The sequence below is a fragment of the Pseudorasbora parva genome, chromosome 10, assembly GCF_024679245.1.
Source record: "Pseudorasbora parva isolate DD20220531a chromosome 10, ASM2467924v1, whole genome shotgun sequence".
NCBI classification, from domain to species: Eukaryota; Metazoa; Chordata; class Actinopteri; order Cypriniformes; family Gobionidae; genus Pseudorasbora; species Pseudorasbora parva.
The window spans coordinates 2,382,942-2,527,120 of record NC_090181.1 but is presented as its reverse complement, the minus strand read 5'-3'; the positions used below and the strand labels follow the sequence as shown (position 1 = coordinate 2,527,120).

Here is a 144,179-nt window from a genome sequence, read left to right as displayed (position 1 = left end):
TCAGTAGGGCAAGGGCAAACTCTGTTTACGTGGCTGCAGCGCTGCACGCGACCGGCACCTGACCTGGGCCTGCACGAGCGCCAAGGAGATTGTCAGGGTTGTCGGGGTCGACAACTTAACGTTGTCGGAAAGGTATAACAAACGGACGATCATAATCATAAAGTTTTATTAAAGTAATTAAAATTTTCATAAATCCAATTTTGGGTCAGATTTCAGTGGTTTTCAAACTTTATTAAGTGTGAAGCTAAAAAGCTGATATGCTGCACTGTCAAAGAAATATAGATAACATTAGTTAATGTTATGCTGTGTTTATTATTTAAGTACATGATGCACAGTATTGTATTTTTAGAAAAATCCAACTTTGTGTATATAAAAATATATTTTTTGTATTTATTCCTTTTATATGGGCCTATAGACATAAAAATAAAAATATAAAAATTGTTATTTTTAATGTCCTTTTTCATTAAATCATCCTGGTGACCCATTTTTGGCCCACAGGTCTATTTGCTTCTTATTTATTAAATTCAAGCAATTAACTTTGATGAATTACTTATTTATTAATTAACAATTAATTGATGAAACTTGATTAAAATTAAGATACAATTTATACAAAACAATTTTTTTTTAAAGAAAGGTTAATAAAGTGGTCAAAATCATTTCTGACCCACTCCAGGTCTTTAGCATATTGGGCTTCTTTGCACTTTTCATAACCAGTATAGCCTAGACTAAATAAAAAAAAAACACATAATATTTAAATATAAAAATGTAAATACACTGTTTAATGGCTACAATATAGTAGGCTACAGTACAGAGAAATGTCAATTCCTGTTTCCGGAATCGTTTCTGCACTGTTGTTTTCGATTCCTTTTCGATTCTTCTTTTTTTTTTTTTTACAAAATCGATGGAGAAACCTGGTCCCGGAGTGACCGCAGGATACAAAGATGTAAAAAGTTTTCTCCGAAACTTTATTTGTAAAACGAAGATACATTTCAATAACTCAATAAAAATAAGATTGATTTTAAATTATGGATGCTCCTGAAATGGCCCATATAGCCCAGCAGTAAATGCTATTTAGCCTAATCAATAAAAAGGATAGCACATTATTCATGGATTTGCATTTATTGCATGGTTAAAACTGCATGACGTTTCTCAAATGCATGTGCACAGTTAAGTTAAATGACCACGTTCAAATAAATGCTTTTGCACAGAATGTACGAGGCAAAATAACCACAATATTAACAAAAACAATAATATAAGAGTAGTTTATTTGTCAATCAGATGCTCGAGCAAGTTGCGTTCATTACTATAGCAACATTAGACTCTCATTAATCTGTTCTCTAGTCTAGGCGCATTTTCTTTCAGAATTATCATTGGATTAAAGAAAATAAAAGAAAATAGAAAATTAAAATAAGACCCTCGCATCTGCATCTGTAAGCAGCGCTCAAAACCTACCGTTGTGGACAACATAACCATTTCATGATTTAAAATTAGGGAGTTTTTGTGTGCAAAATGTAAACTTGTCCACGATGCAGGATCACAGAAGGAAACAATGACAATAAACACTATTAACCTAAGTGAATGAAATGTAATAATCAGCGATATGTGTTCACATATGGCTTTATTTAAACATTTCATACCATAAAAATAAGTTTTAGAATTACGAAAATAGAATTACGTTCTGATGACGTCATTGGGGCGGCAGTGGCTCAGTGGTTCATGTAGGTTGTCTACAAACCAAAAGGTTGGTGGTTCAATCCCCGGTTCCACCTGACCAAGTGTCAAGGTGTCCATGAGCAAGACACCTAACCCCAGCTGCTCCCGACGAGCTGGATGGCGCCTTACATGGCTGACATCGCAGTCGGTGTATGAATGGGTGAATGTGAGGCAAAAATGTGAAGCGCTTTGGATGGCCATAGGGTCTGTTAAAAGCGCTACATAAGTGCAGTCCATTTACCATCACGCAATGATGCAAAAACCCCAGCTGAATTGCTTTATTTTTAACTGGTTATTTGGAACTATCTGTTCAAAAGAACCTTTTGCAGAAATTAAATGGACTTCCAATCATTATTAGTGAGCGAGAGACAAATGAATGCTAAACTATGAAGAATTGAAAAGGGCTGTTAAAGAGCAGTCAATTCTTCTCAATGCAATCGATTTCAAACGTTAGAATCGACTCTCGATTCATCAATTCCAAGGCATTGGGAATCGATTCTTTTTGGAATCAATCCCAGCCCTAGTTTTAAGTAGAAATTAAAATTTTACAAGCTTTACAATCCACCTGCCACAATGTCCGGTATACAAGGCAAAGTCTCATTTCCCACCCTGGAACGTGTAATAGCATGCAAATAGATAGACACAAACAATAACCGACAAGGGAAGGAACTGAACAGGGGTAATATATACACAGGGTAGATGAGGGAACTAAACGTGAACAGCTGAAGAGGATTAACATAATCAGACACCATGGCAACTAATCAGAACATGACAGACACGGGACTACACAGAGGACACGTGACAACATTCGGTACTTAGAAGACAATTAACACACAGATTCCATTCAAACAGTTTGTCTTAAAGGGTTACTTCAGCGATTAGCATACGGCTTTTTATCAGTAGAAACCCTGGAGTATATTCAAATGATCGTGCTCCCCCCTCTTATATCCCCCTGAGTAGAGATTTATGCATTTTATTTCTGGAAAAATTCCTCTCGTGACGCAAATTGACGATATTTGCGTCACGAGAGGAATGTTTGCCCAGAGGCTAAAGACTACAGCCAGCAGAGGGAGCCATTTCCGCATGTTTTCAACTCGTGCATGGGGAATGGAGATCACACTTACAGCTCAGCTACAGGCATTAATTTAAACGGATGCTAAGCAATGTAAGTGTTTTAACTTAAAACAAAATAATTAATTTCTATGAAAGTTAAGCTTCCAAAAGCAAGAACTTAAAACGGGTTGTGAATGTATGCCGCGAATGTGGTCGCGATTACCTCAGCTCTCATCACGAGAGCTCATTTATGATGCTAAATGTAATCTGACTCCTAATCTGAGTCTGCTGTGAGACTCACGCGGCAACTCGATCGTTATATTGAACACACATGTTCAGTATTTAATTGTACTTTCTGAACTCAGTCTCTGTAATCCAGTAGCGGTGGCTTTGGGAGTGGCCTCACAGGGCAGCGAAGCATTCTGGGAATTGTAGTCTTTCATCCCCATGAGACAAAAATACATTTTCTGTCTTTTCTCAGTCTAGAAAGCACCAAATTCAAAAATAATTTCACATTTCTACTACATTAATGACCCAGTTTAAATACATATTCATCTTCCCAGCGCTGAAGTACCCCTTTAAGTGTGTTAGGATCGGCTGTTGCTTAGCTTTGATTAATTAACCAACACTAATTTCAATGATCAATCATGACAACACAGATTTTTGGAAAATACCTTTGTGTGTGTGTGTGTGTGTGTGTGTGTGTGTGTGTGTGTGTTAAAACTTAATTAAATTTACAACAAGACACAACGAACCTGATTGCTTTGATAGGTCACAAATCAAATAATTTGGCAAAAACCACAGCTCTATGTCGCAACTTGTCTCATTCATTCTTACTTCATATTTTCCTCCATTATTTGTTATGATGAAATTCTGGTTTTTGCCATCCTGTCTATAGCTTCCTGGAAACCAGAGAGAACATTTTAGAATTGAATTTAGAATTGTTGAAAAAAAAAAAAACATTGTAAAGAGATTAGATATTAAGAACAGTTCAAATAAAAGTAAATATATAAAATTAATACAATAGACACATTTTACCTAGACGAGATGTGTTTATTGTGAGATTCATTGTGCAGTCTACATTATTTATCGCTGTACCACAAACTGATGGACATATCAGTTTAAAATCTGGAATAAAAAAGAAATCAATATGAGTTTGAAACTTGATCTGTCAGTCGTCACAGGAACATTCAGCTAATAAATTGTACAGTATTCCTAGTCATGTTAGCAGTGCATATTTCACATCTATTTATAAAAAATTAAAATAAAATAAAAAATGGTGCCGCATCATTGTTGAGCTCTCCAGTTGTTTTACTGTTAGTACTGTTAGTCCTTTTTTTTTTTTTTTATGCATTCAGTTTCACCAGGGATGAACTGCTGAATATTCAACAGTACACACTACCCAATATTTCACTGGTTTTGGACTGTTCTGACTGTAATGTCCAACGACGTGGCTACACATTAAGATGCTAACTAAACAACACACATAGATACATCCTTCTCTTTTGTTTGTTTACTCATTATTTTTTTTGTCTTTTAGTATATTTCGTGATTAACACTTGTTGCAGATCACGCTATATATTTCATAATGACAGACACAGATTTGGTTTATTTTCACTGTTTTATTTCCAATTTGTATTTATTTCATAAGTATTTATTATGAGTTTAATTTACCTACGAGAGGAGAGCGGTGGTTTGGCGCTGTCCGGGGCACAGTTCTGTGTTTTGGTGGAGGTCCGTTCCAATACCGGCTGCCATTTCTTTGTTTTTCATAAATGAATTCAGGCCTCAAGGCAACTTTATATGCAGACGATTTACTGCTTTTTTTATCTCTATTCCCAAGCTTTTTACCTGCAGCTATATCTTTGCTTTAGAATTTCGGTACCAATAACAAAAATGTTATGGTTCTCTGTACCAATTTCGGTACCACAGCTAACTCTGTTGGAACTATTTTACTATTTTAACTATTTTATTTTTAAAAAAAATTAATTGAATGACTTTATTATTTATGATGGTGACTATTATAAGTAAATAATACATATAAACTAGGGCTGGGCAAGTTAACGCGGTATTATCGCATTAACGCATTAATTAATTAACGCGACAATTATTTTATCGCGCATTACCGTAGTCATTTATTATTATATTGAAAGGCCGTTGCTCACTGCCTCTGAATACACACACAGACAAACCATTGGTCACAGGAGAATACAGTGCTGTCTGTAGCCTAAGCCAAGGGCTTGACATTCTTTGTCTGGGATAAATGGGACAAATAAAATATAAAAATAACCAGAAACGTGAGAATGATTCAGAATTTTTTGTTGTTTTTATTATATTCAATGTAAACAGAGATTGATGAGTGTATCTCTGCCTCTGGTTATGGCGTGTTGAGGCTCGCGCTGCCGGTCTCTTTGTGAGAAACATTAGTGGAGAAATCAAAACAATTGAGCAGCAATAGCTTTTTGTAGTTGTTGATATTTATGATTTATGATATTTTAACAAAAGTCGACTTTGCAATCGTGAATTGTGTAGCATGAATGGTGTAGCCTAGTTCAATAATCAAGTAGCCTAATTAATATTAAGTTACTTACATTTTAGATCCAAACAACCTTTTTTTGTTCCATTTCACCCACGATTTCACCGACGAAAATAGTTCCAAAAGAAAGCAACACGCAGTGTTTTGTTACTAAAACATCAACCTGCGCCCTTGACGCACTCCCCACTTATTTTTTCAAAAGTGTGTTTAACTGTTTGGAAGCAGATCTCCTAGAAGTGGTGAACTCCTCACTTCTCTATGGGACTTTTCCAACCGCCCTTAAAACTGCAATAGTTAAGCCTCTTCTGAAAAAGAGAAATCTAGATAACTCCATACTGAGCAACTACAGACCAATCTCAAATCTCCCCTTCATAGGCAAAATCATCGAAAAAGTTGTTTTCAATCAACTAAACAAATTCTTAAACTCAAACGGATTCTTTGACAATTTTCAATCTGGTTTCCGACCGCATCACAGCACAGAGACAGCGCTCATAAAGATTATAAATGATATTCGCTTAAATACTGATACAGGCAAAACATCAATTCTGGTTCTACTCGATCTCAGTGCTGCATTCGACACTGTTGACCACACCATACTTCTAGACAGGCTGGAAAACTGGGTCGGGCTTTCTGGGATGGTCCTCAAATGGTTCAGATCATACTTAGAAGGGAGAGGTTATTATGTGAGTATAGGAGACCATAAGTCTGAGTGGACGTCCATGACATGCGGAGTCCCACAAGGGTCAATTCTAGCACCTCTCCTGTTTAACCTGTATATGCTGCCACTGAGCCAAATAATGAAAAAGAACAATATTGCTTACCACAGCTATGCTGATGACACCCAGCTCTACTTAGCACTGTCACCTAATGACTACAGCCCCATTGACTCCCTGTGCAAATGCATTGATGAAGTTAACAACTGGATGTGCCAAAACTATCTTCAGTTAAACAAAGACAAAACTGAAATCACTACATTTGGAAACAAAGATGAAATTCTCAAGGTGAACGCGTATCTTGAGGCTAAAGGTCTGATAACAAAAAATCAAGTCAGGAATCTTGGAGTGATTTTGGAGTCAGACCTGAGTTTCAGTAGTCATGTCAAAGCAATAATTAAATCAGCATACTATCATCTGAAAAATATTGCAAGGATTAGATGTTTTGTCTCCAGGCAAGACTTAGAGAAACTGGTTCGTGCTTTCATCCCCAGTAGGGTGGACTATTGTAATGGCCTTCTCACCAGCCTTCCCAAAAAGACCATTAGACAGCTGCAGCTCATACAGAACGCTGCTGCCAGGATTCTGAGCAGAACCAGAAAATATGACCATATCACCCCAGTCCTCACGTCTTTACACTGGCTTCCAGTTACATCTAGGATCGATTTTAAAGTTCTATTACTTGTTTATAAATCACTCAATGACCTAGGACTTCAATACATCGCAGATATGCTGATTAAATACAAACCCAACAGATCACTCAGATCAGCAGGATCAAGTCAGTTAGAAATACCAAGAGTTCACTCAAAGCAAGGAGAGTCTGCTTTTAGCTATTATGCCAGCCGCAGCTGAACCAGCTTCCTGAACAGATCAGATGTGCTCCAACAGTAGCCACATTCAAATCCAGACTCAAAACACATCTGTTTAGCTGTGCATTTACTGAATGAGCACTGTGCCACTGTACGTCCGACTGATTGCACCTTATCTATGCATCATTTTATTAATAATTTTTTATAACTGTTTTAGTTTACCTGTTCTTTTCTTTGGTTATCATCATTTTATTATTTTTAATTCTCTTTACATTGTATTCTTTTTCTTATGGATTTTTTTTAGCCCTATTTTAATTCCTTTCTATGTAAAGCACTTTGAATTGCCATTGTGTATGAAATGTGCTATATAAATAAACTTGCCTTGCCTTGCCTTGCCTAATAAATGATTCAGAGATTTGAATGAATCATTTGAATAATCGACTCAATGACTCACTTACGAAGACGATCTCTTGCTGCCCCCTATTGGCGGTTATGTTTAAAAGTAGGATTGCATGAACATCAATCTTATAACATGATTTATTGTAGCTGTATTTTTTGCAGTTTAAATTATTGAATTTAATTGGTAACAACCTGCAGTGTTTTTACTATTATAACTGAATTTATTAATCAAATGTAAGAATTTAACATGAAAGATGATGCATACATTTAATACGATTTTAAAAAATGGACTTTATAAAATTAAATAATGCCCTGGGGGGAATATCACAGATTTAAGTCGGCCTATGTTAAAGCTGACAGAACACTGATGAGAATATTACTACAGAATATGCATACCCCCAATTTAATTTAATTTGATTAAATTAATGTTTAAGTTGATATTTACAAGAGATATTGTAACTGTTACTAACTTTTAACTGCTGTAAAAAGCACCTTATTTGTTTAAAGTGTTTGCAAACCATATGTTATTGCACTTTTGTTAATTTAGCAGCACTTTTGTATTCATTATTGAATTTTGCGCATACTGCGATTAATCACAGAAAAGCAAGCAAGCATTAAACATTTTAATCGTTGCCCAGCACTAATATAAACATAATAATAGTAGTAATAATAATAATAATAATAATGATAATAATTATTATTATTTTTATTATTATTAGTAGTAGTAGTAGTATTATTACTACACTGACGCATAGCTAAATCTTCTGTTAATACCCAACCATGACTTCAAAACCGAGGTACGTACCGAAATGTCAGTTTTGTGTACCATTACACCCCTAGACATACTATATTTACTCATCGGAGAATTAAGAAATTTAAAGCTTATTACTCTAACTTTAACTCTAAGGCAAGGGGCACTGCCATATTGATACAAAACCACAATTTACTGCCTCTGCTTCTATTGCAGATCCTCAGGAATGTGTTGTAGGAATTGTATGTTATATCATGTCCCAGTCTTATTAGTTAATGTATATGCTCCTATCTGGGATGATGTGAGTTTCATTAATAAGCTGGTTTCTGTATTACCAGACCTAAACTAGTAAATGGCTAGTTATGGTCCCTTGACTGTTCTAATCCCAAATATTTATCCTGTTCTACGATGGCCCCAAGCTTTATATATACATTCATAGATCAAGTGGGGGCTATTGTTCCTAGCGATTTCTGTTTCCACACAGGGTATACTCCGATTTTTCACAAGTACATCACTCCTATTCAAGAATTGATTATATATTTATTGACAAATCTCTCCTTCCTTCTGTTGGACAAATCAGATATTTACCTATTGTGGAATCAGACCTTGCTCCCTTCCAATTAGATCTTATTTGCAATTTGAGGTATATAACCAACATCCTTTGTTGAGACTAAATACAGATCTTGCATATTGTACATCTGTATCAACAGGTATAGATAATTTATTACATAAGCATTTACATTGTGTGAGACATTTAAATTAGTTATCAGGGGAGGAATCGTTTCATATACCTCATCTCTCAATAAGAAACATGAACACAAACTGGATGATTTCATTGATTCTATAAGAATGTTAGATTGCCCATATTCAACATTTCCCTCACCTGTACTTTATATAGAAAAGTGAAACCTTCAAGAATAATCTATTATCAACAAATAAAACTGAATGGTATTTATGTTCAAGAGGATATAAACGAACACAGAGAAAAAGCAGGATTACTTTTAGCCCATCATTTAAAATCTAAAGATGCCTCTCAACTACTTCAAATTTGCAACAGTTATAATAATTTAATAGTTAATCCAATTTTGGTTAATAATCCAAATGAATAACATGTTTAAGACATATTTCTTAAATTTGTATACTTCTGAAAACCCAGAATCTAACTCTGAAATGTGCAAGTTTTTAGACAATATAGATATACCCAGCCTTAAATGGATTTAAAAATGTCACGCGGTGATATTTTGATAGCACTTAGCTTAGCCACTAAGCCCAGTTCATTCACTATGGTACCAAACAGAGATCAAGTTAGAATCGACCAAACACCTCCACATTTCCCCTTTTCAAATATAGTTACATGAATAGTTGAACAACCAAGTATGCTGACACAAAATAAAACATGGTGCTTTTCTAAGTGGGTTAAAAGGGATAACTTTAATGTATGGCAGACTTTTGAGAGTACTTCGACTTAGCGTAGTAAAAAGTCACGCCTGAAAAATCCTCTCCCTCTATTGACGCAAATGAAAGGGTGAGGGGGAGATTTGAGGGAGGATTTTTCAGGCATGACTTTTTACTGCGCCGAGTCAAAGTACTCTCAAAAGTGCTATAAAGTGCTATTTTCAAATTTGAATAATATAGTTCAATATGAAAAAGCGGTGAATTATCTCTTAAATTAGAATACAGAATACATTTTAAACTCGATCACTTTAATGCAAAAAAAATAAAAAAAATAAACTGGCCGTGATGGCTATATAGCCAAAAATGCCCCAAATGCAGCTGCTAGATTTCTCATTAGGTCAAGAAAATATAATAACATAACACCAGTTTTATCATCTCTACACTGGTTACCTATTGAGTTCTGTATCAATTATAAATTATTGCTACTGACCTATAAAGCCCAAAACGGTTTAGCTCCTGTTTATTTGGCTGATCTTCTATCACCCTACAATCTATCAGGCTCTTTAAGATCCCAAAACTCTGGGCTTCTGGTAGTACCTAGGATATTAAAGTTGACTAAAGGAAGAAGAACTATTTCGCATTTGACTCATAAACTCTGTAATAGCCTTACTGATAATGTTCGGTGCTCAGACTCACAATTTAAATCTACATAATGGACCAACAGTTAGCCTTTAAAAAATACAAAATATGTCATACATTATTAATAAAACACAGACAGGTTTAGTAAGTTACAAAAATCAAATCTTTACTCACACCTAGATTGTCATAAACACAGAGGGAGAACTATTCCAACAAGCGCTCTCATCCTTAACACAAATTTGCGTTCTTCGTCTTATTTTGGGCTCATTTGATTTTCTGCACATAGTATTCTTTATTAGTATTGTGTTATCTGAGTTCTCTTTCTTAGTGCATTAAGCATTTTAGAATGTCCCCATCAGAATTTATTTCGAAAATGCGTTTCCATCTCAAATTATTCGCATGAACTTCAAGCGAGCGTGTAAACCTTTTTTGTGAATTAACAGATTTTTAGCTAAATTTGTCTTTTCCATCACTTGTTTCTGATGCGGTACTTCAAAATGCACACAAAAACAGGTACAATAAATATGTGCAATATACAACACTATTAATAGGTTTAACACACCATACTTATTTTTACATTTATTTGCATTTGTAAATGCGTAACTACATAAACTGTCTATTTTTGTATGAATATATTTTTTGTACATTGTTATTTCTAATTCTATTTTTATTATATTTATTATCTGTGTCTTGTCACTGTCATTCTGTTTGTGCTGTGAAATCTTCTCTCACCAAAACAAATGTATTGTATGTGCAAACATACCTGGCAATAATCTATTTACCTGGGTTACTCGAGCCTGTGTTACATGTATCTGGCAAGTTGTCACCAACTATAACATTTTTTGAGCAGTCTACACAAAGAAAAAACAACATCAACAAAACAACAACAAAATGTGATTATTTAATGATGTACCATGACTTGCTGATGTAAAACTCTATATTAGATGCCAAAATTTACATTCACACTTACATTCATGTTGTTTTTATATTTACCATTTCAAATTTTTTGTTTTCCAAACAACACATTCATTGGCATTATATACATTCTTTTAAAGGTGATAAATGTAAGTTATTGTTTAAAGCGACATACTTATCTGGCCTGAAGCACAACAGACGATCATCAGCCACAGAAAATTCTGCTTTAGCCCAGACATAATTCCCAAAGACATCCTGATGACACAAGAATTGAATTTCCTTTTCTACAGATATTAGTAATAAATCCTAAATTATTTTCTTACATTCTTGAGATGAAATTCCACAGTCCAAGAGGAGAGAGAGTTTCATCCGTTCACATATGAAGCCGTATGGTTAATATCCGTAACTCAGAGCTGCTGAAATACGCTTCATTTGCATACAGGAAAATCATAATTATTTGGGATTTTACGGTGAATTTCAGTGTTTATTTACACTCAGGTCCAGTTTATCAAGTCACATTTGTTCACAGAGAACTATGTAAGTGGAATATTTAGTAATAGTATAAACAAGATTCCAATGAAAGCATAACCTTTATTAGTGGTTATTAGATTATTTTGCTAGTTATATTCAAATTAAATTCTAACAGATTAAACAACCTGAGATGTATATAAAGGTTGTCTTTCTTTTCAGTAAATGGCACCTGCTGTGAAATTTTGTCTAATTCACATATTTACACGATTGACTGATTTGAAGAATTATTTTTGGAACCACTAAAAGTCCATCATGATTAAGAAATTGTATTATCTTCATTACAATCATGAGAGGCTCTCAGACATAAAACATTAAATATTGCAGAAGTAATTTGCTGATTCTGACAGGGTTTGCGTGTCAATTTTAAGATAGCATAACAAAGGATCAGGCAAATATTTTAATCCATAGTCATGTGACTTTAATTACATCCTGAAGATGCAAATTTGTTTTATAAAAGAGATTCAGTGTTGTTTGTGCCGCTCTGACACGCACATGTTCAAACATAGATTGTAACACTTAATAAATCAAACATCACTATAGAATAGATCGTTTTCCCCCATATAAATTTACTCCAGCTGCACACTGTGATCTTCCTCATGTAGTTTGTGATGTCTGATGAGCCATAAGCACATATGAAGAGCTTGTATGAAGAACCAGGTGAATGTAGTAATCAGTCCCGATCAGGTTTTTTTGCTCTCGGTATCTGCCGATACCGAGTCCCGATCCAAAAATTATATAATACATAAAAAAAGAATAAAGAAGAGCGAAAAAACGAACCAGGATGTTCCTTATTTTTTATTTTATTCATCTTATTTTAACATTCAACAACTCTAACAAACAGAGCCCTTCTGTGAGGTAGCTTGAACAATCAAGTAATAAATAACATCAATTCTTCACTATTGGATTTTAGTGCAACAGTAAATATAAAAAAGTCCAGGACTGGAGTTGCGCAGGCGATATCAAAAGCACACCCATACTCTCACAGATGCAGAACAATTAATTATGTTGGTGTGAAATATACAGTTATGGACATTCAATTAAATAATCTGCTCCAAAAAATCCCGAAAAAAAAGTCTGTTAGTTCCTCAGTGACAACTTCACTCAGAGAAGATGTCGATCTCAGCTGTCAATCATGACATCACACAGCCGGTTTTATAGCATCAAATAACGAACTAAAACTAAACTTACTTAAAAAATGAACACTTGAAATGAAATCATCGTGATGATAACTGCCTACAATGACGTAAACTAACTTTGGGGAAAAAATATTTAGCGTGTAATTTGACTGAAGTGTAATTAACAATGCTTTTCAGGTTTTTATAGGTCTAACATTAGTTTTTAAGTAGAGAAATTGAATAAAGTAGGCTAATGAAATGTAAAATAGCTGCATATTTAACTGTTTAAATTAAAGACTAATCCTTACAAAAGCTATTTAATCAAGAGCAGTGAGTGATTCCTTATTTTTTGTTTGACATTAAACAGACAGCAGTAAAGGCTACTGCCCCTTTAAGACCTAATGGAAGGCTCTGCGTCGTCTTTCTCGACGGTATGAAGTCCTCTTAAGGCCGGAACACACCAAGCCGACGGTCGGCTGTCAGGCAGTTTTTGTGCGTCGGCCAACTAAGTTTCCTCAGTGTGTTCCACGCCGTCGGCTGGTGTTGGTCCTCGTCGGCTGTTTTTCAGCCGATTAGACATGTTAAATCGGCGTCGCCGCATGTCGGTCAGTCGGGACATATGATCGTTCTGATTTGCTGTTCAGCTAGCGAACCAGTGCACGAGAAAATAAAACGGAAGTGACGAAGCAAGTAAACGACAGAGTCAAGAGGGAACCCAGAATGCCTGTCTCCTCCATAGACAGTAGAAGAAAGGTTTCGTCTCATTTGATTATATTCCTCATTCCGATACACGTGAATATAAAAAAAAAAAAAAAAAGATATATATATGGCTGTGTGGACCGAGGCAAGTGAAGACAAATTGATCAGCACGATCCAGCAAAGGCCAGCTTAGTATCACACTACGGGAAAATGTTATGTCAACTGTGTGGCGAAAGCAGAACTGTGGCGTGAGATCGCAAATAAACTTGTCATGTCAGGTAAGATTTCCTTTTTTGCAATATTTTTTTCTTCTTCAGTAGTCCATATATAAAAAAAAAACTGCATGTTAGATTGTTGTGTGTAACTTTCATCTTTGCACAGCAGTTAATTTCACATTCAAAATTCACTAAAGATATCAAACAAATGCATGTCTTCATGTCCAAAAGCAATGATAAATCCACAGTTTAGCCCTCATAGATTTTGTTTGTACTAACTGTGTGGAGAGTTTTGCAAAAGTGACCTAAATGTATTGAGAAATGTGTTCTAGCGACTGTAAAAAAAATAAAATAATGAAATGAAATAAGTGCTGTTTTCCAGAATACATCCAGTTAACAGTAGAACAAAAATGAACATTACAATAGCCATGATATTGACATAACTCAGCTTAATGCTTTTTTTCTTTTTTTTTGTCCCCCAGAGAAAGAGCTCAAGAAGCGGTGGGATTCATTGCGAACCCAGTACATGTGTTACAAGAAACATGGACCCTCATCTGAATAGCAATACCAATTTGCAGGGTATTGTTTTAGCTATGCCCTGTTATTGTTATGGGTTATTGGTGAACAAGTGTAGGAATCTATTGTATCACATTGTTCACATTTTGATTGTTTCTTTAAGGAACCTTTGTCTGAAAGTGAATCCTGTTTACCCTCAGATGGTACCAACAGTGACACCTTGATTGGCACCCGTGAGGAGCCCAGCTTCATTCGGCCCAGTACACCCTTGGCTGAATCTACCTATATAGCTACTTTTATAGCTATTTGTGCCCATTGTACTGAACATTGGAAAATAAAAAAAACTTTGACTTTGGGTACTTGCATTCACAGTTCTTTATGTAAAAAAGTGCCACAAAACACAAGATGATGCAGAATTCTAACCCTTATTTTGCAATTTGACATCTAACAAGCAGGAAAAATAAACACAATAAACACATCTGTATTGATGTTTTATTTTAAGAATAAATACATTTTCAATTAATAGATATGTATTTTCAACAATACAATGTTATCAAAGTGCAATATCTGTAAACTAATAGTTAGCATGGTTACTGTCAGTTAAGTTCAGTGTATGGTTTAGTGTTACATTATTTTCATTAACATTTCTGTGCCACTGGAGATTTAATTTCCAAACTGCTGTAATGTGATGTGCAAGAAGCAGCATGATATCATTTTGCAGAAATGTCACCATAGGCATGTTTCCAATGAAAAAATATATACAAATTCTGTCATAATTCATTGAACTAGCACCAAGCATAGTCACAAACATACTTTACTGTAAATCAGACAGAATGCGTCATACATATATATTTATTTTAACAATCCTTTGGGTAAGTGGCCATTGACTGTTCAGATTGTGTCACATTAACTTCCACAATGCATCTGAATGAGCCAATTTGCAGGGTATTGTTTGAGCTATGCCCTGTTATTGTTATGGTTCATTGATAGGTGAACAAGTGTAATAATCTATGGTATCACATCATTCACATTTTGACTTCGGGTATCCATGGTTTCACCCATTTAGTGAGCGTTCCTCGTATTTTTCGCGTCCGCTTCTACCTTTCCTCTTCCACAAGTAAAAGACCAAGGGCTGACAACGGCAATGCCATTTGCAACGTTCTGAAATGCACAAATCCGTCTGTGTGGGGAAACGAAAACGACAGCTGATATCTGATAGCTCTTCCGGTTTCCCGCTTCGAATAACAAAAACAGACACGCCGCCGGCTTGGTGTGTTTCTAGCTTTAAGGCATATTCAGACTATGTCTGCTTGGATAATCATCAAGATGGATATGTTGATATACTTCTTGTGTGAGTTGGTCCGTTTAAGCGCAAGACTTGAAAGAGAACTCAATATTTGCGCACTGCGAGACGAGTGCGCGCTTTCGGATGATGCACAGAGACAGATCAGCGCGCACGGTCTCATTCGCGTCTTCTCTACACACGGGTGATGACTGTGAAAATGACTGCTCATATTCAAACATACGGCAGCACTCGCATAAATTGAACAAAGTTTACACAGATAGACCGTTTTTCCCACGTTTTTCTTTTATTAGCGCTGTTGTAATGTATCACTGAGGAGCCAGCACGTGTATCCATCTACAGAAACATACATAAAGCATTATTTTCAGGTTACAACCCATATTATTGATGCGTCATCAGATTTTTCGCACCTTTTTCACGGCACCCCTGCTCACCTCATCCCAGAATATACATAGTCTATATATACGAGTCCTAATCGGGATGTAACGTCCGATTCCAATCGAGTCTGAAATCACGTGATCGGATCGGGACATCCCTAGTAGTCAGCATGGAGTAATGCATGAGCAGCGCTATGAAGGCCTTGACTTCTGTGTTGGCCACGCTCTCGTTTGACAAAAAGGATAAATTCAGGAGAAACAAAGCCACAAACATGTTTATCAAGATCTGCGTGGCCTGATTTGAATTGGCTTTCCTGTTCAAATATAAAACAGGAAACAGGCTGATCGCCTCCATGCCACGCCGCATTGAAGCAGTCATTTCTGCAAAAGGATTCCCCACCAAGTATTGAATGCAGAACTGAACATAATTATTTGAAGGTTGCCTTTTTTGTATTAAAGGGGGGGTGAAACACTCAGTTTCAGTCAGTGTCATGTCAATCTTGAGTACCTATAGAGTAGCATTGCATCCTGCATATCTCCGAAAAGTCTTTATTTTTTTAATAATTACATAAGAAAGATGCGCTGTTCCGAGTCTTTCCAAAAAAAGCCGAGCGGGTGGGGGCGTATCGTGTGAGCGGAGCTAAATAATGACGTGTGTGCGCCGCTGTTATTGTGTTGAGTCGAGTGCGTCGTAAAGCTGTGTCATCCCTAACAGCGGGAAAAAACTTTATTCAAAATAAAAAAATGGCTTTTAATCAGATACAGCCATACATCTATGATCCGGAATCAGACCCAGAGGCTGCAGTTGAACAGGAGCAGCAGCAAAAACGACTAGAGCAGGACGTCTCTATGTGGTACAAGTTATACACTAACTATATAATATGCTGAGCGGCTTGTGTTATTTACATATTTATACTTGAATTATATCGTCGTATTTTTTTTCTTTGAAGGTGTACATGTGGGAAGTGCAGTTGTGCACGTGTGTATGTGTGTGTGTGTGTGTGTGTTTACGCATGGTTTGTAAACAATTGTAGTAAGTGGACTGGTTTTGCACGGCAGGCTAGTGTTTACATAGAAAGACATGGAATAGTAGCGCATTTGAATGAAGAAGCGTGCTTATTTAGTATATAATTTTCCCCCACTTTTTGTGTATTGTTGTTTGGAGTGCTTTTACAATACACAAACATAAAGTTATACATATAGTGGCCAGCTAAACAAATGTACACGCACTACACATCGCATGCTCCATTGATCAATTAACTATACGTGATCATGTTTGGGCTACTTGATGAGCATAGGCAAAAACACAGACATTTGAAGCAGTCTAACTCACCGCCTGCGGTTCTAACGTTGGGACCTTTATCGTTGGGACTGCTCCATCCTTCAGCATTAGGCGATTGGAAAAGCCGGTGTCGAACTGGGCCTTGTTTATGAAACAGTTTACACGGAAATGCAGTGAACAGACATAAACCTTTGCGCAACTCAGTTGCTGATCCGGAAAAGCAAATTCCATCCACTGTTGCCTTAACGCGGGGTTTTTTGGCAATCTGTACAGGACTGTCTTGGTCTGACAACCAAAATGCACATGGGATGGGATTCCAAGGATGGGATTCCAAGTCTTTAACAGTGTAAACAGATCAGTATGCATGAAACAGCATTTCACCCCCCCCTTTAAAAACACTTTTCTTTTACTGGTCGGATGAAATATGCTAATTTTATGATAGGAATTTGGGGTTTTCATGAGCTGCTTGCCAAAATCATCAGTATTAAAACAATAAAAGACCTGAAATATTTCAGTTGGTGTGCAATGCATCTATAATATATGAAAGTTACATTACATTACATTATGGAAAATAATGAACTTTATCACAATATGCTTATTTTTGAGAAGGACCTGTATATATATTCCGGTCAACTATGCTACGTACAAAATAAGTATTTGTTCATAGCTTGGAGAAATACCTACAATTTAAATAGTCACTAGATTGACAGATTTTGTATCCACTTACCAAAATTAAAAATTATAATCATTAACACTTTATGGAATTAATATTTAGAGGTAAAATATGTCTATTTTCACAAAAGTAGTAAATGGTCCTAACATTTTCTCAAACAAGTCAAATTTTTATATGTTGTTTTAGAAGAAAACCTTGATGGACAAAGGACATCTCTGGTAATCTCATAACACTAAACATGTTGTACAGTAGGCAACTGGGTATTTTTGAAAATTAAAAACCCAACAATAACACAGATGACCTGACTGAAACATAGTTGACAAAGGTATAATGGTATGAGTTGACTGGACATCAGATTGAAGCTGGTCCCCGATGTTGGACAAATGTTGCATTCTGGTTGAAAATGAAAATCGGCTTGACGTCAGAACCCAACGTCATGTTGACGTCAACCTCCAACGTCTGTCAAACGGTGAGAGACTAACAAACCCTGAGTCACATTCCTGTGCCGGTAAACGGTAATACGATATATCACAATAATGAACATGCACAATATTGTTAAAAATACTGTGAATAATTGTTTATTACGCATTATTCCAATTTTTAGAAAGCATTTTAAATATACTTAACCCATCTATCGTTTAAAATGAACAACCTTATCAAAGAAGAATAACTAGTGAGGCCTTATTGTAAATTGTTACCTATTGTTCTTTATCATTCTTTTGGAGTTTTAAATATTTGTTTACATTTTTTTTTTTAAATAAATCTTATTAAAACTGTTTTAGTTATCCTTGTTTTTATTTTTAATTCTTACACATGGTATTCTTTTCTTATGCATATGTTATCATTATTTTATTCATTTCTATGTAAAGCACTTTGAATTGCCATTGTGTATGGAATGTTCTTTATAAATAAAGTTGTACTTTTGACAACACCAGGGTTTTTCCTGGGTCAGAAATTGTCTTCGGTGGTGGCTGACCAGACATGGTCATCTACACACATGCATGCACGCGCGCACACACAGTAAAAGTACCTATCCGCGTGATCTGTGAGCCTAATACTGACAATAAATGTAAAATAAATGCAAATTAAAAAAAAAAATCTTTTTTTTGCTCATCTCATATTATGTATGATGTCTTGATGTTTGTTTCTTTTGTTCCTCATTTCTACACAGTTTGCATGGTTTACCGATTCATTATTTTGGCTACAATCATTCAAAAGTAGCATTAAAAATGTAATAACAAATAGTCTAATTCTCTACCATATACAATTTAATAAAATGATCAGCCAGCTATCAACAACTTGCGTTGTTCTGGTTTCACCTTATTCCAGTCTAAACTAAATAATCATTTTGGTAATTTACTACACATTATCAATATAAATACTCAGTAAATACATGAAAATACTGTGTATTATTAAGACTAATTCTTACTTATCACCCTTGTTTAATGGGGCATCTACATAATGTATATCTATGATCGCGTTAGTTCGACCTACCAGACGGAAGTAATATCCAATGGGAAAACTTGATGGGACCCGTCGGAATATCAGGTAAAAAAAAAAAAACATAAATACTGCTGTGTTTCTCACAGAAACCGATCGGTCCGTGTCTTAAGACAACAATGTGTCGTCAGGAGCAGCAGGGTTTTTGTCCACCTTTTTCTAAGTATGTTTTTGTTTGTTTGTTTGTTTTGCTCTCATAGAATTGTTACCTATTAACATCATTATATGACTGGCATACTGCAACGGTTGAGTTAAAAATCTTCATTTATATTCTACAGAAGAAACAAACATACCTACATGTTGGATGCACTGGGGGTAAGCAGATAAACATCTCATTTAAATTGTTGGGTGAACTAACCTTTTAAATAAAAATTCTCCTCAATATTGTAAGAAAACACTCATTTTACCTGGTCAAAAACAGCTCTGTTTTCAGCAAGCCATTTCAGTTCATACGAATTTAAATGATAATGAGCTTTGCTCACCCACCTCTCTGTTCTGTGGGGCGTTTTGACTTGACACGCTTGGAGTTGTTGCCTTGACAACAGTTGAGGGTATTTGGGAAAAGAAAGGACACATCTGTGCAACCGTATCAATTTGAAACAGAATCGGACCCGGAACAAGATGACGGCCCGACAATTAAGGCTCAAACAGGACGTTTGTGAATGGTTGGTTAATGTAGTTTCACTTTGATCTATCTTTGTATGTACTGGCAGGGTAACGTTAGCGTAGGGCTGGACGATATGGCCAAAATTTATATCACGATATATTTCTTAATTTTGGTCGATACGATATAATTTCGATATCGATATGAACTATATAAAAGCTTTAGAAAAAGTACAAAAAAACTATTATATAAAAATATAAAATTGTAAAAACGTTTTCTTGAATTGCCCCCAAGTTCTTACCTTCTTCTTCTCTGCAAGCCACCAATCCTTGGCTGTATGAGTTAACACAGAAGGCAACATAGCTAATATCTCAGCATCATTAAGGAATGACATAGGGTCTTCTCCCTCCAAACTGCCAAACCTTGGGAAATCCATCTTGATTGGAGTTTTAAAATTTATAGGATGGGTTGGACTATCTGTTGGTTGTGGTGGACTGAAGTGATATGTAGATGTCACAGTGTGGGTAGAGTGAATTAAAGATTTCAACTGAACATCTCTTTGTGACATACAATCCATCATTGCTTGTCCTACTTGCTGTGTATTCTTTTCTAAGGTTTATTTTACCTATTGGCATTCAAACTTGAGCTCATTGGGCAGTGTCTCATCCAATTGCTGGATCTGTTTATGGTGGTCCTTCTGCTGGGAAAAGAGGTTCTGTACCTGCTCCTCCATAACAGTCAACCTGTGATTTTGCTTATCAATATCATGCTGCACGTCATTAAAAAACACACCAAAATACTTCTCCATATCATCTATTTTAGACTCTATTTTGCTCACTCTTGATTCCCAACTGGAAGGATTTTCTCCCTGAGGAGGTGGTGGAGGTGGTAACGGCAAGTATTGAGAAATGTCTTCATGCGCCCCATCCTCTACCTCATTCTCCAAATATAAATGACAGAGATTGAATAAGGTCTTGCACTGGTTCTCGTCTGGTAGTGAAAGGTGAAGTGGAATAGTCTGGTTCTGAAGTATTCTCACCCTCTGTCTCATCACATCGGTCAGCCATTGTGTGTCAATTTTATAAATCAATTATTAAAATGCACTTAGTCACTTAATGTACTGGCTCAACCCCAAAGTTCACTTAAACCTTCACACATTAAACACAAGGACTCATAAGAAGCAAAATTAGTCTGGTCAAAACCAAAATAACCCTCTACATTCTACAATTTGGTTTTAGGTTTTTCCTTTCAGGTCCCTGTTCGGGCGCCATTTTATGTAACACCTATCCCTTTTATTTTAGTTTAAGTATTACATGTACTGAGGGACCACACAGACCAATTTTGCTCATGAGTCAGATGTATTAAGTATAATGACATAAAACACAGAGATTTAACATGATACACATCCCGATTGGTAAATAGAGAACAACAAACAGTCCAGCACCCCAAACCACAGTCTTCCCTTTAGGACCAGTTAGGACCATACGCTTTACTCAGTCTTTGTGCAATTTATAATTCGAGAATATATTACTTCAAAGAACAGGATGATTCCACCACCAAATTCATCTGGAAGAGAAGGCCTCAATGTTCGAAACATAGCTTTGGTTTACCGCCAGGTAACAGTCAAACAGTAGTTGAAATCAATTCTCTCCATTCCATCTTCTCAGTTGTATAATCCCCCAAGTACTCCAGAACTGCCCAGAACACAAACACTCTGTAGGAACATTCAAACAAACAAACAAACAAACCATCGACCCATAACTATATACTACATACAATAATTAGCAAAGAAAAAGAAAAAGAAATAATTACTTACAGATTAGCTTAGAACTATAAAGTTCCTCAACCAGGGCAAAAGCCATGAGGTAAGCATCTCCGTGAAGATAGAGGATCAACTTCCTACTCTTTCTCCTTCTCTTATCCCTTAAATAGGTAAGCCCTAGCATGTTTCCAACCAAAGCGCCCCCTAATGCTCAGGTGAATAATAGCACTGCTTTACTGAGAAGCTATTAGTAACAGAAAACTGTTATAGTGTGTGTCGCACTCACAACAAGACGCGCAACAGGGGGTGTGGCATCACGGGTTTAAAAGCAGTTTACCGCTGAACCACGGGAATTTCTTGCTTTTCAACTGCGGTAAGAAAAAATCCATACCGTCCCAGCCCTATTTACAGATGAGGATATAACTACTGTTCTCTCTCTCTCTCTATATATATATCAGTGGATATAACCTGTAAAAGGAACGTTTTACACAGAGGATGCAGCCACACACACATCTGTTAAAGTGCAATACAGGGTGTGTTAAACACTAATGAATTTGTTTCAAGCTTAAAATAAACAATCAAAGTTTTGGGCACTTGGATCATCAGTTCACTCTGTTTCTACTCCCCTATTTCTAGATGCACATTTTGTCCATAGAAATGCGTTAGTCAGTCCTGTAATTTGGTGCGACTGGTGAAAGCTTTGCTTACAGAGAGCATAGCCGACTAATCAATTGAGAATCGTTGTCGCGACTTTTCATTATTGATTTTATCGACTAGTTGTTGCATCCCTATTTAGCATAATTCAATCCTCCCACAATAACAGACGGCTTCAGTAATCACAGATATTTGTTATTTATTTTGAATGATATCAGTAAAGTTGGCCCTTTTTAGGTTTATAATGTTATGTTTATAAAAAGGTTGGGTACCAACACATGGTGTTAATATGGCACCCGTAGCTATATACCGTTTTGTAACCGTACCGAATCAGAACACATTTCTGTGCCTCATTTCGGTGCCACTTAAATTCAAACGTGCTCAGCACTCGATACATATCACAACTATTCATGGTTTTCTACCACATCAGGTTTATTTTAGGTTTCAGATATTTACACACTGATATTTACACACAAAAAACACACTGATGTCTATGTAAGCAGCAATAACAATCCTTTCAGTTATAATTTGACTGTGTCTTATTTACATCATTATATAGTTAACTGTATAGTTTACTCTATTCTTCTCCCAGTTCAGCGGTCACTTTCTTTCATGTATTTCGTGAGAAATGGGTGAATTTACATGATCTAAATTCAACAGATCCGATTGTCTGAGGCACAAACTAACATCATGCTCTATAGATCAACTAACATGAGGGTTTAAAATAACAACACATTCACTTACATACATTTGAAAATCAGAATATCAGACATATATTAACATAGTTAACAAGTTTGTGAATATTTTTAATAAAAGAAAAAAATAAATAAAAGCGATACATCTGTCATACAGCACTGTGTGTCACGTGAGAAGCATGATGGCATGGAAGCAATAAGGCAATGCGTTATAAAATAGAAAATAGCCAGAATTTCTTTAGCCAGAAAATGTGGTCATATTTCTTCAAATTAATTGCTGAAACTTGAAGCTGTTTGCAGCATACCAAGAATACAGACTACTTTGCTGTTATTTGTACTGTAACTGTTATTTAGTGTTAAATTAGGCCTATTTTGGTTTGCTTAGATGGCTTAGATTTTACTTTGAATTTGTTAAGTAAATGTGTTGTTTTGTATTTATTTAGAAAGTTTCTTTCCTTTCAATAAATGGCGCTTGCTGTGATATTTTTTCACTTGATGAAAGATATTCTCATATTTACACCTATTTAAATTATTTGAATAAATGTTTTTGGAGCCACTAAAGTCCATCATGATTAATCATTTTTTAGCTTCATTATAATCACACAAGAGACTCTCAGAGTTATAACATGTTAAATAATGCAGACGTCAGTTGCTGATTCTGACACAGTGTTTGCATGTCTTGTAGTATCAGTAACCAAATAAGTTCCACAGTACTGGGTGTGAAATTTTATGAGCTGTATTATATGTTCATGCAAATATCTGCATCCACACGTGTGTGATTAGTTTAATCCTGAAGAGGCAAATTTGTTTTCTAAAACAGCTTCAGTATACTTGTGTCGCTACAATATCCATATGTTAAAACATACAGGACAGCAAAATTATTATAACTCCTAATAAATCTAACATCAGTAATATTCAGCATAATTCAGTCCTCCCACAATAACAGAAAGCTACAGTAACGATCATCACATATTTTTGTAATTTAATTATTGGGTGTTATGATCCACTCAGACCACAGGGTGAGCGCCCCCTGCTGGTCTCACTAACACCTCTACCAGCAGAAGCCTAGTTTTCCCAGTTGTGTCTCCCATCCAGGTACTGACCAGGCTCAGCCCTGTTTAGCTTTAGTGGGAAACTATTCTTGGGCTACAGGGTGATATGGCTGCAGGCTTTTTAGGGTCATCATGTTATGTTTATAATTAGGGTTGGGTACCGAAACCCAGTGCTAATATGTATCTGGTCTGTAACAGGGCCGAATAAGGATGCAGATTTCGGTGCCTCATTTTGGTGCCACTTAAATTCAAACATGCTTTCGTGCTTTGGCTAGCGCCAATCCAAGGAGACATGCTCATCGCTTGTCAAATATCTCACAACTATTCAGGGTTTTCAACCACATCATGTTTATTTTAGGTTTTAGACATTTAAATACACAAGTTCTAGCAAAAAATACACACTGCTGTCTATGTAAGCGGCAATAACAATCCTTTGTTATTATTTGACAACATGGCTTATTTACATCAGATACATTATATAGTTAACTACATAGTTTATTCTTTTCCCAGTTCAGCAGTCTCTTACTTTCGTGTATTTCCTGAGACATGGAGGAATTTACATGATGTAAATTCAACAGATCCGATTCTCTGAAGCACAAACTAACATGGCTGCACCCATCAGGCATTACAGATCAACTAACATGAGGGTTTAAAATGTCAAAACACATTCACTTACACACATTTGATAGATTATATATATATATATATATATATATATATATATATATATATATATATATATATATATATATATATATATATATATATATATACAGGGAGTGCAGAATTATTAGGCAAATGAGTATTTTGACCACATCATCCTCGTTATGCATGTTGTCTTACTCCAAGCTGTATAGGCTGGAAAGCCTACTACCAATTAAGCATATTAGGTGATGTGCATCTCTGTAATGAGAAGGGGTGTGGTCTAATGACATCAACACCCTATATCAGGTGTGCATAATTATTAGGCAACTTCCTTTCCTTTGGCAAAATGGGTCAAAAGAAGGACTTGACAGGCTCAGAAAAGTCAAAAATAGTCAGATATATTGCAGAGGGATGCAGCAGTCTTAAAATAGCCAAGCTTCTGAAGCGTGATCATCGAACAATCAAGCGTTTCATTCAAAATAGTCAACAGGGTCGCAAGAAGCGTGTGGAAAAACCAAGGCGCAAAATAACTGCCCGTGAACTGAGAAAAGTCAACCGTGCAGCTGCCAAGATGCCACTTGCCACCAGTTTGGCCATATTTCAGAGCTGCAACATCACTGGAGTGCCCAAAAGCACAAGGTGTGCAATACTCAGGCCAAGGTAAGAAAGGCAGAAAGTCGACCACCACTGAACAAGACACACAAGCTGAAACGTCAGACAGGGCCAAGAAATATCTCAAGACAGATTTTTCTATGGTTTTATGGACTGATGAAATGAGAGTGAGTCTTGATGGGCCAAATGATGTCAAATGTGCGATTTACAAGGAGGGAAAACAGTACACCTCTCTGAACAGTGTCTGGGAGGCTGTGGTTGCTGCTGCACGCAATGTTGATGGTGAACAGATCAAAACACTGACAGAATCCATGGATGGCAGGCTTTTGAGTGTCCTTGCAAAGAAAGGTGGCTATATTGGTCACTGATTTGTTTTTGTTTGGTTTTTGAATGTCAGAAATGTATATTTTTGAATGTTGAGATGTTATATTGGTTTCACTGGTAAAAATAAATAATTGAAATGGATATACATTTGTTTTTTGTTAAGTTGCCTAATAATTATGCACAGTAATAGTCACCTGCACACACAGATATCCCCCTAAAATAGCTATATATATATATATATATATATATATATATATATATATATATATACACATATATACACACATATATATATATATATATATATATATATATATATATATATACACATATATACACACATATATATATATATATATATATATATATATATATATATATATACACATCTGTTACGACCCGCTCGTTACAATATAAAAGGGGGAATCAGACAACAGATTCTAGTGAATTAAAATGTGTTTCTTAAATTAAAATAACGGCCCCACTTTACATTAGGTGGCCTTAAGTACTTACATCAAAAAATAAGTACAATGTACTTGCTGTGTTCAAATTTTATTGCAAACCACTTTAGGTGATATTGAGGTGGATTTGGGTAGAGTTAGGGACAGGTGTGGTGGTGTGGGTCAGTTTAAGGGTAGAGTTAGGGTCAGGTGTGGTGGTGTGGGTCAGTTTAAGGGTAGAGTTAGGGTCAGGTGTGGTGGTGTGGGTCAGTTTAAGGGTAGAGTTAGGGTCAGGTGTGGTGGTGTGGGTCAGTTTAAGGGTAGAGTTAGGGTCAGGTGTGGTGGTGTGGGTCAGTTTAAGGGTAGAGTTAGGGTCAGGTGTGGTGGTGTGGGTCAGTTTAAGGGTAGAGTTAGGGTCAGGTGTGGTGGTGTGGGTCAGTTTAAGGGTAGAGTTAGGGTCAGGTGTGGTGGTGTGGGTCAGTTTAAGGGTAGAGTTAGGGTCAGGTGTGGTGGTGTGGGTCAGTTTAAGGGTAGAGTTAGGGTCAGGTGTGGTGGTGTGGGTCAGTTTAAGGGTAGAGTTAGGGTCAGGTGTGGTGGTGTGGGTCAGTTTAAGGGTAGAGTTAGGGACAGGTGTGGTGGTGTGGGTCAGTTTAAGGGCAGAGTTAGGGACAGGTGTGGTGGTGTGGGTCAGTTTAAGGGTAGAGTTAGGGACAGGTGTGGTGGTGTGGGTCAGTTAAAGGGTAGAGTTAGGAACAGGTGTGGGTCAGTTTAAGGGTAGAGTTAGGGACAGGTGTGGTGGTGTGGGTCAGTTTAACGGTAGAGCTAGGGTCAGGTGTGGTGGTGTGGGTCAGTTTAAGGGTAGAGTTAGGGACAGGTGTGGTGGTGTGGGTCAGTTTAAGGGTAGAGTTAGGGTCAGGTGTGGTGGTGTGGGTCAGTTTAAGGGTAGAGTTAGGGACAGGTGTGGTGGAGTGGGTCAGTTTAAGGGTAGAGTTAAGGACAGGTGTGGTGGTGTGGGTCAGTTTAAGGGTAGAGTTAGGGTCAGGTGTGGTGGTGTGGGTCAGATTAAGGGTAGAGTTAGGGACAGGTGTGGTGGTGTGGGTCAGTTTAAGGGTAGAGTTAGGGACAGGTGTGGTGGTGTGGGTCAGATTAAGGGTAGAGTTAGGGTCAGGTGTGGTGGTGTGGGTCAGTTTAAGGGTAGAGTTAGGGACAGGTGTGGTGGTGTGGGTCAGATTAAGGGTAGAGTTAGGGACAGGTGTGGTGGTGTGGGTCAGTTTAAGGATAGAGTTAGGGTCAGGTGTGGTGGTGTGGGTCAGTTTAAGGGTAGAGTTAGGGTCAGGTGTGGTGGTGTGGGTCAGTTTAAGGGTAGAGTTAGGGTCAGGTGTGGTGGTGTGGGTCAGTTTAAGGGTAGAGTTAGGGACAGGTGTGGTGGTGTGGGTCAGTTTAAGGGTAGAGTTAGGGACAGGTGTGGTGGTGTGGGTCAGTTTAAGGGTAGAGTTAGGGTCAGGTGTGGTGGTGAGGGTCAGTTTAAAGGTAGAGTTAGGGTCAGGTGTGGTGGTGTGGGTCAGTTTAAGGGTAGAGTTAGGGTCAGGTGTGGTGGTGTGGGTCAGTTTAAGGGTAGAGTTAGGGACAGGTGTGGTGGTGTGGGTCAGTTTAAGGGTAGAGTTAGGGTCAGGTGTGGTGGTGTGGGTCAGTTTAAGGGTAGAGTTAGGGACAGGTGTGGTGGTGTGGGTCAGTTCAAGGGTAGAGTTAGGGACAGGTGTGGTGGTGTGGGTCAGTTTAAGGGTAGAGTTAGGGACAGGTGTGGTGTTGTGGGTCAGTTTAAGGGTAAAGTTAGGGACAGGTGTGGTGGTGTGGGTCAGTTTAAGGGTAGAGTTAGGGACAGGTGTGGTGGTGTGGGTCAGTTTAAGGGTAGAGTTAGGGTCAGGTGTGGTGGTGTGGGTCAGTTTAAGGGTAGAGTTAGGGTCAGGTGTGGTGGTGTGGGTCAGTTTAAGGGTAGAGTTAGGGACAGGTGTGGTGGTGTGGGTCAGTTCAAGGGTAGAGTTAGGGACAGGTGTGGTGGTGTGGGTCAGTTTAAGGGTAGAGTTAGGGACAGGTGTGGTGGTGTGGGTCAGTTTAAGGGTAAAGTTAGGGACAGGTGTGGTGGTGTGGGTCAGTTTAAGGGTAAAGTTAGGGACAGGTGTGGTGGTGTGGTCAGTTTAAGGGTAAAGTTAGGGACAGGTGTGGTGTGTGTAAGTTTTAAGGGTTTTTGTTCGGTGTAAGGGAAGTGCCAACTGTGTAATTACAAATGTAATTACAGAAAGTAATTACAGACGTAATTACATTACATAGAATATTACATAGGTATTTTTTTTAAATGTTTGTATAATGTAAAAACATGTATGTACACAATAAGTACATTGTATCAAATGATTAATTAAAATGTTAGTACATTGTAGTTAAGGCCACCTAATATAAAGTGGGTCCAAAATAACAAAAATAACAAATAGGAATATGAATAAACAGAAGTCTAGGGATAATGAAACAAATATAACAATATATATACACCGTAAAAACTAATTTGTTCAGTTTACTTAATTAAATTATGCAAACTTGTTGCCTTAATTCAATTAAGTAAGCATTACTTAATTCTATTAAGTTGTTCCGACTTAAACCATTTACCAATGTTTGTGATCTGAGGAAGCGTACTTCCAGAGTGCATAGCGGCACGAATAAAATAATTGCTTCATGTTACTATGTTTGGCTTCATTTTACCATTTGTCTTTGTCCATATAACCCCAATAACGACAACAAATAAATTTGTAAAGGTCTTATTAATAATAAAATAATAATAATAATAATAATAATAATAATAATAATAATAATAATAATAAAAAAATCACTTTTACTATTGTTGTGTTTTGCATGCTGAATGTTGAAGTCTGTGTGTGACTCACACATGGTCAACTGCTATTGTAACATATATAGGGGGATTATATCAACCCAATTAAAAGTTAATTCCATAAAAAAAAAATATCATTATTTAACATGAAATAGTTATATTATATAGCTATTATTTATTTTTATAATAAAAATACTCACAGAAGTTCCAATAGCCCAACCAAAGGGAACACTGATCAAAATTATGGTGAGAGGAAGTGGAGGAAATGAGTCAAAAGTCTATTAAAAACCTATTTTTGCTAAAATTTTTTTGGCAAAATAGTTCTCAAACCAGTCAAGTAATGCTTCCTTGTGTTTTCTAAGTAACAAAGGCATTACATGCAAATAGTTCAGATTACTAAATTATTTTACGTAATGTCAACAAATTATTGGACATTAAGTAAAGTTCACTAAAAAAGAACAGCGTTGAATTTTACAGTGTATAAACTACATGACTTAGGAAATTCTAACAAAAGACAAATGAGAAGTAACCAGTTAGAGCTTACATCCTCCACAGAGCCACCTCTGGGAATATCTCTCCCACCAAAAGTGCCTGCTGATAATGATACACACCACTCTTATAATACGCTCTAATTAATTGTCAATTAACACAGGGGAACCAATCAGAAACTCCCCCATTCTGCCCAATAGGAAGACTCAGGGTCGTTACACATAGATATATATTAATATAGTTAACAGGTATGTTTGGGAATATTTTGAATAAAAAATAAAAAAGTAATAAAAGTAAACATCTGTCATACAGCGCTGTGTGCCACGTGAGAAGCATGACGCCATGGAAACAATAAGGCAATGCATTATAAAATATTTGTGCTAATAATCTGCTGTTACTAGTACTGTAACTGTTAAATTAGGCCTATTAGTTGGGTTAAGTGGCTTAGTTTTTGTTGTGAATTTGTTAAGTAAATTTGTTGTGTTTTGTTGTGGATTTATTTATATTTATATATTTAAAGTATATTTTAGACTTTTAATAAATTGTTCAATTTAAAGATGGTTCCCCCTCCCAATAAAAATAAATTCTTTAATGTCATCCACTGTCATTTTGTGGCACTTTTTATTATTTTATTTTATTTTTTATATTTATTTTTTATAAAGTTATCGGTTCAGGCACAGGTATCATTTTAAAAGTAGGGTAAATGTACCTATTAAGCTCACCAAAATCTATATTGAGAAATGTCAGTGCACAGGGTATTGGTTTGAGTACAAGAAGTTATATAAGAATCTCTCATACCATAATATTCTATTTTAAATGACAAAAACATTTAAATTAGGATATACATCATTAAATGTAAAAGGTCTGGCTGTGCTTAATGGGTATATGTTAGTCCCTTCACCACATAGAAAATATCTATGACATTTCTGATTGATGTCACACTGAAGGTGTGACTTACATAGTAGTGACCCTTTAAGGCTGACCTCTATAGTAAAAATGTGCAGTAAGATAGTGGAAACTGACTTAAGGACTATTATGCAAATTTATGTACATAAGAAGACTGTGGCAGAGGGAGCGTGGTTCAGCAAGGTCTGCCGCGGGAGAGAGAGGCGGGAGATGATCGGTGAGTGAGTGGGTTGGACACAAACTACCAACACCTGTCTCTCGGTCTAGTAATTGGCGCGGGGAGAGGACAAAAGCCCTGGAGAGACGGAAGACAGTGAGAGAAAGAAGGACTACTGACGTGTACCCCAGAGTTCCCGGATGCCAATAACCCGGAAGTGTTTACGACGAGTTTGATGTGTTTGAGCTTGCACTGTGGTGCTATCACAAGTTACCTTGAGTTACAAATAAAGAAAACGTCAGTAGTCCAGCCGACCCGTGTCCTCTTCCTTCCTACACACACGATCCTCTACAAAGACTATTAAGGGACAACTGGACAACTTTCAACTGCTTGCCTCAGGTCGAAGATTCAAACTCCCCTTGTGAAAATCAAACCTATATAAAAACCAAGCCTCTTCTATCTCCGACAGATTTTGAGAGAGCTGTTTCTGCGGTTGTCTTCTCCAGAATGGAGTATTGTAGTTCACTGAATGCTGGGATTGTTAAAAACTGGCACGCTTGCAAAATATACAAAATGTTGCAGCAAGATTGATTAAGTCAGCCAAGAGAATGGATCATATTACACCTTTATTGAGATCCTTAAATTGGCTGCCAGTCGAGTATAGAGTGCACTACAAGATTATTGTTCTGGTTTTTAAAGCACTATATAATTTGGCACCACCATACCTTTCTGATTTATTGTCGTTATAGATCCCGTCTAGGTCATTGAGATCGGAAAATCAAAATCTCCTTGTGAATTTAAAAACAGATTATAAATGTAAAGGTGACAGAGCGTTTTCTTGAGTTGGTCCTAAACTGTGGAATAATCTTCCGTACTCAGTCAGATCAGCAACGTCTTTAGTTATGTTTAAATCATTGTTGAAAACCTATTTTTTAGATGTTGTTTGGGGATCAATCTAGTGTGGCCTGGCCTGTTGGATGAAAGTGATCTAGTATGTTGATGTGTCCTGCCGTAATGTTGTTTATTTGTGTTTTGTTTTGATATTGTAGTGTTTGTAGTGTTTTAAATTAAATGTTTTATCATACTATTTGTGAAGCACCTTGGGCAATGCCTGTTGTATTATGTGTGCTATATAAAATACTTAAGTAAAAAAAAAAAAAATGCATTTTATGACAATAAAGTTAACTCAACAAAGTCACCTAACAATAATATGAAATCTTTAAACAATATATAGAAGTGTAAAACCAGAGAACATCAATAAAATGTAAATGTATAATATAATGGACTTAAAATTACAAGCCAGTAATGCCTGTGAAGTAATATATTAGTGTAGCACACAGTCTTATACATCTAGTATACAATTTTCTGCAGCATCTGTGCTATGTTGCTTAAACTATCTTTTGGATCTAACTGTAATTATTTCCAAAATCCAGGTTTCAGGTTATAATATGCAAAAGTCTACATATCAATCTCTTAATTTTGCAGTAAGAAGTTATACTTAACTAACCCTGGCCACCAGACAGCGTGAACACATGGATACCCATATCTCAGTGTACAATAGTCTGATTAGCGTGAAATTACAGGAGGTATACAGTAACAAACACATCATTTGGTTAAGAAATCGAGTAGGGTGATCACTTATTTTTATTTTTATGATCTGAGCGTAAATATTTTTTGAGTGTTTAATGGGTACTTGAGCTTAATAGGTATGTTTACCCTAATGGTTTGGCACCAGTGTAATATAAAAAATAATAAAAAAAACAAGCCATACCCAACCCTATACATAAGTCATTTTAAACAATTCTCTCTCATTCAGAAATTACATTGTCTTTGTGAATTTGCCCAGTACAAAGTGACTGTACAAATCAGTCTTAAAGCAGAGAAATCATTATGCCTTGATTATGCTATTTATAAACATTTTCCACTGCATTAATTATGGATTGAGCGATGGTGGTGGTTGATTGAGAGCTTTCTGGATCATCGGAGAAATGGCCTTCTAGGACTTTTGTATGTGGTAGTAATACAGGAAGAGGACAAACCCTGAAAAAATAAAAGATCTAATTCAAATACATTTCATGAAGTCATTAAATCTGTTAGCATTTTTTTTTAATTTTTTTTTTAGCTATAACAAAAAAAGGTTTTGGTCATATATATATATATATATATATATATATATATATATATATATATATATATATATATATATATATATATATAGTCTGATTTTATATATATATATATAAATAAATATATATATATATATATATATATATATATATATATATATATATATATATATATATATATATATATAGTCTGATATATACATATATATATACAGATATGATATGATATATATACAGTCCCTGACAAAAGTCTTGTCGCTTGTGTACAAATTGACCTAAAGTGCCGCTGAAATATATTTCTCATCAAGATTTTTTTACAAGAAATGGCTCATTTTAATCCCACCAGCTTTTGTGATAATGTTTCAGTGAAAAACTAAACTTTCAAAAAGTATTCTAATATTCACAGCTTGGTAAAGCCCATTGAGTCAATTTTTGCAAAGACATAAGTGTTGTCACCTTGTCATATGAGCTTCACCTTTGACTAATAATGGATCAATTAGGTCTCAAGTGTGTATAAAAAGAACCCCAGTACGCTAGACCTTCACATCAACTGCAACTAGACCTCTGCAAACATGCCTAAGATTCACCCTGAGACTAAAGTTTTGATTATCAAGAGGCTGAAGACCAGATCCACTGCTGATGTGGCAGACACCTTCAATGTGTTTCAGCGTCAAGTACAGAGGATAAAAAAAAAGATTTGAAGAGACTGGAGACGTTTTTGACAAGCCCAGGTCAGGCAGACCCCGCAAGACAACTGCTCGAGAGGACCGTTTGTTGGCTCGAAAATCCAAGGCCAGCCCATTTTCCACTGCAGCAGAGCTCCACGAGACCTGGTCACCTTAAGTCCCTGTGTCAACCAGAACAGTTTGTCGGATTCTGTCTCGAAATGGCCTCCATGGTCCAATCAGTGCCCAGAAGCCAGCACTAAACAAAAGACAATTAAAAAACCCTGTGGCATTTGCCAAGGCCCACAGCCTGCTAAAAGGATGGACGCTGGAAAAGTGGCAGAAGGTGGATTTTTCAGATGAATCTTCTGTTGAATTACACAACAGTCGCCGCAAATATTGCAGGAGACCTACTGGAGCCAGAATGGATCCGAGATTCACCCAGAAAACAGTGAAGTTTGGTGGCGGAAAAATCATGGTCTGGGGTTACATCCAGTATGGGGGTGTGCGAGAGATCTGCACGGTGGAAGGCAACATCAATAGTCTAAAATACAAGAAATCCTAGCTACCTCTTATATTCCCAACCATAAAAGAGGCCAAATTCTGCAGCAGGACGGTGCTCCATCGCATACTTCCATCTCCACATCAAAGTTCCTCAAGGCGAAGAAGATCAAGATGCTCCAGGATTGGCCAGCCCAGTCACCAGACATGAACATCATTGAGCATATGTGGGGTAGGATGAAAGAGGACGCATGGAAGACGAAACCAAAGAATATTGATGAACTCTGGGAGGCATGCAAGACTGCTTTCTTAGCTATTCCTGATGACTTCATCAATAAATTGTATGAATCCTTGCCAAACCGCATGGATGCAGTCCTTCAAGCTCATGGAAGTCATACAAGATATTAAATTTGGATCTCACAGCACCACAACTTAATTTGCTGACATATTTTTGTATTTGCTGTAAATTTGTTCAATTTCTGTATAGGCGACAAAACTTTTGTCTTGCCAAAATTTTACCTTTCCGTCTTGATTAAATTATAAATATTTTTTCTGTGAACATTATTTATTTCAGTGCATTAAACATCATTTGGGAGGGTTTTAGCTTTTCATATGAGCTATTTCTAACACCAATTAATTAATTAAAAGTCAGGTTAATATCAGGTATTTCTAGAAAATAGATAAGCGACAAGACTTTTGTCAGGGACTGTATATATATGTACATATATATATATATATATACAAATGATTGCCTCTTTCAATATATTGGAAAATATAAATATTGAATCTTGTATATGTGAATATATTGCCTAATGTATTACATGATATTTTCCAATATACTGCAATATATTTTTGTTTCGTAAGGGCTTGCAAAGACTGAACTCTTAACCAACCCAGCACTTCATCAAAATTTCTCCATCAACTTTAACTTTGTCCAGGACAGGATTGATGAAACCATGACTGAAACCGGTTGTGATTGATGAGTTAAACTTCACTGACCAAATTACTGCAGTTTTGCTTTATACAACATTAGAAAGATTAGACTCTTCCTATCAGAGCAGGCCACACAACTCCTAGTCCAAGATCTTGTTCTCTCCAGACTGGACTATTTCTCTTCTATCGGGCCTTCCGGCATGCACTATCAAACCCTTGCAGCTAATCCAGAATGCAGCGACGAGAGTGGTCTTTAACGAGCCGAAGAGAGCGCACATCACACCTCTCTTCATCAGACTGCACTGACTGCAAATGGCCGCTCGCATCAAATTCAAGACACTGGTGCTCGCCTACAAAGCAACCACTGGCTCTGCACCAATATACCTAGACTCGCTTGTTCAGACTTACACAACCCCCAGAGGCGTGCGTTCTGCAAGTAAACGACCCCTTGTGTTTCCATCCCAAAGAGGCATGAAATTACTCTCACAGACCTTTTCCTGGACCGTTCCCACCTGGTGGAACGACCTGCCTATCTCAATTTGAGCAGCTGAGTCTGTAGCCATTTTCAAAAAACATCTAAAGACACGTTTCCACCATCACCTGACCAATTAAGACTAGCACTTAACTGTTCTATTCAATAAAGGTGTATGTATACTGCACTAGGGTAACTGAGACTTACAGTATTTCATGCTGTTGCCCCTTGTTTGTCTGATTGCTTCTATTGCTCTCCTCATTTGTAAGTTGCTTTGGATAAAAGCATCTGCTAAATGATTAAATGTAAATTTAATAAATACGGTGTATGCCAGTTTATGGTCATCTCTACTCCAGTGTTGTGATCTAACAGACATGCAGTGTAGAGAAAATCACATCATTTTAAAGCAGCAATAAACTCTTTTTTATGCAAATACACAGACTTCGGTCTACAGATCAAGTATTATAATGGGAACATTGAATCATCTTGGAGAGTTTTACAGTTCTGACTACCGTTACTAAATGTGGCATTCTGTTTGAATGCTGAATGGAGAATTAATGACTGTCAGAAATATTTAATGTAACGTCAAAATGTTCATTTGTCTATCACATTAAGGTATTGAATGGCTTCGAAAGACTTAGAATATAGTAGAAAAAGCTTTTATGATGCATTTTTGGGGAGCTTAAAAGTAACAACAATTTGAGTCCTGTCTGACCAATACCTGAACAGGCAAAAATAACAGTCAACCGATACTGAATATCAGATCGGAGCATCCCTAATTGTTTCTCACCCTGAAAGGAGTTCAACACACTGAAGATGTAATATGAAGGAATGAGCATCGCTCTATAACTGAAGAACTCCACAGCCCACGTCAGGCCGAAGAGCAGGAACACACTTAATACTATCATGAGCTGCTTTTTGTATGGACTGTTCTGGACAATATTAGTGAACATTGTGATGAATATTCCAGTCGTGAAGATAAAAACAAAGGCGTAGTAGCCAATGTTCACTATGTAGTAAATGAAAGGATTTGGAATCCAGCACCTATAATTAGAAGAGAAAAGAAAATGTTGACTTGTTCAGCTTCATTAATTCATGCATTTGTGACATCGGAAGAACTTACATTTGTATGTTTTTTCCAGGCACTTTGTTTATAATCACTGCGTTATATTCTCCTAAAGAAGCAACAGCTATGACTATCGGAGCCGGAAACACTGAAAACACACAAAGATCAGGGTTATTGTAGTTCCCTTTCGAATAGGATCTTTGTTACTTTTTTTGCGCATTGACACTATGGGAACGCTTCAGAGTGTACTGGAATCTAAGCCTACTTGTAGCCTGGGTGGTGTTAGCCAACAGATAGCCTAACTTTAGAGCTTCGGAGGTTGAGGTCACGCAGCCTAAACTCCACCATTTGGGCAGGCAATCAGGGGAGCGCCAGAGCGGCTGTAGCATTGGTATCTATAACATAATTTAAAACCAGACTGTTTAAACCTTACTATTTCAACATGATGGACAGCTCATGTGCACCAGGATGTCAGAACAGGTGGGAGAAAGCAATGGGAAATAATTTTATCGTAGTAAGTTGTTGTGAACTTAAGTTTATTCTTCTTTCTAAACTACTTTTGCTTCATGTAAATAATGATAAAAAGTTCCTTTTAAATACGATACTTAATACTTGAATAACGTGATTTTATACTTAATACTGAATAACGTGATGAATAAAGTGCTTTTATATATAAATAACATCAAGAAAGGCTATTTGAAACTAAACTAAGGATTTATAAATAAATACCGAAACAATAAATAAATAAATAAATAAATAAATAAATAAATAAATAAATAAATAAATAAATATGAAATTACATTGATTGATAATGACAGATTTTATTTTACATAACACTAACACAATACGGACCTATGGACGCAGGCGTTTCGTTTGAAGTTAACCTCTAACTTAACGTTAATTCAAATGTTTTCTATCATGTAAAACGATGCAGTTCAGCCTGTCTGCTATTATATCTGTTAATGTTACTCCTGATCAGAGGCTTACGTGAATATTTAGTTTATATATAGATTTAGGGTTTCAACTAAGTTTAAAGGTGCAACGTAAAACTATTTAGGAGTGCATAGTCCATCAATGTTGTAACTTAGTGCCCATTTATGTCAAAACTAGGCTAGTTGTAACTTGCGCACAGCTGGTGACACAGGTTTCCTAAAAGGAAAGTTATCTGTTCCTTTATCAAGTTTTTTTTTTTTTTTTACTACTGCGGTGGTCTAGGGCTGTGCCGGTGAACGTGAACAGCACAAACATTTTTATTATTTTTTTGTATGTGAATGCTTTACATGGATATTATGACACGAGTGAAGCACAATGTAATAAAGTTCGTGGATGGGAAGGAAGGAGGCAGGAACCGGCGAACATTTAACAACTTTTATTAAATAAACAAAACGAAAGTAAACCGTGGGCAGCCCCTCACGGACGACTGCCCACACACACATAAAACTCAACATAAAGTCCAGGCCTGGTCCTCTCGTCTTCCGCTGCCTTGGCTCCTCCTTTTATGCTCCTGTCATTTGGCCGCGAGACAAGACCGGTGCGTCACGCAGCTGGTACTCATTACCACTCGTTACCGAGGTGAGCCAAATTTAAGCTTTGTGTTTTGTCACCCAATTTTCCACAAATTTAACAATAGGCTTACTCAATTTTATTCTACTGGACATGGAATCTATTATGTTCCCATAAAAAAAGTATCTTGTTCGGCATGAATGTTATGTTTCCATGGCTGCGAGGTAACATTTAATTGCGAACTTATTATTTATTTTGTAAATAAACTGTTGTGCTTTACTCTTTTTTCATGCAAAATGGCATTAACTGCACCACGGTGGTGCAGTTGTCATGTTAACCAGCACAGCCCTAGACCAGTGGTTTTCAAACTTTTTTTAAAGCGTCCCTCTTTTTTCTTCTTTTTTTGTCGCGACCCATATATAGGCCTACAACCATTCAAATAAGTCAAGCCAAGCATAACAATTCTTGCATACAATGGGCCATTTTACTGTATTCTCCATTAAACCACTAGATGGCACAAATATTAAAGTGCGGGAGACCAACTGTGAAAACTAGGCATCTGCTGGTAGAGGTGTTAATAAAGCTCAGCACTTTTCCACACAACTGCTTTTTCTCCTTGATGCGTTCGCAACGCAAAGTTGATTCTGCACTAATTTGATAGCCAAGCATATCTATGGGACGCTAATTAACTGGTTAACTGTCTGTTAACTAACAAGACAATCCCTATCTATAAGTGGTTAACAGAGACTATTTGTTCCATCGCTGGCGGCAGCAAGTGTTCTGAACTAGAGAGCATATTCATTCACATTCATATTATTTTGTAAGTGATACAATTGCTCACCAATTGATGAGTCCCCGGCTGGTTTCCCAAAGACCTCTTTGAAATGCGATATGAAACTTTAAAGGGACTGTTTTATGGGGTTATTCTGGGTCCACAGGGTTTCATTCCTTGTGAGAGGAGGAATGCTACCTTAGCGTGATCATTAGGGCACATGTGCGGTTGCATTTCCAGGACAAGCGAACACTGTCGAATAAATTCATTGCAATCTTCTGTGGAACCAGAGAAGGGCGCTGGTTTGGCCATGGATCTGGCGTAAACAGGAAGAGAAGATCACTGGTGGAGTTGCTGGTGGACTGTATAGCAGTGCTCGGCAGACAGCGTCCAAGAATTTTTAAAAAGGATCTGGGGTCTCCATACTGGTGTTCAGCGATGTGGGTCCGGTCTTCTGTTGTATACAGAAGGGGTTGAGACAAGAGATAGCTGAGAGGTTGACAAGAGCTTGGCTGTCAAGGGATGATAGTCAAGATCTCAGGGAATAGATGTAGACTTGCAGACGGGTGCTTTAGCAGAGTAGTCTACACAAACTGCTACATTTGAGCAACTGCTTGGGGTTCTTATTCTTACTGTGGCCAAATTAAGTCTGCATTGGTCTAATGAGCTGACAGTGGTTGTTCATTCAAAGCTTGACGACTGCTTTCTCGAATCATGCAGAGATCAACCTCCGCACCACCATCTCCTGTTTCTTCCCAGACTTTTACACAGGAGTGTCAAGAATGCAGAAGAATCCATATTCTGCTCTTGTGCATATCTATATCACATCAACATACTCTACGGTTGTTGGTATGCATAAGCAAGGGTACAGGGCGATGCTGAAGGTGAAAGAAAGGCTTGCAGACTATCTCTCCCCTTTAGTCTCATCATCTTGGAGAAAGCTCCTGTTGTGTACCAGGCATCCCGCGATGACATCAGGGGGTGTTTCTGCCAACCCTGCCGCTATTGATGATTTGGGAAGCAGAGACAACCAGTGGTTTATCTGCCTCATCCTCGCATAGGCTCTCTTTAGGACTTGTTTTGTTGTTCCCTGCCAGTCCTCTGATTCAGTGTCATGCACAGGGTTCCTTCTATTGGGGAAATGATCCCACTGTCGTGTCAGCAGGGGCAGAGCCAGACTTTGTTAATATCCATTGCTTATCCCAAATCAAGTTGGTCCGGGAACACAAATTTTCACTCCTGCCACCTAAAAGGTGGCAAAAACGGTCTGATGTAACTATTTAAAAGATTATGTTGATGATGAGTAATTGCAGCTGCAACATCTCATAATGTACCTCCAAATGAGTAGCACAACACACTGAGAAACATCCTGCTCAATTCGTCCTTGCAATGGAGTTTTTTATGGGTTGAATAACTTGTTTTTTCAATGTTTTATTATATGAATCGTACTCGGATTGACATGGTAAAACTGACGTCATCGTTCTATCTTTACAGTGTGTACAATCGCTGAGCTTTAGGAAGCCTACAAACAAAGTTGATTTACAGTTATGGAAATGGCTGTTTAGCTGCTGTACACGTTAGACCAATCAGAACATACTGGGCAAGACTGATTTAAAGGAGTGATTTAAAGAGACTAATTCATCCGTTGAGTCGTTTGAGAATCATTGAAAAATATAGTGATGTGCAATATATATTGTGAGAAAAAAGTGTTTTTTGACCTTTGATACATGTAAACCTGTTGCAGGAGACTTCAAAACTAAATTAGGAAACTTGAAAATAGCATAATTTGGGCACTTTACGGCTACAGCAGCCAAATCACCCTGTAGCCCAAGTCTGGTTTCCCACTGAAGCTAAGCAGGGCTGAGCCGGGTCAGTACATGGACGGGAGACCAACTGTGAAAACTAGGCATCTGCTGGTAGAGGTGTTAGTGAGGCCAGCAGGTCTGTGGTCTGTGTGGGTCCTAACACCCCAGTATAGGACACTATACTGTCAAAAAGAGCACCATCCTAGAGATGAGATGTTAAACCGAGGCCCTGACTCTCTGTGGTCATTTAAAATTCCAGGATGTTCTTCGCTAAAGAGTAGGGCATCCTGGCCAAATTTGCCCATTGGGCCCCTGTCCATCATGGTCTCCTAATAATCCCCCTATCCTGATTGGCTTCACCACTCGGTCTACTCTCCACCACAAGCTGGTGTGTGGTGAGCGTTCTGGCGCAATATGGCTGCTGGTGCATTATCCAGGTGGATGAAGCACATTTGTGGTGGTTGAGGAGTTTCTCCCTTTCTATATGTAAAGCGCTTTGAGTACCTAGAAAAGCTATATTAAAGGTAGGGTAGGTAGGAATTGGTTAAAAAACATTTTTTTTAAATTTGTTTAAACTTTCTTTATATATCAATACATAATTAAAATGTAAGTACTCTGAAAAAGAAAGTATACAAAAATGAGTGTCTGTAGACTTCTCACGACTGTTTTAAAGACAGCTCATTATTTCCATTCACTCCACCTTCTCCCTTCTGGGCTCTTTCCAAAGCCACGCCCCCAAAACACATGAACGCACCTCACCGACCAATATGTTGGAAGACGCATCATTGACCTGAGAGGAGCGGTGTGCATGTAGTGACATGTCAGAATCACATGTAATAAAAAAGCAAACTTTATCAATATGAATATAAACAAATAAGATGTCTTTTAGTACTCACTATCAAGCTAGAATACCGATACTGGTAAAGTTTAAAATATATTTTTGTTTGATTTGGTAACAAACTAGTTCCCTATCTGGGAACTCGAGCTGCGTCTAAACACTGTGAGAACGCCTCTGCGTGATTGCGTCGTGAAGCGTGTGTAGAACAAGTCCAATCAGGAGATCGAATGTCTTAGGCGGGTGACGTCATCGACCGGAAACTATAAAGTATCCGCAAACACAAACAGAAACTAGCTTCTGTGCCTTCAGCAAGCAATCTGTGTGAACCTGTCTGTCTATTTGGTGTTTTTGTCTGTCTATGAGAGAGAATTTTCCACCTTTGTTAAATATATTATATTATAACATAAAGAGAAAGAGATATTATGGCCGGTGAACAGCAATTCACAAGGTGTGTTCATCCCTGCCCTCGCTACATCACGGGTGGGGATACACATTCATTGTGTGTAGCCTGTTTGGGAGCGCAGCACGCTCAGGCAGCCCTCGAGGGGGCTGCTTGCGAGCACTGTGAGCGGCTTCCGTTAAGAACGCTGCGCTCCCGCCGGGCACTCTTTGAGGAGGGTGCTTCGGCTGGTGTTCCCCGCGGCTCGGGTCCCAATGCTGCCGAGGCAGAGCCCAGCCTTATCTCAGCCCTCACCTGTACCGTCCAGTGCCTCGTCTCGGGGTTTGGAAGCCCGCCCTGCGGTTTCTTCCTCCCCGGACGGGGCACCGGTGCTCCAACTATCCAGCTCTGAGGAGGTGGACGTTGAGAGCATCGTGACTGAAGACTCGCCACTTCAGTCACCCGCTAGTGAGGAGCTTATTGAGGTGCTCACGAGATCTGTGGCCAGATTAAATATCGACTGGCCCGGCAGAAAGAAGCAGGGAGTCTGGGGTTTACAGCTGTTACTTCATTGTACCAAAGAAGGATGGGGGGCTGCGCCCGATATTAGATCTGCGTCTATTAAATCGCTCTGTGGCAAAGCTCAAGTTCAAGATGCTTACACTCAGATCGTGTCACAGATCAGATCCGAGGATTGGTTTGTGACCATCGACCTCAAAGACGCATATTTCCATGTCTCCATCCTTCCACATCACAGGAAGTTTCTGAGGTTTGCCTTTGGGGAAGAGGCATACCAATATCGAGTACTTCCCTTCGGTCTAGAACTGTCACCCCGCACCTTCACCAAGTGTGTGGATGCAGCTCTGGCGCTGTTGCGTCTGCAGGGCATCCGCACACTCAATTACATCGACGATTGGATGATCTTAGCTCACTCTGAGCAGATGGCGGTTCAGCATTGAGATGCTGTTCTCGCGCACATGTCGAGGTTGGGGTTGAGATTAAACGCAAAGAAAAGTGTGTTTTCTCCGGCTCAGAGGACCACTTTTCTAGGCGTGAATTGGGACTTTTATCGCCGACACGCATAGCATCGATCCTCATAGCAGTGAAAGAACTGAAGCTAGACCGGGCTGTCACTGTAAATCAGTTCCAGAAACTGTTAGGCCTCATGGCGGCTGCGTCCAACGTGATACCTTTTGGCCTGCTGAACATGAGGCCGTTGCAGTGGTGGCTCAGAACCAAAGGGTTCTCCCCGAGGACGATGCCTTCGTGCTCTGGTCATGTGGAAAGATCCTGGGTTTCTGGCCCAGGGACCTGTGTTGGGGGCTCATGTTCGTTGCGTCACGCTAACGACAGATGCTTCCCTCACAGGATGGGGGCGACCATTAGTGGCCCCGAGGTGGTGGAGCTCCTGTGGCTGAAATTCGGGAAAGCAGAAGTAGATCTGTTTGCTTCGGCAGAGAATTTTCACTGTCCTCAGTGGTTTTCTTTGTCACATCCACGCCATGGTACAAGAGTGGCCAAGGCTGCCTCTGTATGCATTTCCCCCGATTGCTCTGCTTCCGGGAGTTCTGGAGAGGGTGTGCCGGGACGGGGTCAATGTGCTATTAGTGGCTCCGTGCTGGCCGACCAGAGTTTGGTTTTCTGACCTGATATCTCTCCTGGAAGGCTCTCCCATGGAGATTCCGACCAGGAGGGACCTCCTCTCTCAAGCGGGCGGGAGATTCCTTCATCCCCGCCCGGAGTTATGGAAACTGTGGGCCTGGCCTCTGAGGGGGCTAGGCTCTTAGAAGAAGGTCTCTCGACTGAGGTCGTGGAGACGTGAGCTCCGTCCACGAGGAAGCTGTACGCACTAAAATGGAGATTGTTCTCAGTGTGGTGCAGAGAACGCCAGTTGGACCCAGTTAACTGCCCGGTTGGTACAGTGCTGGAGTTCCTACAGGCAAGATTCTCAGCAGGGTTAACACCCTCCACAATAAAGGTGTACGTGGCGGCCTTAGCTGCTTTCCACACTCTTTTGGGTGGAGTGTCTTTGGGAAGACACCCGCTAGTTACACGTTTCCTCTGTGGCACTTTAAGGTTGAGGCCGGTGGTACATTCGAGGGTCCCGACCTGGGATTTGGCCATTGTTCTTCAGGGCCTATCTGAGGCCCCCTTCGAACCTATTGAAGAAGTGCCAGACAAGTTTCTGACACTCAAGACCATCTTCTTACTGGCCATTTCGTCCCTGTCGGTAGAACCCTCATGTTTGGAGTTTGCGCCTGGCATGGTGAAGGCTTTTCTTCACTCCAGACCAGGATATATTCCCAGGGTTCCTACGAGCCCGAGGGGTCCTATTACTCTACAAGCCTTCTGTCCTCCTCCTTTCATGACGTCAGATCAGGAAAGATTAAATCTGCTCTGCCCATTTAGGGCGCTTGATGCTTATGTCCACAGAGCTGCCCTGTGGAGAAAGACTGATCAGTTGTTTGTCTGTTTCGGAGCCCCAAAAAGGGGGGCACCAGTATCTAAGCAGAGATTGAGCAAGTGGCTGGTCGAGGCTATCTCGCTTGCTTATGAAGTGGCAGACAGCCGTCTCCCCTGGCTGTCCGGGCGCATTCTACTAGGGGTATGGCTGCTTCTAAAGCACTTAAGAAAAATGCCCTTTGGGACAATAAAGTATATTTGACTTGACTTGACTTCTAGTCGGGGGCTTCCCTCTAAGATATATGTAACGCGGCAGGGTGGTCCTCGCCGCTGACTTTCGTAAGATTCTACGAACTTGATGTAGCATCTACAGTTGGGGCACAGGTGTTGTCGTAGTCGTGTGCGCTACGGTTTCACACATATGAGCACTTGGTCCTATGGCGATGTGGGTATAAGCGTTCTCACAGCGTTTCGACGCAGCTCGAGTTCCCAGATAGGGAACGTCACGGTTACATATGTAACCCTAGTTCCCTGAGGGGAACGAGACGCTGCGTCGCCCACCCATACTCCCGGCATGCCCGTGATAACTTACTTTAGGCTGTTTCAGAAGCTAGTTTCTGTTTGTGTTCGCGGATGCTTTATAGTTTCCGGTCGATGACGTCACCCGCCTATGACGTTCGATCTCCTGATTGGACTGGTTCTGGATGTAGACTGCCCTTCACGGCGCAATCACGCAGAGGCGTTCTCACAGCGTTTCGAGGCAGCGTCTCGTTCCCCTCAGGGAACTAGGGTTACATATGTAACCGAGACATTATATTTATAAGGCAAAGAAAACGGGTAGCATCATGTTTTTCCAATAACATCAGTTATACTGTAATGAAGATGAATTTCGTGTAAGATTCATAATATATACTGTGTTCTGCATGTAAGAGTTTCCATGATGAAACATTGCTGATTAGTAGTAGCTAAAGCTAACTTAGTTCTAAAAAAAAGTTCCTGGATGCGGTGTACTAGCTTTTACACATGCATGTTGTTATCTAAAGTTAAATTTGGCGAAATTCAACACAACAGCTGCAACATCAACTTGAGCTAAGCATATTGAGTATTTATCATCTCTACTAATGGCTAAGTGTATAACATTGTAACTTTATGCTAAGTAATGTTATATTAGCTATATTAGGCAGCTTCATGTGCTCTTGATACATGCTTCATGAAAACATAAACCAAAATAATGTATAATCAAAATGAAAGATTACCTGTCAAGCAGAAATACAGCCAGCAATGAGTCGTTTTTCAGGTCCCTCAGTTCTCACCATCATTGAAAAGCCACGCAGATATTTACTCACGTTTGATTTCTTTGTTTATCCAAAGACTTTCTGTGCATTGCCTTTTCTCGTACTGTCTTCCTTTTTTGCATTGTTTGCCTTCGCTGACAGCAAAACACTGCACTATGAATTATGAATGCTCTTTCTCTGCCATTATTTTGCCTAGGTTTCTTGCCTCTTGAACTGCTCAAATCAAACGAATGTGTGCATACCCGCCATGGTAGCGAGAGAGAGTGACAGTCGCCCAAGCCAATAATTTCTTTCGTCCCGAACGAAAATAATGAGCAGTGTTTATTGCATATTAAAAAGTCTAGAGTCACTCGATTTTTATACTCTCCTTTTCAGAGTGCTTACATTTTAATTATGTATTGACATATAAAAAAAAAGTTTAAACAAATTTGGACAAAAGTGTTTTAGAGCAGTACTACCTATCCTACCTTTAATGTAACTAATTAATTAATTAATTAATTATTATTATTATTATTACAGTATAACAGGTGGATTCTCTCTATAACTCACTCCAGCCAAACAAGGTGATCTTCCTCATGTAGTTTGTGATGGTCATGGTCTTTCTGATGAGCCATAAGTACATATGAAGAGCTTGAATGAAGAACCAGGTGAATGCAGCCAGCATGGAGTAATGCATGAGCAGTGCTATGAAGACACACGCAGCCATGACTTCTGTGTTGGCCACACTCTCGTTTGTCAAAAACGATAAATTCAGGAGAAACAAAGCCACAAACATGTTCATCAAGATCTTCGTGGCCTGATTTGATTTAGCTTTCCTGTTCAAATATAAAAACATCATGCATTTGTAACATGCATTTAATCACTTAGCAGATGTTTTTTTTTTAATCAAAAAGAGGAACAATAGCAATTGGTCAAAAAGCTTAGAGTAAATATGTTATATTTATACTCTACCGCAGGAAATGCATGAACAGAGCGACAGTGTAAAAAAACATGGAGATGCCGCAGCCGATATAAGAGATGAAGCTTAATGATGCCACATAATCTGCTGTGATGTTTGCTTTTTCATCTGGAGGAAACTGCGAGATAAGAGAGAAAACAACAGAAACATCTCGGGTTATGACTATAACCCTTGTTCCCTGAGAGGGAACGAGACACTGCGTAGTCGAGTGACGACACTCTGGGAATGCCCCCAGTGTTATGCTACTGAAGTACGAATGAAATCTATCCAACTGTGATTGGTGCTGCGTCATGACGTAGTAGATGACGGCATTACCGGAAGATGCAAAGCGATGCTGACACACACACACACTAGCTTATTTGCGATGAAGCAAGCGCTCTGCCCGTGATAGGTGTGGCCACGAGACGCAGTATCTCGTTCCCTCTCAGGGAACAAGGGTTATAGTCATAATCCGAGACGTTCCCTTTATCGAGGGAACTCGCACTGCTTCGTCGAGTGACGACACTCTGGGAACGAACTACCCACTATGCCACACCGTGATCACGTTTGTCCCAGTGTGAAGCTGGGGGACCAGGCACACTTAGGACGTCGCTGGGAGTTGCAGGCTGTTGAAACTTCTGACTTCCTCCACTGGGGAGACCTCCCCAATAAACTCTTAGATCTCTGCTAGCAGAGCAGAAGTCGTCTTTCCTCTTCCACCGTCATGTGAGGTGGAGGATGGAAGGCCTGAAGAACCACTGACTGTGCCACATTAGATGGCACCTTAGGCACATAGCCTGATTCCTTTCCTAGGATGTAAGATGGCTTTCACTCCGCCAGGGGGAAACTCCAGGCAGGTTGGCGTGATAGCCAAGGCTATTTTGGGGAAAACCCCTTGGTCTTCAGCCACCACTGTAGGGGTCTCATGTGGAGCAGGCCGAACACGCTGGACGCTGCTGCCATGAGACCCAGCAGTTTCTGAACTGTTTGACAGTGAGGCTGTGCCTAGCTCTACTCTGGAGACCTCTGCCAGTATGGACTCGATATGTGCGGGGGACAGCTGAGCCAGCAACGTTGTCGAGTCCCATACGACTCCCAGGAATGTAGACCGCTGGGAGGGCGTAAACACACTTTCTTTGTGTTGAGTCTCAGCCCCAAGCACCTCATAGAGCTGCATCCATGCACTCCATGAAGGTCCATGAAGGCGAAAGAGCCTGGCAGAAGGGAAGAACCCAATATTGGTACCCTCAGAGGGACCTACAGGAAAGGCCGTCTAACAGTTCGATGATGTCGGAGAACCATACTCTGCACAGTCACCGGGGTGCTACCAAGAGCAGGTTGACACCCTCATGGCGGACCCGCTCCAGAACTCCCGGGAGCAGAGTGATCGGGGGAAATGCATACAGACGTAGCCTCAGCCATGTCTTTGTCATGGCATCCAGGCCCAACGGGGCCGGATGCCTGAGGGAGAACCAAAGTGGGCAGTGGGACGTCTCTTGAGATACAACTAGATCCACTTCCACCGGGCTGAACCTCTTGCACATGGCCTCCACCACCTCTGGATGGAGATGCCACTCCCCGGGCCTCAGCCTCTGCCTTGACAGGATGTCTGCTCCCTGATGCGCCAGTCTGCACAGAGGGCGCGACTTCAGACCCCTCTGATGATTTAGATACGATACGAACGCCATATTGTCAGATCGTATCAGGGCATGGTGGCTGCGGAGGTCCGGGAGAAAGCTCCTCGGAGCTTTGTAGACCACAAGCATTTCCAGGCAGTTGATGTGCCAGGAGTAATGCTGGGTCCCCCACGGACCTCTCACAAAGCGGCCTTCCATGACCGCGCCCCAGCCAGTGAGGGATGCATCTGTTGAAACAGTTTTCCGGCAACACTATGCTCTCAACACTATGAGACAACACTATGTCTCAGCCCCAAGCACCTCATAGAGCTGCATCCATGCACTCCATGAAGGTGCGGGGCGAAAGAGCCTGGCAGAAGGGAAGAACCCCGATATTGGTACGCTTCGCCCCCAAAAGCGAACCTCAGGAACCTCCTGTGGGCAGCAATGGAATATGCGTCCTTAGATACCTTGTGACGAACCAGTCCTCGAACTGGATCTGACTCACGATGGGATAGTGCATCTTGAACATGAATCTCCTCAGAGAGCAGTTCAACTACCTCAGATCTAATAATAGACGCACCCCTCCATCCTCTTTGGGAACCATGAGTAGCGACCGTAAAAGCCTGACTGCCTGTCTGGCGGAGGGATTCACTGTATGGCCTCCTTTACCATCAGGGAGCACACTTCCTGTTCCCTAACCTGCCACTGGGCTGGGCACACCACCATTCAGACCACACTGATAAACCTCGGTGGTGGAATGCTGAACTGCAGTCTGTACCCTTTGCCCACGGTACACAAAGCCCAAGGAGATATATTCGGGAAGCATAACTGTAGTGATTTTTACTTTTGTCCACCCAAGGACACTAAGTAAGGTAGTGATTGGTACTCACGTCACTGCTGACGTTGTGAATTTTGGATCACACGTCACTTAAGGTGTGGTTATGAGTACATCAGATGACCACCTTCCCCCCTGTTAGTTTGGGACACTAGTCAAGGCCTTTTACCTTGGCTGTATGAGAACACTCCGCACAGGAGGCTGCCCAGTCATTTATAATGAATGTAAAGGGTGGGAGAGTTGGTCAGCTGATTTATCTGAAAGATTGGTGAGATTTCTAACTTGTAGAGCCTTTTCTGCTTTATCAGCACAAGGAAGACACAATTGTAATAAAATAGATTTTATTAACAAAAGATAAACAGAACAATTAACACAACTACTAAATGAATACAATGAATGATAAAGGCATAAAGTGCGTAAAATGTATAAAATACATGTGAGTAAGTTAAGTGTGGCTATAGAAGAGTTACGTTATCTTATGGAAAGATAAACTGTTGTTTCTCTAAAATTAAGGTGAAGAACCTTATTATGTATCAAACAAATAAACGAAAGATTATTTGTTATTAACTAGCATCAGTTATATTACCTCTAATGTAAATTAGAAAATCATATACTGATAATATACAACAATGCCAAGGTCTCTAGAAAGAGGTTTGGATAAGTGATATTTACGTTCCACGTGGTTGAGTAAGCAGTCCGATGGTGATGACTTCTTCCAATGGTTTTGCTGGGAGACAATGCAGTGAAGAAAGGAGCTGGAATCTGTTTCAACAGCCTTGAACATAAAGATCTGTGGGATGCTGATCTCCTGGGGCACCAAAGGGTCCTAAAATCTGGAACACGCAGATGAGGCCCTGAAGTAGGTGCAGAAGGTCCTTAACCTGGAACACGCAGATGAAGGAACCTTGAAGTGAAGGTTTGCTCTCCTGAGCTTAACCTTGTTGCAAATGTCTCTGTGTCTTCTGCCTCTTTGGAACAGACACTCGGAAGTTGGTCAATCTGCTCTGGTCTCTTTAGCATGGAGACTCTGGACGTGCTGTAGTCGTCTCGCTGGACTATAACTCTGAATGTAGTGTTGGTTAATGTCTCTTTCCTCACAGGTTGGAGGCTCAGAACGTTGTCGTATCTGTTGCTGCCTCACAAGCTGTAGATTCAGATCCTCGGATCTTGTGTTGTCTCTCTGGTTAAACCAGAGGCTCAGAACTTGGTTGCTCTGTCAAAGTCTAATCCTCGGCGGACAGACTCAGAACTTGGTGAACTGTTTGTCTCTCGGATGTGGAGACTCAGAACCTGGTTGCTCTGTCACAGTCTAATCCTCAAGGGACAGACTCAGAACGTGGTGAACTGTTTGTCTCTCGGATGTGGAGACTCAGAACCTGGTTGCTCTGTCACAGTCTAATCCTCAACGGACAGACTCAGAACAAGGAGTGTCTATTGAAAGGGTACCTTTATCCTTTTCCGAATAGGAGGAGATTGCAATTTGGCGCTTCTCCATTCCAGTGTTGCTATTGGCTGCTGGCATCAGAGGGGGCACACAGTGTGGCCCACCCTTCATTCCCCTGTGGAACTCATTTGCATACTGTACACAGTTAGAAGTCTTTAAAGGGTCTTTAAAGTTCATAAATGCATTTCTCACTTTCCAAACCACCATCAGAATACCCTTGGCAATATACTAAACACAGACACCAAACATGATGGAAAAAGATTGAACTGTCATGTGTTCATTCATTTGTTCATTAATAGCTGAATTTGTGGAAGATGTTGCATTACAAATAGCTGTCACTGAGAATACTTATTTCTCTGAATAAGTATGAAATGGATGTGTGTAATTTGCATCAGTCTTAAGGTTTCCAAACATAGTTGTGAATGGATTTGGATGGATCAGTTTTGGTCTTTCTTTGTTTCACCCACTACTGCTGAAGTCCCGAGGAATGTTTATGGCCATCACAAATCAGGTCATTAGGGATCCATCTCTAGATGGGTGAAGGGCAGAAACTGCATGTGGACCAATGAGAAGTCCTGTCCTTCCTGGGCTTGGTACTAGAGGTCTTCTTCTTGCCCTCAAAGAGGTGTCTGGCTGTTGTCCAAGCATCTTTATCTGATGGCGTTGGACATCTTGTTTGTGCTAGTCCAACAAGATCCAATCAAAATGGAGCAAACCTTTGTCCACTGTTACGGGCAAAGAGGGGCCCGGCCATAAACTGGCAGAGGTGTCAAAAGTACTCGCATACATTACTCAAGTGGAAGTATAGATACTAGGGTTTAAAAATACTTCTGTAGAAGTTGAAGTATCAACTCAAGCCTTTTACTTAAGTAAAAGTGTAAAAGTACTGGTTTTCAAAACTACTTAAAGTATAAAAGTAAAAGTAATGTAAGGAAAAAAATGCCATTAAAGACAAAAGCTTAGGCCACACCACAGGGGCATATAGAGCACTACCACACCTCCTCAAAAAACACTTTTCTAAAGGCCATAATGACTATAATGTTATATTAAAATGTTAATGTTGAAAAATTTGGGATGCACTGGCTACCTGTTTCAGCCGCATATATACCCATTGAAAATGAATGCATTTTAGTACAATGGACATATACCATATGTGTACTGCTGAGCATTAACATGTGTTTCCTGAAGCGAAAGATATGATGACTAGTTGCCTATAAGTAATGTTATCAATAACCTTTATCGGAATGTAAATGTAGGCTACATGTGTGATCAGTGTTGCCAGATTGACAACGCTTTAGAGCCCTACGGGCCCTGACTTTTTTACACCCTTAACCTCATACCCACTGTCGGCCGCTGACTGCTTGGTTGTCACTTTAAAAAAAATTAACAAACAAACAAATTATCCAAACATTTTTCTAAATTAACTTTAATAAAGAAACTACACGAAATATAACTACTTGGACATTACAAACAAAGCTGAACTATTTTAATGACTGCAGGAGTGTGTCATAAAAAGGATTATGCAGGGCCTGTGCAGGGCTCAAAGCTCAACAAAACTGCCAAAATAATGTGATGATATTTTATTGAAGAAGCCACTTTAAGTGCACAAAGTGCCCAATATAAGAGATCGGAAAAAGCACATAATTAACTGCCATTTCACACGTTAAAACACACCACAAATGCGTAATTCATCGATACTGTACAATAATCCGCCGACAAAAAAATAACAATGCGCTTAGCTTTGCTCTGACAAAACTACAGTACCCTTGTGAAGTTCATAGAACATGCACTTAGTCCAGTCAAAACTGATTCATCATTGATTCAAACCTCTTTCAGCAGCTTTTGGGGTTGCTAGTTGCAGATGTCCTGAGTGTGCATATTATGATGGACAGGAATCATGATTATTATAAAGTGTCTTCGAGTCACAGGTGTAATCCACGTTTGAGAGTTGGTTCACTCTCCCACTCCTTTGTAGAAACGGCTTGTGTATACTGTATGTATGCCACTTTATCATAGCGATCACTTGAACATACATCTACAACGAGTTATCGCGCTAAAAACCTGGCTGTCATGAATGAGTGCGTCTGCCTGCTGATCGCTGATTGACTGAAAGTGCGCGCTCGTCCGCTGGAACCCGCCCAATCTGGCAACACCGTGTGTGATTTGTGCTTTGATTCATGTGCAGGCTCGATGGATCGCGTAGTAACCAATAGGGTGTTGGAATGGTATATGTTTACACTTCTCATCCAACCACAATCAAATTCACACTATCCGGATGACGCGATTTATCTGCATAGTTTTTTTTTTAAACAAGATGAAATGAAAGAGGAGTAACGAGGCTATTTTTAAAAAGTAAGGAGTAGAAAGTACAGATAATTGCGTGAAAATGTAAGGAGTAGAAGTAAAAAGTAGGCAGAAAAATAATTACTCCAGTAAAGTATAGATACCCAAAATTTCTACTTAAGTAAGGTAACGAAGTATTTGTACTTCGTTACTTGACACCTCTGTAAACTGGGCCCTGGAATTCTGGTGTCCACTACATAACCCTGCACCGAGATATTCTACTAGGGGAACCAGCCTCTCAAGGCTGGTCTCTGGTACCCACCAAGCCTCCTGCCCGACCCCCTGAAGCGGCCACCCGTCAGAGCTAAGTCGGGGAGGATTTTCGGTGTGCGAACGCGTTCGCTGCCCAGCTGCAAGTCTTTCTAGAGGCGGCTGGAGCAGCATGCGTTCACTGGAAGTCAATGTGGCCCGAGCGTCGTAGACGGGGGAACACAGCATCGACTTCCAGAAAACTCCACAGAGGAGGCGACCTTGATCGCCTCCCTGGGAGAGGGGGCTGGCCAGCAGGCCACTGGGCTGGGCACACCACCGTTCAGACCACACGATGACTTCGGCATTGGTACACTGAGCTGCAGTCTGTACCCTTTGCCCACGGAACACAGGGACAAAGTATATATATTCGGGAGGCATAACCATACACCGAGATACTCTACTATGGAAACCAGCCTCTTGATGCTGGTCTCTGATACCCACCGAGCCTCCTGCCCGACCCCCTGAAGCAGCCACCCGGCAGAGCTTAGTCGGGGAGGATTTTCGGTGTGTGAACGCATTCGCTGCCCAGCTGCAAGTCTTCCTAGAGGCAGCTGGAGCAGCATGCATTCGCTGGAAGTCAATGTGGCCCGAGCGTCGTAGACGGCGGATCGCAACATCGCCTTCCAGAAAACTCCACAGAGAAGGTGACCTTGATCGCCCCCTGGGAGAGGGGGCTGGTCAGCAGGCCACTGGGCTGGGCACACCACAATTCAGACCACACCGATGACTTCGGTATTGGTACACTGAACTGCAGTCTGTACCCTTTGCCCACGGTACACAGGGCCAAAGTAGCTATATTCGGGGAGGCATAACCATACACCGAGATACTCTATTATGGGGACCAGACTCCGATGCTGGTCTCTGGTACCCACCGAGCCTCCTTTTTTCTGTGTGCTAACACATTCGCTGTCCAGCTGCAGGTCTTTCTAGAGGCGACTGGAGTAGCATGCGTGCAGCATTTTGCTGGAAATCAATGTGGCCCGAGCGTCGCAGACTGCGGATCGCAGCATCGACTTCTAAAAAACTCCACGGAAGAGGCGACCTCGATTGCTGTCCGGGAGAGGTGGTTTTATCTGACTCGACAGGGCCGTAACAGCTTAGGGCGGCCACTGTGAATCCTTAGATGAATAAACCAAGTGAACACAATTTAGATGATAGACTGATAATCTAACCCCTTTTTTTTCCCTTTTTTTTCCTTTTTTTTCTCAAAGTCAGATAAATCTCATTTAAATCCTCCGAATTAAATGCCACCATAATCATCCCTCAAATGAACATGCACTGAATGATAGGCTGAATAAACATATCAAACTCCTCAAAGTCAGATAATGTTTAATTTTAATTCCTCAAAATTAAATGCAGCCATAATCACCAGACCGTACTGTTTAAATATGTATTAAATCGAATCGTCATCTACACGCTGCCTCAGCAAACGTAAGATTCGATTCGTTTACAACATATTTGGCTTTCATCCCTCGAGATGAAAGACCACAGGCGCGAGCTGACTGCATGCCTTGCACCAAGTATCACTTGTACACCGATCGCGTGTGTTTACTCTTATTTTATTGCATTTAGTCTATGCGCTGCCTCGGCAACGCGAGATCGTATGCATTATGAAGTGGCAAACTCTCGTTACTACTTCATTCCCTCGATGCTGTGCACGTCTGATTCCTCGGAATCAAACTACTCAAGCATCTGGTTCTTCACCCGGGGGAAAAAGCCGCAACGCGGGCTTCTGTACGGGGACAGAAACACTGGGTCACTATACAGGCAGCCCTCTCGAGAACTGCCCGCGCGCCCTTATTTAATGAATGAAGTGGCATGTTGGGTGCTTTAACGTCAACCGTCTCGATACTGTGCACGTCTAATTCCTCAGAATCAGACTGCTCAAGCATCGGGTTCTCCACCCCGGGGGAAGAGGCCGCAACGCAGGCTTCCGCACGGGGAAGGAGAACATCTGAACTGTCAGCGAGGCTGAGAAGGTGCCTCAGCAGTCCCAAGACCCGCTGACAAGTTCATTTGCGAGCCCACTGATCGCCACCGCACTGCCTCAACAGACTCGGGACAGAACCGCGGGGCTTGCGAGCCTGCCAGCTTCACAAAATATATATTCTTCTTGGACAAACAACAACAAATAGACAAACAATTCAAATACAGAGAGCTTGGCTGAAGAGCAAAAAGCTACTGTGTGTGTGTGTGTGTGTCAGCGTCGCTTTGTATCTTCCGGTTATGCCGTCATCTACTACGTCATGACGCAGCACCAATCACAGTTGGATAGATTTCATTCATACTTCAGTAGCATAACGCTGGGGGCCTTCCCAGAGTGACGTCACTTGACGACGCAGTGCGAGTTCCCTCGATAAAGGGAACAACCATTTTAAAACTGTTAGTCTTTACATTTTAAATGCATACTATATATCTGTTACATTTCTTTAGTCATCTTGTACAAGTTTATTAGCACATAGATGTGGACTAAAAGACTGATATTGATTTCATGGGGTGTTTATATTAAATTTAGAGAAGCTTCTCACCATCAGCACTGCAAAGAAAGTCAGATGTGAACACGAGCACTTTATGGTGTTATTGTTGATTATTTCTGTCTCACAGCCGGACGTCGTCCATTCAAGATTTCCTTTGAAGAAAAGGGAGTGGTGGTTTAAATATATGAATTAAATTTGGTTTGTTTGTGGGTTGGGAAATTTTCTGATTTGATTCTGCCCAGTGATTCCATTTCTGATTCCATTCACATTTTTATTTATTTATTATTATTAAGAAATTAAGGAAAAATAATGCTCAATACTCCAGGGTTGCCAACTCTCACGCATCTGGCGTGATACTCACGCTTTCAGGCTCTGTCTCACGCTCTCACTCCGCCCAACACAATCTCACGCCAAATTGCCAAACCTGCTTTTGATATTAAACAAAGCTATAAGCTTTAATTTTTTTAAATGTGTTTTAATGAAATTCAAACAATAAATAGCGTTTTGGCGCTAATGTGGCATAATGTTAAAGCCAGAGTCGTTGAAAAGCGGAGTTGCATGCTCTCGTCTCCCGGTGGCGAGCGCTGGTCACGTGGCCCATGAGCGCTCAATACTTCTAGCGCTGTGCCAATGAATTTAAATGGCTTAAGCGGATACACAACAGTTTCACCATATAGATGTTTGCTGCAAGTTTTGGTAAACAGTACAGCATAGTGTTAGTGTTTATTGATTATTAAGTCAGCCATATTTACAGGATCGTTTTATTATGGAGAGTGATAGAGATTCAACATTGTTAACATTAATGTTATTCTTGTATTTAGCCCTCAGGTATTCCTTACTAATAGGTCACACTCATACTCATTAAATTATATTTATTGAATATTTTGAGGAGATCTTTTGGTACTAAATACTATTTGTGCAACAATTATTGTCAATAAATGACCACTTAAAATATTTTTCTTCTAATATTTGTATTTCTTCTAAAATTTATATTACAATTAGTGTAGTAATTAATATTAAAATAGAGAATTCCAATTCAAAGAGGCAAATTAGAGTCATTTTGTGGCTAAAAAATATTAATGTTTATTTGTAATGCCAGTAGGTGCCTTATGGCTCTTTAATAAATATACATGTATATAATCTAGTTGCTCAAAAATAAATTGCAGTATTTGCATTCTAATAAATATTTAGATATGATGATCAAACACTAGATTTCTTTAAATGTGAAATTTCAAAAATTAAATAACTTGCATCCTAATCTTTTTAATGAAAAATGATACTTATATAAGCAGTCACAAGTGAATATTAAGGAATGGCACATATAATTTGACCCAAGAAATGTTTAAACTAGTGCCAAAACAAACATATTATTATGTACAGTATATATACTAGATATAAACTGATACTGAATCAAGATCAAAAGCATTACCAGACTTGGTATCCCCCCCCCCCCCCCCCGCCAGCCCGGCCCCCAAAAAATCTCACTCCAGCCTGAACTTAAAAGTTGGCAACCCTGATACTCGATCCTTTTTTTTTAAAATTACTTGCTGTCAAGCAGAGCCATAACATCAACAAATTCAACACATAGCATTTTATAATTTTTGCAAAGTTAATATCTTGTTTTGACGAAAAATCAACAGTTAACCTTTGCATGAATTTCTACCTGGTGACGGAGCCATGTAAGCTACAGTAGTTTTGTAAATCATTATGGATTATCTGATTTATGATTTTATAAAAATGTATAGTCAAAATATTGGTAATCGTTAATTAATAAACCTTTAACCTATTTAATTAATCTTAAGTCATTACAGTTTTTCTCAATTGCTAAAACACTGTTTCTGAAACCTTGCTCCATTTTCTGAAACCATTAAACACAAAACCTCCTCTTCAAGCACTATTCACAAAACCTCTGACTTCTCTTGCAAAATGAAACTTTCGCCTCAAAACAGTTTTACCTGTGTTCAAAATCAAACACTGCTCTCAAATCATAAACAAAGTGATCAAAATGATAAACACTATCAAGCAATCAGTAAACAATACAGCAAAAAATAGAAAACACATTGTTCAAAACATTTCTCAGGCAGAAGTAAATTTTTAATCTTAAAACAAATTTCATATTTTTCTGTCATTGTCTTGTGATGAATGAAAACATGTTCCATCATAGTAGCTCAAAATTGATCAGAAATTATTATTATTCTGCTTTGCTTTGAAATTTTTTGTTCTTCCTCTTGCTTGTAGCCCTATTTTTACCAACTCATTCTCATGAAATGCATATACATCACATATTGTATTTATTGTGCGATTTATACGGCACAATTATTTTCTACGTGCATATGATTTGCATTGTCACCCCATTGGGTAGGTTGAGTTGTTTGGAGTACGTGCACATAACACAATATAAAGGACATATCATATGCACACGAAAACTGCGTAACATATGCTCATAAAAACTCATTTTGGCATATAAATCGCACGATAAATACAATTTTGTGCTATAGATATGCATTTTCATTAGATTAGGCTGATTTTTACAGTACTGTACTCTGCATCTCACAAGCTCGTTCTTTGTTGATATGAAACTGCAACCAGTCAAAATCTATTGAGCAGTCAGTACTGTAAACAAATGGAAAGCAACATGTTCAGGGCAATATGATTTGTTCATTGTACAGTATACAGCCTACAATGCACTGTACTTATATTGGTTGTGTCTCATCATTTGAAACAGGTTAAATCAGTTTTGAGTGGTTGTGTTCAATCAATGACATTGTGTTCTCTATTTGTATTTGATTGTTGCCACTTGTGTTTACCCGTATGGATGACGTGTGCATTAGAGTGCTGAATGTGTCTTGACAATGAGAATGTGTTTAGAGTTTTGCTGAAAAGTCTAAGTGAGATCTGCAAATTGTGTTTTATGATGTGAAATGGTTTAAGGTATTGACAACAGACTGCACAATTAGCTAAATGAGTTCAGGCAACTGAGAAATGTGTTCAGCCGATGGGTTTTAGTGTTTTAGCAATTGAGAAAAACTGTAATACTCATATGGCAGACCACAGCCATGCAATTATGACACACAATAAGGGACAGGCCAGGATTAGACAGAACAACGATCAGAGGAGAGGATTTGAGTTGTGTGAGGAGAAACAGTGGAAAACAGAGCAGGTGAGAGAGTCGGCTCATAACATTATACGCTAACACTGTGCTCAGATTACAATACTTCGCAGATAATTATCATGTATCAGGCAATCGCCAAGCTGGTATTGGTCATCTAGGAGTATTGATACCAATAACAGAAACTAATAATAAGTTCAGACCATCTGGCTTAAGTCACAATCGCCGTCCACATTAGACGTTAAAGCCGGGCGCGGGGCGTAACGTTACCCGGTGCTGTTTTTGCTGACATAACGTTACGAGCTCGCAGACAATGTTTTTCCCTCGCGTGGACATTGTGTATGCTCGTATGCTCATGGCTCGCAGCATTTGAGGAAAAACACGACTAGCCGAGAACGTTTCTCGCACCTCCCTCTCTCACGATATTTTTTAAAAATACAAAATCAAAAAATTCGGGAGTCGGCTTGATTTTCACCAGCATGGCTGTCCCCTATTGCCAAATCATGCACAACAATGTCACAGGCTAGATCTATGAGTATTATTATGCTATAGCTCAGTTGCTGCAACCATACAGTGCCTTTTTACACACACACACACACACACACACACACACACACACACACACACACACACACACACACACACACACACACACACACACACACACACACACACACACACACACACACACACACACATACGCATGTGCGCTCTCACTCCCTCTCTGGTTGTTTCTGTTGAAAGAGCTGCTGTTCTCTGCTTTTCAACAAATCATTTGCACTAGGGATGTCAATTTTCACAAATTCCCATGATCGATCGTCGTTTAAATTAACGATCAATTAATCGATTTATTTGTTAACCATAATACTGCAATATGCGTCTACAGCAGTGGCTTACAGCCGACAGCATGACAGTAGGCCTATGTGCAATGCTGCTCAAAACGCCATGTTCTTCACCAAATGAATGAGAAGGATTTTTTTTTATCTAAACAAAGGGCTATGGGACTATAAAATTGGTCTGTTATTTTTTTATTTAATTTAATGACTTATATAACCTGTAATAACCAAATATAACCTGTAATACAACACGAACGCCGCCTCAGATCTGTTATTCAGAATCTGTGGACGCACTTGCAAGAGCAACGTGCTGAAACGTCACCTAAACCCAATTAATTCAAAACGATTTATTAAAATATTGTTTTCATTAATGTTATGTAATGTGACAGTCCCAATCATAGTTATTATTAGTCGCGCGCTGCTGTTTGAACTGCGCGAGCTGAAGCGGATGCGCTGAATCAACACTGGTAAGTTACACTGAAGCTCTTTGCTAGCGCGTTATTTAACTCAACAAAAAGCTTCCTATATGAGATTAATCAGATTTATATAAACTTAATAGAATATTACAAATTATATATATTCACACAATGATGCGAATGGACAAGTGAACTTGAATTGAGTTGCTGATATTCATATTCAGAATGGGAGACGCGCTCCTCCTGGAACAACGCTCTGAACACGGCACCTAAACCCAATGACTTTACAACCATTTATTAAAATAGTGTTCTCATTTCTGTTATGTAATATGACCGTCCCAATCATCGTTATTATGCATTCCTCTGTATGCGCTAAAGCTGAAGCACTGAATGAAAACCGGTAGCCATCACTGACTGAAGCCATTTGCTAGTGCGTTTTATTTCACTAAAAGAAACGCATCCTATATGATTGATCACATATATAACGTTACAAAATAAATGTAATATTACAAATTACTTCAGCACAATCTGATGCGAATGCACAAGTGCACTTGAACAAGTTACACGCGCGAGTCAGAATGCGTGACTCATGTTGTGCACGCGCTCTTCCTGGATCAACGCAATGAAACACACGGCAAATAAACCCAAATAATTAACAATCACAATGTTTTACTACAATATTGTTCTCAATAATGTGGTGTAATATGACAGTCCCACTCATAGTCATTATTAGCTGCACATTGCTGCAGGAGCTGAAGCTGATCACCGCCACGCTTTAACTACCGCACGCCTCTAACGTTAATTATTAACCAAATGCATCCTTATGAGATAAATCAGCTATAGATAGGCCTGCACAAAAGAAACAATATTACAACTTACATTTGCAAAAAACAAAAGGCTGTGAATGCACATGCAAACTTGTAGTCACGATGAAGGTGTAACTCCAGCTGTAAAATGGTCCCAAATAGAACTCGGGCACGCTCGCTTCATTTTTCCTCCCGTTTCGCGGTTGAGCCGCACGCACGTGCATGACCCTGCTTAATCGATGATCGATTAGCCTTATCGATCAAATGTCTTATCGACAATTAATCGATCATCGATTAATCGCTGACATCCCTAATTTGCACACAAGTAATGTTTTCTATCTAAAGCTAGCAACAACATTGAGTCTCTGTTTTGAGTCTCCAGTCTTTGTTTAACTCAAACGCTCGTGTGTGTGTGTGTGTGTGTGTGTGTGTGTGTGTGTGTGTGTGTTCGCCCGGATCGCCTCAGTTACGGTGCTCAGTTCACGCGGTTTCTCCGAGCTGATCGTCTGAAGGATCCTTGACCGACCGTCACATTCTGCCCGCGGCCGAGCCACAGACAGTATTACGTGCTATTGCGATCCTTTAGTCACTCATTCTGTGTCACATGCCTGTCCTGTCTTGTGTGCACATGTGGGTTTTGTCATGCCTAGCATGTGCTCCTGTCATTGTCTGATCCCTCCCCCTTGTTATCTGGTTAGTGTTGATTTCTCCCACCTGTTCCCTCTTGATTTCTTCCCCTTATAAGCTCCTTGTGTTTGTCAGTCTATGTTGGATCATTGTGTATGTCTCGTCTATGCCTCCTGGTTCCCTGTGATTCCGTTGGTATGTTTGAGTCTTTGGTTTATGATTTATGATTATGTGTTTTTCCCCCCTTGTGGGTTTCTGTTTTGTATTTATGTTTCTTTTTATAATAAATTATCACTTCTTTTGCACATGAGTCCTTGCACCATTTTCCATGGTCTGTGACGTGACATTGTGTGTTATGGGTTTATTTTGTGCCGATTCACTGTCGATAGTGTGAGGATGTATGACGTTTTATGAATTGTATTTGAGTGAACGCTGTATATACATGGCTTGAATAAAATATCTGTATACATAATCAGCACATAATTCCTGACTTTTTTTTTTAAAGTGTGAGTATGCATTTGTGTTTATGTAGCCTACATACTTTGTATTAATCAATGTTGAAATTGATTCATGTAAAAACAATAACCAAGAAGCATTGCATGTGAGTGTTTAATCATTTAATATTATCCTTTAACTACATGAGTATTGCACTGTTAAACTTCATCATATCGCTGATAATCCGCGGTGTAAAGTGAACACACACACACACACACCACCGCGTGTGTCAAAGCAGATGCAGAAGTGAAGTACCGTCTCTTCACCTGCACAAAACGCCACAATGCAGCTTTTCTAACTTTTTTTTTTTTAGGAAACCTGTGGACTCAATGTCCTGACAGGCTGGACACAATTTTCCATGACAATGATAAATTTAAATAGAAAAACTACACGGATTACTACAGAATACCAACCTATTCTGCACTGAGCCAATACAGAGCTTTGCAGACGACTCCCTGTTGTGACGTAATATGACGCGATGTTGGAAAAAAGTGTTTTTTACAAACATCCAACGAAGCGGCCACTTTATCTGCTAAATTTGTGCTCATGTCTTTTAAAAACATTTTAAATCCTGCTTTACCTTTTCATACAAGGTTATATGTTTATCTCAATTTTATTTTAACCTGCAATATGCTCTTTAAGAATGATTTCAGTTCTGTTCTTTATCAAAGAAAAGCTAAACTCCAAGTCTTCCAGAGTCACAGCCAAAGCTGATTCGAAAGACCGCTGTTCGCCAGCTTCTTTGTTTTCTAGTAGCACGCAACTCTGCCATCATTATGTTAAGCCCCGCCCACCGACTCTATTCCACGATGTGATTGGCCAGACCAGAGTTTGGCTTTTCCAGCTCGCAAGCCAACGTTGAGTTGCTACACTGTCAAAAATTATTTTGAAAAAAAGTTACCTGGTTGCCTCAAAAAATTTTTGAGATTGGACAACCTTTATTAAAATATTATTAAAAGATTTTGTAAGCATATTGGGTAATTGTGTTTTATTTCTGATGACGCAGTGAAACATGCCAAATAGTGCTATTTTCATGATTTATCAGATTTTTAATGTGGTTCAGATACAAAAATATTTTGAGTTGCTATTTATTGAACAAATTTCCTTCATTGTATCAACTCAAATTTTTAATTTCAATAAACTCAAAATTTTAAGGCAACCAGGTTACTTCAAGTTAAACCAACAAAAACCAACCAAACTTTTTTACAGTGTAGACGACCCTGGCTGCAAATTATATTTGCTGCTGCTAGGGTGCGTCTAGATTTTTAGGCTACATGATTATGATTATGATTTTTTTTTTTGTTGCCATAATCAAGTCATTTCAGTTAAGAAAATGTATTCCTATGATCAAAGCTGCATTTTCAGCATCATTACTGTCTTCAGTGTCACATGATCCTTCAGAAATCATTCTAATATGATTTGATGCTCAAGAAACATCAAAAGAACAGCATCTCAATCATGACAACTCTCGGAGTGGATAGATTCAACCAGCATTTTATTAGCATAGAGCAGTAATTCTTAAAGTGTGGTCCGCCATCGCCCCCTAGTGGTCCGCGAAAAGATGACCTATACTAGGCAAGTTTTTATAAAAACCGTCACTTATTTAAGTAGATTTTTTAATGCATTTGCAAAACTGTGATAACAGTTCTTGCCATCCTGTTTTAATAACATAAAAATGGATTGGTGGCTAAACCAAAGAGGAGTCAAAAGAAAAGATCAACTGTTCATTGAAAGCACCAAAACTACAGCACCACAAAGAACCACTGAAGCACAGTCACTGGCCACCACACTACAGCAGACCATGAAGCTACAGCAACGTGGAAAACCATGTGAGAAAGTTAAGCGAAAATATCACAATGAGTACATAAAGTTTGGATTTTCCTGGACTGGGGATCTTGAGGATCCTAGACCTCACTGTGTTTTGTGTTATGAAATAGTGGCTAATGAAGCAATGAAACCATCTAGACTCAAGCGTCACTTTGAGTCTAAGCACAAAGATTGTACAGATAAAGCAGTGTCATTTTTTGAGAGAAAATGTGATGAGCTCGAGCAACACATGATTAAAAACACCTCAAAGTTTTTTTATGCCTGGTGAAAATGCAAAGGCTACTCAGGCATCAAACAAAGTATCTCTACTCATTGCAAAAACGAGAAAACCCATTTCAATTGGAGAGACTCTAATTAAGCCTGCTGCAGAAGTTATGGCAAATGTAATGCTCGGGAAGAAAGCTAGTGATGATATGCACAAAGTAACTCTCTCCAATGACACTGGCCAGTGACACATAACTATAATGTCCGAAAATGTCCAAGAGCAGCTGATCACACGATTACGCCAGAGTCCCTTCTTTTCTCTTCAGCTGGATGAGTCTAGGGACATTGATAATGAGGCAAATCTTCGGTTTTGTGAGATACAGCCATGCACACTCAGTCCACGAGGATTTTCTCTTCTGTAAATCCCTTCCAGCAAACACCACAGGATATGCGATCTTTGATGATAAATAGTGGTAACATATGCATGAGAAATAAGAATACCATGTGTAAGAATTAAAAATTAAAAACAAGGATAATTAAAACAGTTGTAAAGATAATTAGATGATGAGGGGCCTAAAGTGTGCCAAGAAAACATCCCCCACACCATTACACCACCACCACCAGCCTGCACAGTGGTAACAAGGTATGATGGATCCATGATCTCATTCTGTTTACGCCAAATTCTGACTCTACAATCTGAATGTCTCAACAGAAATCATGACGCATCCGATAATTAGCTTAGATAAAAGTGGTCAAATGCACAATAATGGTCTGAAATTAAATAAAATATCCTTCAGTTTACATAAATACTGGGTTTGGATCTCCATCCTTCTGTCTCAGAGCAGTTCGTTACAATATTAGTGTAGCACACAGTCTTATACATCTAGTATACAATTTTCTGCAGCATCTGTGCTATGTTGCTTAAACTATCTTTTGGATCTAACTGTAATTATTTCCAAAATCCAGGTTTCAGGTTATAATATGCAAAAGTCTACATATTAATCTCTTAATTTTGCAGTAAGAAATTATACTTATTGAAAAACATCTAAACATCTAAAAAAAAAATTCACATCTAAGGGGCTACTCTTTTGGTGAAAGTTTTCAGACAGCTTTCAAAATGGCCACCAGACAGCGTGAACACATGGATACCCATATCTCAGCGTGAACACATGGATACCCATATCTCAGAGTGAACACATGGATGCCCATATCTCAGCGTGAACACATGGATACCCATATCTCAGAGTGAACACATGGATACCCATATCTCAGCGTGAACACATGGATACCCATATCTCAGCGTGGACACATGGATACCCATATCTCAGCGTGAACACATGGATACCCATATCTCAGCGTGAACACATGGATACCCATATCTCAGCGTGAACACATGGATACCCATATCTCAGCGTGAACACATGGATACCCATATCTCAGCGTGAACACATGGATACCCATATCTCAGCGTGAACACATGGATGCCCATATCTCAGAGTGAACACATGGATGCCCATATCTCAGAGTGAACACATGGATGCCCATATCTCAGCGTGAACACATGGATGCCCATATCTCAGCGTGAACACATGGATGCCCATATCTCAGCGTGAACACATGGATACCCATATCTCAGAGTGAACACATGGATGCCCATATCTCAGAGTGAACACATGGATGCCCATATCTCAGCGTGAACACATGGATGCCCATATCTCAGAGTGAACACATGGATGCCCATATCTCAGCGTGAACACATGGATGCCCATATCTCAGCGTGAACACATGGATACCCATATCTCAGAGTGAACACATGGATGCCCATATCTCAGAGTGAACACATGGATGCCCATATCTCAGCGTGAACACATGGATGCCCATATCTCAGCGTCAACACATGGATGCCCATATCTCAGAGTGAACACATGGATGCCCATATCTCAGCGTGAACACATGGATGCCCATATCTCAGCGTGAACACATGGATGCCCATATCTCAGCGTGAACACATGGATACCCATATCTCAGCGTGAACACATGGATACCCATATCTCAGAGTGAACACATGGATGCCCATATCTCAGCATGAACACATGGATGCCCATATCTCAGAGTGAACACATGGATGCCCATATCTCAGCGTGAACACATGGACACCCATATCTCAGCGTGAACAAATGGATACCCATATCTCAGAGTGAACACATGGATACCCATATCTCAGCGTGAACACATGGATGCCCATATCTCAGCGTGAACACATGGATGCCCATATCTCAGCGTGAACACATGGACACCCATATCTCAGCGTGAACAAATGGATACCCATATCTCAGAGTGAACACATGGATACCCATATCTCAGCGTGAACACATGGATGCCCATATCTCAGAGTGAACACATGGATGCCCATATCTCAGCGTGAACACATGGACACCCATATCTCAGCGTGAACAAATGGATACCCATATCTCAGAGTGAACACATGGATACCCATATCTCAGCGTGAACACATGGACACCCATATCTCAGCGTGAACACATGGAAACCCATATCTCAGAGTGAACACATGGATACCCATATCTCAGAGTGAACACATGGATACCCATATCTCAGCGTGAACAAATGGATACCCATATCTCAGAGTGAACACATGGATACCCATATCTCAGCGTGAACACATGGATGCCCATATCTCAGCGTGAACACATGGATGCCCATATCTCAGCGTCAACACATGGATGCCCATATCTCAGAGTGAACACATGGATGCCCATATCTCAGCGTGAACACATGGATGCCCATATCTCAGCGTGAACACATGGATGCCCATATCTCAGCGTGAACACATGGATACCCATATCTCAGCGTGAACACATGGATACCCATATCTCAGAGTGAACACATGGATGCCCATATCTCAGCATGAACACATGGATGCCCATATCTCAGCGTGAACAAATGGATACCCATATCTCAGAGTGAACACATGGATACCCATATCTCAGCGTGAACACATGGATGCCCATATCTCAGCGTGAACACATGGATGCCCATATCTCAGCGTGAACACATGGACACCCATATCTCAGCGTGAACAAATGGATACCCATATCTCAGAGTGAACACATGGATACCCATATCTCAGCGTGAACACATGGATGCCCATATCTCAGAGTGAACACATGGATGCCCATATCTCAGCGTGAACACATGGACACCCATATCTCAGCGTGAACAAATGGATACCCATATCTCAGAGTGAACACATGGATACCCATATCTCAGCGTGAACACATGGACACCCATATCTCAGCGTGAACACATGGACACCCATATCTCAGCGTGAACAAATGGATACCCATATCTCAGAGTGAACACATGGATACCCATATCTCAGCGTGAACACATGGATGCCCATATCTCAGCGTGAACACATGGATGCCCATATCTCAGCGTCAACACATGGATGCCCATATCTCAGAGTGAACACATGGATGCCCATATCTCAGCGTGAACACATGGATGCCCATATCTCAGCGTGAACACATGGATGCCCATATCTCAGCGTGAACACATGGATACCCATATCTCAGCGTGAACACATGGATACCCATATCTCAGAGTGAACACATGGATGCCCATATCTCAGCGTGAACACATGGATGCCCATATCTCAGAGTGAACACATGGATGCCCATATCTCAGCGTGAACACATGGATGCCCATATCTCAGCGTGAACACATGGACACCCATATCTCAGCGTGAACAAATGGATACCCATATCTCAGAGTGAACACATGGATACCCATATCTCAGCGTGAACACATGGATGCCCATATCTCAGCGTGAACACATGGATGCCCATATCTCAGCGTGAACACATGGATACCCATATCTCAGCGTGAACACATGGATACCCATATCTCAGCGTGAACACATGGATGCCCATATCTCAGCGTGAACACATGGATGCCCATATCTCAGCGTGAACACATGGATACCCATATCTCAGTGTAAAATAGTCTGATTAGTGTGAAATTACAGGTGGTATACAGTAACAAACACATCATTTGGTTAAGACATCAAGTAGGGTGATCACTTATTTTTATTTTTATGATCTGAGCGTAAATATTTTTTGAGTGTTTAATGGGTACTTCCGCTTAATAGGTATGTTTACCCTAATGGTTTGGCACCGGTGTAATATACAAAATAAATAAAAACAAGCCATACCCAACCCTATACATAAGTCATTTTAAACAATTCTCTCTCATTCAGAAATTACATTGTCTTTGTGAATTTGCCCAGTACACAGTGACTGTACAAATCAGTCTTAAAGCAGAGAAATCATTATGCCTTGATTATGCTATTTATAAACATTTTCCACTGCATTAATTATGGATTGAGCAATGGTGGTGGTTGATTCAGAGCTTTCTGGATCATCGGAGAAATGGCCTTCTAGGACTTTTGTATGTGGTAGTAATACAGGAAGAGGACAAACCCTGAAAAAATAAGAGATCTAATTCAAATACATTTCAAATATCATTAAATCTGTTTGCATATATATATTTTTGCAGCTATAACAAAATATTTTGGTCAAATTAATTGTAATAACTATCAGTAATCAATATATATATTTGATGTAATGAATAGTTTTGATTAAAAAAAATACACACTTTTTGTTCATGTAGGACCCTTTAGATAGTTTCTAGGGGTGTACCAATTTACATTTTTATACAATAATAATATTGTAAAAATAATATAATATTGTATTTTTAATAAATGAAATAAAAAAAATCCAGTTGCACTTCAAATAGTTTGTCATTTTACGTTTTCAACACACAGATGAATGTTCAGGTGTCAGTTTGCCCAATTAACCAACCCCACAAAATTTCTCCATTCAGCTCGGTTCATCAACTTTAACTTTGTCCAGGACAGCCAGGAACCTCAAAGTTGTGATTGATGAGTTAAACTTCACTGACCAAATTACTGCAGATTTGCCTTATACAACATTAGGAAGATTAGACCCTTCCTTTCAGAGCAGGCCACACAACACCTAGTCCAAGATCTTGTTCGCTCCAAACTAGACTATTTCTCTTTTATCGGGCCTTCTGGCATGCACTATCAAACCCTTGCGGCTGATCCAGAATGCAGCGGCGAGAGTGGTCTTTAATGAGCCGAAGAGAGCGCACGTCACGCCTCTCTTCATCAGACTGTACTGGCAGCCTATGACCGCTCGCATCAAATTCAAGACACTGGTGCTCGCCTACAAAGCTACCACTGGCAACTCTGCACCAATATACCTAAACTCGCTTGTTCAGACTTGCACACCCTCCAGAGGCTTGCATTCTGCAAGTGAATGATGCCTCGTGGTTCAATCTCAAAGAGGCATGAAATCACTCTCACTGACCTTTTCCTGGACCGTTCCCACCTGGTGGAATGACCTGCCTATCTAAATTTAAGCAGCCAAGTAGCCATTGTAGCCATTAAAAAAAAAAAAACTTCTAAAGACACTTTCCCACCATCACCTGACCATTTAAGACTAGCACTTAACTATTCTATTCAATAAAGGTGTATGTATACTGCACTAGAATAACTGAGACTTGTTACAGTATTTCATGCTGTTGCCCCTTGTCTGATTGCTTCTATTGCTCTCCTCATTTGTAAGTCGCTTTGGATAAAGCATCTGCTAAATGATTTAATGTAAATTTAATAAATACGGTGTATGCCAGTTTATGGTCATCTCTACTCCAGTGTTGTGATCTAACAGACATGCAGTGTAGAGAAAATCACATCATTTTAAAACTGCAATAAACTCTTTTTTTATGCAAATCCACAGACCTCGGTCTACAGATCAAGTATTATAATGGGAACATTGAATCATCTTGGAGAGTTTTACCGTTCTGACTACCTTAACCAAATGTGGCATTTTGTTTGAATGCTGAATGGAGAATTAATGAGAGAATTAATGGAGAATTAATGACAGCCAGAAATATTTAATGTAACGTCAAAATGTTCATCTGTCCATCACATTAAACCACTGAATGGCTTCAAAAGACTTAGAATATAGTGAAAGAAAACTTTTATGATGCCTTTTTGTGTAGTAACAACAATTTGAGTCCTGTCTGACCAATAACTGAACAGGCAAAAATAACAGTATCGAAGTCGATACCGATACTGAATATCAGATCGGTGCATCCCTAATTGTTTCTCACCCTGGAACGAGTTCAACCCAGTGAAGATGTAATATGAGGGAATGACCATCGGTCCAAAACTGAAGAACGCCATAGCCCACGTCAGGCCGAAGAGCAGGAACACACTCAATACTATCATGAGCTGCTTTTTGTATGGACTGTTCTGGACAATATAAGTGACCATCTTGATGAATATTCCAGTTGTGAAGATAAAAACAAAGGCATAGTAGCCAATGTTCACCATGTAGTTAATTAAACGATTTGTAATCCAGCACCTACAATTAGAAGAGAAGAAAAAATGTTGACTTGTTCAGCTTCATCAATCCATGCATTTGTGACAACGGAAGAACTTACATGTGTGTGGTTTTTCCAGGCGTTTCGTTTATAATCACTGCTTTATATTCTCCTAAAGAAGCAACAGCTATGACTATCGGAGCCGGAAACACTGAAAACACACAAAGATCAGGGTTATTATAGTTCCCTTTCGAATAGGATCTTTGATGTTACTTTTTTTGTGCATTGACACTATGGGAACACTTAAGAGTGTACTGGCATCTAAGCCTACTTTACTTGTAGCCTAGGTGGTGTTAGCCAACAGATAGCCTAACTTTATAGCTTTGGAGGTTGAGGTCACGCAGCCTAAACTCCACCATTTGGGCAGGCAATCAGGGGTCAGACTGTTTAAACCTTACTATTTCAACGTGATGGACAGCTTATGTGCACCAGGATGTCAGAACAGGTGGGAGAAAGCAATGGGAAATAATTTTATCGTAGTAAGTTGTTGTGAACTTTTGTTTATTGTTCTTTCTTAACTACTTTTGCTTCATGTAAATAATGATAGAAAGTTCCTGTTAAATACGATACTTAATCCTGAATAACAAGTGCTTTTATATATAAATAACACCAAGAAAGGCTATTTGAAATTAAATTAAGGATCAATAAATAAATACTTAAACAAAAAATAAATAAATAAGAAATTGCATTGATTGATCATAACTTTTTTTTAAAAAGTTTAAAAGTTTAAAAGATTTTATTTTACATAGCACAATACGGACCTATGGACGCAGGCACACTGTTTTGTTCATTTTAAGTTAACCACTAACATAACGTTAATTAAAATTGTTTCTATCATGTAAAACAGGAGTGTGATGCAGTTCAGCCTGCCTGCTATTATATCTGTTAATGTTACTCCTGATCAGAGGCTTGCATAAATATTTAGTTTATACCTAGAGTTAGGCTTCATCTAAGTTTAATGATGCAACGCAAAACTGTTTAGGAATGCATCAACGTTGTAACTTAGTGCCCATTTACGTCAAAACTAGGCTAGTTGTAACTTGCACACAGCTGGTGCAACAGGAGTCCTGAGAGGAAAGCTATCCATTCCTTTATCGAGACATAAAAAGCACCCCGGTGGCACTTTTTTACAACTGCTGTGGTCTAGGGCTGTGCCGGTGAACGTGAACAGCACCACCACGGTGTGAGTAGCACCGGCGGTGGTCGGCCAAACATTTAAATGTATTTTTTTGTATGTGAATGCCTACGTGGATATTTTGACACGAGTGAAGCACAACACCTTATTTACCAAATAAATATATAAGGTCCGCAATTAAATGTTACCTCACAGCCACGGAAACATAACATCCATGCCGAACGAGAGGGGTAACTTGAGGTGAGCCAAATTTAAGCTTTGCGTTTTGTGAACTCGTCACCCAGTTTGATTTGCTGATTTGGCCATGGGACTCTGATTCAGTGTCCTGCACAGGGTCCATTCTATTGGGGAAATGATCCCTCTGTCGTGTCAGCAGGGGCAGAGCCAAACTTTGTTAATATCCATTGCTTAGTCCAAATCTAGTTGGTCCGGGATCATAACACAAATTTTCACTCCTGCCACCTAAAAGGTGGCAAAAACTGTCTGATGTAACTATTTAAAAGATGATGCTGATGGTGAGGAATTGCAGCTGCAACATCTCATAGTGTACCTCCAAATGAGTAGCACAACACACTGAGAAACGTCCTGCTCAATTCGTCCTTGCAATGGAGTTTTTTTATGGGTTGAATAACTTGTTCTTCCAATGTTTTATTATCAGAATCGCACTCGGATTGACATGGTAAAATTGACGTCATCGGTTCTGTCTTTACAGTGTGTACAATCGCTGAGCTTTAGGAAGCCTACAAACAAAGTTGATTTACAGTTATGGTAATGGCCGTTTAGCTTCTGTACATGTTAGACCAATCAGAACATTCTGGGCTAGACTGATTTAAAGGAGTGATTTAAAGAGACTAATTCATCCGTTGAGTCGTTTGAGAATCATTGAAAAATGTAGTGATGTGCAATATATATTGTGAGAAAATAAGTGTTCTTCTGGTAGAGGTGTTAGTGAGGCCAGCAGGTCTGTGGTCTGTGTGGGTTCTAACATCCCAGTAGGGCTGCACGATTAATCGAAATCGAACCTCAATCGCAATTTGGCTTGTGTGCGATTATGAACGCTCAAAGGCTGCGATTTTAATTAAATAAATAAATGTGTTAGCGAAGAGCGGCTCTGTGATCAACGCTGCTCCGTCTGAAAGACTGCAAGTTTGAGTCCCTTATAACGTGCGTTTGAAAAAGCAACACGAGTCAAACATCTTCACAAACTACTGAAGCGTTCATAAACCTGTTCAACAAAAGACAACATTTAATAACATGCTTTACCTCACTTCATATCGTCAGTCGAGTGTGTGTGAGCTGATCTGGCTTCTCATCAGAGTGAGGCCGACGAGGCGTTATTTTATAGCAGTCTATCTCAATCAGCACTGCATTATAATACACTTTATTATTATGAAAATACCCTTGACGGCTTGAAGAACTCAAATACACCATATTTTGCTGCAGTCGTGTTTATTGTCGTCATGTTTAATCAAAGCGTCTCTATCTTCTGTTTACAGCGTTAGCTTCACATCAGGGATTTCCTGAAAATGAACGTCTTTACTTCTCTAAGGCAAATGTGGCGTTTTCTGCTCGAGGGCGCCCTCTGGCTTTCAGTATGAATTAAAAACTTTTGGGTTATAATAATAAGATATTATTATCAATAATAAGAAAATAATGCTTAATGCATTTTAAAACTTAATAAACTTAAAAAATTAGAAATTTGTTGGACAATCCATGTTTTTCTTCAATGTACAGGAGTTTTTCCCCCACAGTGGATGCACAAGAGGTTCATATTTCATATTAAAGACAGACTTTAAGAATTACTCCTTAGGCTTATACCTTTCTAATGTTTTTAGTCATAGGCTGTCTGCATATGAATAGGTAACCCAGCAGTGTTTTTTTTTTTTTTTGTAAAATAAGTTTTCTGTAAAATATAACAAAAATAATAATAATAATTAGTATTAGTATTATATTGTTATATTTATTCTGACATACTCTTTTTGATGAGAATGTTATTGTAATGGTAATATTTCTTATTTTTAAAAATAATATTTTTAGCAGTAATAGTAATCATAATTATTATTATTAGTCACATTAATATAAAAACACAAAATGTATGCACACTTTTCATTCGTAAAAAATTATAATAACAATAATCGCATTTTAAATCGCATTCGCAATTTTACCCAGAATAATCGCAATTATATATTTTCCCCAAATCGTGCAGCCCTACACCCCAGTATAGCGGTGGGGACACTATACTGTCAAAAAGAGCACCGTCCTTCGGATGAGACGTTAAACCGAGGCCCTGACTCTCCGTGGTCATTAAAAATTCCAGAATGTCCTTGGACATCATCCAGGTGGATGCTGCACATTTGTGGTGGTTGAAGAGATTTCCCCTTTCTAAATGTAAAGCGCTTTGAGTACCCAGAAAAGCTCTATATAAATGTAACTAATTAATTAATTATTAGTATTACAGTATAACAGGTGGATTCTCTCTATAACTCACTCCAGCCAAACAAGGTGATCTTCCTCATGTAGTTTGTGATGGTCATGGTCTTTCTGATGAGCCATAAGTGCATATGAAGAGCTTGAATGAAGAACCAGGTGGATGTAGTCAGCATGGAGTAATGCATGAGCAGCGCTATGAAGACACACGCAGCCTTGTCTCCTGTGTTGGCCACACTCTCGTTTGACAAAAAGGAGAAATTCAGGAGAAACAAAGCCACAAACATGTTCATCAAGATCTTCGTGGCCTGATTTGATTGAGCTTTCCTGTTCAAATATAAAAACATAATGTATTTGTAACATGCATTTATGCACTTAGCAGATGCTTTTATCAAATAGAGGAACAATAGCAATTGGTCAAAAAGCTTCCAGTAAATATGTTATATTTTTAAAATACTCTACCGCAGAAAATGCATGAACAGAGCGACAGTGTAAAAAAACATGGAGATGCCACAGCTGATATAAGAGATGAAGCTTAATGACGCCACATACACCACTGTGATGTTTACTTTTTCTTCTGGAGGAAACTACGAGATAAGAGAGAAAACAACAGAAACAACCATTTTAAAACCGTTAGTCTTTACATTTTAAATGCACACTATATATCTGTTACTTTTCTTTAGTCATCTTGTACAAGTTTATTAGCATATAGATGTGGACTAAAAGACTGATATTGATTTCATGGGGTGTTTACATTAAACTCAAAGAAGCTTCTCACCATCAGCACTGCAAAGAAAGTCAGATGTGAACACGAGCACTTTATGGTGTTATTGTTGATTAGTTCTGTCTCACAGCCGGACGTCGTCCAGTCAAGATTTCCTTTGAAGAAAAGTGAGTGGTGGTTTAAATATATAAATTAGGTTGGGTTTGTTTGTGGGTTGGGAAATTTTCTGATTCGATTCTGCCCAGTGATTCCATTTCTGATTCCATTCACATTTTTATTTATTTATTATTATTAAGAAATTAAGGAAAAATAATGCTCATTACTCAATCCTTTTTTTTTTAATTATTTGCTGTCAAGCAGAGCCATAACATCAACAAATTCAACACATAGCATTTTATAATCTTTGCAAAGCTAATATATTGTTTTGAAGAAAAATCAACAGTTAACCTTTGCATGAATTTCTACCTGGTGACGGAGCCATGCAAGGTACAGTAGTTTTGTAAATCATTATGGATTATCTGATTTATGATTTTATACAAATTTATAGTCAAAATATTGGTTATCATTAATTAATAAACCTTTAACCTATTTAATTAATCTTAAGTCATTAAAAATATTCCAAAAAAATCTCCAGCAGTAAACTGTATAAAATAATTTTGGTCATATTTCTTAAACATTTTAAATTATTTAATAATAATAATAATAATAATTATTATTATTACAATTTTAGTATACAATAGTTATATATTTCTGTCATAACTTTTTTAAGGTAAACCAAACTTTTATTTTGGCAGGTTTGGCCTTTTGAGTTTCTGTGTGTATCTTTAACGAACTGCTCTGAGACAGAAGGTTGGAGATCCAAACGCAGTATTTATTAAAGGGTAATCCAAAGTCGTAGTCCTTAAAACACACGAATGTCATACACAGGCAAGCAGTCCGAAAAGGCAAACAAAACAGAAGGAACAAGCAAAAGGTTAATCCACAGAGAAGGCAAGAAATCAAAGACCAAGATACATGAAAACAGGGAAACGCTCAGAAATGCAGTTGTGACACTAAACAAGACTTCGCAATGAATAACCAGGCTTATATAGGCGGTAATGAGGTGATGAGACACAGGTGTGAACAGTGAGTGCTAATGAGTCCGGGGAAAGGATTATGGGTAATGTAGTTTGTGATGGAGTGACAGTCCGGGGTGGAGTGCCCTCTGGTGGTGATCACGGGCACTCACACTGGTGAATTGTGACATAGCCCCCCCCCTCAAAGGAGCGGCTTGAGCGGTGGAGCGGAGGCAGACCCGAGGGCGGGATGGAGGGCCAGGTCCATGTAGTGGAAGAGAGCCTGGATATTCAGGCAGAGCAGGAGGCCAAAATGGAGCTGGCTGGGCAGATGAGCAGGGTGGCGCAGGCGATCGGAACGGAGCCGGCAGTCTTGAAGACCCCCGCGGCAGAGCAGACGACCACCACAACAGAGCAGACGGTCTTGAAGACCCCCACGGCGGAGCAGATGACCACCACAACAGAGCAGACGGTCTTGAAGACTCCCACGGCGGAGCATACGACCACCACAGCAGCGCAGGTGAGGTTGAAGACCCCCACGGCGGCGCAGATGACCATCACAGCAGCACAGGTGAGGTTGAAGACCCCCACGGCGGCGCAGATGACCACAACAGCAGCGCAGGTGAGGTTGAAGACCCCCACGGCGGCGCAGATGACCACAACAGCAGCGCAGGTGAGGTTGAAGACCCCCACGGCGGCGCAGATGACCACAACAGCAGCGCAGGTGAGGTTGAAGACCCCCACGGCGGCGCAGATGACCACAACAGCAGCGCAGGTGAGGTTGAAGACCCCCACGGCGGCGCAGATGACCACAACAGCAGCGCAGGTGAGGTTGAAGACCCCCACGGCGGCGCAGATGACCACCACCACAGCAGCGCAGGTGAGGTTGAAGACCCCCACGGCGGCGCAGATGACCACCACAGCAGCGCAGGTAAGGTTGAAGACCCCCACGGCAGAGCAGGTGGTCCAGCCAGAGTCCTCTCTGGACTCTGGTCAGTGGCTGGAGGCTCTGGAAGTTCTGCTGAGATGACGCGAGGCTCTGGAAGTCTGAGTCCTTGTCTAGTCATTTGTCTGAATGCCATTATTAAAGTTTATATTTGGATCTTCTGAGTCTTCAGCCTGTTCCTCTGCACACCCAAACATTACAGCAGTGTCACATGTCTGTCTTGTCTTGTTGAGCACATGTGGTGAGTTATGTTTTAGCCATGTGCTTTGGGTTGTCACGTTTTGGTTACTTCATGTCTCCAGTCTACTGTCCTGCCCCTGCCCCTCTTGTTTCTCCTTATTGATTATTTGCTCCACCTGTCTTCTCTCATTACCTGCCTTGTTTGTTACCTATTTAGTCTCCTTGTGTTTGTTGTGCTGGGCTGGTTTGTCATCTTCTGTTCCGTGTTTGATGTATCCTGTTGTCTGCTTCATGTTCCTGACCCTGGTAGTTTTTCTTTGGCTATGTTTGGTTTTCCCTAGTGATGGCCAAATGAAGCGTTTTGAAGCATTATTGCTTTCTGATACAATTGTGTCGAAAATGGGTCATTACTCGAAGCTTCATTCAGATAGAAGCTGCAGCACCATCTCCTGGTGAAGTAAATGTAATGCAACAAAGCTGACAACCATAAAATGCAAGTAGGCTTATGTTCACGCCCCCTTTAATTACGTGTTTACCGAGGCGATCGAAGCTGAAACAGTGTTAGTGCTGTGAAACTCATTTAAGTAGGTGAATTTTACAGATACTGAGGAATTTCATGTGTTCACCTTGATAATAAAACATTAAGCATGATGTGTGTGTGTAATTATTTCTTTAGACAAGGACAGAAGATTAGAGCAGCTTTAAAAAGTTGGAAACCATCACAGAAATTCTAATGGTTTCTATTAAAATACCAATAGTTGGCTTTTACCATTTAAACCACTACAGATTTTTTTGTAGTATTTGCATGTCAGTATTATGTGTGAAAGCACATAAGAAATACAGCCGGCAGGTTTCAAACCTGTCAACATCGATTGAGCTGTCAAAGCAGGTGGTTCACTACAGGAGTGAAGCAGTGTGTTTGCTTCAGAAGGCATTTTCACGTGACTAGTGACGTAATGATACAAGCTCCGAAGCAGTGGTTCATTGCAAGGACCGTTCGAGTTTGAAGCAAGCTTCGGAGCATCGGTGTCAGACGTAACATCACTAGTTTTCCCTCTTGTGGGTGTTTTTTTTAAATTTTATTTTATTTTTGTAAAAACATTTTCACAATTTTCCTCCTGCATTTGAGTCCTCGCTCTCCTTTCTGCACTCATAACCATGACAGAACAAACCAGCCCTAATGAGAGGAGGAAAAACGGGGCTTTTATGTATTGGCTGTCCTGCGTGCTTATAAGCAAAGGGCTTCCTTCAGGTCTTTTGGCACTTCAGAGGCTGTCCCAGAGCAGCCCGCAGACGTCCTGGAGGATGTTCCAGAGTTGCCTAAGTGCATTGCCCTGCCGTGGCCTGCCCCTGACCAGCGTCTATTTAATCATCTTAATTTAAATATTTTACCTATTTAATCTCCTTGTGTTTGCTGTGCTGTGCTGATTTATCTTCTGTCGTGTAAAGATGTCATCTGTTTTCCGGTTGTGTTTTCTGTTTTCATTTCTTTATGTTTAAAGTTTATTCTTAGTCTGTTTTTTCCCCCCTTTGGTTGTTTGATTTATGTTGTATTATATTATGAGTTATAATAAATTGATCTTCCTGCATTTGAGTCTTCGCCCTATTTCTGTAATGGGAGACGTGACAAGCAGCCATAACTGAATTTACCTTTGCCATCCCAAGAACTGCAGGACGGCTCACCGACCTGTAAGAACATGTTTGATTATTAATTTGCTTTCAGTGTCTGGCCATTATAACAAAATAAGATTCACAACAAAACCTTCATTACCAGATCTTTCTGTGTGATGAACATTTCTATATTGTCGGTAAGGTTGGAGATATTGGCGCCCATCGTTATTCCATAAACCTCATTGTTCAAAACAGTGTAATTTTTTGTTTCATTCTAAATGAGAAGCCATACAAGAATAAAAGATCAATTATTAATCAGATATAAACGTGTGAATAACATAGATCAATAAACAATTATTAAAGAAAAGAAAAAAATTACCTTCTTTCCCATGTTTTTGAACCGTAAAACTCCAGCAAATGCAGTTCCATTGTTTCCCAGTCGTGATTGATCAAACGCTTCACTGGAAACCGTTACAGACCAGTCAAACTCTGTGTTTAGGTCACTTTGACAGTCAAGAATCTGTGAATCAGATCAATTATCATTGATAAATAAAGAGTCATACTCAGATGGGGATGTTTTTATGCTTCTCATGCCTTACGTATATCATGTTCTGCTTTATGGAGTAGCATGCGTCTTCAGTTTCTGTGTTCTCGGCTTGTATTTGGAGAATACCTATAATGTCTCCCATCACAATCGCTGAACTGTTTGTGTTGTTTTTTTTCATCTGCTCCATCAGGGACTTCAGTTTGTCCAAGGCAACACTGCAAAATAGGCTTAATCATTCTGTAATACAGTTTTTAATTTTAAAAGTAAAAAAAAAAAGAAGAAAAAAAGAAAAATTATCTTACGATGCATTTGAGGGATCAATAAAGCCATCCATGTCTTTCAGAACAGCATTTGAAGTCAGATTGTAGACTTTCTCGGGTGGTTTAATACTGGTAGTTTTGTTTGCTTGAATAAAAGTAGATGTCTTATCGCAGGTCACACAACTCCATCCACTCCCATTTGAACGCAGAAAGTATTTGCTTCCTACATTGTCTTCAGTATACAGAAGTAAAGTCACTTTATATTCTGCTGAGATTAAGGTATGGCATACAGCAACAGAAACAACTAATGAAAGACTTGCCTCTGCATGTATCATTGCCATATTTAGCTTGTTTACACATCTCTATAGGTTTAACAGTAGGGATGTCCTTACAACCTCAAGAGACCATGACAACACATAATAATTCAACAAATTATCAAATCATACTGTAGCTGTATGAGTGAAAAGCAAAAAAAATAAAAAAAAACTTCTGCGTAGCCATCAGAGACAATTTACCTATCGGTAAGCCCCACTCCCCTTAGTTAGCGTTGCTAACTCGGATAAACAGAGTTGCTAACTGTCTTACAATTACAGCTGTCAATGTGAAAGAGTTATCCCAAGTTTTATTTGGTCACAGAATGTAGTGGACCCCCTCAGATTAATGGCCAAATTTTATGAAGTTTATGTCCTTTTACACTCTAAAAAAATCACATAAGAGTTGAATAAGCAAAGCATAAGAAGTTCAAATTTACGTCTTATTCACAAACTCTCTCCCTCTGTTGCATTATCAATAACACATTGGTTTCGCTGTATATGACAGTGTTTTTTTTCCCCCCAATGCATGGCCGGGTGTTATCCACATTTTCTACTGATTGAGAGAGGAAATACTGCAGTAGATTGACTAGAATGGCCTATTTTACTCTCATGAGTGAATATTGTTGAAAAATTCCACGCCACATAAATGCAAAGTTTGACCAATAAAACACAGACCTACAACACACTCATTACAGATGCATGAATATTAAAATATGATCACTGAGAGAAAGAGTTGAGGGCATCTTAAGAATTTAAAAAATATAACCCTATATAACAACTAACTGCCCAAACAGGGGAGAAATGCGGAAGAACATTTTAAAGGTCTAAGGATATCTTGAATACATTTAAGAACACTACAGTCTCTGAACAAATGACACGCATCAGTTTAACACAGAAAGAATAAAACAGTTACTTTTTGCCCATTCTTCTTTAAATTGTCTGTCTGTTTATTAACTTACATCATCTTCCGTGTAGCAGAATATTATGGTGTCATCACTGTCGTGACCAGACTTATCAGTGTCCTTTGCATACATTTTATTTGAAGAAGACTAGATTAAATATGTGCTCATACATGTGGCTAGTTCAGGTTTAGAGTATAAATTGCTCTCATGTGCACACCACATAACGTTTGAATTCTCCGCTGTAATCAAGGGTTGAATCCGAAATCACCCCCTCTAACCAGTTGAGGGTACAGCTATTTGTAGTGGTGTCTGAAACCATTGTGGACATTATTGAGTGCACTCATTTAATCTCACATTGTACCGCAACGAGTGTACACATAATGGCTGTCCGACTTCACACTGTTTTCATTCATTGCTTTAAATACCGGTATTCGATATGAACTGGTATACCGCCCAGCACTACGATCTCTCCCTTTCACTACCCGCAGACTATAATACCCATCAAACTAGGAGTCCCTCCATAGTAAAACAGATAATGTAGACCTCAAACATATCTAAACAAAAATGTAAACATAAACAAATTAGAAGATAAATCACAATAAAGTCTGAAAACAGAAGGACCACTTCTCGTCGAGGAGCTTTCAAGTGGGACTTAAATGCAGGGATATATAAGATATTTTAAAATAAATATGGTGGGAGAATAGTTTGGAAGCTAGGGTTTACCGATCTCAATGCAAGCGGGAGAAGCTTCATGTCATGGTCGTCACAAATGCAGATGACAACATCCAGGATCAACACTGTTCATGTACCTTGGGGTTAGATTAAATTAATTTACATTTAACCATCTGAATAAGTGATGTACTAAAATGTATACCGTCTTTTTTTGTTTTTGACCGACACTGTTAACGTTACATGATGTGAGAACAGTTAGTTCCCTATCTGGGAACTCGAGCTGCGTCGAAACGCTGTGAGAACGCCTCTGCGTGATTGCGTCGTGAAGCGCGTGTAGAACCAGTCCAATCAGGAGATCGAACGTCATACACGGGGTGACGTCATCGACCGGAAACTATGAAGCATCGGCGAACACAAACAGAAACCAGTTTCTGTGACTTCAGCAAGCGATCTGTGTGAACCTGTCTGTCTATTTGGTGTTTTTGTCTGTCTATGAGAGAGAATTTTTCCACCTTTGTTAAATATTGGTATATATATTAACATAAAAGAAAAAAAGGAGAAAAATGGCGAGTGAACAGTTCACGAGGTGTGTTCATCCCTGCCCTCGCTTCATCACGGGTGTGGATTACACACTCTCTGTGTGTAGTCTGTTTGGGAGCGCAGCATGCCCAAGCAGCCCTCGAGGGGGCTGCTTGCGAGCATTGTGAGCGGCTTCCGTTAAGAACGCTACGCTTTTTGAGGAGGGTGCCTCGGCTCGTGTTCCCTGCGGCTCAGGTCCCGCTGCCGAGGCAGAGCGGCGGCTTCAGTCGTGGGGTTCACAGATGGACCTTGCAGAGGGGTTTGAGACGGGCCCCAGCCTTATCTTAGCCCTCACCTGCACCGTCCAGCGCCTCGTCTTGGGGTTTGAAAGCCCGCCCTGTGGTTTCTTCCCCCCCGGGCGTGGCGCCGGTGCTCCAACTATCCAGCTCTGAGGAGGTGGAAGTTGAGAGCATCGCGACTGAAGACTCGCCACTTCAGTCACCTGCAAGCGAGGAGCTTATTGAGGTGCTCACGAGAGCGGTGGCCAGATTAAATATCGACTGGCCAACTGAGAGATTAGAATCCCATCGAAAGCACAGTAAATTAGATGAGCAATTCCTGCCCTCTCGTGCAGCGGAGCCTCAACGTCGGGGCCTGCCGTTCTTCCCCGACCTGCACACCGAGGTGTCTACAATATGGTTATGGGCGATGCCGAAGGTCAAAGAGACGCTTGCGAGCCATCTCTCGCCTTCATCGGCATCGTCCCTAAAGGCCCCAACTTTACTCTCCAAACCACTAAAGACAACATCGGCGTTGGTGGGTAAAGCGTACTTGGCGGCAGGTCAGACCGCGGCGTGCCTGCATACAATGGCGATTATGCAGGCGTACCAGGGCGAGCTGCTCAGGGACTTGGATGGTAGAGACGAGGTGGGGGGAGACGTCATAAATGAGCTTAGACAGTCTGCCGATCTTGCTCTCGGGGCCACCAAGGAGACGGCCAGATGTGTGATTTCAGTTTGTATGTTAGCAAGGACTCACTAACTTAAATCATAACTTAATGAGAAAATGACAACCAGAAAATCCTATCAGGATACCTAGAATCAGTGTTACAGTACCCCAGGCACATAGTTTTACCATTTTTGCAGCATAAACACCATCAAACCAACTTCAGATTTTCCAATGTTTCTCTATAGCGCTGAAATCTAAAAATGTCCAAGTTCCGGTCTGCGACTGTGAACTGCGATCAGTCCCCATGCGACTGATACTGAAACTGTGTTCAGAAGGAGGGGTTTACAGATAAGTCAATTGGGAAAGTAAAAAAAAAAGAAAGAAAACAACAACAGAGGAATAAAATAGATTAGACAGACTGTAGTGTCAACCGAGATAATTTACATTTCTGACCACAAATAGTAGATCTGACAAATGGCAGATGGGAGGAGTGTTGGGACAACTGTTTTGAGATGAGATCTGCACAGACCAAACAGGCACGTCATATAGGCATACAGTTTGAGTATCACAGTAGAGGTCTACACGGAGCTCCCGGGACTCGTACAGGTTCTGGTCTATATCTTAAATGGTCGTCTGGATCGGGTCCCAATCTATCATAACTTCGGGTCCCGGATCTGTTTAACATTTTGTGTAAGTCAGTCAGCACGGCTTGTGTTTTGTGTAACTTGCAAATTGTAAAATTAGGATAAGAAAAGTCTCTCTCTTTCTCTCTCTCTCTCTCTCTCTCTCTCTCTCTCTCTCTCTCTCTCTCTCTCTCTCTCTCTCTCTCTCTCTCTCTCTCTCTCTCTCTCTCTCTCTCTCTCAGCATAGCCTACTCAGCATCATCTGGAGCATCTTCAGGCAAGCAGAGTTGGACCTTTGCATCGCAAAAAAGAACTTTCACTGCCCAATGTTTTTCTAATAGGAAAAAGACACCTTAGCCCACATATGGCCCCCCTCTGTTCCTTAATGCCTGTGGGAGCCCTTAGGTCATAAGCCAAATCAAGCAGGACAGATGGTTGGTTTTTACTAGTGGCACCTTTCTGGCAGAACCAGCCGTGGATCCTGGGGATGGTTCAGCTGCATACAGCAGGCTCATGGCCAATCCCATTGAGATGGACCCTCCTTTCCCAAGTGGGAGAGACAATTTGGCATCCCCAACCCGAATTGTGGGACCTCCATCCTATGGCCTCTCATTCCCTCTCATCTTTGAGGAGAGGGTGCTTTTGACTGGGTACCCAAAATGGTCCTTGGTCTATAATAGTCAGCCTGGAATATAGACCCCTCTATCACAGTGATACTTTTATTCCTGCAGGAGCTGCTGGATGATTGACGCACTCTGTCCATGCTTATAGTATACATGCCAGCTATTGCAGCATACCACCCTCCTATAGTAAATAGTTTGTAAATCTTCCTCATCTGTTTCATCTCCTCAGCATCTCAAATAGCCTAGAGGAACTCGATCTTGCAACAAACTATTGACTCTCTCTTTTTTGTGCTCATTTTTTGCTCCCTGGCGCTCAGGAAGATTAAAGAAATAGCCCAATGCCTTGGTACAACAAGCACACTTGGGCCCTTAAAACAGCAGCCAGAAAAATGGAGCGCAGCTGGAAGAAAACAAAACTGGAGTTTTTTTTTAATTCGTGAAAAGAGAGCATGATTGCATACAGAAAGGCCATGAAAACTGCTATATCTGCTAATTTCTCGACTCTCTTAGAAGAAAACAAACACAGCCCTATATTTGTCAGGTAGGCTGAGTTGTGATCAGCTACCGTCGGATCCTCAGGTTTGAATAAGAAGTAGAGTTGTGCATCATCAGCATAGCAGTGATGTTTTTTTTTTTACTGAATGACCTGTAGATGAAGAGAAGTAGGCCATGAGGCACCCTAGTATAGCTATATGTTGCGGCTTAGAAACCTTACCTCTCCATGACACCCTTAAACCTACTGAGAGGCAAGACTTGAACCATTGGAGTGTGGTTCTTGAGATGAAACACACTCCAAAAAACATGGGGCAGAGGCATGTTCACCACTGTGACATTACGTTTCCTTTTAATTACACTTCAATCATTTGGGAGTAATCCCACACAGCAAATTCATCAGTGTTAAATTTCCAGTGTTAAGCCAATTCAGAGTAAAGGGTTGAAGTTATAGTGTTATATTTAGATAAATTAACACTATCAGTGTTAAAAGCTTGTTTGCTTTGGTGTAATCACTGAGTTACAGGTATACAACACCCCCCAGTGTTATTTGGAACATCCGGGCATTTATTCAGAATCTCACAGAAAGATTGTTTTGTGCAATGCGGAGGATACTGAGAAACGACCACTGCTGAGTCAAAGTTACTTAAAAGTTTGGGTTTAATTGACATTTTATATCAAAATTATTATCTTAGTGTTAGTTTTAGATATTTTATATACAAAGATGCATTTACATTAAGCACAAATGTTTTATTTGTCCTTGTTCGTGGCGAGTCATGTGAAGCAGTTTTAAATATTGCTCCTGTCGGGTTTAAGTGTAAACAGGAAAACATTTTATAGTAAAACTCTTATCTTTGTGTTAGTTTGAGATATTTTACATTCAAGGATGGATGCATTTACGTCCAAATGTTTTATGTGTCCAGGGTTGCCAACTCTCACCCATTTGGAGTGACACACACTTTCGGGCTCTGTGTCACGCTCTCACGCTGCCCAACTTCATCTCACGCCAAATTGCCAAACCTGCTTTTGATATTAAACAAAGCTAGGCCTATAGATTTATTATTATTATTATTATTATTATTATTATTATTATTATTATCATTATCATTATCATTATCATTATTATTATTATTAAGTTTTAATGCGAAATTCAAACAATAAATAGTGTTTTGGTGCTAAAGTTAAAGCCAGAGGCATTGAAAAGTGGAGTTGCAACATGATCTCATCTCCAGGCGGCGCGCGCAGTCACGTGGTACATGGAGCGCTCAATAGTTCTAGCGCGGTGTCAATGCATTTGAATGGCTTAAACGGACACACAACAGTTTCACTTTACAGATGTTTGCAGCAAGTTTTAGTAAACACTACAGCTTGTGCATTGATTATTAAGTCAGCCATATTTACAGGATCGTTTTATTATGGAGAGTGATAGAGATGCAACATTGTTAACATTCATTTTATTCTTGTATTTAGCCCTCAGGTAGCTTACTTATTGGTCACATTAATACTCATTGATGGTCAAATGTGACCATACACCGTTGCAAAGTGTTCTATATTTTAGTTTAGAAGAGTTTTGGTACTAAATACTATTTGTGCAAAAATTATTGTCAATTAAAGGGTCATGAAACCCCCCTACTGCAGCGGTGTTTTTTCACACCTTCGATTTGAAAAGGCTTGTTAAAAGGGGAGTGGTCGACTGTGAAAAGGTGGGATGGTATTGTGTGGAAAGAGGGAATGGTTTGCATAAATAGGGGAGTGTCATTAGGTGCATTAAGATTAGCGATACCAACCGCAGCAGTTACATCGGTTCTGAGACATGTTCTTGGTTCACGTTGGCATTGTTTACCACAGTGAGATTAAATGAGGGATGAGTACAGAGAATGAGAGCTCTGAGTGACGCAAATCATTCAGCTCTTCAAACCAGCATAATTCAGTGAGAAATGAAAATAAATGTTATTCTGCATGACAAAATATTTTGCAAACGTGATGAAACTATATTTGTCCAAATATGCACGCTGTTTGGCAAGATGAACAATGCGCGGATGTGATAACAGAACGTGAACCACCCACGAACATGCGATGCGACAGAGTGACGATCCGTGCTGTCTAGACATGTGCCGATTTTCGATAATGCGATTTATCACGATAATGAATATGCACGATATTGTTATCGTGGGCACTTTAAAATATCGTAAATAATAATTTATTAACAATTTATAATTTTTTTATAATGCACTCAAGAATACTTTGCCCATCAACCGTATAAATGCTCAACACCGCTGTATTCTGCGTCAAAGGGACACGCGCTCAGATATAAACAAGCCCAATGTGAGTTTGCACATGACTGAACCGGTGAAGGAGACGCGCTGCTGAAGTGCCGCTCAGTGACAGCAGAGGGCGCTGATGAACTGCAGAATGCGGCTGTTACCCCGGAAACCAGCAAACAAAAAAAAAAAAAACGCGTGTAGTTTTTAAAAGCCATTCGTTTTTGTAATCTCAATGTTGTTCATCACAGCACCAAATACTTAATACTTAAAGACTTAATAGGCTATTTATTTTCAAATTTAAACATTTTTATGTTTTAATCTGGACTACAACATACCCTAATAATTAGAACTGTTCTGATTATTCATTAGTTAACTTGTTAATTCATTATTACCAAACTGACAATGAAAAATACTTATAAAGAATTAATCATTCTATGTTAATTTCTTAGTTACTTTTTAATAACATTGAAATCAAAATCAAAATAACTTTTTTTAATAGACCTAAGATAAAACTAACAATTTAAGTGACCACATAACATTTTCTCAATGAGGGGTCTCTTAATTTTTTTTCCAGAGGTGTATGTATTTTTGGTGCATTATTGTATTTAAACATTCAGTTATTTTTGTTCTTACAAAAAAAGTTCTTAAAGCTGTTATGCTATGACAACACTTTTTTTGGCAACTTATTTCAATATCGTGATAATATCGTACATCGTGATAAAACTTCATCAATTAATCGCAACATGAAAAATTGATATCGGCACATGCCTAGTGCTGTCACTTGGCAGCTAAATCTATATTTGTCCAAATATGCACACGGTTTCACTAAGAACCCGAACACATGCGGTTTAGTTCATGTCTGTGACCACAAATAAAACGGAGAGGACGTGGCTTTTGATTCTTGTTGATATTTCATCAAAAATATTGTTCATTAGCCTACAGATCGGTTATTTTGCACTCCTGACATTTAATTAGATAGTCAACACTTGCAGGTTCGGCGTGCGATTCCTCAGGTTAATTTTACTTTACCGAGCCTTTGTAGCAAAAGCTTCAACAGACGGCGCCCGTTTACAGCTCACTCGGCACCCTTACGTTACTTCGTATCAGCATAACGCCTTACTTTCCTCCTTGACTTTTCCGCAGGCTGCTTCCAAAACTTCCACACCATGTCTCTACAATAATGATGTAAGACGAGCCTGACAGAAGTGACTGTCTCATGCATATTAACTACATTATCTTGTATGCATACTACAGCGCAGGGATTGGACTGAATGAGCTTTATATCATGAATATATATCGAGAATCGCTCGGAGCGGCATGTCTCCAGCATGTCCCCAGCAGCATGTCCCCAGCAGCCCATACTTGGGCCGATAAGCACATGCAAAATGCAAAAATAACTATTTTCACATATAAATGCCATTAATGAGTACCCTTAGTGTTTTCAATGATGTGCAGCCTATACATATCTGTTTACATCTAAAAAAAAAAGTGTTTTGGGGTTTCATGACCCTTTAATGACCATTTAAAATATATTTCTTCTAATATGTTTATTATGTATATTACAATTTGTGTCATTAAGGTTAAAATAGAGAATTCCAATTCAAAGAGGTAAATTAGTCATTTTGTGGGTAAAAAATAATAATGTTAATTTGTAATGCCATTACCCAGTAGGTGCCTTATTGGCTCTTTAATAAATATACATGTATCTAATCTAGTTGCTCAAAAACTTGCATTTTAATAAATATTTAGATATGATCAAACACTATATTTCTTTAAATGTGAAATTTTAAAATGTTAATAACTTAAGCATCATATTAGGACTAAGCATCTAAATATTTTAAATGAATAATGATACATATAAGCACACACAAATGAATATTAATGAATTCAAGCACATATAAATTGACACAAGAAACGTTTAAAATAATGCTAAAATAGTGCTGAGATAAACAAATTTTCCTTATTATTAAAAGTAAGCTATATACTACTTATGAATTGATACCAAATTAAAATCGAAATAGCCCCCCCCCCAAAAAAATAAATAAATAAATAAATAATAATAATAATAATAATTCTCACTCCAACCTGAAGGGTTATGTATATAACCCTTGTTCCCTGAGAGGGAACGAGCACTGCGTCGAAACAACGAATTTGGGGATGCTCCCTAAGCATCAACGCATCTGAAGTATGAATGAAACTAGTCCAATCCTGATTGGTGTTACGTCATGACGTAGATGTGACGGCATACCCGGAAACTATAAAGGGGAGGCCGGTGCATAGTTGCGTCAATTATCGCGATTAAGCAAAACGCTCTCAGGCGATACGCGGTCTGGTGACTAGACGCAGTGCTCGTTCCCTCTCAGGGAACAAGGGTTATATACATAACCCGGAACGAGTGCCCGGAACGAGTGCCCGGAACGAGTGCACGGAACGAGTGCCCACTAGGCCACACCAAGGATACGCCTGCCCTATTGTGAAGCTGGAGACCAGGCACAATTAGGACTGGAGCACCCTAGCGCCGGCATCGCAGGGAGTTGTTGCTGACCTTCCAAGTATATTCTCAAGGCCCTGAACGGGCATAAAAGGAAAATCCTCCCTTCTTCCGCCATCACATGGGGCGGGGGATGAAAAACCTGAAGATCCAATGACCTGGACACCTAGATGGCACCCTAGGTACCTAGTTTAGGATGTAAAATGGCCTTAACTCCGTCAGGGGCAAACTCCAGGCAAGTTGGTGTCACCGCCAAGGCCTAGAGGTCCCCCACTCTCCTCAGAGAAGTGATAGCAAGGAGAACTGCCACCTCAAGGGTCAGGTTCTTAGCCTCAGCCGACTCCAGTGGCTCAAAGGGGGCCTCAGCCAATCCTTCAATTACCACTGCCAGGTCCCTGGTTGGAACTCTGACAGGAGCCGCAGGCCTCATCTTCCGAGCCACACGGAGGAACCGTACAACCAGATGGTGCCTACCCAAAGGCCCATCACTCACAGGAGCGTGGAAAGCTCTAATGGCAGCCACGTACACCTTGAGTGTGGACAGGGTAAGACCCGCAGAGAAACACTCTTGGAGGAACTCCAGTACTGAAGCCACTGGGCAGTTAACTGGGTCCACCTCACGCTCACTATGCCAAGTAGAAAAAACACATTCCACTTAAGGCTGTGCAGTCTCCTTGAAGACGGAGCCCTCTCAATCACATCTGCTGGCAGGCGGCCCTCAGGGGCCAGCCACGCAGAGGACTCCCGGGAGCAAAATGATTGGGGAAAAGTGCACAGACGCAGCCTCGGCCATGTCTGCACCATGGCATCCAACCCCAGCGGGGCAGGATGCGTGAGAGAAAAACCACAGTGCATCTGGTTCTCCACCCGTGGGAAGAAACCGCAGAGCGGGCTTCCGCACGGGGAGGGAGAACACAGAGTCACTACAGGCAGCCCCCTCGAGAACTGCCCGAGCGCCCTTATTTTATGAATGAAGTATCGTGTTTGGTGCTTAACTTCACCCGCCTCGATGCTGTGCACGTCAGACGGCTCAAGCATCGGGTTCTCCACCTCGGGGGAAGAAGCCGCATAGCGGGCTTCCACTCGGGAAAAGAGAACATCTGAACTGTCAGCGAGGACTGAGATGGTGCCTCAGCAGTCCCAAGACCCGCTGATGTTCATTAGCGAGTACACTAATTTATGCCGCCGCGCGCTGCCTAAACAGACGCGGGACAGATGAGGCTGGCCGTCCTCTTGAGCACGCGGCCAGCAGAGAGCGAAGCACCCTGAGCGTCAGCTTATCACAATGCCAATATGCGCGGCTCCCTCGAGAGCCGCCCTAGCATGTTGAACACCCAGGCACTTCACACAAAGCAAATGTGTGTCTGAGCCCGCATGAACGGGGACACGGGTGCACACATTGCTTGAACTCTCTCTCAGTCGCCACTCACACAATATATATTTTTGACAAAGAACAATAAATAGACAGACACACAGAGCATTATGCTGAAGAGCGATAACTGACGCTATCCCCTTTATAGTTTCCGGGTATGCCGTCACATCTACGTCATGACTTAACACCAATCAGGATTGGACTAGTTTCATTAATACTTTAGATGCGTTGATGCTTAGGGAGCATCCCCAAATTCGTCGTTTTGACGCAGTGCGAAGTTCCTCGATATAGGGAACTTAAAAGTTGGCAACCCTGCCTTCACGGTTTAGTCTATAATATTGCGCGCAATCTATTCAGCAACTGTAAAGTTAATCACTTCTTATCACTAAATAAATTAAATGTAATTAACTTGCATAAACTTGTAAGTAAAATATCTCTGACGTTATTTTTTTTTTAATTGTACGTTCTCGTTATGTGTAGGAATCAACAGGATCGAGAGACTCTTTCTTCTATAAGGTAAGTAAGTTACAGTTTTGGTTTTGTAAAGCTGCCGTTAGGCAAACATAACCATGCGAAGTTAGATATATGGCCACATTGGTATTAATGTGTTTCAGATATTAATTATCAGCACAACACATGTATTGTAAAGATATGTTTTGTATTAGTAAAACTTTCATAACAAGAAGGTGGCATATAGGGATTTTTTATTTATTTCTGTCAGTGCATTTGTTAAGCAGGGTAACAGAAAGATTGCTGTCATCCTTAGAAGTTTGAAGTGCTGTTTTAAAGCATCTGCAAACCCTGCAGCTTAACTTTCAAAAGGTACATTTTGTTCATCGAGGATTTGAGTGTAGTAAAAGCTTTCTGATTCTTACCTACCTATTTATCATTTAGTTTGCATTGCATAGATATATTATCTAGTAAATCTCCTGTTGTCCCTCTGTTTCTCTACAGGTTCATGCTGTCGATTGCAAAATTATCATTAAGGTGCAGCACGAAAATCACAAGAAATATATCAAATTGCAAGCTGCTGAATTAATTTCTGAAGGTAAATACCACAATTTGTTAAACAACTTGACTAACCAGTAATTCAGACTAAGTGGTGGTCATTATGTTTTGTAATTTAAACAATTCTACCATGTTATGTCACTTAGTCAGAGCAAAGTTGTCCATCCCTACGAACAAGATTAGTGGAATATTTTTGGCACAGAGGTGGATGAAATAATGTTTGCAGAATTATCCACAGTGGAAGGGATTTGCTTTGTTGTCAAGGACAGTCATGTCTAATAATTGATATTTTAACTTCCGTCTGTTTTAAAGGGATTATTCGCCCACAAATGAAAACTGTCATTATGCAATGGTTATATGATATCAAGTAAGTTGTGCAATTATCATCTTAAAAAAATACCCCCATTTTTTCAGTGCTGATGTGTTATTGACAATTTCACACGACCAAAGGGTGTCGCATGCTGTCAATAACACACCTAAAAACTGTCAATCAACTCAGACAACAGAAGGACACTGTGTCTAATGTGCACACTGTAGACTTGTGTGGCATAACGGAGACAAAATTAAGATTAATGTTTAAATAAGTGCCATTTGCACTGTTTACAAAACATGTTTTGGGAGCCTAAAGTCATTATGGCTTGAGGTAGGCTTGCGTTGTTACAGGTGTTTAGCCACAACACCAGTGTCATCACTTGCCCACCGTGGGACTTCAAGCACCCAAAAATGAAATGTATGTCATATGACTCGCCCTAATGTCGTTCCACACCCGTAAGACCTCCGTTCACCTTCACACACAGTTTAAGATATTTTATATTTAGTCCGAGAGTGTATGGAAGTGAATGCACACTACTGTATACTGTCCATGTCCAGAAAGGGAATAAAAACATCATCAAAGTAGTCCATAGGTGACATCAGTGGGTTCACGAGTTCACACTTACATATAATTATATAGAGTAATATAAATGCGTATTAGGCGTGCTGTCCGGGGGGAGGGATTCGAGCTCGAACTTGGCCCGAACCCAGAGTACCCCCCCCCCCCCCCCCCGAACAAAGTTCTTAGTTGCTTGAACTCCTTTAGCTAATTGTGCAGTATGTTTTCAATGCCTTAAACCATTTCACATGGTTAAACACAATTTGCAGATCTAACTTAGACTTTTCAGCAAAACTCTAAACACATTCTCATTGTCAAGACACATTCTGCACTCTAATGCACACGTCATCCATACGGGTAAACACAAGTGGCAACAATCAAATACAAATGGAGAATACAATGTAATTTATTGAACACAACCACTCAAAACTGATTTAACCTGTTTCAAATGATGAGACACAACCAATATAAGTACAGTGCATTGTAGGCTGTATACTGTACAATTAACAAATCGTATTGCCCTGAACATGTTGCTTTCCATTTGTTAACAGTACTGACTGCTCAATAGATTTTGACTGGTTGCAGGTTCATATCAACAAAGAACAAGTATTACAGTATCACAGAAACAAAGGACAAGTTTGTGAGATGCAGAGTACAGTACTGTAAAAATCAGCCTAATCTAATGAAAAGGCATATCTATAGCCCAAATTGTATTTGTGCGATTTATATGCCAAAAGGAGTTTTTATGTGCATATGTTATGCAGTTTTCGTGTGCATATGATATGATACAGGCTCCACTCGGAGATTGTAAAATCTGGCAAATGTTTTCGGTGTCGCCCAGCCTGCAGCTCTGCAGTTGTCTGTTAGCGGAGCGCCATGCGCTAAAGCCCAAGAGGAGGCCACACTCCGAGTTGAGTGTGCCCTAACCCCAAGGGGGCATGGGCATCCCTGCTGCTGGTATGCCAAAACAATGGTGTCCACTACCCAGTGGGACAACCTTTGTTTTGAGAGAGCCTTCCCTTTTAGCTTCCCACCATAACAAAGAGCTGGTCTGAGGTCCTGAAACACTGCGTCCTGTCTACGTAAGCGCGGAGGGTGCGTACTGGACAGAGCAGTGCCAAGGCTGGGTCTGCCTCCTCCAAAGGCAGCGCTTGCAGGTTCATCACCTGGTCTCTGCAAACGGAGTGGTGGGAACCTTGGGCACATATCCAGGCCAGGGTCTCAGGATTATGTGAGAGTCACCCGGCCCGAATTCTCACCCCTCAGGAACCTGATGACCAGGTCGTGCTTACTTACCGGTTTACCGTCCAAGAGGTCATGGTAGGCGGCGATAGCGGCCACATAACCCTCAGAGTGGAAGGAGACAGCCTTCGATCCAACCCTTCTTGGAGAAATGAGAGCACTGACCCGATCAGGAATTTCCAGGGGTCTTCTTGGCGAGAAGAACACCAGCTGATGAAGAGGTTCCACTTAAATGCACAGGCCTGTCTCGTGGACTCGGCCCTAAGGGAAGTCATGGTAGCCACCACCGGAGGTGGTAGGGTACTCAAACCTGCCGCGTCCCGTCCAGGAGCCACACATGGAGGTTCCAAAGATCGGGACGCGGGTGCCACAGCCGTCTCTGAGAGAGGAGATCCTCTCTCAGAGGAATCGGCCAGGGAGGGGCTGTCACAAGGAGTACCAGTTCTGGGAACCAGGTCCGGCCGTGCCAATATGGGGCGACCAACATGACCTGCTCCTTGTCCTCCCTGACCTTGCACAGAACTCGTGCAAGAAGACTCGCTGGGGGGAACGCATATTTGCGTAGGCCCTGCGGCCAGCTGTGTGCCAGTGCATCCGTGCTGAGCGTGCCCTCGGTCAGGGAATAGTACAGGCTGCAGTGAGATGAGTCGTGGGAGGCAAACAGATCTACCTGTGCGTCCCCGAACTGATCCCAGATCAGCTGGACCGACTGGGGATGGAGTCTCCACTCCCCAGGGATTGGCTGAATCCGTGAGAGCTCGTCGGCTGCACGGTTCAAGATCCCCGGGATATGGACAGCACGAAGGGACCTTAGGCGCTTCTGACTCCATAACACGAGATGGCGGGCGAGTTGGGACATGCGGCGGGAGCGTAGACCGCCTGGTGGTTGATGTACGCTACAACGGCCGTGTTGTCCGACCTGACTAGTACGTGTTGACCCTTCAGCAACACTAGGAGGTGGTGCAGGACGAACCGTACTGCCAGCAACTCAAAGCAATTGACATGCAGGTGGCGCTGGCTCTCTGTCCAGGAGCCTGCGGCAGCATGTCCATTGCACGTGGCACCCCAACCCGTAGTGGAAGCATCTATTGACACAACAACATGCCTGGAAACTCGTTCTAAGGGAACACCTGCCCGTAGACAACTGAGGTTCGACCACTGGGTCAGTGTCTGTCTTCAGGCCCGAGTCACTGGGACGTGGAGCATGCCAGACTGCCATGCCCATCTCGGGACTTAATCGCGAAGCCAGTGCTGAAACGGTTTCATATGAAGCAATCCGAGCGGCATCACAAAGGCAGCAGATGCCCTATTCCCCCAGGAGCCTCTGAAACAATTTCAGTGGAACCGCACTCTTGCTCTCTATCTGACGGAGGTAAGTCAGCAGTGACTGCGCGCGCTCGCCGGTAAGCTGCCCGCACATGGCGACCGAGTCGATCTTCATACCGAGAAAAGTATGCGTGGGGCAGAGTTGCTCTTCTCCCAGTTGACCTGAAGGCACAGACAAGCTAAGTGGTGGAGAACCAGGTCTCTGTGTTCGCACACCTGCTCCCGAGAGTGGCCCAGTATGAGCCAGTCGTCGAGATGGTTCAGGACACTGAGCAAGGCGCTTTAGATAGGCGCTGCAGCAGCGGGCCGCCGGGGCAGTAAGTGTTTGAAGGCCTCAGTCTGCTTCTGGGGACGGCCAAGAACTGTTGGGTGCAGTCCTCGACCGTGCCGCCGATAAGGCCAGCCTGGGATATGGGCGAGTTGAGGAGGCGGGCTCACTCAGCCTTCCAACATCAACCAAGTAAGGCCAATCGTCTTTCCCGGACCACAGCTGTGGACATCTCCTGACCCAGGGGGCGTGTGGTCACCTACACCTTAGGCCCCATCCCCTCGAGGGCAGAGCAGTTGGAGGAAGCAACCGAACGGTCGCGGGAAGACAGGGATCTCCCGGACTGCGTGCACTCCTTATGCATCTCGGGAGCGAAATGGCATTGGGGGTGGGGCCCGCAGCTGTCGGGTGCCACCTCCAAAATCCAATCACTCAACCGCGAGCACTCGTGACAGGGCGGAGTTCCACACCAGCCCGAGGCTCGCGGCTGCCCGAGATTACATGGCTGTCAACTCTAGGTCAGATTCTACAGTGCTAACACACCCAGAGGCGGAGCATAGCCGAATCGTCATCCCTAAAGGACTCTAGCCCACCTTGAGATGCGGCAAACGACCTCTCGCCGTTATTTGGAGTGTGAACAAAACAAACAGGGCGTCAGCAGACGGTCCCACCGCTTCAGTCGAGCACTCGCTGTGTTCTTAATACCACAGCAGGTCACCATGGCCACCAGCCAAAGTACCACCTCTCTCGGAGATGGTAGATCGGGGTGTGGCAGAGGGGACTTCTCTCTCTTTACAGAGATCATTGAGTTTCGACCACAGCATCGCGATGGTCATGTTCCCGCAGAGGGAACACAGTACATCCACAAACACTGTCCGAACGTGCTGAAGCCCAAACACTTCCAACAGTGAATGCGTCCCAAAGACAGCAACAGATATCAACCGCACCCGAAAGTGCGCAGGCAAACCGTCTTGAAAAAGACGTGCCACACGCAAGCTCTTTTTGTGAGAGGAAAGCTCTGCAGAGTGCCGAAGTGCCCAGGGAGAAAACACACAGCTGTTGCAGATCACTGCACAGATCAGCAGGCAGGCAATGTGAGATCGCTGGAACACGCCGTTACACCAACACCCTGGAGAACCGCTCGTCTCGAAGACTGAAGAGAGGACTTCAGAATTCAGGCTTGCAGGAGTGAAGAGATGCTCTTGGCTCCGAAGCAGAAACATAAACATAATGCGATCATGCCAGCTACTTCCTTATATACCCATGTGGGTAGGCGGAGTTACGCATGCAGATCTCGCATGCCCATGGCATTGGCAATGCCATTGGGCGTTTTCTAAGATCTCGAAGATGATTGGCTTGTAGGCGAAACCCCTATTCGTCAGTCACTGGCGTTACGTCGGAGTGACTGAACGAAAGGGAACAACAGTTATCCCCCTTTTTTATCTAACCACCTATTCATTAAAAATACATATTTAATAAATGTTTTACTTTTAAAAAGCTTTAATTTCTTTAAAATTCTTTATTAAGATGTATGCATTTAGCAGATGGTTTTATCCAAAGCGACTTACAACTCATGAGTACAGGAAGCGATTTCTGTCCATTGTTTCTGTCAAAAAACTTTTTTGAGTGTTAGAGAGTGTTGTTCCTAGATACGTTATCTAAAGCCATGTAGGAGAATGCTCTTCACAAACATAATATTTCTATGCATTTTAGTTTTTCTGACAATGTTTTTCTATAGAGAACACTACCACCAGACACATAGAACTACGTTGCTTTGATGGGTGTGACTGTGACAAGCAACTTTAACAACTAATGCATTTTTTTTTATGTTGACATAGACTTACCTCTGCATGTATAATCATCATATGTAGCATTTTCACACATCTCCTTAGGATTAACAGTAGGTACAGTAGGGATCAGACAACCTCAAGAGACCATGACAACAAAAAATTCAACAAATTATAAAATCATACTCTAGCTGTTACAATCGTTTAAAATAAAATCAAGGGAAGTAATAAAAGACAATCAGGGAAGTAATAAAAGAACAACAGAGAAATAAAAGACAAAAGAGAGATTGTGTTCTGTAGCCTATAGGGTTGACCCCGAATAGTCAAAGATTCGATGCATCGATATGCATGACCGGATTCGACCACCGATCTCACAGTTGAATCTTCGAAGGTGTTATAAAAATAAGGATCATACCATTTTGGCTATATGGGAGTGCTCAATATTTTAAAAACGTGGCACGCCGCTGTGCGGCAATGTGCAATGTACAATGAACACAATATTTTCAATGAGTGTTCACCATAGACTATTGGTGTACACACACCAGCGGTGGCCTTCAGTGCCTGTCCGCTGCGACTCAGGAAGTTGTTTAAAATCCTGCCGCGCCACAGAGAGCCATTTCAATGTTTTATATTAAATGTATATTACATTTCCCTCAAATCATTCATGTACATACTGATATCAACCTGTGCTACAAGATACACCCATTGTAGCTCTTTTGTCAGAAGTCAAAATTGAGCTTGCGTGCATATAATGTGCGCATCCGGTGTGAGATACCTGAGACACGGCTCTGAGCTTTGTGTATGGTGTGATCATAGGCATAATCGGCTTAAGAACATGCATGTAAATGCACTCATTGTTCTTTTCCTCTCTAGGCAGGTATTTTTGTAGGTTTACTATCAAAATGTTCTTTTATATATTTGTGTAATGTTCTGTATTTCAATTGTGGCTTTAAAATGTTATGAGAATTTTTTTTTAATGTTTATTCGCCACATGACCTTTTATTTAAACCTAAGAAAGCCATTGTCAGTTCATCTGTCAATTGGCAGACAGTTTTGGTTGCTTTATTAAAAGTTGTTGCTGTGTGCAGTGTGTAAAGGAAAATAAAATTAGTTCCCTTTCGTTCAGTCACTCCGACATAATGTCAGTGACTGACGAATGGGGGCTTCTAGGCGAAACCCCCAATCGTCAGTGTGTTTTCCCTGGGCGCTTCGGCACTCTGCAGAGCTTCCTCTCACAAAAAGAGCTTGCGTGTGGCACGTCTTTTTCAAGATGGTTGGCCCGCGCACTTCCGGGTGCGGTCGATATCTGTTGCTGTCTTTGGGACGCATTCACTGCTCGACGTGTTTGGGCCCAGCACGTTCGGAGAGTGTTTGTGGATGTGCTGTGTTCCCTCTGCGGGAACATGGCCATCGCGATGTTGTGGTCGAGACTCAATGATCTCTGTAAAGAGAGAGAGTCCCCTCTGCCATACCCCGATCTACCATCTCCGAGAGAGGTGGTACTTTGGCTGGTGGCCAGGGTGACCTGAGGGGGTTGCTGTGGTTTAAGAACCCCGAGGATCATTCCTTGGGCCACTCCCGCCCTCTCGCACATCACTTCCAGCGAGTGTTGGACTGAAGCGGCGGGACCATCTGCTGACGCCCTGTTTGTTTCGTTCACACTCCAGATAGCGGCGAGAGGTCGATTGCCGCATCTCAAGGTAGGCTAGAGTCCTTTGGGGATGACGATTCGGCTATGCTCCGCCTCCAGGTGTGGTAGCACTGTAGAATCTGACCTAGAGTTGACAGCCATGTTATCTCGGGCAGCCGCGAGCCTTGGGCTGGTTTGGAACTCCGCCCTGTCACGAGTTCTCGCGATTGGTTTTTGGAGGTGGCCTTCCTGTGTACCTTGGTATTCCTGCGTTAAGTAGAGGCCTTTGACCGTCCTAACTTGCATCAGGGCACTCACGCTTGTGCAGGGCACTGGAAGACAGCTGAGTGGCGTGATTACATTGGGACCCCCATTCGTCAGTCACTGACGTTACGTCGGAGTGACTGAACGAAAGGGAACGTCTCGGTTACGTATGTAACCCTCGTTCCCTGAGGAGGGAACGGAGACGTAATGTCCCGCTGCCACATCCGCTGTACCGCTGGAACGGCCGAGAGTTCAGTCTTGGCTCCGAAGAAGGTAAACATAATGCGATCATGCCAAGCTACTTCCTTATATACCCATGTGGGTAGGCGGAGTTACGCATGCAAATCTCGCATGCCCATGGCATTGGCACTGCCACTGGGCGTTTTCTGAGATCTCGAAGATGATTGGCTTCTAGGCGAAACCCCCATTCGTCAGTCACTGACATTACGTCGGAGTGACTGAACGAAAGGGAACGTCTCGGTTATGTATGTAACCCTCGTTCCCTGAGGAGGGAACGGAGACGTAACGTCAGTGTCTGACGAATGGGGGTTTCGCTTAGAAGCCCCCATTCGTCAGTCACTGACGTTACGTCTCTGTTGCCTCCTCAGGGAACGAAGGTTACATACGTAACCGAGACGTTCCCTTTCGAGAGAGGTTCCTCGTATTGCGTATGGGAAAAACTAATTTTCTCGAGAATATGAAGCAAAACTTTCTATATGAAGCATGCTTTCCTGTAGCTCAACCAGTAGAGCATGGCGCTAACAACGCCAAGGTTATGGGTTCGATTCCCAGGGAAAACAAGAAATGAAAATAATGTAAAAAAATGTGTAACTTGAATGCAATGTAAGTCGCTTTAGATAAAAGCGTCTGCCAAATGCGTAAATGTAAATGTAAAACTTTATTAATAAAGGTATCTATGTAAAGCACAGTGCAGCTGCACGGCCATAGCCCGGCGCGAGGAGCGCTCTGATTGGCCGGGCCGCGGCAACTTCAGAAACCTATGGTGAGGCAGCTGAGAGGAGCGAACCAATGGGGGTGCTCCAGAGAGACCACCGAAAAAGGGGGCTTTTATTAGCATACAGGAGGCTATATAAGACCTTGATTCACCATAGGTGTCAGATTTTATCTCCTTCAGCGACACCGTCGCTGACCTCCGGAATCAAGGAAACCGCCGTCGAAAAGCAACCAGCGGAACATTCCTGCAGCCCTGAGGACGCCGGTTCCCTCCGGGTCTCTGCCTTCAGCCACCTGCGTTGCAGCTTTGCCATCCGGCGTTAAATATCCTTTATTCTGTGTGTCTATGTTGAGTGTGTGTCTGTGTGTGTTGCCGCTGCAACGCCACTTCTAGAGCTTACAGGCTTGTTCTATGAGAGGACTCTCTCGTTCCGCCGCGCCGTATAAGCGCCGCGGAAAGACGGAGCTCTTCTCACTCTCCCTCTACTCTCGTTCCTTCACGCTACCGCCGAGGACAGAGGATACTAGAGTGAATAGGCGCACTCGAGCCAAAGCTCTCGTCACTATACCGCCGTGCTGAGGAGGCGCCGAGGACAGATGGAGTTTTTCCTCACTCTTCCTCTTCTCTCGTTCCGTCGCGCTAAACGGCCCGCCCCTGAATCTAATTCAACCCCTGGCTTCACGAGCCCAGGCCTGGCAGGCCATTCCTGGTATATAATATTGGGTGTTGAACATATAAAACAAGGTTCTCGCTACAGTTTTGCTTGCAGACCCCCGCTATTCAAGCCGTGGTTGAGCCCTCAGTAAGAAGCAGTGTCAGTCACGTGCTTCTTGCTGAGGTGTTAAAACTGTTAAAGGTGAGAGCGGTGGAAACAGTGCACCCGATGCTAGCGAGTCAGGTTTTTACCGTCGCTAATTCCTCGTCCCGAAAATAGATGGCAGTCTCAGGCCAGACATCTGAACAAAGCACTTATGACACGCTCGTTTCAAGATGGTTGGAAGGTTGGACGGTGAAACAAATCCTCGCGCACATTTGCCCCGGGGATTGGGTTTTCACAATAGATCTGAAAAACGCATACTTTCACGTTACGATAGCCCCCCCACTATAGGTGATTCTTGAGATTTGCCTTCGAGGGGCAGGCTTATCAGTACAGTCACTGTCATAGACTCAAGACTCAACGAGCGGCTTACGTCATAAGAACCACCACGTCTTGGTAACGAACATAAAATCGGCTCCCTTCACTGCATGGCTAAGCATCTCCTTTTATGGGCAGAGTACAATCTGAGCTCCCTAAGGGCGGCTCACGTGCCAGGTATTCTGAATCAGGGTCCGGATATGCTATCCAGAGGACCCATTCCCCCAGGGGATGCTTCGGTGGTCGCACTAAAGTTTGTGCTGTCATGAAACAGACTCTCACACTGGATAGTGGATGCAATCCCAATAGCATATAGGTCTAGAACCTAACCTGTCCTACAGGCATTAAAGCCCACTCCACTAGAGGCATGGCCTCGTCTTGGGCTTGGTCATGTGGCACTTCCATGGAATATATTTGTGCGGCGGCAGGCTGGGCCTCTCCGCCCACTTTTATCAGATTCTACAATTTGGAGTTCCCAACTTTACAAGCAATAAAAAAAGCTATTAGTGTCCAAAGTCTGTTTAATTATTGGCTGTTTGACTTCCTGAAGAGTGAAATATTGTGATGCTTTAAAAGCATTTTTAAAATAATTTTCCCTTTGTTTGTGTGACTCCTGTTTGTCTGACAAATGGCAGGCAGGATAAGTGTTGGGACAACTGCTTTTGATAGCAGTCTGTGTATTTGACTTATTATTATATAGCTTATTTCTGCTAAACTATGTAAATAAAACATAACTTACTGAAAGGAAAATATAAAATAGGAAAAGTTATATTATTAAATAATACACATTAGATAAAGATCAGCACAGACTCATTCCCATAATGGCCAGTTACACCTATCCTGTAAATAACCAGAGCCTTGGCCTATTTGAAGAGATAGACTCACATTAAAAAACACTGAACATGTGGACATCATCTCACCTGAGGATGAGTTTCCATTTAAATTGCAGACAGAGGTGCAGAATAGGGTGGTGTAACAATTGCAAGTCACAATCTTGTTTAATACTTCACCTTAAGGGAAGATAATTATAAGAGAATTATTACAACACTCACTAAATATTGCTTGTCTAAAATAGTCTGTGGTTTACCAAAATCTGCACTTCCAAACTCAAACACATGCCAGTGCTTAGAAGACAATTAATTTACAGACTCCATTCGAACAGTTTGTCTTAAGCCCTATTCGGAAGGTAATTGTTTCTCGTGGGGTCGTAAGATATTTTCATCATTTACTGGGGCTAGTCTGTGATTTTATTACCGTCTGAATGCAGAATGTCAGTGTTGTTCTCCCAACACCCGTGTAAAAATGCCCCACCAAATTACCACCTGTTTTTTGACACACACCAAGGTCGTATGGTGATTTAATTGCCGTCCGAATCCACATCTGAGTTTTCAAGAAGATTTTGATTCAAAATGAACTGTTTATATTTTTTTTTACCACAGCGGCACACCATATCATTGCGCTTCGCTATAATTAGGATGCATTTTAAAGATCTATAGGCTACAATTTTATTACTGAAATGCTGGAAAGTATTATGGCAGTAATTCATGTTACAGGTTAAATTTGCAGAATTGTAATAAGTTATTTCCGCTCATTTCCACATTTTTTAAATTACATGTTCCTTTTCTTTAAACAGGAGATTTTAAATAATTTGCTATTATTAAATATGATTTTATTCTTATTATTCCAAGCATATGACATTTTTACAGCAGACAATCATTCGACTGAGCATGTGAGCAGTGTTCCCAGGTGCAGGATCATTAAACTCCCACCTCCACTGTGAATAAATCACCATCTGAATGCACGAGTTTTATCACTGAGGTGGCATGCAAATTTATTTTTCCGGACGTCCACATGAGAAACAATTACCGTCCGAATAGGGCTTTAGGTGTGTAAGGATCTGCTGTTGCTTTGCATTGATTAACCAACAGTGGTAAAATCATCATCATTGACAGCAGTGATCAATCATAAACACTAACATTTTCATTCCATTTAGGACAATACACACCTGCATTTGCGTTTTTTAATGGCTCACAATTGAATTCATTTGGCAAAAACCACAGCTCTATGTCTTCAGCTGTCTTATTCATTTTTACTTCATAATTTCCTCCATTATTTGTTATGTTGAAACTGTCTGTTACACAGTGTCCTGAAAGCCGGAAAGAACATTTTCATAATTGTTGAAACAAAATACATTCTAAAGAGTTTTAAGAACAGTTAATATAAAATAAAATATAAAACAAATAAAATGTACATGTTTTTCACCTAGACAAGATGTGTTTATTTTGACATTCATTGTGCATTCTACATCCTTTATTTCTGTAAAACAAGCTAATGAACAACTCAGTTTAAAATCTGAAATAAAAAAAGAAATCAATATGAGTTTGGAACTTGACCTGTCAGTTGTCACAGGAACATTCAGCTAATAAATGTGCAGTATTTCTACAGTCACGTTAGCAGTGTATATTTCACATCTACCTGTTTTACTCGAGTTCCAGAAACATGCACCTGTCAAACTGTCACCAACTACCATTCTTTTTGAGCAGCCTGAACAAAGAAAGACAACATTAAAAAGCTATTATGTTATTATTATAACATTTAGGTCAGGTGAGGAAGATGAGCAAAGCAATTGTATACAGTATTGTTCAAAATAATAGCAGTACAATGTGACTAACCAGAATAATCAAAGTTTTTCGTATATTTTTTTATTGCTACGTGGCAAACAAGTTACCAGTAGGTTCAGTAGATTGTCAGAAAACAAACAAGACCCAGCATTCATGATATGCACGCTCTTAAGGCTGTGCAATTGGGCAATTAGTTGAATTAGTTGAAAGGGGTGTGTTCAAAAAAATTGCAGTGTGGCATTCAATCACTGAGGTCATCAATTTTGTGAAGAAACAGGTGTGAATCAGGTGGCCCCTATTTAAGGATGAAGCCAACACTTGTTGAACATGCATTTGAAAGCTGAGGAAAATGGGTCGTTCAAGACATTGTTCAGAAGAACAGCGTACTTTGATTAAAAAGTTGATTAGAGAGGGGAAAACCTATAAAGAGGTGCAAAAAATGATAGGCTGTTCAGCTAAAATGATCTCCAATGCCTTAAAATGGAGAGCAAAACCAGAGAGACGTGGAAGAAAACGGAAGACAACCATCAAAATGGATAGAAGAATAACCAGAATGGCAAAGGCTCAGCCAATGATCACCTCCAGGATGATCAAAGACAGTCTGGAGTTACCTGTAAGTACTGTGACAGTTAGAAGACGTCTGTGTGAAGCTAATCTATTTTCAAGAATCCCCCGCAAAGTCCCTCTGTTAAAAAAAATGGCATGTGCAGAAGAGGTTACAATTTGCCAAAGAACACATCAACTGGCCTAAAGAGAAATGGAGGAACATTTTGTGGACTGATGAGAGTAAAATTGTTCTTTTTGGGTTCAAGGGCCACAGGCAGTTTGTGAGACGACCCCCAAACTCTGAATTCAAGCCACAGTACACAGTGAAGACAGTGAAGCATGGAGGTGCAAGCATCATGATATGGGCATGTTTCTCCTACTATGGTGTTGGGCCTATTTATCGCATACCAGGGATCATGGATCAGTTTGCATATGTTAAAATACTTGAAGAGTCATGTTGCCCTATGCTGAAGAGGACATGCCCTTGAAATGGATGTTTCAACAAGACAATGACCCAAAACACACTAGTAAACGGGCAAAGTCTTGGTTCCAAACCAACAAAATTAATGTTATGGAGTGGCCAGCCCAATCTCCAGACCTTAATCCAATTGAGAACTTGTGGGGTGATATCAAAAATGCTGTTTCTGAAGCAAAACCAAGAAATGTGAATGAATTGTGGAATGTTGTTAAAGAATCATGGAGTGGAATAACAGCTGAGAGGTGCCACAAGTTGGTTGACTCCATGCCACACAGATGTCAAGCAGTTTTAAAAAACTGTGGTCATACAACTAAATATTAGTTTAGTGATTCACAGGATTGCTAAATCCCAGAAAGAAAAAAAAGTTTGTGCAAAATAGTTTTGAGTTTGTACAGTCAAAGGTAGACCACTGCTATTTTTTTGAACACACCCCTTTCAACTAATTGCCCAATTGCACAGCCTTAAGAGCGTGCATATCATGAATGCTGGGTCTTGTTTGTTTTCTGACAATCTACTGAACCTACTGGTAACTTGTTTGCCACGTAGCAATAAAAAATATACTAAAAACCTTGATTATTCTGGTTAGTCACATTGTACTGCTATTATTTTGAACAAGACTGTATAAATGCAGTCGTATTCTTTAATAAACAAATCAAAACCAGGAAACAAGCAAGGATAAAAACAGGATAAACGTAACGGAGTGCGTGATATACAAACAATGCAAGGCAAAGTAGTACACAGACTGGGTACTATAAATACACAGGAACATTAAGACTAAACTATGAATAATAATTCACTCTGACAACCAGAGATTGACATTAAAACCCGCCAGTCCACCAAATGGGGTAGATTTCAGCTGTGAGTAGACTAGACACTTTGGCGGGTTGTATATAATTTCCGTCTACAGGCAGATGAAATGCCAAGACCGCCGTATCACAAAAATACAATTCATTTATAATTCGTTATCGATTAACTCTCTCGTGTGCGCACTCTCACTCTGTCGCACGAGCGATCAGTTCTTCTTGCACCTGAATAGTCTAATACACTCGCACACAGATGCCAATATGTCCATTGTGTGGATTATTTTGCATTAACACAGTCGGTTATGGCTTAAATGTACGTAAACCGGTGGGTGATCACTGGATATGTGTCAGAATATTACATCCGTGCATCCAGCAGCCCAATTAAATACCTTAATGTTAATCAAACAACTACAAATGTTAAAGGCGGGGTGAAACACTTTTCACATTACAGTCAATATCATGTCAGTCTTGAGTACCTATAGAGTAGTATTGCATCCTTCATATCTCCGAAAAGTCTTTAGTTGTATTATATTTATAAACGAAAGATAGGCTGTACTGAGTCTTTCCGTAAAAAAAAAAACGAGCGGATGGAGGCGTATCGTGTGGGCCGAGCTAAAGAGTCATGAGCGCGCAACTATTGCATGAAAGCGTCTGAAAGCTGTGACATCCTCAAGGGTGGAAAAGAAAACGTTACCCTAATAAACCATGGCTATCATTTAGATTCAACTAATACAGATATGATACAGCAGGACGTCCATCTCTGTGGTATGTACTGTATTTAGTGGATTTTCAACATTTGTGTGTGTTTACTCGCAGTTTATGAGGACATGATTTGGTTTATGCACTATTGAATGTGAATAAACCTTAGCAGTAGCAAGCAAAACAGTTTTGCATTACAGACTAGTGTAACGTTATACAATGGAGTAGCGCATTTGAATGAAGAAGCACGCATTGTGTAAACTAGGTTTATGTTTGGGGTGGTTCAATAAACAAATTGACACCTATATTGGTCAGCTAAACAAATGTATTTAAACACACACCATACATTGCACGCTCCATTGATAAATTAACTATATATGATCGTGTTGTTTACTGATGTTTACTTACGTGACGATAGCCAACAACACAGACATTTGAAGCAGTTTAACTCACCGGCTGCTTCCAAAGCACAACGTGAACCTTTATCGCTGGGACCGCTCCGTCAAAAACACACTTCTTTGGTAACATTGTTGATTTCATGAAGTTCTGTGACAGCAGTGAGCGAAGCGCTTATGGGGCATGCATTTGCTCTCTTGCTCTGCTCTTTCGCCCCATTTACGTCACAGACCCATACTCGAAATAAACTTTCCAAAACTTGTGGGAAACCGGAATAAGCATTTTTGACACACAAATACTCCATCAAACATCCAACTTAGTTTTTTTTAAACTTTGTCCATGTTTAGGATGGGAATCCAAGTCTTTAACAGTGTAAAAAGCTCAGTATGCATGAAACAGCATTTCACCGCCCTTTAAATAAATGTATACATATTACATAAACCTGTTGTCTCTTTTTTTTTTAAAATGTACTATTATTGAACTATGTTTTTGTAATTTGCTAATTTGCTTTGTTCTTTGATGTAGCCTGACAACAATAACTCGTCATATAAAATCTCATATTAGCGTGTGCTCATATTGCCCAGCCCTTGCCCACCTGCACACACCAGCTGAGCTGAAACACAATGTAGTCTTGATTTGGGTGGTCACTCTGCATTTGAACGTTTGAAAGGGTTTTAAATATTCTAAATCAAGTAAAATGACTAAAAATAATTTAAGCATGTCAAAGTCAACTTTAATCATATACAATGTAATGTCCAAACAGCAAGATTGTGGCCAGTGAAAATGCAGAGTTGCTAGTAACTTTGAAAAACCACAAGCAACAGTGGATGTTGAGCAAAAAAGTGAATGTCAAGTCCTGATGACAACGAATAAGAAAATACTAGGAATCAGACATGAACTCCACTAGTCCATGAAAACTAAACTGAAACTCTATTTTCGATGTCAGAATTTAGATGCACACATTTAAACTCATAATGTTGTTTTTATCAGAATCATAGAATGTGATTTTATTTATTTTTATTTATTTACCTTTTCAAAATTTGTATTTGTTTTTCATTTAGTCAAACCCATTCATTGGCATTATAGACTTTGACAAGATGATAAATGTAATTTATAATTTAAAGCGACATACTTATCTGCCCTGAAGCACAACAGACGATCATCAGCCACAGCAAATTCTGCTTTTGCCGAGACATCATTTCCAAAGACATCCTGATAAAGACACAAGAGATGAATTTCCTTTTCATCAGATATTGGTAATAAATCTTAAAGCATTTTCTTACATTCTTAAGATGAAAGTCCGTTCACATATGAAGCCGTATGGTTAAGATCAACAGCTCAGAGATATTGAAACTAATATACGGTTCATTTGCATGTAGGAAAATCATGAATATTCGGGATTTGGCTGTAACTGTCAGTTTATTTACATTCAGGACAAGCAGGTCAAGTCACATTTGTTCACAAAGAACAATGTAAATATACAATTATATTTAATATTTGTAGAAGCAATTCCAATAAAATAAGAACATTTATTAGTGGTTATAAGACAATTTTTGGTAACACTTTATAATAACGTTCAGTTGTAAGTCGTTTATAAGTTGTTAGTTAATGATGAACTAATCATTTACAAAACATTCATAAAAGATTATCAAGTGATATGCTAACATTTTATGTATGTTTTGTAAATTCCGTTACAAGTCATTTACAAGTGATTAGTAAATAATTAACTAATCATTTATGAAACATGACTATAGTTTCATAAATGACTAATGAGTGATATGTTAATTATTTAATGTATGTTTTATAGATTCATTTATAGGTAATTTACAATTGATTAGTTACTAGATAATGATAAACTAATAATTTACAAATCATGACTATACATTCTTAAATTATTAAGTAATATGCTAACAATTTACAAATCTGTCTTTAAAAAATAGTTATCTTTAAAAAAATAGCATATCATAAAGTAATCAAACAGATCCTTAGTAAATGGTTAAGTTACTAGTTAATATATTATTAATCACTAAAATGTCAGTGTACCATTATCTCAATAAATTGTTAATCTTGAACAAATGATGATCAAACCATTAGTAAATGATGAGTTGGCTATATCATTTGTTGACGCATATCCCAATGCGTCAGATCAAGACGCATTTAACTCTTTGCATTTATAAAAGTAGACATGATTTTATAAATATTTATAGGCTACTTTTATATTTTGGAGCAACTAACCCCCCTCCTACCCTAAGCCTACCAATATAAAACACGTAATAAGCAAATAAAAGTACAGTCACAGGTATTTATTGCAAAAACTGACCAAAAACAATATAAAAGTATTAGCTCATGTTGCATTCCATGTTTTCTGAAGTCATTATCCCTGTAAAGAACAGAGTTGATTTTAATGTTTTAATCATTAAAATTATGATCCATTTATAAACGCATATTTCTCATTCAAATGATACACATGACTCTTTAGCATGACACACTAGAGCCAATGGCATTTTACAATCAAAGCTGACGTAATGACACAATTGGTCACGAAACACACGACACCCAATGCTGTCAAAGCTGAAGTGACGTTACTTCTGGCGACAAATTTTGAAATGGGTTTATTTTTGTTTGGCGGATGGACTCGACGCTGCTGGACGCTTTTGGGGATTTATTTCACACAAACCAATCATTTGGGGACCGCTTCGGGACACTTGGAATATTTGTACTTTTTGAAAAAATTGTTCCTGCAGTCATATCTGCCTGTTATAATTGATCTGCCTTTTTTAAAAAGATGAATTACCTAAGCCCCTTTCACACTGCGATTCCGGCAAATACACGGATAATGCGACCCGGCATTTGTTCCCGGGCCGCTAGATTTGGTCCATTCACACAGCCAGCGAAATACCGTAATATGTGCGCTTTCACACACAACGCTTAACTGTCCCGGGTCGAGTTGACACGTGACATCCTGATGTGACGTGTAATGGCGAGCGATCTCAGCTTCAGCGCGGATAGTAAGGAGCTCCGTGGTCTCGACTTGTGTCCAGTTTTCGCTCATTTCTGCTTGTTTAATTTTAGTTTCTTTTGTATACGAACACTCTCTGCGTTTAAAACACAGACGAGCTCTTCTGGCACTGCAGGGTTGTGTTATTGAAAAAACAAGCTCTAGGAGTCGCACGATAACTACGTACACGTTGCGGCATATGTTACGGCTTTTGTTCACACAGTGCTCGTCCCGGGTCGAATACCGCAATATTACTAGGTCCCCGACCCGGGTCGAATTCGGTAATCAATCCCAGGACGTGGTTGCTTTCACACAGAAGGTGACCCCGCAATGTTCCGGGAATATTGCGGGTCCGACGTGCAGTGTGAAAGGGGCTCTAGTTACACATTTCTATTGCAACAGGTGAGGAAAAGCAGAATTTAATTTTCATACATTTGTTGTAGCAATCAAGGGATGCATTTGCAACAGGTTAGATTAGGGGACGCAGAAAGGGTTGTAAATGCCTTGTATACACATACCGATCATTTGTAACGGGTAAGAAATATCTACAAATGATGTGTAAAACATTTCAAAGTGATGAATAGTCTACACTTTAGATTAGGGGACGCAGAAAGGATTGTAAATGCCTTGTATTTAATGTACAGATCATTTGTAACAGGTAAGAAAGATCTACAAATAATTTGTAAAATGAGTAAAATGATTTATCTTAACGCACTATAATCCCCTGACTTTAAGTCATTCTTAAATGTTTATTAATTTGACAACTAGTAATTTATCATTTAAAAAAAAATAAAAAAAATAGCTTTAGCATAGATGCATTTTGTGGGTTTTAACAGACCAGCTTAGAAATGTAATGATGCATCAATAAATTATATATTCATTATCTACTAATGGTTCGATCATCATTTGTTCATGATTAACAATTGTTTATTGATATAATGGTACACTGACATTTCAGTGATTAATAATATATTAACTAGTAACTTAACCATTTACTAAGGATCTGTTTGATTATTTTATGATATGCTATTTTTTAAAGATAACACCACAGATTTGCAAATTGTTAGCATATTATACTTAATCATTTATGAATGTATAATCATGATTTGTAAATTATTAGTTTATCATTATCTATTAACTTATTTAGTAACATTTATGAAATGCATAGTCATGTTTCATAAATCATTAGTTAATCATTTACTAATCACTTGTAAATGACTTGTAACGGAATTAACAAAACATTAATAAAATGTTAGCATATCACTTGATAATCATTTATGAATGTCTATGAATGAAATCAGCCTTTAACACTTCTCTCTATTATTTAGTAAAAGTTGGTCACAGCCAGAGTATGTGTGTGGTAGGGCTGCACAATTAATCATATTTCTAATCGTGATTACAAGTGCCACAATTATATAATACTTCGAAGACGCTATTAAAAAAAATCCACTTATATTATTTTGCATGCTTAAGAGTTTAGAGCATGTTACGCTGTGAGAGACGAATCTTTTTTGTGAATTTGTTTCTTTAGTCATCTTAGTCAAGTTTATTAGAATATAGAAGTGAACCAATAGACTCATGAATTCATGGGGTCTTTAACTCTGAAACTCTGAGAAGCTGCTCACCATCAGCACTGCAAAAAACGTCAGATGTGAACACGGCACTTTATGGTGTTGTTGATTATTTCTGTCTCACAGCCAGACGGCATCCATGAAAGATTTCCTTTAAAAAAAGTGGGATGAATTAAATTAATTAAATTAATAAATTGGGTTTGGTGATGGGAACTGATCAATATAGTCATAAATACATTTTCCTTTGCCTCCCCAAGATCTGCAGGAAACATTAACGACCTGTAAGAACATTTTATTTTGCTTTCAGTGTCTGGTCATTATATTTAAAAAAAGTTTCACAACAAAACCTTCCTTACCAGGCTTTTCTTTGTAAAGAACATTTCTATATTGTTGGTAAGATTGGAGATATTGGCCTTCATCGTTATTCCATATACCTAATTTTATACCTAATTTTTTGTTTGATCCTAAATAAGAAATAGAGCAAATTAAATATAAATGTGTGTGAATACAATAGATCGAGACATTTGTTCAAAGAAATTTCCCTAAATAGTATTTATTATGGAGTTATATCTTCACTGGAATATAAAAGTAGATTTTTTTAATGACATATTTACAAACAACAATTCATAGTTGCAAAAGTATTTAAAAACACCATAAGAAGCATCATAACAGTAGTGAATATTACAGTGTACTAATATTCAGCTGTTCTGAAGTCAAGAGATTTGTGTCGTGATGGAAAAGAGATTAGTGAATGTTTTGGGTGAACTTGGGGGAAATGTTTGGGCTAAACTTATTTAATTCAAATGTTCAAGCATTTATTTTTTAATTAGGAGTACCTTTCCCATGTTTCTGAATCGTAGAATTCCGAGTAACGCACTGCCGTTGTTTTCTAGTCGTGATTTATTAAAGGCCTCGCTGGGAATCTTTACAGACCAGGGAATGTCTGTGTTCAGGCCACTTTGACAATCAGTAACCTGTGGGGAAAAAAATGTAATAAATGAGGAATCATATCATGTTTAAATGTCACTCAAGTCTTACGTCTATCCTGTCTGGATCTGAAGAGTAACATGTGTCTCTGCTTTCTGTGTTCTCGTCTTGTATGTGAAGAAGACCAGTAACATCCTCCATGACAATCCGCGCGTTGCTTATATTGCTGTTTTCCATCTCTTTTATCTTAGACTCCAGATTGTCCAAAGATTCTCTGCAAAATGTAATTGATGAGGGTCTGGCTTGTCAGGCTATGTAACCCTGGCATCCTGGCCAAATTTAACCATTGGTCCCTGTCCATCATGGCCTCCTAATCATTCCCATACACTGATTGTCTTAATCAATCTGTCTCCTCTCCACCATAAGCTGGTGTGTAGTGGGTGTTCTGGCACAATGTGGCTGCCTTCATATCCAGGTGGATGCTGCACATTGGTGGTGGTTGGGGAGATTCGCCCCTTCCATGTAAAGAAAATGGCTATATAAATGTAACAAATTATTGTTATTGTTATTATTATTATACAACACATTGAACAATGGAGATGTGCAAATATAGTCCACATCAGTGGGCATAAAACTTGAGGAGCCATTATATTACATGAGCATGCAAATATCTGCAGCCACGTGCGTGTGACTAGTTTCATTCTGAAGATGTAAATTTGTTCTCTAAAAGTGAAAGCGGACGACTGACCGCACACGCATAATAAAACATAAACAATACCATAACACAATATCCAGGCCTGATCCTCTCTCGTCCTTCACTGGTGTCGCTTGTGCTTATATGCCTCCGAGCTCCCTCATGAGAGGACTCGAGGTGACGCTTATTCTCAATCACGCACCGGTGTCGCTCGCTCCTCCCATGTCTCTCGCTCACCTACCTCACCACATCCCCATCCTGCCCAATGCTGTTCTTCAAACAAACAGCTGAGTGCTATAAAAACACACATTGTGAATATATCTACCATTACAACAATTAACCATGGTTTTACAATGAACAAACAAATAAATAAATAACAGGGTTATTGTAGTCATTCAATGGTAACCACATATTATCCACCGTTTTGCTTCAAATCCATAGTTTAACTATATGATATTTGTTTGGTTATACAAATGGTAATCAATAAACCAATAACAAGTTTTACTACCCAAAAGAACCATGATTAATTTTCGTAAGGGTATGTTTGTGCTATACATTATGTGCAAAAACAAATGTTACTAAGCAAAAGGAGTTTAAATCCCTACAAAAAAAAAACACAAACTCAGTCTTAGCAGATAAGAGGACTGTTTTCTGTGTACACACACACACACACACACACACACACACACACACACACACACACACACACACACACACACACACACACGCGCACACATACACAGACACATTGTTACTGCAATTTCTTTATCCTGTAGAAACATCTTACATTTATATTCAATTACACTCTTTTATCCCTTTACAGTCACTACTCTAAAATATTTAAATTTTTAATGTTGTTTATAACTAAATTTAGCGCCTATATCAAATATTTCATCTAAATTAATGTTTTTATGCTGAATATTAATGTCTCCCTCCCGACTGTCTGTTTGATGCTCATGCGCGAGCCCGCCACACTGGCGCTCATTCAATGAAGTTTGAAGTTTAACACAGGACAAGCTTTAATGAAAAATGGAAATACTCCCATCAATTAGTGGCATTTACAGATAGGGCTGGGGCGGTTACCGTTTTACCGTAATACCGCGGTCACGTTATGCCTACCCGCGGCGGGTCTGAGAATGTCACCACCTTCACCGAGAAAAAAAAATAAGGTTAACATTCCAGCCTTCATATTTTTTGCTAGAAGAAGTAGCATGTTCACTTTATCATGATGGACGATGACATCGTCATTTTTTTATTTGTATAAAAATATATAATTTACTATAGGCTACATAAATACTATTTTCTACTTGAAAACTATAATTATTTTACTAGCCCAAGGACTCATCCGCACTAGGTTGCACGTGAGGGGAAAAAAAGTAGCTTGCTTCTACTTAAGAGGAGTTGTACTTTTTATTTTAATATATCTCCTTACATATAATTTTCTACTTAAATATAATTTTGTTATTGACCCAGTGATTTGTATGTGAATGCTGTTTTAGGTGATTATTAGCACAGGAGTGAAGCACAAAGCTTTGTTCACAAGGGAAATAAATTTGCAGATGTTACATCGTAGCCATCAAAACATAGGCAATAGATTCATGCCGAATGAGAGAGGAAGGCTGAGCCTAATTTAAGATTTGACAGCTTTTTAATTCTGATTTGCAATCTAGTCATCCAAAATTCTGATTTCCGTGAATTTTAACAATATGCCTGACGTTAGTCCATTTTATCCCACGGGACATCTCTTTTCTTTTCCCAAATCTTGCGTGCACTCATTTTTGCAGGGAATTAGAAAAGTTTCTTCCTTTCGTTTAGTTTATAATACTCATTCACATCTTTTACTGTGGTAAAGTAGAAAAACACTGTAGGACAAAATTTTATTTAACACTGTTTGTGCTTGTTATTAGACTTGAGGCGTGTCAAGTTTATTTGAATAGCACAGTTCACACCCTGTGATTTTACTTTTGTTTTCTCTAGCAGTGCATAATCAAACATAGGCTAAATGTCTTGACCCTGTGGAAGATGAAATTCACTCTTTAGACGTTTTACAACAAGTGTTTTTGGTACAACAAGCGCTTTGCAACATCAGGAGAAAACAGGAAGACGAAGATATTCGAGAATGTGTCTAGTCTATTTAGCTCATGTCCCACATTCATCACAAAGTGCACAGCGACATATGATGCATCTTCACGGGGAAAGTAAACAAATCTTTTTTAAACATATTTAATTTTCTTATATTCTTAAGATTACCATTATTTACTTATAATCATTTAAATGTTTTACAGGATGTAGTGTGTTGTTTCACTGACGGAAAATAATCATGCGCGCTATATCTGGCATAGACTACAGGATTTAAAATAGCATATATGCATTACAGAGCCATTACAGAGCATTTACAGAGCAAGCTATAGAAGAAGATTAGTGTGTGTTGCACTCACAACAAGACACGCAACAGGGGTGTGGGATCACGGGTTTAAAAGCAGTTTACCAGAACGGGAATTTCTTGCTTTTCAACTGCGGTAAGAAAAAATCCATACCGTCCCAGCCCTATTTACAGATGAGGATATAACTACTTTTCTCTATATATATCAGTGGATATAACCTGTAAAAGGAACGTTTTACACAGAGGATGCAGTCGCACAGACATCTGTTAAAGTGCATTACAGGGTGTGTTAAACACTAATGAATTTGTTTTAAGCTTAAAATAAACAATCAAAGTTTTGGGCACTTGGATCATCAGCTCACTCTGTTTCTACTCTGATGCACATTCTGTCCATAGAAATGCGTTAGTCAGTCCTGTAATTTGGTGCGACTGGTGGAAGCTTTGCGTACAGAGAGCATAGCCGACTAATCAATTGAGAATCGTTGTCGATGCTTTTCATTATCAATTTTATGGACTAGTTGTTGCATCCCTATTTAGCATAATTCAATCCTCCCACAATAACAGACGGCTTCAGTAATCACAGATATTTACTATTTATTTTGAGTGATTTCAGTAAAGTTGGCCCTTTTTAGGGTCATAATATTATGTTCATAAAAAGGTTGGGTACCAACACCCGGTATTAATATGGCACCCGTAGCTATATACCGTTTTGTAACCGTACCGAATCAGAACACATTTCTGTGCCTCATTTCGGTGCCACTTAAATTCAAACGTGCTCAGCACTCGATACATATCACGACTATTCATGGTTTTCAACCACATCAGGTTTATTTTAGGTTTCAGATATTTAAATGCACATACAAACTAGCAAAAAACACACTGATGTCTATGTAAGCAGCAATAACAATCCTTTCAGTTATAATTTGACTATGTGTCTTATTTACATCATTATATAGTTAACTGTATAGTTTACTCTATTCTTCTCCCAGTTCAGCGGTCACTTTCTTTCATGTATTCCGTGAAAAATGGGTGAATTTACATGATTTAAATTCAACAGATCCGATTGTCTGAGGCACAAACTAACATCACGCTCTATAGCTCAACTAGCATGAGGGTTTAAAATAACAACACATTCACTTACATACATTTGAAAATCAGAATATCAGACATACATTAACATAGTTAACAAGTTTGTGAATATTTTTAATAAAAGAAAAAAAACTAAATAAAAGCGATACATCTGTCATAGAGCACTGTGTGTCACGTGAGAAGCATGATGGCATGGAAGCAATAAGGCAATGCATTATAAAATAGACAATAGCCAGAATTTCTTTAGCCAGAAAATATGGTCATATTTCTTCAAATTAATTGCTCAAACTTGAAGCTGTTTGCAGCATACCAAGAATACAGACTACTTTGCTGTTATTAGTACTGTAACTGTTATTTAGTGTTAAATTAGGCCTATTTTGGTTTGCTTAGATTTTACTGTGAATTTGTTAAGTAAATGTGTTGTTTTGTATTTATTTAGAAAGTTTCTTTCCTTTCAATAAATGGCACTTGCTGTGATATTTTTTCACTTGATGAAAGATAATTATCATATTTACACCTATTTAAATTATTTGAATAAATGTTTTTGAAAACCACTAAAGTCCATGATGATTTATCATTTTTTTTAGCTTCATTATAATCACACAAGAGACTCTAAGAGTTATAACATGTTAAATAATGCAGAAGTCATTTGCTGATTCTGACACAGTGTTTGCATGTATTGCATTATCAGTAACCTAATAAGTTCCACAGTAGTGGGTGTGAAATTTGATGAGCTGTATTATATGATCATGCAAATATCTGCATCCACACGTGTGTGATTAGTTTAATCCTGAAGAGGCAAATTAGTTTTCTTAAACAGCTTCAGTATACTTGTGTCTCTACAGTATCCATATGTTAAAACATACAGGACAGCAAAATGATTATAACACCTAATAAATCTAACATCAGGCTCTGGAAGGTCCGCTGAGACGACACCAGGCTCTGGAAGGTCCGCTGAGACGACACCAGGCTCTTGAAGGTCCGCTGAGACGACACCAGGCTCTTGAAGGTCCGCTGAGACGACACCAGGCTCTTGAAGGTGCTGAGAAGACACCAGGCTCTGGAAGGTCCGCTGAGACGACACCAGGCTCTGGAAGGTCCGCTGAGACGACACCAGGCTCTGGAAGGTCCGCTGAGAAAACACCAGACTCTGGAAGGTCCGCTGAGAAGACACCAGGCTCTGGAAGGTCCGCTGAGAAGACACCAGGCTCTGGAAGGTCCGCTGAGACGACACCAGGCTCTGGAAGGTCTGAGAGCGCAGAGGCCTGTGTGTTGGATGGTGCTGATCTAGGGATGCCACTTGCACGCACTGACATCAGTGGTGAGTCCTCCAGGCTGGATGCCAGTCTCACTTGCATTGGGACCACCTTACTGGTTTCATGTGTGCCATTTATGACAACCCGGAACTCTGCATTTATGTCCATGATGGCTGAAGGTTCTTGAGTGGTGTCCATCTTGTCTAAAGACACAGCTTCGGCTGTCATTTTGTCAGAGGACACTGGCTCAGCGGCCATCTTGTCAGAGGACACCGGCTCGGCAGCCATCTTGTCAGAGGACACCGGCTCGGCAGCCATCTTGTCAGAGGACACCGGCTCGGCAGCCATCTTGTCCCATGACACCGGTTCAGCGGCCATCTTGTCCCATGACACCGGTTCAGGGGCCATCTTGTCCCATGACACATGCGTGGCAGATATAGTGGAAATGTCATGATCCTCCTCCATGACACCCACTGTGAATGCGGAACCACTCAGTTGCAGTGCCATGTCAATATAAAATTCAAAAGTCCAAGAACTGAACTGAGTGGTTCAGATAATCCTCCCCGAAAAAATATCATGAGACCTACCGTTTCCATCGTGGAGAGATGTGCCAGTTCAATAAAGTCTTGCACATAGTCTTCGATCGATCTGTCTCCCTGACGGAGACACATTATTTGGGCGGCTGGACTTCCTTGTGGACGGACGTTCACTTGGCTGCTGGATCTGTGCATGGCAAAGTCTTCTGTTACGAATTACTCTGAGACAGAAGGTTGAAGATCCAAACGCAGTATTTATTAAAGTGTAATCCAAAGTCGTAGTCCATAAAACAGGCAAAAGGTCATACACAGGTAGGCAGTTCAATCAGGCAAACAAAACAAGGGACAGAGGCAAAAGGGTAATCCGAGACAGGCAAAAAATCAGGTTATAATATGGTGGTTGATTCAGAGCTTTCTGGATCATCGGAGAAATGGCCTTCTAGGACTTTTGTATGTGGTAGTAATACAGGAAGAGGACAAACCCTGAAAAAATAAGAGATCTAATTCAAATACATTTCAAATATCATTAAATCTGTTTGCATTTTTTTTTTTTTCAGCTATAACAAATTTTTTTGGGGGTCAAATGAATTGTAATAACTATCAGTAATCAATATATATTTTTGATGTAATTAATAGTTTTGATTAAAAAAATACACTCTTTTTGTTCATGTAGGACCCTTTAGATAGTTTCTAGGGGTGTACCGGTTTACATTTTTATACAATAATAATAATATTGTAAAAATAATATAATATTGTATTATTAATAAATAAATAAAAAAATCCAGTTGCACTTCAAATAGTTTATTTTATGTTATTTTGTATGCCAGTTTATGGTCATCTCTACTCCAGTGTTGTGATCTAACAGACATGCAGTGTAGAAAAAATCACATCATTTTAAAACTGCAATAAACTCTTTTTTTATGCAAATCCACAGACCTCGGTCAAGTATTATAATGGGAACATTGAATCATCTTGGAGAGTTTTACCGTTCTGATTACCGTAACCAAATGTGGCATTCTGTTTGAATGCTGAATGGAGAATGAATGACAGCCAGAAATATTTAATGTAACGTCAAAATGTTCATCTGTCCATCATATTAAACCATTGAATGGCTTTGAAAGACTTAGAATATAGTGGAAGAAAGCTTTTATGATGCCTTTTTGTGGAGCGTAACAGTAACAACAATTTGAGTCCTGTCTGACCAATAACTGAACAGGCAAAAATAACTGTACCGAAGTCGATACCGATACTGAATATCAGATCGGAGCATCCCTAATTGTTTCTCACCCTGAAACGAGTTCAACACAGTGAAGATGTAATATGAGGGAATGACCATCGGTCCATAACTGAAGAACGCCACAGCCCACGTCAGGCCGAAGAGCAGGAACACACTTAATACTATCATGAGCTGCTTTTTGTATGGACTGTTCTTGACAATATTAGTGACCATCGTGATGAATATTCCAGTTGTGAAGATAAAGACAAAGGCGTAGTAGCCAATGTTCACTATGTAGTAAATTAAAGGATTTGTAATCCAGCACCTACAATTAGAAGAGAAGAGAAAATGTAGACTTGTTCAGCTTCATTAATCCATGCATTAGTGACAAGAACTTACATGTGTGTGGTTTTTCCAGGCGTTTCGTTTATAATCACTGCTTTATATTCTCCTAAAGAAGCAACAGCTATGACTATTGCAGCCGGAAACACTGAAAACACAACAATCAGGGTTATTATAGTTCTGTCAGGGATCAGGAAGTGGAGGACCCAGATGCAGAGTGAACAACAATGACGATTTATTAACAAGACAGATCAACAGACACAATGGGGTAGTGGATGAGTGACAGTCCAAACACCAGGGCAGGGGAAAGACACCATGATGACGAGCAGGGGGGGGATGACCACTGAGACCAGTCCAGGCAGCCAATGAACTTGACGACAGCTTCGGAGGCAACACCAGGCAGGGCGATGGTGGACCAATCCAGGCAGGAACCTGAGGCTTGATGTTCTCATAGAAGCAGCTCCCGTCTTGGCTGACAGGCAGTGGAGACAGCGGCCAGGGAAAAACTTAGGACAGAAAACAACACAGGACACACGACAAGACTCTAGACAAGACAACAAGAAACAACAGACACACTACAAACGATGACTAAATTAAACAAAAACTTAATAACTGGAGCTAGAAAACGGGGAAAAATAAATCAAAACCAATCTCTATAAAAAGACTGAACTAAAAATAAGTGGAAAACAGGAAAAATAAAATAAAAAGGTAAGCTATCAAAACCAAGAAAACTAAACAATCAGGCTAGAGAAAAATACCAAAATAAAACCCGGAGAAAACAAGCAAAATAAAGACAGAAACTTCACTAGACTAAAAAACTCAGGAACAAACAAAAAACTGAAAATAATTCCAAAGCTAGAAAAACAGGAGATACAAAATCTAGAACTGACTAGACACTGGGCTAGAAGCTTGCACGGACAAACTAACGCACACAAATGCAACGAACCAGCAAAGACAAGAGGGAAGGAGCACAATATAAAGGGAGCAGAGCACATGAGGAACAGGTGAGCACAATTAGTGAAACGAGGACTAGACCAGACTAAACAAGGAGGCGTGGTAACAGCAAACAAGGAGGCAGGACAAGAGGAACACATGACAAACACAGAGACAGATCCATGCACTAAGACACAACACAAACATAGAGACATTAAACAAAGACAAAAAAGACAGAGCTGCCAGGGCAGAACCCTGACAAGTTCCTTTTCATATTTACATATAGAAGGGGGGAATCTCCTCAACCACCACCAATGTGCAGCATCCACCTGGATGATGCGACGGCAGCCATTTTGCGCCAGAACGCTCACCACACACCAGCTGATTGGTGGAGAGGAGACTGAGTGATGAAGCCAATCAGGATATGGGGATTATTAGGAGGCCATGATGGACAGGGGCCAATGGGCAAATTTGGCCAGGATGCCGGGGTTACACCCTTACTCTTTATCGAAGGACATCCTGGGATTTTTAACGACCACAGAGTCGGGACCTCGGTTTAACGTCTCATCCGAAGGACAGTGCTCACTGACAGTATAGTGTCCCCATCACTATACTGGGGCGTTAGGACCCACACAGACCACAGGGTGAGTGCCCCCTGCTGGCCTCACTAATACCTCTACCATTTGGTTTTCCCATTTGGTCTCCCATCCAGGTACTGGCCAGGCTCAGCCCTGCTTAGCTTCAGTGGGAAATCAGTCTTGGGCTACAGGGTGATATGGCTGCTGGCGTCTAAGCCTACTTTACTTGTAGCCTAGGTGGTGTTAGCCAACAGGTAGCCTAACTTTATAGCTTCCACCATTTTGGCAGGCAATCAGGGGAGCGCCAGAGCGGCTGTAGCATTGTTATCTATAACATAATTTAAAACCAGACTGTTTAAACCTTACTATTTCAACGTGATGGACAGCTTATGTGCACCAGGATGTCAGAACAGGGGAGAAAGCAATGGGAAATAATTTTATCGTAGTAAGTTGTTGTGAACTTTTGTTTATTGTTCTTTCTTAACTACTTTGCTTCATGTAAATAATGATAAAAAGTTCCTTTTAAATAATATACTAAATCCTGAATAACAAGTGCTTTTATATATAAATAACACCAAGAAAGGCTATTTGAAACTAAATTAAGGATCAATAAATAAATACTTAAACAAAAAATAAATAAATAAGAAATTGCATGTTTTTATGTTGCATAACACAACACGGACCTATGGACGCAGGCGCACTGTTTGGTTTTTGTTCATTTTAAGTTAACCACTAACATAACGTTAATTAAAATGTTTTCTATCATGTAAAACAAGAGCGTGACACCGTTCAGCCTGCCTGCTATTATATCTGTTAATGTTACTCCTGATCAGTAAATATTTAGTTTATACATAGGGTTAGGCTTCAACTAAGTTAAATGATGCAACGCAAAACTGTTTAGGAATGCATCAACGTTGTAACTTAGTGCCCATTTACATCAAAACTAGGCTAGTTGTAACTTGCACACAGCTGGTGCAACAGGTGTCCTGAGAGGAAAGCTTTAAGCTTTAAGCTGCAAATTTAAGCTTTGCATTCTGTGAACTTGCCACCCAATTTTCCACAAATTTAACAATAGGCTTACTCCATTTTATTCTACTGGACATGGAATCTATTATTTTCTATATATTATTATAGACATAAAAAAAAGTATCTTGTTTGGCATGAATGTTATGTTTCCATGGCTGCAAGGTATCATTTAATTGCGACCCTATTATTTATTTTGTGTTGTGCTTTACTCGTGTCATAATATTCATGTAAAATGGCGTTAACTGCACCACGGTGGTGCAGTTGTCATGTTAACCAGCACAGCCCTAGACCACCGCTGTGGTAAAAAACTGCCACCATCACAGCCCTAGTTATGTACATATCATTTTTTTTTTTTTTTTGCTATGTACAAGTCTATGTCGTTTGAATTAAAGTGTGCAGTGAACTTCGTTGCCTTGAAACAGCGACCATGAGAACCTGCTCCTTGTCCTCGCTGATCTTGCACAGGAGCTGTGCGAGAAGGCTCACTGGGGGAAACGCATACTTGCGCAGGCTCTGCGGCCAGCTGTGTGCTAGTGCATCCGTGCCGAGGGTCCCCTCGGTCAGGGAATAGTACCAGCGGCGATGGGAGGAGTCGTGGTAGGCAACCAGATCTAACTGTGCGTCGCCAAACTGGTCCCATATCAGCCATCAAACCATTGCACATGGCACACCAGCCCGTGGCAGAGGCATCCGTGGATACCACAACATGCCTGGAAACTCATTCTAAGGGAATTTCCACCCATAGAAACTGGTTCCTCCACGGGGTGAAAGTTTGGCGGCAGGACGGGGTCAACGCGCTGCGTTGCCATGCCCACCTCGGGACATGATCGCGAAGCCAGTGCTGAAGCGGTCTCATATGGAGCAACCAGAGCGGCGTTACTGTGGCTGCCATATGCCCCAGGAGCCTCTGAAAAAATTTCCGTGGGACAACGTTCCTGCGCTCGATCTGATGAAGGCAGTCCAGCAGAGACTGCGAGCGCTCGCTCGTAAGCTGCGTGGACATGGCGACCGAGTCGATCTCCATACCGGGAAAAGAGATCCTCTGCACTGGGCAGAGTTTGCTCTTTTCCCAGTTGACCCGAAGGCCCAGACGGGCAAGATGGTGGAGAAACCAGGTCCTTGTGTTCGCAAACCTGCTGTCGCGAGTGGCTGAGGATCAGCCAGTCTTCGAGATAATTCAGGATGCAAACCCCAAGCTGCCTGAGTGGGACTAGAGCTGCCTTCGACAACCTTTGTAAGGCGCGATGCGACAGGGCCAGCCCGAATGGCAGTACGGCATACTGGTATGCTCTCCCCTCGAAAGCAAACTTCTACTTCTACTTCCTGATCTCATTCAGAGCAGATGTGTTTTCCCACTGCTCCCGCTCCGCTCTTGCGTTTGCTCTTGTTTTTGTCTTGTTCAACTTTTTTTTTTCTCTGACCCCCTGCTTGCTGGACTCCTGAAAATACTGGAAATGGAATTGATTAACTGGTCACTCAGCGCAATTGACAAGATTTTCCCACAAAGGAAGGGTGCTCCGGGAGAACCCATCTGCCCGGACGGGACCTTCACTGCGGGCTACATGCGGGACGCCTGGAACAACTGGCAAGTCCTGTGCCTGGAAGCCCTGTCCGTGGAGGATGCAGAGGATATATTCATATTTGTATTTTTGATAGCGGGGTTCCTATTTCTCGGCCTTGGGACTGCCCTGACATATCGGAAGATTTGTAAGACAGCTGCCTGCAAATTCACCCAGCCGCTGTCTGCCGAAATTATAGGGTGCTTCGGGGTTGTGAGTGACCGACTGAAGGTATTAGATCGGAGAGTGACACAGACCGATGAACTGAACCGTTACATATCAGCTCGGACTGTGGAAACACAGAATAGAGTGGACACCATCGGAGGACAGACTGGTGAACTTCTACGGATTATGACCGGTCTGGGTGAAATTGGACGAAATGTCCAAGTCACTCCATGAGCCGGACGTGCGCCAGGAACGCTGAGGATCAGTGACTGATTGATTACGATCCGGGCAAATTACAGAAGATCAACTAAAATGGATTAAAATTGCTTAATTTCACCCTGCAACCCCCACCTTCTCCCTTTCTCTCGGTTGGGAGGTCAGCTTGACAGCTGGGTCTGCTATCGTTCCCCGTGCACTGCCTTATCGCCCTTCAAGGGCAAGCCACAGAACTGAACTGTAAACATCTTAAGTTATGGCTGACATTCTCACAACACAAACTCAGACTCTTACTCGCACCATACACACCCACCCCGATCCCATCCCCTCCTCCATCCGTCTGCCTCTTCCCTCCCTTCCTCCCTTACCCAATCCAAACAAAAAATTCCATCACGTGACCACGTGTGCTGTGTTATGTTATGTTGTGTTTCTTATGTATGTACGTATGCTATGCTTTGCAAAATCTGCATTTTTTTTTTTTCTACGGAGAGCGTGTGGCAGCGCTGGTAAATAGCTGCAGCCCGGAGGCTTGCTCCAAGAAACAAATTTCGTTGCAGTGTACTTGTACATTTGTAATGACAATAAACTTCTATCTAATCTAATCTAATCTAAACTGAAGAAACGGTCTGTGTCGAGGAAGTATGGAGACATGAAAGTATGCATCCTTCAGGTCTATCGCTGTAAACCAATCGCATGCACGACCGCATTCGAAAATGCGTTTGGCTGTCAACATCTTGATGGAAAGCCTGTGTAGGGTTCGGTTCAAGATGCGCAGGTCCAGGATTGGACGTAACCCACCGCCTGTCTTGGGTACAATGAAGTAAGGGCTGTAAAAGCCAGACAATCTCGACGGCACCCTTCGCCAGTAGGGTGTCGATCTCCGCACGCAGGACAGGGGCCTTGCCACCCACCAGCGTATAGCGGACTCCCCGAAGTGGGGAAGAGATTGTGCAAACTGAATCGCATAGCCGAGCCGGATGATGCGGGCGAGCCAGTGGGACAGCTTGGGGAGCTCTTGCCAGGCCCTCAAAAACTGAACCAAGGGGATCATGCGAGCCACAGGCGTACCCGTCGTGGGGCAGCAAAGCAGAACGCCCGGCCCAGACCCAGGAGGCATGGAAGGGGGCGGGGTCGAGTTCCGCGTCCTGCCAGTGGAGACCAGGGGAGGCGGAGCATCCCGCGGGGGTCTCGACTGGGAGGGGCTGGCGACAGAGGGGACTGAGAGTGGTGAGGCACTGAGGCGGCACACACTGCCAGTTGCGCCGCGCCCTCTTGGGGCTCGGAGGTGAGTAATTCGGTTCTATCTTTAACCAACAAAAGGGTGCCGCCTTTTTGAGGGTCAGCAGCGTGTTGGGTGTTTTGGAACAAAAGATTTTCCCCCGGCCCTCCTCCGGGGGAAGGAGCGGTCCTGTCACCGTTTCCTTGGAGAGAACCGAGTTCACCTCCGGCTGAGCCGCCTTCCTGCAGACACCTCAGCGCTTCGGCCCGCTGGAGGCTGCTGCTGTGGCCAAGCGGGAGGGGAGGGTGCTGCAGGAGGGATGATGTGCTTGCTCTGAGCACCTTCGCCTGATGGACTTGAAGGATTGCCATTGAATGCAAAGCGGACGCAGTCTGCCCCGCAGCTCTGTAGGCCTTACCCACAAGCGTGGCTGAGAACCTACAGGCTTTGGAGGGGTGCTTTGGGTCGCCACGCCACGTGGTGGCGCTCTGCGGACACAGTTGCATCGCAACAGAACGCTCCACGGGGGGAACCCCAGTGTACCCTTTAGTCACACCCCCATCGAGCGCAGTGAAGGCGGAAGCGGCTGCCAAGCGGTCGCAATAAGACAATGGAGCCTTCCACGACTTCGTCACCTCTTCATGCACCTTGGGAAAGAAAGGCACTGGAGGCTGGCGGGCGCGCTCGGCGCGGGCCGCCCCCAGATACCAATCATCGAGCCTTGAGCACTCGGGACACGGCGGAGGATTCCACTCGAGCCCAATGCTCTCGGCTGCCCGGGCTAGCATGGCTGTTAGCTCTGGATCAGACTCGGACAATGCTGGCACTCCCGAGGGAGGCAACATAGCCGAATCCTCACTTCCAGAGGAATCAGAGGAATTTGAAGGAATTCCCTGCAGTGGGAACATGATGCATCCATGAACGCCCGATCAGCATGCACTAAGCCCAAGCAAACTAAGCAGCGCTCAAGCCCGTCAAACGGACTAACCAGCCGACCACACCCAGGATCGGAGCACAGGCGAGACATCTTTAAAAAGACATGCCATGTGAAGCTCTTTTTGTGAGGAGTTTTTACTCAAGCAGAGTGCTGAGACGCCCAGGGAGAACACACAGACCTGCACAGATCGATAGAAATGCAGAACCCGCTGGAATGCGCCGTCACACTAACATCTGGGGAGATACTCGTCTTGAAGAGAAGATCGCTAAGGTAGGCAAGTTTAAACTCGGCTCCGAAGCAGAAACATAAATGCGTGACTGCTATGCAACGCCGTTTATACCCACGCTGTGGGGCGGGCTTGCATTAGGCAAATTCCGCAGACCCATGACATCTCCATGTCATTGGATCGTTTTGATTGAGATTGAAGGCAGCTGGCTTTCTAAGCGAAACCCCCATTTTGTCAGCACTGACGTAACTCGTAGTGTACTGACTGAAAGGGAATTCGAAAATAGCATAATTCGGGCACTTCACGGCTACAGCAGCCAAATCACCCTGTAGCCCAAAACTGGTTTCCCACTGAAGCTAAGCAGGGCTGAGCTGGGTCAGTACCTGGACGGGAGACCAACTGGGAAAACTAGGTGTCTGCTGGTAGAGGTGTTAGTGAGGCCAGCAAGTCTGTGGTCTGTGTGGGTTCTAACACCCCAGTATAGCGATAAGGACACTATACTGTCAAAAAGAGCACCGTCCTTCGGATGAGACGTTAAACCGAGGCCCTGACTCTCCGTGGTCATTAAAAATTTCAGGATGTCCTTCGATAAAGAGTAGAGTTGTAACCCCAGCATCCTGGCCAAATTTGCCCATTGGCCTCTGTCCATCATGGCCTACTAATAATCCCCCTATCCTGATTGGCTTCATCAATCGGTCTCCTCCACCATAAGCTGGTGTGTGGTGAGTGTTCTGGCGCAATATGGCTCCTGTTGCATCATCCAGGTGGATGCTGCACATTGGTGGTGGTTGAAGAGATTTCCCTTTTCTAAATGTAAAGCTCGTTGAGTATCCAGAAAAGCTCTATATAAATGTAACTAATGAATTATTATTACTACAGTATAACAGGTGGATTCTCTCTATAACTCACTCCAGCCAAACAAGGTGATCTTCCTCATGTAGTTTGTGATGGTCATGGTCTTTCTGATGAGCCATAAGTACATATGAAGAGCTTGAATGAAGAACCAAGTGAATGTAGTCAGCATGGAGTAATGCATGAGCAGCGCTATGAAGATGCACGCAGACATGACTTCTGTGTTGGCCACACTCTCGTTTGTCAAAAATGATAAATTCAGGAGAAACAAAGCCACAAACATGTTCATCAAGATCTTTGTGGCCTGGTTTGATTTAGCTTTCCTGTTCAAATATAAAAACATAATGTATTTGTAACATGCATTTAATCACTTAGCAGATGTTTTTATCAAAAAGAGGAACAATAGCAATTGGTCAAAAAGCTTACAGTAAATATGTTATATTTTTAAAATACTCTACCGCAGAAAATGCATGAACAGAGCGACAGTGTGAAAAAACATGGAGATGCCGCAGCCGATATAAGAGATTAAGCTTAATGATGCCACATACGCCGCTGTGATGTTTACTTTTTCTTCTGGAGGAAACTACGAGATAAGAGAGAAAACAACAGAAACAACCATTTTAAAACCGTTAGTCTTTACATTTTAAATGCACACTATATATCTGTTACTTTTCTTTAGTCATCTTATATAGATGTAGATATAGCATATATAGCATATAGATGTGGACTAAAAGAATGATATTCATTTCATGGGGTCTTTAAATTAAACTCAGAGAAGCATCTCACCATCAGCACTGCAAAGAAAGTCAGATGTGAACACGAGCACTTTATGGTGTTATTGTTGATTAGTTCTGTCTCACAGCCGGACGTCGTCCAGTCAAGATTTCCTTTGAAGAAAAGTGAGTGATGATTTAAATATATAAATTAGGTTGGGTTTGTTTGTGGGTTGGGAAATTTTCAGATTCTATTCTGCCTAGTGATTCCATTTCTGATTCCATTCTTATTTTTATTTATTTATTATTATTAAAAATTTAAGGAAAAATAATGCTCAATACTCAATCCTTTTTTTTATTACTTGCTGTCAAGCAGAGCCATAACATCAACAAATTCAACACATAGCATTTTATAATTTTTGCAAAGCTAATATATTGTTTTGAAGAAAAATCAACAGTTGCATGAATTTCTACCTGGTGACAGAGCCATGCAAGGTACAGTAGTTTTGTAAATCATTATGGATTATGTGATTTATGATTTTATACAAATTTATGGTCAAAATATTGGTAATCATTAATAATAATAATTTGAACCTTTAACCTATTTAATTAATCTTAATTCATTAAAAATATTTAAAAAATCTCCAGCAGTTAACTGTATAAAACAATCTTGGTCATTTTTCTTAAACATTTTAAATTATTTTATAATAATAATTTTTAGCATTTAGTATTATTACATATATAGTACCAAATTTAGTATTATAAAATAATGAATTTTAGTATACAATAGTTATATATTTCTGTCATAACTTTTTTAAGGGAAACCAAACTTTTATTTTGGCAGGTTTGGCCTTTTGAGTTTCTGTGTGTATCTGATGATAGTTTTATCAAATGAAACAGAGCAGCTCTGGAGATTAAGTTCATGTGTTCATGTCCCCATATAGAGATGGCGTAAACTCAAAAATCAAATGTGCTTCATTCACACAGAGACACGCAGAACATGCAGACTTCATATTGAAAGTCTTTTTATGGTTTAATACTCTCAGACACTCGTCCAATTTTATTCATTATGGAACCCCAGATTTGATTTATTCATTTTAAATTTGCCAAATTCTTTAACATTCCCGAGTTGTACAGTCAATTCCATTTTTATGATTGGATTCCATAATTCCATCCATTTTTTCTGTGTCGTTGAAATCACAGTGTCCTATGTTTCCCAACTCAATTTATGGAAACTAAACTTTGTCTTAGTTTCCTACACTTGTCTGTTTCCTAAGTTTCCCTTGTTAGTCAAGTTCTGTTCAGCTGCGTCTTGTTAATTATCTTGTTTCTGTCTCCTATTTAAGTTCCTCTTGTTCACTGAGTCCTTGTCTTGTCATTTGTCTGAATGCCATTATTAAAGTTTATATTTGGATCTTCTGAGTCTTCAGCCTGTTCCTGTGCACACCCAAACATTACAGCAGTGTCACATGTCTGTCTTGTCTTGTTGAGCACATGTGGTGAGTTATGTTCCCTTTCGAAAGGGAACTCGCGCTGCGTCAGCTGACGCTACGGGGAACGCCTTCAGCGTGACAGGTGTCTGAAATCGCTATCAAATCACAATCCTACTGACCGTCGGCAGCTGGTGATGTCATCACCGTGCGACCAGGAAGTATAAAAAGGCACCGTGCCAACATGACAACATCCTTTCGTCTTCAGGGACTGTTTTGTCTGGTTCGCTGGAAAGTCAGAATGAAGTGCACACGCAAAGTGAAGGGAGCGTACAGGAAGTGCGCTGATCCGTGTCCCAGGTTTCTCACGCCTGAGGACACACACACCCTTTGTGTGCTCTGCCTGGGGGAAGAGCACGCGCGGTAGGTTCTCGAGGGGGCTTCCTGCGCAAACTGCGAGCGTTTTCCGTTGAGGACGCTCCGCTCTCGCTTGGCCTTCTTCTCGAGGGAGGAAGAGCCAGCATCTGGGAGCGGTCCCGCTCAAGCTGAGGCTGAGCGGCGCCATCTGTCCTGGCGCTCCCAGATGGACCTGGCTCATCGTCTGGAGAGTACAGTTCTCGTGGACGATCAGCCAGGTCGCGAGAGCAGGCTGACGGAGGAGGAGTCGGATGGAGACTCCTCCTCGTCGTCAGTCCGTGCTTTTCCGGTCGATCAGAGGATGGCTGTGGATGAGGAGGAAAATGAAGCTGAGGCTGAATCCTCCCAGCCATCCTGCCCCGTGTATGGGGAGCTGATAGATGTGATGGGGCGCGCGGCGCTGAGACTTCAGCTGCCGTGGCAGAGAGCCAGGGGAGAGGCCGCCCGCCCTGACAGACTGGGCGATCGGTTTCGCCCCGACCATAGCCGCCCAGCTCCCGGGAGCCTTCCATTCCTCCCCGACCTTCACGAGCAGGTCATGGGGGCATGGAAGAAACCCTACTCGGCGCGAATCCATCGACATCAGCGTTTTAACTTCGCTGATGTCGAGGGATTGGCCGAGGCAGGGTATGTGTCGATGCCGCCCATCGACGAGACATTCGCGAACTATCTCGCGTCTGGGCGGCCATCGACACTAAGAGCTCCTGCCCTGCCGTCTAAACCATTGAAGATGACCTCGCGTCTTAACGGCAGGGCATACACGTCGGCAGGTCAGGCGGCGGCGGCGGCCTTGCACACAATGGCAGTGTTGCAGGCCTATCAGGCCGATCTACTGAGGGACCTCGATCAGGGGGAGGGCCTACCCCCTGATGCGATGGCTGAGTTGCGGCGCACCACGGATCTCTCTCTCCGGGCGGCCAAACACACAGCAGTCGCCATCGGACGATCGATGGCGGCTATGGTCGCCACGGAGAGGCATCTGTGGCTAAACCTGGCGGACATCCGGGGGAAAGAAAAGGCCTTTCTCCTTGATGCCCCGGTCTCGCCCTCTGAACTTTTCGGCACCTCCGTCGAGGCGGTGGTGGGAAAGTTCAGAGAGGCGAGGGCGTGCTCAGCGGCATATAGAACATGTATTCCGCTGAGGTCCGGGGTGGCGCCCAGGCAGGAGGGTGTCCCTGGCTCTTCGGGATTCGAGGATCACCGACTGGGCCAACTCAGCAGCGTGGCCTCTCGTGCGCCCCCTCCGTGGAGGAGTAGGACGCAGAAGAGGCGGGACACCCGCAACAGGAGGAGGGACATCGGGGAGAAGAACCGCTTCCAGCGCCGGAAGCGAGGTGGTGAGTCTCCGCCCCCGAGGGCGCGGAAGTGAGTTTAGTGTCCCCTCCTTTGTTTTTCTTTTCTTTTCTCTCCCCGGGCGCGCTTTACACCAGGCCGCGCGGGCCGATGATGTGCGGATGTGAGACTCTGACGGCCTGCCAGGCCGGTGTGTGAGAGCGCCCCACCCTCAGGTTAGTGCGACGAAGCATGCATGTTACATGAAGCGATGAGGCACTGAAGACAGCGGGTGAGTCCCCTTTTAGGGCAAACATTCTTCTTTTCAATGCCGTATGTTTGGACTCTATGCTTCCCTGAGGGATATTTTGTCGAAGGAAAGTATTAACAGATGGAAATGTGGGCCTGTAGTTCCCCGGTAAAGGTGGCTAGAACGATGTTTGTATAAACACAGTGGGTGTTTGTATAAGGCTGCTTCTCTTCTGGATATGTGTAATATGAGGAGATGAGGCCACCGCACATGCCGCGGGCATGTAGCGGCGATATAAACTGACGTATGTTCTCCTGGCGAACGTTTTTAGCTGTAGCCACCTCTGGGTAGCGGTGGCACCTCTGCTAGTGAAATATCTAGATGAATTTGTGAGGTTAGGCTAGCGCATGAACTACAGTAAGGTCTGTCCCAGTCCGTCTTAGGGCCGTTGTTTGTGGGATTATCAGACCGATGCTAGTGCATCAAGTTGGCCTAGGCTGTTGATGGGATGACGGTGGCGTCTCGCGGTGGCATATCGCCCTGGCAGTTGCCCCGGGCTCCTGTCGGTATCCCCGCAGGAGCTTTGTATCCCTACCCGGCCTCCCCGTAGTAGGGTTGTCCGGCCAATGCCCACCCCCCTTCTGCATTTGGGGGTTATTAATGCAAAAAGGTGTGTAGCAGAATGAATCGCGACTCAGCCAGTGGTCGTGGGGACGGGGTAGGCGTCTCTTCGCGGTGCGCAGTCAGACTGGTTTTGCTAGCCCCGCCCCCCAGAGCTAGTGCGGCCGCCACTTCTGGGCGGCCCCCCGGCTTGGTGCAGGAAATGGCCGGTTGTGTGTGTTCAATATATTTCACTTTTTGCTCTGTGTCTTCTGCTTCACCTTTTAGGCTCGGGTCGAGCTGTACTTCGCAACCATCTGAAAGCATCGGTTGGTAGGATGCTCCCCTGGAGTCGAAACACTGTCACGGCTGACGCCCTTGCGCAGACGGCGGACCACTGGACGACCAGACGGCCGCCCTGGAGGCAGGTGGCGTAAGTTGTACTCCCCTCGCTTTAGAGGGTACAAGGCGTTTTATGCTGAGTGCACTGCTGTGGGCATTGTGTTTTAGGTCCACGCTGGTAGGCGCTGCCTGAGAGACTGCGCCGTCGCAGAAGGCTGCTATGGGCCGCTGGGGCGGGCCGACTATAGAAGGCGGGCTGGCGGGAGACGCCAGCCGAGGCAGTCCGGGCAGTTAACTCTGGGTCAGGTGGTAGGCCTCAGTAGGCCTCCCTGCGGGTGAGTTTCGACATCGTGGCCCATGTGAGCGGGGAGGGTTCTCCCTAACGATGTCCGCTGCAGCAGAAACCTTGTCGTAAGTATGCCCCTAACAGCCTCCCTGTGGATGAGTCCCCAGGTAGTGACTGGATACCCAGTCCTCATCAGCCAGCAGACAGCCACTGTCAGCCCGACTTTAAGGGCTCGCTGAGTTTCAGCACGCCTCACATGGCGTCCCCTGAGGGGGTGACCTAGGGTTCCGACCATTGGTTGACAGGATCTAGGCCGCTTTAGGCCTCCTGTAGGGTGAGCCCCGGTTCCCAGGTCTTGCGACAGTGTGCGTGGGTGCTAGCCAGGCGGCTAGCATAGTCTGCTATCAGGGACGGGCCGCTTCAGTCCGTCCTATGGTCGTTTCCCGGCCCTGCGGGGTTTCCGGTGGGATTTGCCATCGGATAAGCACCGTATGTCACCAATCTAATAGGGAACTGCCATTCGGCAATAGGCCTCTCCAGGCCGCCCTAAAAGGACCGGACTGTACGTGGCATCAAACAGGCCTCCCTGGAGGCGAGCCCCGGGAACACAATAGCTCCCGACAGTTTGCACGTTGGCTGGCAGGAAATAGGCCGCTCTAGGCCGCCTGAGGGTGAGCCCCCGAGCTGGGACGCTCGGTAGGCCAGTGTATTATGCTGTCAGGCCTCTTCGGGCCTTTTTGGGAGGGGATTCCCGGACCAGGTCTCGGTGACAAGCTAGCCATTAGCATAGGTGGCTTCTGGCGTTATAGCCTCATGAGCCCCTGAGGAACCAGTAAAGCCACCTTCCTGCGGCTCTTAACAGCTAGCACTAACGGTGCCAGGTAGAGGCGCCTCCTGGCCTCCCTGGAGGGGAAACGGTTTCCCTAAGCGAGAACGTAGAACTGGCTTTGGGCTGACAGCTAGCGGCTGCCTGCCGTTGGGTCTCGGCCTGGGCCGGTATAACTCAGTGGCGGGCTCGTGCCCTAGCACAACGAGACTCCGTTTCTGCTGCGCAGTCCCTTCAGGACAGGGAACTGGCTAGCCTACAGCATGGTTTACCTACCAAGCTGGCTTAAGAGCTCCCCTCATTGAGGGTCGTCTGCGAGCTTACGGCCGCTTGAGTCTGATCAGACGGGCAGGCCCCCCTCGGGGCCTCCCGGGTAGATCAGTCCATAGGCCTTTTTAGGCCTCCTGAGCACCCCTGTAATAAATGTGCTCAGTAGATCCTAGGATCGAGCAGAAGAGACTCCCCTCGATGGCAAGGGTAAGAAGCACTAAGCTGAGTACTGCTCTCCAGGATTCCCATCTCCGAGTTCCGGTCTGAGGAGGACATTGTCACTTTGCAGTCCCTCAGTCTGGATGCTCATAAGTAGAGCGATGTCCGGAGGCTCTGTTTTGACAGACAGAGTTGGCCAAGCTGGGGTGTCCCACAGAAGTGATGCCAGGTGAGGCCTCCCTGGTGGCATTCGGTGAAGGGTTTTCCCGAATTAGTGACGGCTGGTGGCGCCCTCGGGTCCCCTAGCCACATTCCCTTAAGGGACTCCTTCCTTCGAAAGTAGTAGGTCCCAGGCCCTCGAGCAAGCCGAGAGTAGGAAACCTCAGTTAAAACTTGTTTAGGTTCTCTCTTAGGCATATAGCTTGGGCTATGACCGTAGGGAATGATGTCACTGGCAGCCTGTGTGGCTAGAGGGGGAGTGGTTCAGACTTTCCGCGAACACTCGTCCAGGCAGTTCTCACTGCCAGTAAGGGGCGTGCACTCCCCTCAGCATGGCGGCGTGGGTATATCGTTCCCCGTAGCGTCAGCTGACGCAGCGCGAGTTCCCTTTCGAAAGGGAACGTCCCCGGTTACGTATGTAACCTTAGTTCCCTGAGAACAGGGAACGAGACGCTGTGTCACATGGCCATGCTTCAAGGTGTGCCTGCCCACAGTCCCTTCAGACGAAGCGGATGTTGTCATGATGGCACGGTGCCTTTTTATACTTCCTGGTCGCACGGTGATGACATCACCAGCTGCCGACGGTCAGTAGGATTGTGATTTGATAGCGATTTCAGACACCTGTCACGCTGAAGGCGTTCCCCGTAGCGTCAGCTGACGCAGCGTCTCGTTCCCTGTTCTCAGGGAACTAAGGTTACATACGTAACCCGGGACGTTTTAGCCATGTGCTTTGGGTTGTCACGTTTTGGTTACGTCATGTCTCCAGTCTACTGTCCTGCCCCTCTTGTTTCTCCTTATTGATTATTTGCTCCACCTGTCTTCTCTCATTACCTGCCTTGTTTGTTACCTATTTAGTCTCCATGTGTTTGTTGTGCTGGGCTGGTTTGTTATCTTCTGTTCTATGTTTGATATATCCTGTTGTCTGCTTCATGTTCCTGACCCTGGTAGTTTGTCTTTGGCTATGTTTGGTTTTCCCTCTTGTTTTATTTTATTTTTTATATTTTTGTAAATAAATCAATTTTCCTCCTGCATTTGAGTCCTCGCTCTCCTCTCTGCACTCATAACCATGACGGAACAAACCAGCCCCAATGAGGACTCAGAGGAGGAAAAAACGCTTCTTCAGCGATCTCAAGTCTGGTGGTCCAGGAGGACCCGATGATGCTCCCAGTCACAGAGACCGATCCCATCAGTCCAGACATGGGCAAGAGGGCTGTGTTGGGCTTTTATGTATTGGCTGTCCTGCGTGCTTATAAGCAAAGGGCTTCCTTCAGGTCTTTTGGCACTTCAGAGGCTGTTCCAGAGCAGCCCGCAGACGTCCTGGAGGATGTTCCAGAGTTGCCTAAGTGCATTGCTCTGCCGTGGCCTGCCCCTGACCAGCATCCAGCCAAGGCTCCAGCCCCTGGCCAGCGTCTATTTAATCGTCTTAATTCAAATATTTTACCTATGTAAGCTCCTTGTGATTGCTGTGCTGTGCTGATTTATCTTCTGTGTCGTGTTAAGATGTCATCTGTTTTCCGGTTGTGTTTTCTGTTTTCATTTCCTTATGTTTAAAGTTTATTCTAAGTCTGTTTTTTCCCCTTTGTGGTTGTTTGATTTATGTTGTATTATATTATGAGTTATAATAAATTGATCTTCCTGCATTTGAGTCTTCACCCTATTTCTGTAATGGGAGACGTGACAAGCAGCCATAATGTCTCGGTTACGTATGTAACCCTCGTTCCCTGAGGAGGGAACGGAGACGTAACGTCAGTGACTGACGAATAGGGGTTTCGCCTAGAAGCCAATCATCTTCGAGATCTCAGAAAACGCCCAATGGCAGTGCCAATGCCATGGGCATGCGAGATTTGCATGCGTTACTCCGCCTACCCACATGGGTATATAAGGAAGTAGCTGGCATGTATCGCATTATGTTTACCTGCTGAGGAGCCAAGACTGAACTCTCGGCTGTTCCAGCGGTACAGCGGATGTGGCAGCGGGACGTTACGTCTCCGTTCCCTCCTCAGGGAACGAGGGTTACATATGTAACCGAGACGTTCCCTTTTGTTCAGTCACTCCAACGTAACATCAGTGACTGACGAATGGGGGTCCCAATGTAATCACGCCACTCGGCTGTCTTCCAGTGCCCTGTGCAAGCGTGAGTGCCCTGGATGCAAGAAGGACGGTCAAAGGCCTCTACTTAACGCAGGAATACCAAGGTACACTGGGAGGCATATTCCAGTTGGAGATATGCGCCAAAATGCCTACCCGTAGGGAGGACTTAAGGATACACGTATGACCCGAGGGGCTGCATACGGAGAACACTGGGGTACCAGCCGCAGGTGGATTTTTAACCCCAAGGGGTGGCAAGGTTGCCAAGGGAATACACTCGCTCAAGGAGGCTTACGGTGGAAATACACATGTGGGGGTCGCCGGAGGGGAACCATGCACATGGGGCACGAGCGTCTGGGCTAAGGGCAGACTTACTGGCGTCGGCGTCGTCAGTGCTGGAGGAGCTCAGGGCTCTCGGGGAGCTCACCTGAGAAGAATATTGCATGTATCCAGTCCGTAGAGTAGAAATGCGAGCAAGCGAAGACACCTGAGCCAATCCTTTACCGGCCACTTGTAGAGGCGAGTACATAGTCGGATACAGGCTCCACTCGGAGATTGTAAAATCTGGCGAATGTGTGTGGTGTCGCCCAGCCTACAGGCCATGCGCTAAAGCCCAAGAGGAGGCCACACTCCGAGAGGAGTGTGCCCTGACCCCAAGGGGGCATAGGCGCCCCTGCTGCTTGTAGCCAAACAATGGTGTCCACTAACCAGTGAGACAACCCTTGCTTGAGAGAGCCTTCCCTTTCAGCTTCCCACCATAACAGACAACGAGCTGGTCTGAGGTCCTGAAACACTGCGTCCTGTCTACGTAAGCGCGAAGGGCGCTGTGGCAAGGGGGGCGTGGTTCAGCGAGGTCTGCAGCGGGAGAGAGAGCCGCGGGACGAGCGGGGCTGTCGCAAGGAGTACTAGTTCTGGAACCAGGTCCGGCCGTGCCAAAACGGGGTGACCAACATGACCTGCTCCTTGTCCTCCCTAACCTTGCACAAACACGTGCAAGAAGGCTCACTGGGGGAAGCCTTAGGTCAGGGAATGGTACAGGCTGCAATGGGACGAGTCGTGTGAGGCAAACAGATCTACCTGTGCGTCCCCGAACTGATCCCAGATCAGCTGGACCGACTGGGGATGGAGTCTCCACTCCCCAGGGATTGGCTGAATCAGTGAGAGCTCGTCGGCTGCACGGTTCAGGATCCCCGGGATATGGACAGCACGAAGGGACCTCAGGCGCTTCTGACTCCATAATACGAGATGGCGGGCGAGTTGGGACATGCAGCGGGAGCGTAGACCGCCCTGGTGGTTGATGTACGCTACAACGGCCGTGTTGTCCGACCTGACTAGTACGTGTTGACCCTTCAGCAATGCTAAGAAGTGGTGCAGGGTGACTGTACTGCCAGCAACTCAAGGCAATTGACATGCAGGCGGTGCTGGCTCTCCTACGCCGCGCTGGGTGGGATCACTGGCGGCACGCAGCTCGTAAGCCCTGGATCAGCTCTGTCCTCGTGCATACGCATCGGGGCGGCAGCTTACCCCATAGCACTGCTGGACTACGCCACCGAAGTAGACGAGCCAACAGGCTTGGGAGGGCGCTTAGGATAGCCTCACCACGTCAGGTCAAAGCACTCAGTGGACACCGTAGTGCGCAACAGAGCACCTGACTGAGGGGGAGGGACCCCAGTGTACCCATAGGCCGCGACCCCTCGAGGGCAGAGAAGGCGGAGGAGGCCACCGAACGGTCGCGGGAAGACCTGGAGATCTACCGGACCGCGTGCACTCCTCATGCATCTCAGGAGCAAAATGGCATTGGGGGCGGGGCCCGCAGCTGTTGGGTGCCACCTCCAAAAACCAATCGCCCAATCGCGAGCACTCGTGACAGGGTGGAGATTCACACCAGCCCGAGGCTCGCGACTGCCCGAGACAACATGGCTGTCAACTCTAGGTCAGATTCTACAGTGCTACCACACCCGGAGGCGGAGCATAGCCGAATTGTCATCCCCAAAGGACTCTAGCCCACCTTGAGATGTGGTAATCGACCTCTCGCCGCTATCTGGAGTATGAACGAAATGAACGGGGCGTCAGCAGACGGTCCTGCTGCTTCATGCCAACACTCGCTGGAAGCGATGTGCAAGAGGGCGGGAGTGGCCCGAGGAATGATCATCGGGGTTATTAATACCACAGCACCGCCCTCAGGTCACCCTGGTCACCAGCCAAAGTACTCTCAGAGATGGTAGATCGGGGTGTGGCAGAGGGGACTCTCTCTCTTTACAGAGATCATTGAGTCTTGACCACAGCATCGCGATGGTCATGTTCCCGCCGAGGGAACACAGTACATCCATAAACAATGTCCGAACGTGCTGGGCCCAAACACGTCGAGCAGTGAATGCGTCCCAAAGACAGCAACAGATATCGACCGCACCCAGAAGTGCGCGGGCAAACCGTCTTGAAAAAGACGTGCCACACGCGAGCTCTTTTTGTGAGAGGAAGCTCTGCAGAGTGCTGAAGCGCCCAGGGAAAACACACACAGCTGTTGCAGATCACTGCACAGATCAGCAGGCAGGCAATGTGAGATCGCTGGAATGCGCCGTTACACCAACACCCTGGAGAACCGCTCGTCTCAAAGACTGAAGAGAGGACTTCAGAATTCAGGCTTGCAGGAGTGAAGAGATGCTCTTGGCTCCGAAGCAGAAACATAATGCATGCCAGCTACTTCCTTATATACCAGTGTGGGTAGGCGGAGTTACGCATGCAAATCTCGCTTGCCCATGTCATTGGCACTGCCATTGGGCGTTTTCTAAGATCTCGAAGATGATTGGCTTCTAGGCGAAACCCCCATTCGTCAGTCACTGACGTTACGTCGGAGTGACTGAACGAAAGGGAACTGAATTTACCTTTGCCATCCCAAGAACTGCAGGACGGCTCACCGAACTGTAAGAACATGTTTGATTATTATTTTGCTTTCAGTGTCTGGTCATTATAACAAAATAAGATTTACAACAAAACCTTCATTACCAGATCTTTCTGTTTAAAGAATATTTCAATATTGTTAGTAAGGTTGGAGATATTGGCGCCCATCATTATTCCATAAACCTCATTGTTCAAAACAGTGTAATTTTTAATTTCATCCTATATAAGAAGCGTTACAAAAATAAAAGATCAATCATTAATCAAATATAAACATGTGAATAACATAGATCAAGAAACAATTGTTAAAGAAATCAAAATCTTTACCTTCTTTCCCATGTTTTTGAACCGTAAAACTCCAGCAAATGCAGTTCCATTGTTTCCCAGTCGTGATTGATCAAATGCTTCACTGGAAATGGTTACAGACCAGTCAAACTCTGTGTTCAGGTCACTTTGACAGTCAAGAATCTGTGAATCAGATCAATTATCATTGATAAATAAAGAGTCATACTCAGATGGTGATTTTTTTATGCTTCTCATGCCTTACGTATATCATGTTCTGCTCTATGGAGTAGCATGCGTCTTCAGTTTTTGTGTTCTCGGCTTGTATTTGGAGAATACCTATAATGTCTCCCATCACAATCACTGAACTGTTTGTGTTTTTTTTTTTCATCTGCTCCACCAGGGACTCCAGTTTGTCCAAGGCAACACTGCAAATCAGGCTTAATCACTCTGTAATACAGTTTTTAATTGTAAAAATACAAAAAACAAAAAAAAACACTTACGATGCATTTGAGGGATAAATAAAGCCATCCTTGTCTTTCAGAACAGCATTTGAAGTGAGATTGTAGACTTTCTCGGGTGGTTTAATACTGGTAGTTTTGTTTGCTTGAATAAAAGTAGATGTCGTATCGCAGGTCACACAACTCCATCCACTCCCGTTTGAACGCAGAAAGTATTTGCTTCCTACATTGTCTTCAGTATACAGAAGTAAAGTCACTTTATATTCTGCTGAGATTAAGGTATGGCATACAGCAACAGAAACAACTAATGAAAGACTTACCTCTGCATGTATCATTGTCATATGTAGCTTTTTTACACATCTCTATAGGTTTAACAGTAGGGATGTCCTTACAACCTCAAGAGACCATGACAACACATAATAATTTAACAAATTTTCAAATCATACTGTAGCTGTATGAGTGAAAAGCAAAAAAAAAAAAAAAACTTAAGCCCCGCTCCCCTTAGTTAGCGTTGTTAACTCAGACAGACAAACAGAGTTGCTAACTGTCTTACAATTACAGCTGTCAATGTGAAAAACTTATCCCAAGTTTTTTTTTTTTTTTTTGGTCACAGAATGTAGCGGACCCCCTCAGATTGATGGCCAAACTTTATAAAGTTTATGTCCTTTTTCACTAAAAAAATCACATAAGAGCTGAACTAGCAAAGCATAAGAAGTGCACATTTACGTCTTATTCACAAACTCTCTCCCTCCGTTGTTTTATCAATAACACATCGGTTTCGCTGTATATGACAGATTTTTTTTGCCCCATTGCATGACTAGGTTTTAACCACATTTTCTACTGATTGAGAGAGGAAATACTGCAGTAGATTGACTAGAATGCCTTATTTTACTGTCATGAGTGAATATTGTAGAACAATTCCACACTAGAATTAATACAGAGTTTGCAAAACCACACAAAGTGATGCTTTGGGGAAACAACTAATAAAACACAGACCTGCAACACACTCATTACAGATGCATGAATATTAAAATATGATCACTGAGAGAAAGAGTTGAGGGCATTTTAAAAATATAACCCTATATAACAATAAACTTCCCAAACAAAGGAGAAATGCGGAAGAACGTTTTAAAGGTCTAAGGATATCTTGAATACATTTAAGAACACTACAGTCTCTGAACAAATGACAGTTTAACACAGAAAGAATAAAACAGTTACTTTTTGCCCATTCTTCTTTAAATTGTCTGTCTGTTTATTAACTTACATCATCTTCCGTGTAGCAGAATATTATGGTGTCATCACTGTCGTGACCAGACTTATCAGTGTCCTTTGCATTCATTTAATTTGAAGAAGACTAGATTAAATATGTGCTCAGACACGCGACTAGTTCATGTTTAGAGCATTAACGTATGCACAAAAATGGCTCTCATGTGCACGCCGCGTGACGTTTGAATTCTCCGCTGTAATAAAGGGCTGAATCCAAAATCACCCCCTTTAACCATTATTTGAGGGTACAGCTATTTGTAGTGGTGTCTGAAACCATTGTGGACGTTTTTTGGACGGATTGAGTGCACTCATTCAATCTCATATTGCACCACAAAGAGTGTACACACAACGGCTGTCCGACTTCACACACTGTTTTCATTCACTGCTTTAAGTGAACTATATAAGTGGATAACGTAGGGAATAGTGAATGATGCTTCAGTGGGCGATTTCGGTTTCAGCGTTGCTCACGCTGGGCAGCATTCCAAAATATGTTTAAGCGACATATACCGAAATTGCAGTATCATCAAAATTCATATCATAACTTAAATAAATACCGGTATTCGATATGAACTGGTATACCGCCCAGCACTACGATCTTTCCATTTCACTACCGCAGACTATAATACCCATCAAAATAGGAGTCCCTTCATAGTAAGACAGATAACGTAGAAAACATATCTAAACAAAGATGTAAACATTAACAAATTAGAAGATAAATTACAAAGTCTGAAAACAGAAGGACCACCTCTCGTCGAGGAGCATTCAAGTGGGACTTAAATGCAGATATATATAAAAGATTTTAAAATAAATATGGTGGGAGATTAATTTGAAAGCTAGGGTTTACCGATCTCAATGCAAGCGGGAGAAGATTCATGTCATGGTCGTCACGAATGCAGATGACAACATCCAGGATCAACACTGTTCATTTACCTCGGGGTTAGATTAAATTAATTTACATTTAACCATCTGAATATGGAGTGATGTACTAAAATATATACTAATAAAATATATTGTTTGTGTTTTTGACCAACACTGTTAACGATACATGACGTGAGAACAGTTATTTCAGTTTGTATGTTAGCAGAGACTCACTAACTTAAATCATAACTTAATGAGAGAATGACAACCAGAAAATCCTCTCAGGATACCTAGAATCAGTGTTACAGTATGTGTTACAGTTACAGGGGTGTTCGGCTGGCATAAATCCTCACATAAACCCATAATAATAATAATAATACATTTTATTTGTACCTGTGCTCTTCCTACCTGTATAACAACTTAACAAGTAGGAAATATACATAAATTGTCAGTTTGCACTGCATAAATTATAAATTATAGATAGATTAATCCTTATTAAAGGTACTGAAGTTATTTACTCAAGAGCAGAGCATATTTAGTGAGCAATTGCTTTTGTTCTTTACATTGTCATTATAAGTGATTACTGTTAGGGATGTCCCGATCAGGTTTTTTTGCCCTCGAGTCCGAGTCCGAGTCATTTGATTTTGAGTATCTGCCGATACCGAGTCCCGATCCGATACTTCTATAATACATAAAAAAAAGAATAAAGAAGAGCGAAAAAACAAACCAGGATGTTCCTTATTTTTTATTTTATTCACCTTATTTTAACATTCAACAACTCTAACAAACAGAGCACTTCTGTGAGGTAGCTTGAACAATCAAGTAATAAATAAACATCAATTCTTCACTTTTGGATTTTAGTGCAACAGTAAATATAAAAAAGTCCGGGACCGGAGTTGCGCAGAGCAGGAAGTACAATGGCGATATCAAAAGCACACCCAGACTCTCATAAGCTGTGTCCCAAAGTGAAGGGTGCGCACTTCGAAGGCCATGCACTTCGAAGGCCAGACCAGGCCACGCCTTCAAAGTGCACGAAGTGCACGAAGGGCGAACCGAGGGACAGGGTTGCCAGGTCTGAATAATGAAACCCCTCCAATTGTTATTCAAAAGTAACGGAATCACAGCCAGAATGGGCCAAAATATCCCAAAATGCGGGGCGCGGGCAGTAGAAATATTGCTTAAGTAAAGACAACTTAACCTGTGGACTATAGGCTACAAACACCCCAAAGCAACAGTAGCCTAAATGCAACCCCATTCCAGACGTGGCAACAATGAACCAAAGCGCCGTTAATGGACTAGCAGGGTCTGACAACTGACAGCGGACGTTCGTGAGGAGATTTTAAAAAGAGAAATGGAGCATATACTACTACTTATATATATATATATATATATATATATATATATATATATATATATATATATATATATATATATATACTTTTTTTGAGCGTTCTATTGGGTTTTGACACGCTTCAAAGCCTGCGACGATGGGCTGGACCATAAGCATGTAAATCTGTAGCCGGGTAAATATTGTCAAATTGCAAATATTAGTTAACAGTTTATTTCTTATGTTATATGTAACTGTTACAATATATTTTAAACATTTAGCCTATACGTCCAAGTTTTTTTTTTTTTTTTTTTTTTAAGTAGGCCTACTTATTTTTATTCAACTCATCTCAGATGCATTTTTTATGGCATGCCATGCAGCCGTCGACCGATTCGGCCCCGCAAAGCTGCGGACAGTGCTATGCCCTGCTCATCCCAGAAGATGATGTCCCGCTCAGGCCTTACCAGAGTCTCTATTGTGCATTATTCCCCATCCCGGTCCAGCTCCAGCTTCTCCCGCTCAGCGCAATGAAAGTGTTGAAAAGGGTTTTCTTCTGGTTTGGCTGATAATAAAAATGTGTTGTTTCTAAAGTTAAACTTAAGTTATTTTATTGGTCTATAAATAGGCTATAGTTGTAAAAAGGCTAATAGACCAATTTATTTTCATTTACACATTTTAAATTACATGACAAGAAAATATATGTATAAACATAAATGTGTTTAATGGAGCTACAAATTATAACGTGCATTACAAAAATAAACAATAGCTAGGCTATAGAAAAACCACTTCTCTTTAATTTAGCCTACGTTTGACGTTAACGAAAATGAACAATAGACAGCAGTTCATTTAATTTACAAATAACTTGCATAAAAATTAATTAGCTAGCCATTTAAATTGTTCTATGTCGGCCACGCATTCAGCCTTTGGAGGATCGATGTTTCGTTGACCGTCGTCATGCAGTGAACATTCATTCATTCATTCATATAGCTATATATATAAAAAAAACTTTATTTTAGCCTCTAAGTTAGCAGTTTTCGTTTGTTTGTATTTTTTCTTATAATTCTGAGTGACAGATGTCACATTTGATTTAGCCTATTTTTCTGTGATATTTGTTTTAGTTACGGTGTTGACATAGGCTACAGCAGGCTGTAAGAAAAATAAATGATTGCACGGACAATTCCTATCCAGTGTCTCTCTTTCTGTAAGGGACATTTAAAAGATAGATTCTGGAAACAAAATCTAAATTTAGCTGGATCAGTCGGGTCGGGAATAAAATAATTTATAGCGGGTGAGCACGGAGTGAATTTTGCGCGAGCGGAATGGTGCGGTGCGGAATAGCGGGAGCAGGACGAAAATACAGCGCCGCGCAGATTATATTTTGAAGGCTATTTAAAGAAAGTGTATGGGAAAAAAAGAAACAGCGAAAAGGGTGATAATGGACTGATTCCTCTTCTTGAGATAATGGTTGAGAAATAAATAGCATTTAAAAATTGGGGAAATTAAAGTTCATCTTGCTCAGGGCAGGGAACTGGGAA

At 41.3% G+C, this 144,179-nt stretch overlaps 2 protein-coding genes across 3 annotated transcripts; both read right to left on the bottom strand.

Annotated features, from left to right (window-relative positions):
* Positions 1 to 45,840: 45,840 nt before the first annotated feature.
* On the bottom strand, positions 45,841 to 107,193 carry LOC137090491 (uncharacterized). 2 transcript variants are annotated; one of them, XM_067454452.1, is made up of 13 exons: positions 107,093 to 107,193; positions 102,893 to 102,961; positions 102,680 to 102,769; positions 102,423 to 102,563; positions 101,338 to 101,427; positions 96,491 to 96,571; positions 78,754 to 78,943; positions 78,504 to 78,666; positions 78,284 to 78,424; positions 77,944 to 78,178; positions 55,069 to 55,169; positions 46,062 to 46,186; positions 45,841 to 45,925 (listed from the first exon to the last, which is right to left on the bottom strand). In XM_067454452.1, the coding sequence occupies exons 1-10, from the start codon at positions 107,169 to 107,171 to the stop codon at positions 78,044 to 78,046; spliced, it is 1,179 nt and encodes a 392-aa protein (XP_067310553.1). In that variant the 5' UTR covers positions 107,172 to 107,193; the 3' UTR covers positions 45,841 to 45,925; positions 46,062 to 46,186; positions 55,069 to 55,169; positions 77,944 to 78,043. The 2 variants fall into 2 exon arrangements, with proteins under 2 accessions (XP_067310553.1, XP_067310554.1); XM_067454453.1 differs by lacking the exons at positions 46,062 to 46,186; positions 55,069 to 55,169 and adding exons at positions 73,958 to 73,975; positions 74,167 to 74,267 and having other exon boundaries at positions 45,905 to 45,925.
* A 10,601-nt stretch (positions 107,194 to 117,794) lies between these two features.
* Positions 117,795 to 139,114, bottom strand: LOC137090490 (adhesion G-protein coupled receptor G1-like). Its single transcript, XM_067454451.1, has 10 exons — positions 138,998 to 139,114; positions 138,778 to 138,918; positions 138,559 to 138,672; positions 138,438 to 138,474; positions 127,470 to 127,570; positions 127,142 to 127,266; positions 126,741 to 127,006; positions 119,030 to 119,120; positions 118,702 to 118,955; positions 117,795 to 117,897 (listed from the first exon to the last, which is right to left on the bottom strand). The coding sequence occupies exons 1-10, from the start codon at positions 139,085 to 139,087 to the stop codon at positions 117,854 to 117,856; spliced, it is 1,263 nt and encodes a 420-aa protein (XP_067310552.1). The 5' UTR covers positions 139,088 to 139,114; the 3' UTR covers positions 117,795 to 117,853.
* Positions 139,115 to 144,179: the final 5,065 nt, after the last annotated feature.

Coding starts and splice junctions, on each gene's coding strand:
- LOC137090490 (XM_067454451.1), bottom strand. CDS start 139,087: ATGGGAGACATTATAGGTATTCTCCAAATACAAGCCGAGAACACAAAA. Junction 138,919..138,997: donor TAGAGCAGAACATGATATAC/GTAAGGCATGAG, acceptor TCTGATTCACAG/ATTCTTGACTGTCAAAGTGA. Junction 127,007..127,141: donor CTGTTCATGCATTTTCTGCG/GTAGAGTATTTT, acceptor ATATTTGAACAG/GAAAGCTAAATCAAACCAGG.
- LOC137090491 (XM_067454452.1), bottom strand. CDS start 107,171: ATGTCTTTGGAAATGATGTCTCGGCAAAAGCAGAATTTGCTGTGGCTG. Junction 102,564..102,679: donor AATAAACACATCTTGTCTAG/GTGAAAAACATG, acceptor TCCGGCTTTCAG/GACACTGTGTAACAGACAGT. Junction 78,944..96,490: donor TGATGATTATACATGCAGAG/GTAAGTCTATGT, acceptor TGTATACTGAAG/ACAATGTAGGAAGCAAATAC.